Source organism: Fringilla coelebs (genome assembly GCF_963513975.1).
Source record: "Fringilla coelebs genome assembly, chromosome: 8".
Classification (NCBI taxonomy): domain Eukaryota; kingdom Metazoa; phylum Chordata; class Aves; order Passeriformes; family Fringillidae; genus Fringilla; species Fringilla coelebs.
Window position 1 is genome coordinate 10,516,981 of NC_140066.1, and position 126,317 is coordinate 10,643,297.

General features: G+C 42.7%; 5 protein-coding genes across 5 annotated transcripts; 2 read left to right on the forward strand and 3 right to left on the reverse strand.

Annotated features, from left to right (window-relative positions):
- Nucleotides 1-10,858: 10,858 nt before the first annotated feature.
- On the reverse strand, nucleotides 10,859-42,164 carry CHAT (choline O-acetyltransferase; the record flags this gene model as incomplete). Its single annotated transcript, XM_084210893.1, has 14 exons — nucleotides 10,859-11,128; nucleotides 12,758-12,895; nucleotides 15,833-15,895; nucleotides 18,996-19,137; nucleotides 20,578-20,700; nucleotides 21,924-22,052; nucleotides 22,244-22,344; nucleotides 24,618-24,787; nucleotides 29,140-29,317; nucleotides 30,327-30,507; nucleotides 32,072-32,125; nucleotides 33,531-33,649; nucleotides 35,532-35,723; nucleotides 42,102-42,164. 14 exons carry the CDS (start codon nucleotides 42,162-42,164, stop codon nucleotides 10,859-10,861), a joined length of 1,923 nt encoding a protein of 640 aa, XP_084067019.1.
- A 4,714-nt stretch (nucleotides 42,165-46,878) lies between these two features.
- SLC18A3 (solute carrier family 18 member A3) lies at nucleotides 46,879-48,465 on the reverse strand (the record flags this gene model as incomplete). The annotated part of the gene is made up of 1 exon (XM_084209947.1): nucleotides 46,879-48,465. One exon carries the CDS (start codon nucleotides 48,463-48,465, stop codon nucleotides 46,879-46,881), a length of 1,587 nt encoding a protein of 528 aa, XP_084066073.1.
- A 32,577-nt stretch (nucleotides 48,466-81,042) lies between these two features.
- RGR (retinal G protein coupled receptor) lies at nucleotides 81,043-93,331 on the reverse strand (the record flags this gene model as incomplete). Its single annotated transcript, XM_084210526.1, has 7 exons — nucleotides 81,043-81,186; nucleotides 82,098-82,211; nucleotides 83,656-83,773; nucleotides 84,382-84,535; nucleotides 89,452-89,573; nucleotides 90,284-90,440; nucleotides 93,253-93,331. 7 exons carry the CDS (start codon nucleotides 93,329-93,331, stop codon nucleotides 81,043-81,045), a joined length of 888 nt encoding a protein of 295 aa, XP_084066652.1.
- A 9,383-nt stretch (nucleotides 93,332-102,714) lies between these two features.
- On the forward strand, nucleotides 102,715-112,618 carry LRIT1 (leucine rich repeat, Ig-like and transmembrane domains 1; the record flags this gene model as incomplete). The annotated part of the gene is made up of 4 exons (XM_084210016.1): nucleotides 102,715-102,836; nucleotides 105,311-105,777; nucleotides 109,025-109,330; nucleotides 111,633-112,618. 4 exons carry the CDS (start codon nucleotides 102,715-102,717, stop codon nucleotides 112,616-112,618), a joined length of 1,881 nt encoding a protein of 626 aa, XP_084066142.1.
- Nucleotides 112,619-119,341: 6,723 nt separating this feature from the next.
- Nucleotides 119,342-122,902, forward strand: LRIT2 (leucine rich repeat, Ig-like and transmembrane domains 2; the record flags this gene model as incomplete). Its single annotated transcript, XM_084210525.1, has 3 exons — nucleotides 119,342-119,451; nucleotides 119,837-120,618; nucleotides 122,097-122,902. The coding sequence occupies 3 exons, from the start codon at nucleotides 119,342-119,344 to the stop codon at nucleotides 122,900-122,902; spliced, it is 1,698 nt and encodes a 565-aa protein (XP_084066651.1).
- Nucleotides 122,903-126,317: the final 3,415 nt, after the last annotated feature.

A 126,317-nucleotide genomic window follows, 5' to 3' on the forward strand; every position in this document is an offset into this window, starting at 1 on the left:
GGTCATTGCTGGGCACATTTGAATATACACCTATATGTGAGCAAATATTTATGTGCCTGAAAAATGCCTCTGTGTTGGTGCAGAACAACCCTGTCTTTTCTTAAAACTGTCTTGCAAAACCAATCAAAACTGAGAGCTGTAGCAAGCAATGGCTGCATTTCAAATAAATTTAAATTAGTGATGCATCTTGTCTCTCACTTGAAGGAGCCCATACTGAGGATTACCTTTGTAATTTCTGTCCCATGTACTACTTCCATCTCCACAGAAGAGCTCCCTGACCTTTGCAGGTCTTTTCTTCTGCTTGATCAAACTGATAACCATGAAAGTCTGTATATCTTGCAGCAATAACTGTGCCACTTTTGGATGAGACTTCTGAAAATTAGCTGCTTGGAAGTTGTCTGCTGTCTTTAATATGATAATGCATGGGATAAATATCTAAAGGCCTCCCCTGGTAAGGGGAACTGTCCTGTTGCAGTGTATGGTTGTGCAGCCACTGGGAGTGATGGCCAAGAGCAAAGTCCTCCTATTTGCTGAGAATGAAGAGAGCCCATCAGTGGTGTCTTGGATAATAGCAGTTTGCTTATTTTCAAATGGGCTCCTTATATGAGGAAGAAGCTTCATCTTTCCTAATATTGTTTCAAACTAAACACCAATAAAGTACCTAGATTAGGAGCCCAGGGATGCTACAGTCTGTACACAGAGGTCTGAGCCGCTTTGTGGAGGTGTCTCTCTCCATCATTTACAGAGCTAGCCCAGGGCAAGCCAGCCCCTAAACTAAGGTTCACTGAAGTGCCTGCAAATAACTGAGCCAAAGCCAATCCTAGGAGGTGTGTTCTCCAAGGAGGAGTGGACTGGGTGCCACAGCCCATGCTTGCTGCAGTTGTTTTCAGATTATTCTAAAATGTATCAAGTTTTTAAAATTTGTTTCATGATAGCTAATGAATTTTATATATATTTTCCCTCTCCTTTTGAAGAAGTTACTGGAAAAATTGTCAGATTTTTTTGAGCCATTTGCAAAACACAAGGAAATGCACATGATGGAGCTTAATCATGTTATAAGAGATTGTTACTGTGAAAGGCATAACTATTTTAGTTATATTGGGTTATTGTGCCATTAGTACCGTTTGACTGCCAACTGTGCAGCAGTGGGGCTCCAATCAACAGGAGTCTGTGAGGCTTTTCCATTGCAAAGAGTGCCAAGGATAGGAGGGAGAGAGGCTCTTAGTGGTACTGTTTTTTCAGTGATTAATAATACTTGAGATCCATTTCAGTGATCAGAAATGTGCCTTAATGAGACAATTAGTCAAACCATAAAAGCTGCACAGCAATTTAGTTGGTGTTACTACTGGAATAATTTGCTGCGGCTGCTTTCTTCTTCCTGATTTGACTTTGTCACAATAGTCTGGCTGAAAGTTGCTGTAGAGAAGACTTGGAGGCTAAATTCAGTTTTGAATGGCCATGATTATCCACAGGGCAGATAATCCCCTTATAAATGAGGAAAAAAGTGAGGGGGAAAAAGTGGATATTTCATTATAAAAAAATTACATGCCTTTGTCCACGTGGCTACTGTAGTGCCTTTCAATATCCAGCTGCCTGCTACTGCTGTGGCAACTAACTGCAGGTAGTGTTTGGGGGCAGGTACAAGACTGAAAGGGCTACTGCAAATTTCTGTTTATTTCTTCCTTCTGTGACAAAAACACAGTAATGGGGCCTGAGATCTCTATGCGGAGCTACGAGATCTCTTTTAAGTGCAGCTGATTTTTTGCCTCATTCCCACATTTTGGTCATAATATTACTCTAAAGCAAAGTCAGAGCAGCTGTTCTCAACCCATGCTTGTTTTGAAAGCTTGCTGTTTCAAACCTGCAACTTTGTGTTTCTCAAAGCTTGCATGTATTTACTCCAGTTAAACATGTTGATTTATTAAGACCTAGTATCTCCCTACAAAACTGCTGTTACTCTGACTTGGAGGTATGTCAGATATGTCCTCAGTGATGTTAAAGAGGGCACCAAATACAGCAAAATTAACTCACCCAACAAACAAAATAACAAACCAAAAAATCTACCCCACGACTAGTCACAGTAGTAAGCTCATCTGCTTGCTCTGTTTCACAGTTTTCCATGCTCAAGAGATCTGGGGAGTTTATTCTGCTATTTTTGGGAGTAAATCCTGCCCAGAACTAGCATTATTTAAACTAAATTAGTCTAATTAATTTGCATTTACCCAAGAGGCCAATAAACAATCTACTGCCAGAGCAGAAACCCATTTGTTGGTGTCCCAGTGATGAATGTGGTAGGTGTGTTGGAGAAAGCCCTGCCTCTGCTGAGAGCTGTGTTGGAGCTGTTTTACGGGCAGGAAAGTCTGCTCAGTAGTGGCAGGGAGGCTAGGGGTGACGGCAAGGTGTGAACAAACTCCTGTCCAGGGCAGGTGCTGCAAACCCGCTTTGCTGTCTGTGTGAATGCTTCCTGCAAAAAGTGCCCCTGGCCAGCTGTGCCAAGCTTCATTGTATTGATCTTTTCTCAATCCAGCTCAGTCTGGATGTTCCCACTTTCTAATCTTGTTATATTGGAGTGGTAGAAAGCAAAAATGTTCCAGTCTTCTAAAGGAACAATACAATTCCTGCTTTGCTCTGCTTTAATTATGAGTATTGTTTTTCTTATTAAAGAATATTGGTTCAATGCCTCTGTCACCTCGAGGGAAGGAGACTGAATCTGGACATAGTGAGAGTGTGATTTTGACACACTTTTGTGTTGGATCAGTGTTACTGTAAATGTAATGTTTACTATCTCCCTGCAAATTTCTGCTGGTAGAAGATACTGAGTGACAGGTTTTCTTTGGGGTTTAGTCTTGTGCTGGGCAGCCTGCTCTCCTGCAGCCCTGCTGGAAACTGCAGCTTTGCTGCCTGCTGTTCCTGGGATCAGCAAATCCTTGTGTTTCTTGGCTCAACCCCCTTTGTTAGGATGCAAAGATTAACTGCTTCTTTCTTTCATAGCTAATAATGGGTCCAACTGAATATTGTTCAGGGCACCAGCATTCTGGCATATGATTATTTTCCCATTGCTGAATTTACCTAAATGTAAATTGTTTTTAAAATAAAATTGAAGTTGAATGTATGTTGACAAATAAGGAGCAAAAAAGAAGCTTCATACTCTTGTTACTTTTGAGGTACCTGGAATAGCAGCTGTGATAACATCCACTCAGTTTTAATCCTGTCCTTATGGCTATGCCAACTTCTTTCTCTCTACTTTTGGGCTCCCTAGTGATGCACAAATGTTCTCCGAGATATTTATGGCCAAGAGAAGAACTGAACTGTAAACCAGTATAACTGTAAAAAGACTTATCAGCTATTAATGACTTTGAAAGTATCTTTGACATAAGAAACTTTATAAAGTTGAAAGAAATAAAGATATTATGAGTTTCAGTCTTCTTTTAATTTAATTCAAATTATTAAAATGCCATACAAGCCAGTTCAACCTGAATTTGCAATATTCTGGGTAGTAACACACAACTGTTTCTGGAAAAGGTGTTCTATTCTTATTTGGTTGACATGGGGGTGTAACAAGATTATCCCCTTCATTAAGAGACCTGTGAAGAATCAGTCTTTGTGATGCAAATAAACTGCCTGACAAAAACCCAAGGTTAAAGGGGAAGTGTCCCTGTAAATTGTTAAGCATTTAACACTGCTTTTCTGGCTTCTTCACAAAGTGGATCTAACTTGCCATCACCTCCTAAAGGAGAAAACTACAACTTACAAAATATATGCAAGTAAATGTATTTACCTTTTATATTTCTACTACGTACCCCAACACACATAGCCCTTCGTACTTGGACCCAGTACTTGGACCCAGTTTGGCTCTGCTGTGGTTAATTCAGTAATCTGAGATGGACTCAGCTCAAGCAAAAAATAAAAATTCCTATTTTGAAAGCAGAGGGAAGCCCTAAAACCTCTGTGGACCAAAACCTAGCAGGTTTTCTTGTGGCTGTGGGCTGGTGCATGTGGGACGGCCCTAGACAGTGCTCTCCCAAGCATGACCTTAACTCCCAAGCCATTCTCTGTTCCTGACTGTGCCTTTCAAACTGCCTTGAATATAAAGCAGTACAGAGCTTTAAAATGTAAACGTTGATAGAACCTGGACTGTTCATGCCTTAGGAAGTGCTCATTTCAAAATGCAAGTGCTTTTGTAAAAACTGCAAATAATAAAATTCAGGAGTTACCAAAATCCAGGTCATAGATGTTGCAATGAAATGCCATCTCCCTGTCAACCACCGGGTCTAGAGCATTCCAGTCTGTTGTCACTTCCAGAACAAGGTGATGTCTATCTGCCTTCAGGCCAGCTGGAAAAGGGCAAAGAAGCTGTGGCCAGTACTCTATTTGCTTGGTTCCCAGTGAATTTTGAGCACATCTAACTTCTAGCACTTATGAGGATGAGAAAAACCCCGTGGTAATGTAGTTAAGTGCTGTAGAAAACTTCCCACAAAACCTATCAGCTTTAATCTCCATCTTCACTATTATTAAATAAATGGATCTCCTTTGAATGAAGCCTCCACCCTCTGTCATTTCTAGGTCTAGGGGTAAAATGCAAGAAATTAATTTTGTACTTGTATTAGCTATTAACTGGCAGAGCAGCTGTAAGATACAAAATGCATTTATTTGTAAGCACCACAGAATAAGACTAAATTCAAAAGAATTCTCCAGTAAGCATTAAGATGGTGTTATAGAACAGCTGGAACATTAAGTGAACAACCTTGATAACCCAATTGTTCATTGACGCATAATTCATCTTTCTTCTACTGAAAGAGTAATTTCTCAGGACATTAAACACTTGAGATTTTTGTGAAGCTGAGAATCAAATCAGAATGGACAAAATAATCTCTTGATCCACGTATTTTTTAGTTGAATTAGGTGCTTTTCAGGTTTATTATGGTACATTGTATAATGTTAAATTAATCAGAACTGGGGAAATAAGAACACAGAAATGCCAAGTACTTGCCAGGGCACTCCCCAGATTTGAATTTGTTTTAATTCATCACTTTCTATTGAGTTGTTTTAAAAGGCAGAAGCAAATTCCTGTATAGCCAAGTATTCAGGGTCTCACCTTTCCAGGTTTCTATCAACTGTGTTAAGGCTGTACTGACACATCAGTTTTTCTGGCAGGTGGAGGTATTTTCTCTGTCCCAGTTCCACTGTAGCTGTATAATTTGCAAGGGTCAGCATTTCTCAAACATTTAACCTAACTGCATCCACCTGTGAGGGCTGTTTGCAGTATTTTAATTCACCTTACTGAAAAAGTAGAAGTGGCTGAGGAAAGAGTGCTTCATAAAGTAGCATGCTTTCAGCTTCTGCTGCTGTTTTGCCATTTTCATGAGACAGCTCTCACTGCTTTCCAGGAAGCTTTGAGGGTAATCTCAGACAATTAATTCACACGTATAAAACGGGTGAGAGAGATGACATCTCTATGCTGTGGGCTCTAAATTAAAAGCCCACCTGATTAGTTTCCCCAGGTTAGGACCATGACGGGTACATTGCAATGATCTACCAACTCCGGTGAGAAAAATTAGAATGAGTTGCTAGTATCCCACTTATTGCACTGATTAATGTTTTTTCTAAATTTTCAGTGTCAAGCAAATAGGGATTTGTCTGATACTTAGTTTATTATTTTCTTTTTTTGTTGTTGTTGGGGTTTTTTTTGGGGTGGGGGCGTGCTTCTCTGTTATCTTAAGCCTTTACATTCACAAAACTGTACTTTTTTGAATACTTGAGATTACATGCATGCAATTTGATTTGTCTTGCAACCTTAGATGAATTTTGCTAGGCAGAAATAGTTATTATTACAGCTGGTGAGCATTGGAACAGAGGAAAAGTGTTGCTCATTCCCTCATAAACAGGAAATAGACTACACCAGTCCTTAATGAGATGAATGAGAAAAAAGTAGCTACAACCCTTCTCTGTGGACTATCCATCACTGCAACTTTAAGTATGGCTAGTGAAGTTCTGCAGCACCTGCAAACTCTGTAAAGCCCCGAGGCACTGCTCTTCTGTCAAAGCTGCCGTGGAGCCATTTCAAGTCCTGCGGCGGAGCCCCGAGCCGCACAGCTGGCTCGGTCCCTCCCCTGCACATGTGGGAGGTCGGAGCAGCTCTGCTCCTAAACGCGGCGCCCGAGCCTGGGGGTACCTGCTGCCTGCCTTGTGCTGCTTGCTGGAAATAATAGCTGAGCTGTGAGCAGCAAATGTAACTACTCCCAAGTACTTCATTTAACAACTACATTTGGGTTTAAATGTTTCCATCATTGGTTTATGTGTCTATTTCAGTCTGTGGTTTTAATAAGGTTTGTGTAACAGGAAAATATATGCACACTGTAATGCAAGCTTATTCTAGCAAACACAAAAGATGGAGGTGTTCGTGCTTTCTGAGGCGTGTTTGAGGAGCAGCCCTTTCCCCTGCCTCACGCGTGGCACAGCGGCTGGAGCCCCCTTCGCAGCCTGCCAGCTTTGGAACACCGAGAGCCTCCGGTACGGTGCGGCCACAGGGAATCTGAGCACGGATCCGAGGGAACGGCCTGAAGCTGCCTCAGGGGGGGGTCGAGACTGGCTTCAGGAAAAGGTTCTTCACCCAGAGGGTGGTTGGGCACTGGAACAGTCTCCCCAGAGCAGCGGTCATAGCAGCAGCCTGACAGAGCTGAAGAAGCGTTTGGACAACGCTCTCAGGCACATGCTGGGACGGCTGGGGGTGTCCTGTGCAGGGCCAGGAGCCAGTGATCGTTGTGAGTTCCTTCCTTCGTGATACTGCACGATCGCGCGTCAGGAGCCCGCGCCTCCTCCCCGGGCAGGGCAGGACCGGGCGGACTCCGCCGCAGCCCCGCCGGGCGGGACGGGGCAGGGGCGCCGCGGAGAGCCCCGGCAGCTGCGGGCACCCGCGGGCGGTGCAGTCCCAGCTCCGGCTGCCTCCCCGCGGGGCTCGCAGGGTGGGACGCGGGACGACCCCTGAGGCTTCGAGGGGCTGAGGCTGAAGGCACAAAAAGGCGACAAGGTCATTCCTCTGATAGCTTTTATTTGCGGTGCGGAGCTCCGTCCGTGAACGAGCTGAATGCGCGTTACCAGCGTACACTTCAGGGCGTACATATCGATATAGACAGATAAATATATTTCAGTAGAGACAAAACATAACAGGAGGAACGTGTGCTATAAATACACATTTACATTTGTCATAAATATATACCTTTTTATAAAAATAAAAGTATCACTAAAATATTTCTCTGTCTTTGCAACTCACGCTGGGTTGTCGCAGCTGTGTCCTGCCAAATTACCCGTGGCACAGGGGCTCTGGCAGCACTCCTGTCAAAAGAGCGAGGTCGGGCTCTTAGCCCCTTGAAACACCCCTGTTTTGAAATCGAACGTCTTTTACTTTTGATCACTGTGGACACGGAAGTTCATTTAAAAATTCGCTTTTTAATTTCTGCAGCCCAGCACTGCGTGTACATTGGTGTACACCTACGGGGAGAGCAAAACAATTGCCTTCTGAAAGTTCTCTTGCAGGGGGTTGTGTGCCCCGGGTCCCACCAAGAGGGCTCATTAAATCATAGCCACTTGTTACATTAATGTAATTACACATAGTTTGTCAATCTAAATTTTCTCTCTTTTTATACTGAACAATCTATTCCACAGTATTCTGGTTAGAAACATTTTTAAAGTTTCATGTTTGGTTTCCATAAGTGCATAAAGGTGTGTATTTTTAAACTTCATAAAAGAACTTCATCTGCGTAACACAAATAATTTAAATAAGAACTTAGGAAAACTCCTTTCCTGAAATACTTGATGGATACAGCATGGGATCACACCACACAGGTGTAGGGAATTGTCTTAAATGAGAAGCAGTACAGTCCCTTGTGAAGCTCCTGCTGTCAGAGAAGTTTGTAACACCTGTGAATTTTTATCCATCTGTAATTTAACCAGAATCCTCCAATTTAAAGAGACCTGAACTGAGCCTGAAGCTTCCTGCACCACATCAGTTACCTTGCAGATAGTGCTTTTAGCACAGGTAGTGGCAAAGGTAGACCATGTACACAAAAGATTTCTCTGCAGGGACCAAGGTCATCAAAGCTGCTCCTTTCAGATATTCAGGCTGAACACTAAAACCAGATCAGTAAGATACAAGTACAGAATGGTTAGCTAAATAAATAGGAAGTATCATCACTGGTCCTCAACTAAAAATATAGTGTCAGAATTTTCCACCACCAGTAGTTTCCAGAACTGGAGAATGCAAAACACCTGTTACAGCAGCTGTAGACAACTAAGGGACTCTTAATGGTAAATTGGTATAAAGTATCAGGTGTGGGTGTAGATGTTTCCTGAGTTCTCAATGGCTGTGTTGAGCACAGCATCTGAGCTACTGTTAAGATTCCAGACAAAAAAGCAAAATGAGTAACGGGTAATATTTGCAAATAACTATCTGTGCTTATGTAGCTAGGATTACAAAATAAAAGTATATATTTAATTAGAAGAAAATGATTAAATTATTAAATAACTATTCACAGTATTTTTATACACTTAAAATATGACTACAATTTTAAACATATAATTCTACAAAAAATATGTAGTGCTATATTTATGTTAGAAATGCAGAATGCATTTGTAGTGAAATGATACAAAGAAAAATTACTGGGAATGTTCTGAAGAAATTTTCATAATTATAGTATAGGAACAATTTAAAGCTTTATCTTGAACCGTGTATTCTTAAAGCAAACTTTTGGTCTCGGCAGCAGTTTTCTTGGATTTTGTTTATGCATTTTTACATCTTAACTTTTAAATTAGATTAGATGTTAGGAAGAAGCTCTTTACTGTGAGAGCCGTGAGGCACTGGGGCAGGTTGCCCAGAGAAGCTGTGGCTGCCCCATCCCTGGAAGTTTTCAAGGCCAGGTTGGATGGGGCTTGGAGCAACCTGGTCTAGTGAAAGGCATCCCTGCCCATGGCAGGGAAGTGGTAACAAGATGATCGTTAAGATCCCTTCCAACCTAAACCATTCTATGATAACCTTGGGGCAGCTTTCATGCTATAATATTATTTTTGTAATCTGAAACCAGATTTCACCTTTGACTTGCGCCACAGCTTACAGAGTAATAAAACATACATATTTTTCAGTGAAATATAAAAACTTTAAAAAAATTAGCGCGCTCTTAATGTCTGCAAACCATCATAGTTGATTTACTTCAACATAGCTACTTGCTCTAATTGATTATCAGGCCCACTGTGTTTTCACATATAGGGTTGGGGATATCCTTTATCCAGCAGACTGCTTAATTGCATGTATGCACCTCCAAAGAGGCAGTAAAATAATCATGGACATACGATATCTCCTGAATTTCTATCTAGAGTTCTTAAATAGAAACATATCTGCTTCTCTAGGTTATTGCAATAAATCCATTCTGCTTTTAGGCTTCAGAGTACTTAAACATGTGATTGTTTGGTCTATAAAGGAAGAGAGAACATCACTCTTCACAGGCAAGGAAGCAATCTCTGGCCAGGCCTCAGAGTGTGTTCCAGCTTGTGCAGCACAGGATCTGCGCTGGAGTTTGGAAGTGAGCGTCTTCAGTCAGTGAGTAAGTTGTGTTCTAATAATGATACTGAACACCTCTAAGTAAGGCAACATATTTGACCTCACCAGAAAGTAACTGGAAATATCAGTCCCTGGAAGGATTTATAGGGAATGAAAAAGATAATTAGAAAAACCTTAGGATAACATTCACATAAAATGGAAATTACCAGACACTATATATTACCACTTTCCTGGTTGCAGAATATGATACCCTACATCTGCTATTTAAAAATATAAAATATAAATCCCTCCAAGCGGGATGATGCAAAGCTGATATGAGTACCAGTACTGGTATGTATTACTCTAAGCTGAAGACTTCCTTATATTGCAAATTTACCTCTTCATTCTAATTATTGCTCTTTGATTTCATGTGGTTGCATTTACACTCCTGCCAGTCACAGTGACTAAATTAATTCCAATGAAAACAGAAAAGGTCTTAAGTAGGATTGAATAGTACTTATGTTTTGTGCTTTGCCACTCTGTCAGGCTGGATTTTGCTCACTGATAGAAATAATTAAGTCAATTCATTAGGGACAAAATTCTCCCAGTTCTCTGTGATGGATCTTGTCTCCATATGCTGCTTTCAGAACAGGACTGTGCTTGAGACCAGTGCAAACCAGAATAAAAGCTAAATTATTCCTGCAGCATTTTTGAATTGGGGGAATCATGCAAACACTTGTGTTATGTTCCTAAACTCTGTGGAAATTCACAGGGGCCACTCTTTAAAAAATAATCAGTTTTTCTTATATAGTAAATAGACTGGTGGTATTAAATACTCTTCATGCAGATGTTCAGGACATAATGGCATCAGCCTATTATTTACAGTTTTAATCTCAAAATTCCCAATAGAGGAAATTTCTTTTTTTCTTTACATGCAAATCTTGTAGTAATAGATGTGAATATTTTAGAACTACTTGCAGGGGATATTAATTAATTGGTATTCCTTAGTATTTAATTTATGTCATATGCATATAACTGACTCAATTTTTTAGGAGATAAAATGGCACAAGTTAACTACAGTTAGAAATGGTAGTACAACACATACTTTTATGACTTCCTCCTTCATTTCAGTCAGTGATACCAAATCTTTTTTGCTGACTCGTAAGCAAGAAATGGCAGATTTAGTACACAGAGTAGTAAATGTTGGCAACAATGAGAAACAAATTACACTGGTTCTACACTATTATATTACCAGTATTATCTTGCCTTTGAACAGCTATGTTGTGTTTCTTCCTAGAGTGGATTCAGGAGAATAATTCCCACAGCCTCTTAGTGCTGGTGGTCACTCTGCAGCTGTGTGGCTGCATCTTGTTTAGCAGGTGGCTTTGCTGTAGTAGAACTGCATTTGTTGCACAGATCTCTCATTGCTAGGAGACTTTCTTCCACAGCTTTTGCAAACATGCCTGAGGAGGTTTCCTTACATTCCTTAAAGCTTGAGATGCAGAATAATAAATGCTCTGGCTGAGGGTTATAGCATGCCCCATATCCATTGGGCACCACAGGCCCATAGCAGCAGAACAATTCCATAGTAGTAGGAACCTGGTTGCAGGGAGAAGGGAAGAAGTGATCTCTGATTAATCAGGGCACCTAAAATCAGCCGCTTAGGAATTAGGAAAAAGAGAAAAAAAAATGCTACAAATGCTGGTAATGTGGTGAATCCAGCCTTGTGGAGTATCATCCTCTTCAGAAGTCCAGATCTGGAGATGATTTACCTTGGAAGGCAAAAGCTGATCTCAGTATAGAATCTCATTGCTCTGTTTGTTTGCTATGGTTTTAAAACTAGTGTAATTTGAGGCGGCTATAATGCATTTTGTTACTGAATTTATACAGATATTTGAAAGCTAGAAGATTTGTTATTGATAGGAATTTTATGTAATCCTTGTACATAAAATGGATACATAAAAATTCTTTAAGGTTTTTAATTTGTTATGGTTATGTTAAATTTGTAATGTGAAATCTGCATTAAATTAGACAAATGAGCATTGTCCATTTCTAAGAATAGTTTATAATTTTGATGCTGTAGAAAAATACTTTAATGCAACTAGGCATTCTCTTTCACCCCAATTTAATCATGGCATAATATGGCAGTGCAACACTTTGTTCTGCAGAAAATAAAAGGTGTTAGAAATCTATATGTTTCAGACTTTGTGTTCATGGGCCTTCTCAAACAACATTTGCCTTTTTAATGGTGTAGAACAGGCCATTAGTCCTGCTAATAGAGCCATAGAATTGTCAGATGAATTTGCTGTGCAACAGCCGAAGGCCATAAAGCTATTCAGAAGCACTCTTTGCTCATGGATGGTTTCTTGGAGAATTTATGTAGTAGCATGTTGGTTACATTCACTCATGTCTGAAAGCCTACAAACATTATGACAAGATCAAATTACTTATTAAGGTTTTATGCTGTAGCATGATATTTTAAGTTTCTTTTGTTGCATAGTTCCAATCTGTTGCAGTTGGGTTAGTCTTTCAGTTAATGAATTCCTGCATAGATTTCTTTTTTCATTAGGATTGCTACTACATGCAGTGAAACATTTAATTTTTAGGCTATATGACTTAAGGATGCTTCCTCATTCAGAACATTAAATGTAGGAAGTATTGACTCTTACAGTACCTTTGTATGTGCAAATAACTGTAAATCTGTAAATGTAAGTCTTTGGTTGCATGTATGCATGGGTTGCTGTCCTACAGCAAACAACAGAAGGCTCTCAAAGATCTTAAACATAGCAACTTTTAAAATTTCCTTGTGGCTCTTGGGTTTCTGTTTCTCAGAGTGACAGCCCTTCTGGCTCATGGCTATACTGTCACAGTAAAGACTGCTCACTAGAGCTGTCATCTTAGGGCAAGGAGGAAAAGAAGGGGAATGGGAGTATATGTAGTTTGGAAACTGAGCCCTCATGTGAATTTTACTAGTTTGTTTGTTTGCACTTCCAGAATTTCTGCAAAGGACTTTGGAATGTTGCCTTTGAAGTGATAACTGCAGTCAGGATTTACTGCGCTGATGAACCAAAACAGGATTGAAAATGTGGAGCAATTTGCAGATTTCTTGATGATACTGCTTTTTTTGCTTGCCTTTTTTACATTGTTTTCACTGTGAACGACAAGGTCTGGCAGAACACAAATGAACTATGCTTTGCTTGGCAAGACCAGTGAACAGGAGACACTCACCTGGCTGGTTGAGAGGATGAACCGATTGCTTGTCAGGTAAGTCTCATCTGTAAATATCTCTGGCAGCTCCTTGAAGTGCTCCCGTGCCACCTCTCTGAGCCCTAGCAGGTGATTGTCTATTGCCATTCCACTAACAGCCTGTGATAAGACAACAGCATTTAACTGAGTTTGGAGGCATTTGGACTATTACTGCTTAGTGCTCTGGTCAGAGCTGATGTACTTGGTCTGAGCAATGTAAAGCCTGTAATGTTCAGATATTACTCTGAGTATGTACTTTGCTGAAGATCAGTGACTAGAAATTCATATGGTGCTCTGAAGATTTATACATTTATACATTAGGAAGGAGACAGTCTTGATGTGTATTATGTGATCTGTGTGCTCATCTCTCAGAGCTGAATATCATGGGCAAGATGCTGAGAGGAGCATATAGGATAGCAGAAATTTCTAAGCATGCTTTGGAATTTTCTGTGCATCATTTGGATTATGCTTCGATGGCTCCAAAACACCTCCAAACTGGAACAAGTCTTCCATCACCTTGCTGCCTGAATCTCCCTCTGGCAGTTAAAGCATATGTCATTCCACAGAATGTAGATCCAAGGATCTGATAGGTGTCTGCAACGGGCTGAAAAGAATAACTCATAGATTTGCCAGTAGACCTATCACAGATCTATGAGCAAACCCTGCTGCCTGGGAAAACTGGAGTTAGGGACTGTTAGAAGCAGTGGTGGCAGCTCACAGGAGCTGCTGCTGAGCCTGCAGTGAGTCCCTGCCATCAGCTGCCTATGCAGGTCTCTGCTCTGTCCAGCTACTAAATGCTCTAGACTTAAGGCATTTATTGGCTTCAAGAGCTTTGCCCTACAGTAAATGTGATTGAAGATGGCTAATGGGATCAAAATTCAGCACAGAGGGCTTGGCAGACAGGATAGTTACAGAGCTTTGTTTCTTTAGGAAACCAAACCAAAATGTGGTCCAACCACACAGGAATTTCCTCAGCTAAATAAGTGTGTTCAAAATCCTTCAGTCCAGGTTTGTTCTGCAGGTGAAAGCACTGATTTTGTGGACTGAGCTGTAGCTCTTCTGAGCTCTTCTGACCAGGCTGAGGTCAAGTAGGAAGGGAATGCTAAACTAGAGACATTGTACTGCCCTGAGAGCAGAGCTGACATCCCTGTGGACCCTTGTAACAATGGGAACAAACAGCCTGAGAGACAGCAGGATTTTAAAAAGAGCATGAGCTTGGTTTTTCTCTTAAGGATTTAAAAAAATAAAAGAAAAGAGCAAGTTTCTTCTTCTCTTATGAGAAGAATATTTTTAAGCACTGCAAAGTGCCTGAAACAGGGGGTTCAGAGTGCATAGCCTGGTTTAGCTTATTAAGATCTAAGCACCCATTGGTAAAGGAGCTATTTGTTCAGCAGCCCAGACAGAGGAAGGATGCTTGCAAAAAGGTAGCATACATCAGTGCTGTGCTTATGTTCTTTTTCCCATACAAGGAAAGTGACTTGATAATCAAAGGAAATATTTTGCTATCACACAAGATTTATAAGGCTGTTAGCAATGACATTTTTGCAACATAGATCAATGTCATGTCTGAAGAGAGGCTGAGACAGGCTAACGAAATAAACTGTGAGTCAACGCATAGAAAAAAACTGGGCTAAATTGAATTTTAGAGCTCCACTTTTAAGATAGCAATGCTACTAGTAAGCCTTAACAAGGGGAAATAAAATCATTAAATTGCTTTTTGTTTTATGAAGTAGATTTTTTTTGTTGTTTTCTTAGGAGCTATTACATTTCAGTCTGTTATGCACAATTTAGTCAGACCATCTAAGTCTTACTCAGAGTTTAAAGCCCCAACGATTACATTCTGCTATTCTGAAAAAGGAGGGGGAGCTTAGTAAGTAGAAATACCTGGACAGCTTTTTAAATTTAAAGAAAATTATTTTTGCAATGGAAGTTTTAATATTTTCCCATGAGCTATGCTGGAGGCTGAATTTTATAACAGTTTCTGGATTTGAAATAATTTGGAGGGGAGAATTAATGCATGTTTTTCTTTTTTTTTTTTCCTCTCTGGGTTTGGTTTTTTTGGTTTTTTCTTTGAGAGCTGTTGCACAAAAATTCCATTGGTTGTGACCCAGTAGACCTTCAGTGTGTTGTGCTCATTATGAGGTTACCCTAAGATGGTTCAGGGCAGATGGTTGCCCTGAAGTAAGACTTGGCTTCGCTTTACAGAACATGTGAAGTTTCAGCTTCTAAGATGTGGGTTCTCAGCAGAAGACTTGAAACACAGAACTGTTTTACTTCCCTGCTTCTTTTGTTTCACAGTCCTGCCTGAAAACAGCACTTTGCCTCTTCAGTGCTCAGAATATACCTTTAAAACCACCTCTGAAGGTGAATGATTGATTGAATATTATGACTATTCAAAGAGTAATCAAAAAATATGGGTTTATATGCAATGGTCTGAGTCAAAACCACGGGCAGCAAATTCACTTATCATAGCTGGTTATTAATATTTATTAATATCATTAGTGGTATGACTAAGTTGTTTATAGAATAAGTCTGTGCTTTGTCTTGGCACAGTGGGACGTAGAGCATTACCCAGATTGAATTGTCTCATTTTTAATCAACAGAAAATAAGTTGTATTTGATATTAAACTGATTTCTTCACTGGAGGGCATCTCTCCCTTTTATTAGACACTGCATTCAGGTCTTTAAAAGAAAACTTACTATAATCACTCCCTCATTGTTAATGACCTTTGTTAGAAATGGCAGTTTGGAATACCAGAATACATGTTCCAGAATACCAGTCCATCTGAGGATCAGGTTCCAGATAGGGACCTCTATCATCTAGTGAAGAGAAATATAAGAAAATGCACAGATGGTTAGTATTAGGCTTAGGTTTTTTTAAGTTGAGGTTAGTTGAATATTTGGGCCATTAGAAATGTTCCTATGTGTGACATAGCAGATACTTTTCTGTTTGGAGATGCCTAAGTTTTTCTAGTGTTTAAATAGCTAATGACTGTCTTCATACTTTTCTTGAAAAAGCTGACTAGTTCTTATTCAGTCAGGCAGTGTTTTACTCACCAGAACAGAGTAATTAGTCTGAGCTGCAATTGCATCCTTAAATTTCTGCATCTTCTCAGAATCCTGTTGGGGTAATCAGAATATATGTATTATTGAATCAACTCTCAAAGAAATAGCATCTTCCATCAGCTAACCAAGAGCCAAATAGCAAGCACCCCAAATGTCCTTTGCTCTTGGCTCAGGTGTAAGTACTCTGGTAAATGAAAAGCCACAGAGATCAATGTTCTGATCAGCACCAGCACCTGATTATGCAAGGGGAAACCAGGTTTTATGGTGGTGGGTTGTTTGAAGTCAAGAAAAGGTTTGCAGTTCCTTTTGTGTACTCCTTCCATGGATTTTGGGGGTGTAGATTATTACCAATAGAATCACTATGTTTGAAGTAGGGAAAAGGATTGCCTAGTGTAATTCAGTATTTTCAAAACACGCAGGCAGTATATCTTCTCCAGAATGGTTTATCTAGACAATGACAGTGATATTAATGAAAGCCATTACTGATATTTTACTAGCCAGTCAAAAATTACTCCCATGTGTGAAAGGGCATCTAGAACTTTCCAAGGCTGCATCTGCAGATGCCTCCCATTTCAGATAACAAGCTAGTAATTTTGAACTCCTGTCAAATAGCAGCCTTTTATATTAAGGGAATGATCTTAAGAAGTGTTGCCTTGCTGTACATCAAGTCCAACACTGCAACTTTGGGAGACCCTGAAACAGCCAGAAATGAGTGGGTCTCCAGATAAACAGGGGACCTTCAGCTCCTATGGACGATGAATGATCTTTTGAACAAAGAATTCATTTTAGTAGCAAGTCAAGGTCACCATCAGGGACCTTCAAAATACAAAGTCTGATATTTTTTTACAAGGCTAGAGCTAGGCCTTAGTTCCCTTGTACTGATTAAATTACCAAATGCAGCCTTTAAATCTGATTAATTTACAGCTATTCAAGCAATCCCTAGTGTCAGTAGCTGCTGCTTTTACAGCAAGTGTCAAATGCATGAAATATTTCTCCTGCTGAAGAATCAATCTGACTCAATCAATCTTTGGTGACTGTTCAAGCTATCGTTTGAGGATAATTTTTGTTTGTATCAGAAAAAAAAAATTTAAATTGGATTTGAATTAATGGCTATTAGCAAACAATATTTTGGGGAGTTCAAGGCTACTTACAGCAGGTTGTGCATTTCTTTGTCCAGAAAAAAGAATTAACCCCTTCACATTCAGAGCAGTGAGTAGGTCTAAAGAAAGCACCTTGGAATAGGGTTGTATTAAATTAATTTTCTAATGTTTCTGTGATAGTAATATACATGTATTTTTTGCATGGAAAGATGATGTTCATATCAAAACAAAGATTTATTAATGTCTGTTGGAAAGAACAATCCCAGACCAATATAAGTGTCCTTCGTATCTCTCAGTGGAGAAGAAGCCAGGAAAACTATCACTGGCTTGGTTTGCATTATGATTACCATACCATGAAACCATCAGCTCCTCTATTCTGTATGGCCTAGGCATGCAGTAGAAAGATATGGGGGCTGAGACTGAGCTTCATCTAGACACACATGCCATTCCTCAGCTTGCTTATGTAAAACAGGACAGTTTAGGGGGCTGGTAAAGGGGATCATGGTCTCAGATTTGGGTGGGAAAAGGTGAGAATTGCTGAAATTCTGGGAGAGTGGCAGGAGTCAGTAAGTGTTGGAAGAAGGCAGGAAGGAAGAGATAGTTCCAAAGAGCTAGAAAGATCTATTGAAATAACATGCTAGGAGCATGCTGGCTCCTGCCAGGAGCACAGTCAGTGTGCAACAGCATGGGCTGGGACTATGCTGAGTGCCCAGGTGGGGAGACGAAAGTGCACAGAAAACAGGAACTTCTGATGAAATGTGATTGAGAACCATCTTGTCAGACAGGACACTGATAGCAAATAGAAACAGCCTCTTCTTGCCTACTGTGTGGTAGTCACTATTATGTGCAATAGTATAGTCATAGTCTGCCGTGAATTACCCACCCAACAGAGGGAGTTACTTCAGGTTTTTTGAGTTATTTTACCATGGGACTTACTTGAGCTTTGTCTGTCAGGAGCTAAGTTCTGGGCATAATAACCTTAAGGAAATTGAAGAAGCTGTGGATGCAGAGAGGACTTATCTGGGCAAATTTTCATAATCCTCTGGGATTTTAGATCTCGCTTTAAAATTTTTCTTTAATTTACACCTAATCTATAGCCCAGCAATGCTTCTAGCAATGTTATGCTAAATTCTAAAGAACAGCCATGTGGGCTGTTGCCACTGGAATGGGCTTACTGTGAAAAATAAACTGTATTGTGGCAGCATTTTGCATCTAAACAGCCACCTGGAAATTCCCTGTACAGCAGCGCAGTGCAGTGGGTGGAAGTGGCGCAGAAACATTGAGGGAGGCTCTCCAGGGATGGTGGGAAGGAGAGTTCACAGGGCTGTTTGTGCAACTCTACTTCCAGCTGCACCTCTTTGCACCCCTATCTACTCTGTACAGCACTCATGTTTCTGGCAAACAGATGGTGGTGGCCCAAAGAAAGGCAATTTAATTTTTTCTTTTTGCAGTATGATATCAGGACAGTTTGGAGAGTTGTTTGATTAGCTTGATAAAGCTTTTCATCATTAAGGTTCATCTCCCTTGAGCATCCTATGAGACTTAGTCTATTTGGTAGAAACATCCCTTTAAAACAAAATGAGCAGCCAGAACATATCCACATATCCAGAAATGAAAGCATGGGAATTACATCACATATTGCAGGCTGCAGCAGAACTAACCACTGCAGGAGACCTGCCAGGCAATTCCCCCGGTGTGGCAGTTTAATGATCCTGAACTTTGCATGTTCTGCCTAGATCTCTCCAGGGAACTGAATTTGGATCTTATAATAGAACATTCATAAGACAGTACTAAGTCCAAAATCAGATATTATGTTTCTTATGATGTCACATTTAGGTACCTCTGAATCTTTTGGATGCTTAAATAAAAAAAAGGGAATAGTTATATTTAGCTTAATGGCTGGTCTGTACAAAAAGCAAAATCCTGTAATGCTTGCTACCCTGCCCTACACCTTTATGTTCTCAGTTAAGAGTTAAAAAGTGAGAGACTGGGGACCATGAATGCATTTCCTTAGTGTTTTAGCAAAGAAGACAGAGGGAGCCAGCCCAACTTACCGACACAGCTCCCTTGTCGTCTGCCATTGCTTTGACAAAAGCAAATGCTTCCGAGGTAGCAGACCTGATATTCTCAACCCGGCCCTCATCAAAGCGGCGCAGGGAAGCACTTTCATAGGTTGGGACAAGTCTCTTGTGGCACCTGAGAGAGTGAAGGAAGAAAAACAGAGAATGATTATTTTCAAAGAGTCATAAAGACTAGGAGAAATATAGGCTTGGTATGTTTTATTGTTCCAGCCACACTTTTATTTCTTGCACAGTATTCATCTTAATGTTGATAGAATTTTGTAAGAAATTTTTAAAAGATGGATGCTCACTCATCTCTAATATGAAGAGCTGCATACAGCTGTATATGTTTTAGTTATGCATTGCCAGTAAAAAATGACTTGTTGTGTAAAAACAAGGCTAGTAAACCAAAAATTTACTGAAAGATCTCAAGGAATGTTTTATTTGTACTGCATCATAAAATAATTGTGTAATTAATCATTTACTTATGGGCTTGAAATATGTTTTATTTAAAACAAGAGAAAATACACCAAGTGTGTGAATAAAAAGAAGAAAACCAAAAGGGAAATAGGGTTTTTTTTGTGAGCTGGAATGAAAACCCTCAGAGCAATTAGAACAGATTATGAAGATTGCTATTTAATTTGGGTCCAGTTATACAGACACTACTCCTTGCTTCAGGAGACAGACTGTGTCTTTCAGTTGAAGTGGTGGTCTCAGAACACAACTGTTCCCTAAGGTTTTTATGGCAAATATGGGATTTATATCATGGCTGGGATCCAGATGAAAATCTTGGTCTAGGTCATTGTTGAAGTTTTATTAATGGAATATGCAAAATGGATGTTCAACAGATGTTAAAGGAGTATATGAAATGTGTTAAGCACTTCTGGTCTTGACCAGGTCAAGACAACTCTGGGGATTTAATTTGACATGATAAAGAATTATTTGTGTAATAGGCTGTTCTGCAGGAAACCATGCAACCTAACTCTACCTTGGAGTTCTAGAACTGTAGAAAGGAGCTTCTAACTTTGGTAAGACCATGGAAATTAGGAGATCTTATCAAATCTTGGGATACTCGTGAAGAAGGGCACAGCAGTAGTTACTGTTCTGTGTAGGAACTCCAGTCTGATGTGCTGTAGTGGATGCTTTTCAGCCTGTGCCAGAGATGCATGTGTGGTTACTGCCATGGTTCCTCCCAAGCTACCCACGAGGCAAGGCAGGGGTGTTTCTGCCCCAGGGACCTGGGCTCCCCAGCTGCTTCAGACATCCCTGCCACATTCTGTCACCTTCTGAGTGCCAAGCACAGGGACAGCTGTCGGGAGGGTACTGGCTGGGAATAGCATGTGTGGGACACAGGGATGGGAAGGCAGAGCAAGAAGAGGGAAAGGGAGGGAAGAAAAGGAGTACTCTCTCCCAGAACCATATATCAGTTTCTATCTTGTCCGCCCTACAGTCATTAGGAAAGATCACTCATTTTCATGCAGGAGGCATTTGTTTGAATGTTGAGGAAAAAATGGACCGTCTATATAAAACCCCACTACCTTGTGTACCTTGTTCCTATGAATTGAACTAACATTACCTGTAGAATGCCAGCTGAAGTGCTACTTGAATGTAGGCATCTGGGCTAATCTTCTGTTTCTTAATGAATTCCTTTCCATAGTGCTCAAACTTGTAGGCTATAAAATCCAGATTTTCCACTGCCCTAGAAAACAAGCAAAAGGCACTTACTGCTGGGGTAGATGTAAAAATCTCATAGAATTTTTAAAGTTGGAAAAGAACTCTTAGATCATCAAGTCCAACTATTAACCTACTCTACCTTGCTCACCACTAAACCATATTCTGTCTCATTTCTGTTTGCAAATAAAACCCAGAGATCTTTTCCTGCCAGTACCCTCTTAGAGGTGAGTGGTCTCCTGCTCTGCAGACTATCCTGGCCTTTGGTAACTTGTTCCTAGTCAGTAACTTTCATTCATACAGATTCTACACCAGGCTTGTTATCTGCAGCCATTACTGTAGTACTCAAGTCTGTTCATTTGAGTAGGACATATTTTTTAAAAACAAACAAAGAAACAACAAAAAAACCTCTTAGTGTTTCCATCCCTGAAGCCTAAGCAAGGGTCTCCTTTGTTCTTCACAAATTTCTGAGAGATTTCCTGGTGTGAGAATTGGGTGCATTTAGGACCTGATGAAGGCCCTAAGCTCTGTGCAAGATTCAATTTAGAGAACTACTACTGCTATTTAAAAACACAAAAGAGTTAATCTGCATCCTGAAAGTTCTCACTCATATGTCACTTTATAGCCACTTTGAGGTCTTATCTAATGCAACCCCACTGGACATGCTTACAGCTGATCATGCAGACAATGTGTTAATTCTCTACAAAGAGATCACAGGCCTGAATGTTGAGGAAAAATTCTTATTGCTGCCCCCACCCCCAAAGATCATACAAATCTTCTACAGCCTGGAAACAGTCAGAAAAACTAGACTTTGTAGAAGCAATATGAATGTAAACAAATTATGTTCTTAAATTCAAATTGTTTATTCAAACCAGTTGTATTCTAGCGTTGTCTATATGTACCCTTATTGCCCTGGCTTCAGATTGAGTCAGCTCAAACCCATAAGACACAAAAACAGAGGACCTGCATTGTTTGCATCATGTGCAAATATGGGCAAGCTGTTTTTCTCGTGGTTTTTAGAGTTCCTAATATTTACATGGAAGGAAAACAATGGTAATGCAATTCCTGAATACTGATGAGTAGCTCCAGCCCATAAGGGTCCTATCCTGCCCAGAGATGCTAGGTATGTGCAGTTTGGTAAGAAGAGGAGGAGCAGGAAGGCAGGAGGCTCCCAAGGAGGGAGCCCAAGCAATGTGCTGGGTAGTTCCCAGCTTGCAGTTATGACTGAGAAAGATGAGGCATCTGTTCTACCTTTGGAGTTTTTCTGCTGCTGATGCCAAATGTGTCTGAATATCAGGGGAACACTTCCATCTTAGTCTCCGTGGAGCAGGAAGCTCACTCACTGAATCAGCTCGGACTAATTTCTTGGAATTTTCTTTCCTGTTGGTATGTGAGACAGAAGTCATTAAAGTCATAGGAATAATCCATTTATTAAACAATGCTCTTTTAGCAGGTGAATTACTGCTTTTCAACTGTTGTATGAAAAGCAGTAATTTGCCAGGGGAAATTTGCCACTGGCAGAGGCTTCCCAGGGGCTGGAATGGGTGTAAAATGTGCGGAAGGGAACTCACATGTGCCTGAGCAGGTATTCAGCGCACTGCACCATGATGATGCCATCAAAAGGGGAATGTTCGCACACAGTCCCGCAGAGTCCGTCTCTTCCTACCACAAACTAAAAACAAGGAGAATAGGTGCAACATATACAGGGAATAAGTTGTGTTCTGGGTAAATTATGATGGAAACCTGACAAAGGTCTTATTGTTCCCCTGGGGTTTTCTTATTGCTCATATCAAGAACTTCCTTGCCCTACAGATCGGGGGGTGACTTACAGATTTACTGCAGTAGACTTGCTTGTGCTGTGAAAGGTGTTGCACTGAATTCCTTTCATGCTGTTGTTTGGGACTGAATCCCGTGAGAATGTAAATGTTAGCAATTCCCAGTGGAATCTGAAACTTTGACCTAGCATCTGCTTTATGGTACATAAAACCTATCAATGCAAAGACAGGCCAAGGTTCTACTTCTACTTTTGAGGACAATAAAATATCTATATCTGGGAAATCCTTAGGAATCCATGTTTTTACAAAGCTCATCCTTATTTGATAGCTTTCTCATAGCTTATTTTGACTATTTTATTTTTAGATGCTTTCTTCATTTCATTTCCCTCTTATTTATCCTCTTAATTTCATTGTGTACAAACGGCACTGCTGGTGACAACCTGCTGCACTCCAGTTCTGTGATACACCCATGCAATTTGTAACTTCTGCATCTCATACAAAAGCAGATGTCTAGGCCAATATTGCCGCTTTCCTGTTCTTTTCCTGGGCTCTTCCCCACACTTGTTTTGAAGTACATTTGGCTGGACTTCCCTCACTTAGCTCTCTCCTCTCTTGCACATTTGACTCACATCCTGCCTCCCTGCTTTCCATGAGGTTTTCAGAGAGTGGGCATGATGCAATAAGCTCACCTGGACATTTTCTGAACCCTTACTGCAGAGGTGAGGAAGAATATAGAGAGAATGGCTTCCTATATAATCTGTGTTTGCATAAAACGAAATAGGATCTTATTTCCCAAAGAATTTCTCTTCACCTTTGAACTACTTTGGCCTGAATACATCTGGACAGATACAGCTCTCTCACACTCTATGCAATTTTATTTGCTTTCTGCTGCCTTATGATAGTAGACAAAAAGAAAATATGTTTATTCTCATCTGCTTGAAACACTTGACCCTGCAAATAACAGGGTTCTAACTGTTCTAAAGACAAGTGGTTTGTTCTTCAAAACAATCTGCTAATTATGTCATTTGCAGTGGCAATAATCAGGAATGATTACTGAAATGTATTTGCTCTTGGGTAAGTTGGTGCAAGTGGGAGAACAGAAGGGAGACAGAACAGAGCACAGTTGAGCTTATGGATCGAGATATTCTGGCCTTGGTCAGGTACAGATTGTGGGATAAGAAACCATAGATATGAAAAGAAGAACTAGAGAGGTACAGCATATACAGCTATGAAGTTTTTTGAAACTATGTGGTTTTGTAAGGCTGCCAAGTAACATATACAGTAGGCTGATTGTGTAACTAGTGGGAAATTCTTGCTTAAGGATGTAACTGCTTGGGGCTGTAACTGCTTGGGGCCACAAAAATATGTAAACTGATCCGTGATAACAATAAAGCACCTTCGACTTCTTTCTGCCTTGACTTCTCACAACCCTCCTTCAAAGTCCCATCTCTCAGGTGTGGCAATTATTTTAGGGGTTTCTCTTTTCATGTTGCTGTTCTTAGATACAGCAAGAGCAAAAAGCATTATACAAGCAATGTATCAGTCAGGGTTTTTTCAATTTGTCATAAGGTGTCAACATTGTTGACAGTTGGAGATTAATACATCACTTCACTCTGGGTCTATTGCAAAGTGCGGAAATAACAGTGTGACGCTTTAAAATACGATGATCAAAATCTGATGGGGAAAAAGGCTGGAGAAGTCAATACTTAAAGAAAGTCTCAACAAGGATGCTATTAAATGAGTAAACAGTCTGTTAAATGAGGATTTAAACACATGCCAAATTATAAGCAGTAGCATTTCTAGGATGTCAGGAAAATGCATAAGAAGGGGAAACAAAGAAAAATATTGTGCCTTTTTTTTTTCATTCTGGGATACTAGGCCAGCATTTTCATTCCATTTGACTCAGTGTAGAAAAATGCATTGGTTTTTTATATTCAATGTCTACCTACTCATACATCTGAGTGTCTGTGTTATCTCAAGAGCAAAGGGCGGCTTTGGAAAAGCTGGAAGTGTCCCTGCTTCTCCTGCTTTGCAAGGGACAGCCTTGCTCACACCAAACTTGCCCAGGCAGATGCTGGCACCACATTCTCCTCTTTCTCCCACCTGACTCTCAATGGTCCCCACCATCAGGCAATGTGCAAGTAATGTCACAGTGCTGTAAGGTTTTTACCTGCATAGGTTTGTCATACCAGCGATTGGCCCCGTTTTTATGGTAGCCCCCTCCATGCAGCATCTGAAATGCCATGTTTGTGTTGTTGAGTTCCACCCCACTGGGGCTGTCCAGGCACACCAGGCATATGCACCGTTCAATCATGTCTAGAGAGTCCCGGTTGGTGGAGTCTGGGGATAGAAGAGTGAAATGTTTACATTCTCTTACCTCTGAGTACAACACTGACTGGGGAACCCTCTGCCTTGGAGAGCACTGATGATCTGACCCTGACTCTGCAATGAGCTGGTGTCTGCAGACCTTCTCTTAGCAGCCGATCATCTCAGTGTAAGGGTACATTATACCAAGGCATTAATTCCTGTGTTAACTTTTGTAACTCTGTGTATCTCTCACATGATTCAATAATAACCACTTTCTTTTTCTGCCTTTCATTTCCTTGAAGTAATTATATTACAAAATAGATCTATCTTACTCTTAAAGCCAGCATTGCTTACTTATTTTATAAATAACAGTTACAGAGGACAGGTGGAAAATAGAAAATTTCAGAGCTCACGCTATTGCTGTAGTATTCTGCTCTGGAACAGCAGAGCTTAGAGTGTTTTTGTGTTGTTCTCCATGAAAACCCTTTTCAGAACAAGGAACAGCAGTATCTACGTTGGCTTTGTCTTATTGTAGTAGAACACTCTTGCCTGTCCTGTCTCTGATCATTAGCTTATATTGCCTACATCACTTGAGGAAACATCTGTGGATGAGGTTTTGAGGTTTAGGTTTTGAATGCGGTTTTGCCAAAACCACGGGTTGCCATTTTACACTGCTCTCCTATCACTACTCTACTGCTGAATAAAATGGGCTTTTCTAGAACTCTTTCTGTTTCTTTTACCTATCCTGACACTCTTACATGGTTGGACTACTGGGGTTATTTTTACCTTGTCCTCAGTGCTTTCCTCCTTGTTTATGGTATATTTATGTGTTTCTCAGTTTCTTTGTCTAACTCAGAAATATTACAAAGGCTCAGGGTTTGTTTGCATCTGAGGAGCAGTTTGAAGCATAGGAAATATCTAATTGTGACCCCTTCTTACAGTTCCTCATTGAAAAGACAGAAGTGTGCAACCTATAACAAGAACTTGTTTCATTTAAAACCATATAAAATAATTAATTGCTGTTATATGGTTGTTAACAAGATCAAAGGAAAAGGGCTTTCAAGCATCAACATAAAATTCCTTTTGCTCTTAACAGATCAGCTTTCATCCGGTTTTGCTAGATTTTAGTGTAAATGTAAACTTGTTTCAGGATGTTCTAAACAAAAGATATCAATTCAGATTGATCAAAACTTCTTTCAAAGCTAGGCTAAGTTCAACAAATACATGCTCAATTCAGAAAACTATTTTAACTGGAAGAATGGAAAAATACTTAAAATTAGATAATTCTGATTTGCATTTGAAATCTGGGGCCATTTCAATATGTGCATTTCAAGGTGCATGTGTTTTCAAGGTTTGCAAGTATGTAAAGTGGCTTGATTGTCTGAAAGAGCAGCATTTTTCATAGTAAGAAATAATGCACCTTTCCAGAAGGAGTAACATAGGTTAGTCAAGAGCTAGAAAAAACCCAGACACTTGTTACCATCCAGGTTCATTTTTCAGATGCTGAAAAAGAAACCAAACATGCAAGAAATTAAAAATATGTCAAGAGAAGGAGAGGCAAGTGATAGCAGTGACTGAGAAGGAAGAGGGGGAGCTGTGGCCTTGTGCAGGTTATGGTAAGGTACTGCCTATTGCTGCTTGGTGGCTTCTGCAAGGCAGCATTAGCAGCTGGGGCCCAAGGGACAGAGATGGTCAGTCTGACTTCTTGCAGGCTCCCTGGGGACTTGGTGGAGTGCAGAGTGTGTTGTGTCCCCTTGCCAACAGAAGAGTCCTAGGGAAAACAGCTGGAGCACCTGCCAGCTCCTACAAAGGCTTGAGCCTAGAGATTGTGTTTGATGGGGCGTGCAGAGAGGTTGCTGCCCTGCAAAACGTGAACACCAGTGTCCCTTGGGGGTGTCTTCAAAAGCATTCAGAAGCTTTATAAGAGAGAAGATACATCCCTGTCCCCTTGGCTGTAAAGCTTTTCTAGTGTCTCACACTTGCAGGGCTGACTGTAATTGTATTTTTTTCATTAATGATCTGGGTGCATCAGCACAAAGGCTGAAAAGATCCTTGTGAATGGAACTTGTCCAGTATACATCAGCTTCTGGTGCTTGCAGACAGGCATCTTTGAGGAAAAACAGTCTGGATAGTGATTTACAAACTGCTCACAGCTTGCTCAGCATTCTGCTTTCCGCTGTTTGATAGGTATATATATATTTCATTGTGGCTGCTACCACACATCTTTGACAGATATGAAGCCCTTAGCCTGACATATGGCTTCAGGGTATCTGGAGTCTAGGTATTAGAGTGAATAAAATTAAGCTGTGCCAGAAACAGAGAAGCGGGGGAAAGATGCCTTTACAGAAGGAAACAGACATATCCAGAGGGCTGATCAAACACTGAAAAATTATCATGTGAAGCAGGCAATAAATTGCATGAGAACTCATGAACCATGACTTGGGATTGAAAATATCTGCAGGAAGAGCTAGAACAAAAGAGAGTATGACCAAGCCTAAAGCCTGCAATACATTTCTTCCTTTCTAATGCAAAGTTGCGTTGAATTGGCCAGCCAACTGCTAGCTAATTGGGTTTTTTAAAATTTAGTCTTAGAAAGAAAAATATGAAAGGCAGTTTTGAATCAAATTCAGATGTAGTATGCATGGGACTGTAGCCAGTCACTTCCTACAGAATTCACTTCCTGTACTTAGGAAGGGCAAGCTAGTTCCTCAGCCTGAAGACAGTTACAATGCTGAGTGTGTTTATAAATCAGTGATGGCTGGGTTTATAACAATATCTTGGAGATTTTCTCACTTAGAAGACCTGTGGTCTACTTGCAGGTCTGTGCAGGCCCACGGATATAACTCCTTCATAGCCTCTGCAAAGCACTGCACAGGTTTTCTGTCCCAAAGCATTCTCTCTTGCCCTGCCCAGCTCAGACCAGCTGCAGAGTGACCCTTTCACCCATATTGCTTCCCAGGTTCTCTTATTTATTGTTGCAGGAACATTTCACCATCACAGATAAGAAAGGAAAGGGCTGTTAATGATCACATATCCATGTGTAACAGCAATGCATTCACCTATGCAGAAGGGTTGTGCTAACATGAATGGTCTGGGACTCAGATTAGAGAAGGCTCACATCATGGTGCTATAAGAGTTACAAGTGCAGAATCTGGTTTTTTTCAGCTGCATAACTGAGTTGTTTGCCTTCTGATTAAAACTAATATTTTGGGAAATGCCAGGCAATCTAAAAACACTATGGAGAGGTTTTGCTAGTTTTTATTGATTTTTCTTTTTGTTTTTCTTTTGGATGATATAGGTAAACAAAGATATTTTTGCTGGAAGTTTCGAGGCATTGGCTGTTATACTTAGTATGGCATGAAAAGAAATGATTAGGTGTTCACCTCAATTTTCATTAAAATAAGTTGGTTTCTGTCTCCTCCTTTAAAAAGAAATGTTGGGAAGAGGAAGGGAAAGCTTACAGATGAGATTAATGCTATATAATATTGCTGAAATAATGGCCAGGATTCTCTGTGTGTGTATCTGTACTAAGTTTTATAATCACAGATAAACTTGAATAAGAAAAGGGGAGTCTTCCTTAGGATGATAGATTTATTCTGAGATTATTGGCAACTCTTGTATATTCCAGGGCATTAGTAAAACAGCAATATTTTCTGTGGCATTGCTGAACTGGAGATAAAGAGATGAGTTAATGTTTGCTTCTGGATGAAAAAGTAAATACTTATTGCATGTAAAATGGCAAAAAGAGGGCATTTTTATCACTTAGCATCAGGGTAAAATACATAAGGTGTGATGTGATGTGATGTGATAGAGGTCACTAACCCCACCCTTTATTTTCATCTGTTTCCAAGTTTGACATTCAAGCCCAGCATCTGAGACAGCTAAATGCTGCCTGTTGGAAAAGAGAGAGAGAGAGAGCAGTCCCCAGATAATAACTGGTGCCATCTTTCCTAGATAGTTAAGAATTGGTTGAATCAGCCCTGGTACCTTCTCCATTGATTGGAGAGAGTACACAACTAGATTCAATAGGTGTTTAACTTGCAGCTGCTTTTGTTGGATAAGATCAATATTGGTACAAAATGGATATAAAGAAAGAGACAAATCACAAAATCTGACGTAATGTAATTTATGCAATGAAAAACAAAGAATGGAGTGAGAGTTATTACATGGCATAACACTTAAACATACACAGGCAAAGGGTCAAGCTATTTCTGCTGCTCCCCTGGCAGCACACATCTTATAGAATTTCCTACTGCTGGAAAAAAATCAGCAGTGGGGTTGCATATTCAGTCCTGTGTTTGCTGTGATGTTTGCTCTCAGCAAAGAAAGGCAGTGATGGTGAGGAGGAAGATGATGAAGAGAAAGCTGGGGTTGCTGCAGCTAACCTTTCATAAGGGTCATCCTGGCCTCTGCCCACTCTGTTCTTCCGTCTGTTGTCAGCAGGCCAATTGGAGGCAGCATTTCCTCTTCATTCTCTGCCATTTTTGCTATCTTTTGTAACTGAGTGAAAAGATCTCCCTCACTGAGACGACGGAAATTAATGACAACATCCAAAACAAAAAACTGCAAAAAAATTACAGAAGTCAGAAGATCAGTCAGAGGTGGGTTGGACACTTTGTGGTCCAATATTTTGCTGTCACCTGGGTAGGTGTTGAGATGCTGAAGTCCTGCCTGGAGAGCCAGGCCTGCATGCAATGCACCACAAAACCACTGGGAATGAATGGCCCAGGGCTCACCTCTCCTGTGTTTTAACACCAATGTAAGGCCAGTTGCCATAGGGAACTTATATTGTGTGTTGGACTCAAATAAAATGCACACTATTTGAATAAGCTTTAAAAACCTTGGAGAGAAAAAATTAGACAGTATGTAAGTAATTTTCACGGCATTATTTGTTTCAACATAACCTAGAGAATATAGAAAATTTCCTGTGCTTCCTGGAAAAGCAGAAAGCCCTTCGCTGGAAGCTACTTCCTCATTCCAAGAGCACCTACAGGCATGGCTGCAGTACTGCAAATAGTCAAGCTGTGCTATAAGTACTGTGCCCAGGGAACAGACTCTGCTGCTCTCTGGTGATTACTGGTTGGGGCAGATTCCCTCTAACACTTCAGTATTTCTGTCTGCACCTGTGCTAACTTCTTCAGGCATAGCTTAGGGCCCCTACATGGTGTCTATGCCATGCATAGGTGTGATGGTGGTATAGTTGCGATGAACTTGACCATGCCAATACTTGACTGTCATGAGAAGAGCATTTCCAGCAAATGCACTCTGATAGGATTCTTTTTTCTCTGGGGTTTCATCACTGTTTATGAAACATTTTTGTTTGAAATAGAAAGCAAATAAATTCTGCCATATTCCTCCTTTCTGCATCACTGTACTTGGGCCAAGTGGGCCAAGGACAAAAATGCTGCAGAAGCATCTTTTAGAAATATCAACTGCAAGTGCTTGGTAAGAAGTGAGCTCATACATAGCACACTAATTGCATTTCTGAACAGAGATTAGATTAGTCTCTTCTGGAGTGAATTTAAGCAAATTAAGAAATATAGAAAGGTATGAAAAAAGAAAACAAATTTACCTGATTGTTACAAGCAACAATGATGTGCTCTGGTTCTGGCATTACATTGCTTTTCTGGGCCACGAGGGTATCTTTGGTAAGTCCTGGAAGACGATAGGAAGAAAAGAGTCCATAGTATTGCTTCATGCAGAGAGGATGGCCAGACAGCTGTCCACGAGAAAAGTCAGTAGGTAAAGCATGGCTGCAGAGAAAGAGAAAAACAAAGCCAGAGGAAAAGAGGGGAGAGAGACAGAAAGGAAAAAAAAATCTTATCTGTCCTTTGTTCTGTTACAATTAGATGAGGTATAACACAAATTGAATAATAAAATGAGATTATAGTATAAGGGAAATAGATGAATTCCCATACCAAAGTTAAATACATCATTCCTGGCAGCTTCATGCATATTCATTAAGCAATTGCATTATCATCTAGTGGAAATGGAAATAGCAGGTCACAAGCAGCTTTGCAATGTGCGTGGGAAGCCTGACTAGCTGGGACCCCGGAAACCTGGCAGGATGGAAGTCAGCAGAACAGCTGGCAAATACCAGCACCTCAAAGAAAGGTACTGATGAAATTCCCTGCAAATCACAGCAGTCACCTACTGTGCTGACTGGTTAAGTGTATGTGAGAGGACCTTGCTTGATAAACAGGAATGACTTGGGCAATACAGTGGGAATTTCTGTTTTCCACAGGTCCTCACTTTTGTGCTAATTTTCACTTAGACCCATAGAGTAATATGTGCTGAAAACCTATTATTTTTTTTTTGGAAGGTAGGTGAAACGAGCATCTCTTTAAAAGGTTCTTTAGGGGCCAGGGGAAAAAAAGGAATTATCACAGTCACAATTATGATTATAGATTGTAAAATACCCCACTGACACTGCAGCAGGACATAATGGTGCTGCTGGTCAGGAGGGAGGCTGCAGAGACCACAGGAGGAAGAAAATCTTACAGTGAAGAGATTTTCCTTCTGCAAAAGAGGACTAAGCTTCCAACTTGTCAGACAGGGCGAGGGGTAAAAAAGCAGGCAAGGAGGTTTACTCTCATACAGCTTATGAGGGGTAATATTTTATGCTTCTGAAGGGTAATAGTTTATCTTGGTTAACCATGCCTTTAGAACTGTACTAGTACTAAACCAGGGATATTTGCTTTAGTTCCCAACTCTAAAATTCCCTGTATCACTTATTTCCTTGTACAGGTGCATAATATATGCATGATTTGAAGAATCATGTATTTTTGGGTTTTTATTCAGAAAGTAACAAGAGCATAAGTAGCTTATTTTTACTAGCTACTGAGCCAGCCTTTCTGTGGTGAGACTTCCCTCCCCTGCTAGGACGTGTTGTTTCTCTGTGGGGAGGGAGGTGGGACAATGTTGTTGTAAGTGGAGGGTGCAGTATGTGGAGAGTGCCAGGAAAGGTGTGCAGGCTGTGTAACCACAGTGCTGCTGCCCTTTGGGTGTGGGGAGCACAATCTTCCTCTTGTGTTCTCAGTAACTCTGTTAGGTAAATTGTCTGTGCCCTTTTGGTCTGCACTGTGCCTGCCAAAGTGATGACTGCCAGCCATCCAAAAGGATACTTCTTCAATCTGTTATACTGCAGGAACACAGCAGAAAGGGCATTAAAAATTGCTGAAGCACTTGCCCTGAAGCATGCTGGAGCCCCAGCCCTTCCCCATGGTGGTGAGGTGCAATACAGCCCAGCTTTGTACTGAGAGCAGCCTTGTATCAGAAGCCCTGTGGATACTCAAGCTCTCCTTCCAAGCCACTTACGTGTCCAGTAAAGCTTTGTAGTCTTGCACTCCTGAAATGAGATTGGCAGCAAACCTGCAAGTAGCAGAGAGAAGTGACATCAGTCTTTTGTCATTTGGCAACACTGGGCTGTTTCTGGGAGACAGAAGAAAGCCTGAATGATTGATGACATGGCATAAGGAGAGAAAGTCTTCTGGCTTGGCAAGAAGAGCTCCCTGCCCCCACCCAAAACCTAAATTAATTCATGTCAAGAGAAATAGGAAATCCTAGAGACGGTCCCTTCAAATGGTTAAACAGACTACCACAGAAGGAAGCCTGAAAGTGCTTATTTAGAGAATGGGAGCAGAGACTGAATATTTAATAGAATCCTCACATGGGTTTCAATATCAATACTCATAACCTGTCCAGTATTAGAGTACTTCCTGTCCTAAGCAGATATTCTTTTTGCAGAGCTGTGGACAGGTGTATTTTTCCCTGACATTGTCCATTTGCACTGTGTCAGAATGGGAGGCTCTGAGAAAAATATTTCCTTGCTAAAGCACGTGCATTAGAAAATGCAATGTGGAGGTTTTTTGAAAGCTGTGTGCACAATAAATTTAGTCAGTAATGAATGGAAGTGTTTATAGTTATGTTTAAAGCAAAAAGATACATTAGCTGTCTATGCAAAATGTTAAAATAATGCATATTTGTTTCAAGGTTGTGGCTGTTTTATAATAGCATAAATTCACATGCAGTTAATTATTTCAGTAATGAGCAGCTAGAGAGTGCTAAAAGCAAAGAGGAAAATTGCACTATATGAAGGTAGATTTTTACTGTTTTAAAAGGAAGAATGTTTTGGCAAAGGCTGAAGAATGGAATCCTGTTTTAAGGGTATCTGGAGAGGTATATTCCGTGCTTGGCTACGTGCTTACCTTCTCACTTTTTAAATGATAGTAATTGCCCACAACAGCTCTAAGTAGAAAGATCATTTCAGAGCTGGGACTGATGGGCCTGAAGGAAGCAGTGTTCTTGGGGAAGAATGATTTCTGAATTCTTATTCTTAGATTCCCTGTGTTTCTGGTGCCCTTTTGTGCATCTGAGAGGGACAATTTAATGCCAGTGTGGCCTTTTCAGTTTGCAGGGTGGCTACGAGTCATAGTGAAGCACGTTAAAGATTATTTCCCTTGAAACTGTGTGTCAGAAATTTGTATTTTTTTTTTCATCACAAGGTGGTTTACTTGAATCACGTAGAGTAAAAAGATTTGTAAATATTCCCTAAAAATATAAATCCCTTGGCATTTTTTTTGTGCAATGAACGTAATAGTAATGACATCTTTCTTTCTGAATATCAGTATGAGTTGCCCCAGAAACACTACCCTCAGTCAGTCGGCCTTATAGGAAATCACTTTAATGGCTACAGCCCTTATTTTTTAATGAAAGTTGATTGTCTTTTTGCAAAAGCCGTATATTTAGCAAAAGCTGCAAAGTCATAATACATTACCTCAGCTGGTCATTTACATCCTTGAAATTCTGACGAGCAAAGATAAGTGCAGGGCTGGAATTGACTGGAAGAGCCAGGCGGTTGTTGAGGTACATGTCATCCAGCCAGTAGTTAAACACCTGAGGGAAGGGGACACAACGTCTTAAAGCTGCCAACAGCACACAGAAAAGCAGTCTGGGGTGAGGGGACAGTGCCTGGTGCTCCTGGTGTCAGCCATGGGCTCTGATTAATGGAGCTGCTGAGCATTTTCAGTCTGGGCTCTGTGACCTCAGCTCAGCAGAAGTCAGCCACAATTCCATAATCCTATTTCTCAATCAATGGCAATTTACAGTGTGTTCCATTAAAAACTACACAAGCTCCAGATTGTGGTGCTTTGGGTATTTTGTTGTTTGCTTCTCTCTACAACCAGAAAATGTTTGAATACAACATGTTAACTCTTGCATAGCAATTAGAATATGCTTAAGAGAGAGCCAGGGTTTTACCAGTGATGGCTTTTCTCAGGGGGTCTCAAATATTTGTGAATGATGCCAAGATGCTCCATTGCTAACCATCAGATGATGTCCTGTAGCAAGACAGAGCAGGAGAAGAATTTCCCAAGCCTAATGGTTTAGTCCTGCAGTGAGTGGCACGTGGATAGGGCCCTAGAGAATTCCCTTTATGTCCGCTGACACAAATGCAGATTGCTGATTCTTGACCCAGACAGACATACATTAAATTTCTAACCATTTTTATTGAAAACACAGCTAAACAGTAACTGCATTCCTTTATGTCTGAGCAGAGATTGAAGAATCATTATTTGAAAAATGGAGGCTTTCATAAAAAGATCAAATGGCCTTTCTGAGAGGGCAGGCTTTGCATATGGTAACTATAAACAACAACAAAATTATGCAAAAATAATTACAAATGCATGCATCAGTTGCAAAAGTTTTCCTCCGAGATATTTCATTGCTGTTAGAACAGATGCTTCCCCCACAGTCTCTGGAGTCTTTGGGGGAACGTGCTAGAGATATACTCCTGGCAAGTTAAACTCCAAATAAAACCATTTCTAATTTACCTTAAGAATCAGGTATTTATTTTAATAGCCAGTATTTAAAACTGTCACAATTTCAGAAAATGCTTATGCATCCTTCCTCTGTAATTTTCATGCTGTAAGTGTTCAAATGAGCAGTTGTCTTCTGGAATATTATTTCTTATCAGGAATGCTTTTTAAAGGCTGGTTAGCTTAGCCACCATGAAGTTCTGTGATCACAATATGAAAATAAGATTGGGCAGCATTTTGTTCACAAATTAAGCACTGCTTTTAAAATGAAAGCACTGACAGCACTGTAGCCTTTTCTCCCTAACTGTAGCATCAATTCGATGGAGTTTTTTGTGTGTCACACAAAAGGGAGAACCACAATTCACTGACATCAGTAACAAGCCTGCAGGGTTTCACTGAATCCATAGAGTCATTTTCCTTGTTGGAATGGAAGGACTTCAATAAAACTCGAATTTTCAACTGCCATATTCTAACATGGTTAATAAGGGCAGGATGAACTGCGACTTTGTGGAATGGTAAAATCTGCTTTAGCTGTGGCTTACCTAATTTGCCTGCCGTGGGAAGCAGAAAGCTAAACTTTTGTAAAGGCAAAGGTCTCAGCATGGTCTGTGTGATAGATGTGTACGAATATAGGTGCATGTGCATATTTGGCAAAGTAATGACATTGGTATAGCATGACAATGAATGGCAAATAATAGCTCAGTTTTAAAAGACTAATTCCTATAAGGAAGTATTCCATTCCAGAATAATTGGAGTGGATCAGAACTTTGTGTAGATGGCCGGGACATGGATTTTGACATAATTTTAAAAATCTAGCCTATTACATCTGAAATATTCTTTTGTCAGAATGACTCCTGTTTGCATTTACCTGCTGAAAGAAAACAGTGATTGCATAGAGAACTTCAGAAAGAACTTGTAAATAAGCATAATAAAACATAGTGATTATTTTTTCTACTGCTTACCCAGTTTATTGTCTTTTCTCTTCTTTCCTCAAGCATTTGCTGCAAGGATTCCCCCAGGCCTCCTGCAATTCCAAATTTCTCCACGATGGCCTTGGTCTTTTTAAATTGCTCCTCTGGCACCAAGTGTTTCATGCACTGTAGGTACATGTGTAAGGTCTGTTGCAGTGGTGGAACTGGAAGTTTTGGCACTTCCTAGTCATTAAAAAGAAATATATATTGGTGAGTAATTCTACTTGTTTCCAATCTGTCCTCTTTTGTTATTTTTTTCTTTTGTTGCTGATTAATAGGTTACATCCCTTTAAAAATGAATTTGTTCTGTTTTAGCAATTGAGAGGCTTGATTACTACAACTGTACTGTTTGTAGGCTTTTAAATGGATGGAGCAGTGTGGACTGGTGGAAAATGATCAAGAACACTATTCCTTGGTAAAAATGCTAGAAATCCTAGGACAAAGAGGCATGATGCAAGCAAATACCCTGAGCTAAGCTCTAGGAAATCTACAAATACATTAAAAAATAATAAAATAATATCTTAATGTATTTCATTAGTAAAGATGTGATTAGCTTTTGGTTAGTAAAACCATGGGTAATACTTGTCTGGTTGGTAATATGAATGGTTGTACAACGATAGAAGTACAAAACATGCAGGTCTACCTGTTTATTAGTACTAATTATGTACAGTTCTCAATAAGCTTGTACTTTACCCTGCCAAGCCTCTGCTGTCAGTCAGTCTGGAACCCCCCTGGAAGGCTTGATAAAATGTTTCTGTTTACACTTCCTTTATCCTTACCCTGTTTGGAACAAGAGTATCTGGGAAGAAAAGAGTTCCATGCTGTCCATGCAATTAAGTTTCCTTTGTTTTTAAATGTAGAATTAACCAAGTGAAGTGTAATTACTCATTTAAAAGCCAGGGCAGTTACTGGGACACACAAGACTTTGGAGCTGGTTAGTGTAAGAGATGTGATCATCAGGATGCCTTGGCAAGAACAAACAGAACTTTGAGGCTTAAATCAAGACTAACTGAAGACTAACTGAATCAAGCCTGACTAATGAAGACCAACTGAATCAAGACCTACCGGAAAAGAAAAATACATCAAGACTTCTGCAAGTAAGAGATGTTGAAAAATGTATGAGTTTGTTTATGTGATGATTAACCCAGTCATTGTGGTAAAAAATTATTAGCCATCCTAGAGTAGTATATAAGCATATGTAGTCCACAATCAATTTGGATTCTGACCAGGTCTCAGTCTCCCTGTTTCTCTCCATTGCCAATAATTGGTGCTCAGTGTGAGGAGAAGGAACAGCCTATCTGGCTGCAATCAGCAAGCCCCTGGAACTGATCATGATGATGACAAAACCTTGTTTGGGCCAAGCTGCCTTACCAAGAGAAACCCTGAAGGGTATCACAGATGTAGCTCGTTTGGCATTTCTTAAGGTTCCTGATGTGAAAACCCCTAAAGGGTCCTTCATAAATATCAAACAAAGGTCCACAAGAGCCCTATGTGCAGTTTGTGGACAGATTAAAACAGACACTGGAGCAAGAGATGCAAGAGAAGTTATCAAGCAAGAGAAGTTATACTCCTCAAATTGGCTATAGAAAATGCCAATGAGGATTGTAGTCACCTTTTGAAATCTTTGCTTTCTGAACCTGAGCCCACCTTACTCCAAATGATACAAGCGTGCAACTACCTGGGAACAGTACAACACAGCACGGCAATCACCTATCAAGTCCTGGGGCAAGGCATAGCAGACGCTTTTGGTGCCCTGAAATTAATCCCTGGAAAGCAGCTGGTTTGTTTTGGCTGTGGGGAGTCTGGACACATTAAAAGAGACTGCCAAAAAGGCACAGAAACCCAAAGCTCCAGGTATATGTCCTTGCTGTTGGAAAGGCCCTCACTTTGCTAGTCTACGCTGCTCTAAGCTTCACCAGAATGGCCAGCCTTTATAGGGAAGCTCATCTTGGAGTGCAGAGCAGCATCGCGCGACGACACAAATCCCACAGCTGACCCAGCAACCAGGAGCAACTGCCAACTTCCAACCAGCCCTGTCCCTGCCCGCCAGACAAGTGTCACTGACCTACGTGCAGCCACCCCAGGCAGCACAGGACTGGACATATCAAACAATATCACAGTTACATTACTCAATTCATCTGTTCATTTGCTTCCCACAGGAGTTTTTGGACCACTGGGATAGCGTATGCGTGCTTTGATCATAGGCAGATCATCCACCCCACCTGGATAACAGGATTGTTTGTTCTCCCTGGGGCTATTGGCTCTGACTGAGTTGGGGAAATTAAGATCATGGCTTGAACCTCCCAGCTGCCCTGCGTGGTCCTGGCTGGGAGCCATATAGCCCAACCTGTACTTTTTCTGGCAGTACCCTATCTGCACCCCCGATAGCTGAACCAGAGGGGAGGGGGTGTTTGGTTCCACAGGGGTCACGCAGATCTTTTGGACACAACGTATCACATCTCAGCATCCCACATGCCATTGCAAGGTGACTCCAAAAGGCGAGGATGTAATTTTAACAGGATTCCTTGATACTGGAGCAGATGTGACATCTCAAAAAGGCAGTGGCCCAGTGATTGGCCATTTCTGTCTGTGCCTCGAGTGCTCTTGTGGGTGGGAATAGTCAAAGCTTGCAAAGACAACACTTGGTGCACTTTACAGGGCCTGATGGGCAGAGTACCACAGTTAAACCTTTTGTGCTATCTGTCCCCCTGGTTTTGTGGGGGAGGGATGCGTTGACACAGTGGGGAATTTTTATGCATTCACATTTTGTATAGGAGTCATTGGGACCTTCAACACCCCCCCACAATGGTCCCTGGCTGAAGTGCCCCAGATGGTTTCAAGCATTGGAAAGGAGCAGGCCAGCTAACAAAGGTGACACTTGATACAGGCCTAAAGCCCTGAGGGACACCTTGCCTTAGTCAAACCTGTTATATCTCCAGTTACTAGCCTTTTTAACAATGTATTTTCTGGTTAATTTTTCAGGACAGCTATTTAGTATTATATAACTAAATTTTTTATTGTTTTAGCCTTCCATGTTTATATCCCATTACCTTTATTAAGTCAAACTTAAATCTATCATACAAGCAATCTTTAAAAGCTGCTGCAGGGGGTGCAGCCCTCCTGCCTGGCGCAAGTCAGCATGGTGAAACCTGCACAGCATGCTGAAGTTATAGCACATCAAAATACCAACTGATGCTACATACTATCCCAACTCTGTTAACATTTGCCTTCTAATTTTAGTAACTTGTGATTTGTGACTTTTAACAGGATTGTTACTAGAGAAATGCAAAGGTGTTTGTGTAAAAGTGGCGTCTTCCTACATGTTAATAACATAGCAAAACTGCAGAGTTCACTGAGAGTAATTAGATAAGTTGTAAATTCAAGATTCTTTAGATCACATTCAAGAAAAACTTTGAACTTTATTTGTAGTAGTTATTTGAGACTTAACTAGAACTAGTATATAAAACTCCATTGTCAGCTTCATTAAGTGCTTCCTTTTTACTCCATAGTTTCAATTAGGTCATTTTATTGTAAATTTTTCAGAACATGGTATTTATCTTGATGTTTAACTGTTATATGACAAATTTTCAGTAACTTTTTTATAATCATAGAGTTTAAATAAGTTAATTCTTGTTAAGATTAATTTTTGTTTAGTCTCAGTGATGTTAACTTTTAGTTCTTTTAAGTATATTTTTGCTATATTTTACTGAAGTTAATTTTTAGTTAAGTTGATTTTAAATATTGTTGAAGTATACCTGTTTAAATTATAAGATATAATTCCTTTACTATACAAGTGAATAACATAAAGCCTAAATGAATTTTGTCAAAATTTGCTAATTTAAATTACAAGATACAACTATTTTGTTATAGAAATAAGAACAATTTTTGCTATTTTATTTTTATAAGTAGTACTGAAGAATGAGTAATAATTTCATATTATGACTGCTATCAGTTGTGATCTGTTTAATGCTTTTTTTTTTTTTGTTTCACCACTATTTAGCTAAAGATAGAAAAATAATATGTCTTATAAATAGCTATACAACAATATGGGAAGGTTTGTATATCAGCTGGCTTTGTCATTCTATCTATGAATACTAAGAGGTTTTTAAAACATTGAAAAGACTCTTCCAGTTAAAGCCTGGACCCTGACCAAGTCCTAGCCTTAACTAGTAGAGAAATATACCAATAAAACCAAGTGTTTTCTACATCAAAACTATACTCAAATCATTCTGACTTGCCAAATTTGGATCTATAACGGCTAAACCTCCTTTTAAACTGAATTTGGAGGGCTTACCCTCCAAGCCCTCACTTTAAAATCACTTTAAAAATGAAGCTTGCCAATTACTACAGAGTCTAAGGAATAGTACAATATTTAAGAAATTGATAGTGCATTATTTTAAATCACCATTCTAGTTTTCATGTGCTACTAATTGTATATATTACCTGATTTATCTTTACTTAGTATAAGTTTATTGGTTTTACTTTTATGTTGCCTTCATAATGAGAAACACACATGCTATTAAAAACCAAAAAAAATAGGGGCGAATATAGCTCCTCCAGAACTTTACACTAATATTTACACAAAAAAAAATTTAAAGCAAATCCAATCAAATCAAATTTGATGCCTTACCCTCCTGAAGAACCCTTGGAACCCCAAGAATTAGAGGCCCTGGGTTCTGTGAAAATGGATTTTTGTGTTAATTTTAAATACACAGAAAAATCAGTCTAAAACTTTTAAAATGTTTCTCCCTATCACCCTGTGTATAAGAATCAAACCTTTTGGTGCAATAACACTTCTTGCAATCTTTCTAAATCCAGTAATGCCCCTGCTGTGGGCAATCAGGAATGTTTTTAGTTTATAAAGATCAAGCCTGAACCTTTAGTGGCTAAGGCTTTTAGCTAAAAGATTCTTTTTAAGATGGGTATGTATGTGATGATTTTCATAATAATTGTATTAATCATGATATCTTGTTTCAATGTATGCAGAGATTAATAAGGCCATTAAAGGAGTGGTTTTGGTTGAAAATGAAGAAAGAGACATTAGGACACACAAGACAGGTGATGGACTTTGCACCTGGTTAGCATAAGAGATTTGATCATCAGGATGCCTTGGCAAGAACCAACAGAACTTTGAGGCTTAAATCAAGACTAGCTGAAGATTATATCAAGACCTACTGGAAAAGAAAAGTACATCAAGTCTTCTGCAAGTAAGAGATGTTGTAAAATTTATAAGTTTGTTTATGTGATGATTAACCCAATCATTGTGGTAAAAAATTACTAGCCTTCCTAGAATAGTATATAAGCATATGTAGTCCACAATCAGTTTGGATTCTGACCAGGTCTCAGTCTCCCTGTCTCTCTCCATTGCCAGTTAACAATTACGGGGGCAGTGGGAAAACAAAGCAAGAAGGTAATTCATGAAAGACTGGGAAGTTGCAAGAGGCTGTGATGCTTTAAGTGTGGTTCCTCAGGGAGGGAGCTGTGTCACCTAGTTGAGAAATGGTCATCTAATGCAGCTATGCTTGTCCATTAGTGATTAGTGTAGGCCATAAACTTTTGGAGGCTTTGTTTTGCTAATTTAATTTTTGCCCATCTCCTAAAGTAGGCAATGTTCAGATTTTTTCGCTAGTTCTTGCTATAATGGACATTCATTTTAGTAGGATTGCAGTGTGATTTTTGGATGGAAGAAAGGATTAGCAGTTACCGGTCCCACCTGCAGCTCAGAGTTAGTCCAGTGCACACAGGGAGGGAGGGTGTGGAGGAAGTGCTCTGAACAACTGGCAGGGACTGGGTGTCCTCTGAGCTCAAGTGCCAGCTCTGCCTTTTGACATCCACAGAAAAGTCAGTGGTGCATTATGTTCCCTATCTAGAAACCAAAGATTTTAGATACTCATGAAAAGTGTTATACAATTATCTGTTATTAATGGAAATGCAAATCCAATTTAGCCTATAATACACCCAGAAATAAAAGAATGGCAATTCTACAGTTTCAAGCTATGTTTAGTCAAGACATATTTCTTCTGTCATTGATTTCTTGGTCATTGGAAACTGATGTGCTAATTTGTGCTAACGGATGTGTTTCTTTTTGATACCTGGCTTTGGCCCTACCTTTCTGGGTAAGGTTCCTGTGCAGTTCATGACTCTGCTTAGGAAAAAAACCCTGGAGGCTGACTATTGACAGGCATAGACACCCAGCACCTACTAAACCTTCAGTCTGAAAATGAATCATATATGATAGTTTGATAGTGCTGTACTAGCATGAATAATTTCATTCCATCTCTGACTTTGTAGTATAAAAATATTTGTTGTATAATAATATTTAATTTACTTTAATTCTACAGAGGATGTTGGGAGAAAGAGTTTATTTGGATATGAGAAGCACTAGTGTTAGATCAAGGTTTCTGGCTATAAACTGTGGCAGGATAACTGGTGTTCCCTGAAATGAAGAAACTGGCTCTAGAACAGAGCTTGGGTTACAATTATGATATTAATTTACAGAATTAAAAGTTGTTAAGTCATCTTCTTTTTTTTCTTTTTGTTTTCCCAGAAAGAGTTACTTACTCTTTCATCTTTACTGCACGTATCTTTCTCGTTCTTCTGCATGTTTTTTTCTAGGTCAGGCATTCCTGCATTTCTTTTGGTATCTTTCGTTGAGGATAGAAAATGTAGTCACTTAGGGGCACTTACGGAGCCTGATGCCTCAGCTCTGGAAATAGAAAAGATTTAAAGTCCTGTCAGTACCCGTTATTTATAACCAAAATGTACGAGGGGAGTATTCCCTGTGCAAACACACACAGAAGCTTCAGAATGCAAACCTGAAGAGAAATAGAAGTACAACATTCAAAGTAGTTAAACTGAGCCCTGTGGAGATTGCTCTGACATTCTGTTTGTCTCATTTTGCTATGAATTTATTTATTCAGAACTATCTGATGCTCATAAAGGTCCCTTCTCAGCATGGTTTATTTTGTCACTGTAATTTACTTTGCAATTTATTGTAGCATAATCTGCATGCTTTGTATTGCTGCTATATGTTAGCTGGAGGAAAGAGGGGATTTTTCTTTGAATGTACTTATGTTGACACAGGTAATAGTAATGTTGCAGTTTTATACATTAGAATCTTATATTTCCTCCCCTTACCACTTTATATGAAAGCACCACAGCCTTTAAATGTATTTTTCATGGCATTGCTCCATGGGTACAGTGAGGTACCGTGCTAGAAGCAGAGGGAATTTTTTGTGTTCAGTCAGGTCTTGATGGATTAGAGGTTTTTTTGTTTTCTTTTAATTACTTTGCACTGTGTGTATGCAAAATATAAAAGACAATGTGTTGACTATGTAGAAAATAATTTTTTTCTGTAATCTTTGGAATTATTATATTCAGGGCACTGAAATTATTTCTACAACAGCTTTTAAGAACAATTTGGATTATACTCTACAGTGCATGAAAGTGAGTTGAAGAGTTTTGTTTAGGCAATAGGCAGAGATGGCTGTGGATTATTCCTCTACTGAGGAATTAACTTGGTTTTTGCAGCCTTGCAGCTTCAGCATGGCTCTGCCAATGTGTATGTGGTCACTGACACCTTGTGTTGATCCTGTCCTGCACTGGCTGTCAGTGGGGCCATATGCTGTGAAATAAGTTGTATAAGGTTGAGAGATGTCCCTGGGGCCCTGCAATGAGCCACACAGCAAACGCTTGTTGATCTGTCATCTGCTTACAATTTCAACCCAGGTGAGAGAGGATGTCCCTCATGGAAAGGCCACATTAACTCACTGCACTGCTCCACTCTCCCTCGTGTGCTGCACAGGGCTCATCACTTAGCCATGCACTCTATTCCTAAAACACAGGTTCAAAGGGCTTCAAATAATGCACATCCTCTAACTCTTGAAGACTGTTGGCTTGCCCAGTTGTTCATGGGCTGGCCTCAGCTCCCCACCTGCATTCAAAATACAGAGCAGCCATTTTGTCTTTAGAGCCCCTCAAACTGTATTCCCTTAAAGGAAAAGTCCTGCTGGTATTCTTTATAATGGGAATTTTGTTCTTTCTTTCCTTATGCTTTTTTGTCAAACTGCTATATAGTGTCACGCTGACAAAAAATCTATATTGGCTCAGTGTCTCTGGGAAGTGCTACTACTAACAGCCCTTCATATCTGTAAAAACAGTGTGATAAAGAGTTTGGAGGTGGTAGCCTGAACTGTGCTTTTCTCTGCTGCAGGGATGAACAGAGGCTTTGTCTCTGGTTCAAGTGCTGACAGCTTAGCATCACACCCAATCCTGTATTTGCTCAATAAAGGACAAGAAAACTGACACAGGAGAAAATCCTGCAGAAATTCAAGATGACTTCAAAGTTGCTCACTAGAAAGCTGTGAGGTACATTGTCAAAGTTATTAGGCAAAAAAAAAAAATAATCCTAGCTGTTTTTATTTACAGCTGGCTTAGCTGGAGGGCCAGGGTGAGCAGCTTAGCACGGTGGCTGCGAGTCACAGCAGGCTGGGGAGCCGGGTGGCTTTCCCCACAGCTGAAAGCAGCAACTCAAATCCATAACAAAAGGCACTGATCTCTCAGTTAGCAGATAGCAGAGGAGGACGGAACTAAGCCCATGCGCTTATACTTGAGTTCTCCTGATATGATGAACTCGGGAGGCAGCTTGCAGTATATGGTCTTGTTGGGGCAATACCTTCAGTCCCCATCCATTCATCCTCACTTTCAGTGTTATCAGGAGGATAAGCTTTAAAGTTCTCAGGAACCTATGCCTGAGGTTAAGAGGAATGAACGCGTTGTCAGGAGTACACGTGTGAAGCGCGCAGTGCCGCGGCAGTAGACATTGCGAGCGGAGCCAGGAGCCGCCCTGTCGCCGGCCGTGAGCTCCCTGCGGGCCATGGCAGCGTCGGACCGGTCGGGGAGCGCTCATGCTCCGCCGGAGGCTGCCGACGCTTCCCGAGACCTTCCCAAGCCTCAGCCCCGAAGGAGCCCTTTCCCTCACGAACCACCCGTCGCGGCGGGACGCTCGGGCGGCGGCAAAACGGGCGGCCCCGTGGCTGCCGCCTAACCCGCCGAGTTTGGGGAAGGGAGCTCGCCGGGCTCCGCTCCGCGGGACCCGCCGCCCCCTCTCCCGCTCTCCCTGGCCCCAGGCTCTCCTGCAGCCGCGCCGTCGGGCCAGCGGCAGGCGCGGGGCGCGCAGCCCGCCCGCCCGTACCTGCTCGTCGGGGAGCTCCGGAGCGGCCGCCGGGCGGACTTTGCGAGTCGCGGCGGCTCTGTCCAAGGTACCGCCGCCTCCTCCGCGGACAGGTCGTCTCTGGGTGGGGGCGTGCGGAGGACGGCCGAACTCCGCCGCCGCTGGCTCCTCCCCGCCCGGCCCGGCCCGGCCCTGCCCCACCGCCCCTCCCGCTGCGCGCAACAGGCGTTGCTGCCCGCCCGCTGTGCCCGTGCGGCTGCTGCGCCCCGGGCCGGCCGTGTCCCCTGAGGGCGGGCGGCGGCAGTCGGGCACAGCCGGGCTCGCCGGCGCTCTTACGGCCGTCGGGGTCAGCCTCGGCAGCGGCAAGGGCAGCCCCGAGGGGCTCGCGGACCCGCGCTGCCGTAGGAGTTTGTCGCCAGTAGGGCATCTGCGCCACCTGAAAGCTCGGTGGCCGAACGGCCGGGCTGCGCTGCCAGTAGCTGCCGGCACCACCGCCGGGAGCGGTGGAAGCCGCGACGGGGCGGCAGCGGTCCCGGGTGGGGCCCCGGTTCTGCAGAAGCTGCCGTGGGGCCGGTAGCAGCAGCGGACCGGGGCGGCAGCGCAGGCAGCAGCCTGGGAGTGGCTCCGCTTTTGCCGCTTACCACAAAGAAGCGGCTGCGGTTTAGGGAAGCGGGTTTCACCTCTCACCACGGTGGCCACTGCTGTTTCGCCGAACCCCCGCGTCAAAGCGCCATCCCGCTGTCTTCATGAGTTTTGCGCCGCCTGAGCAGCGACTCGACCGCCCCGGCGGGCGTTGCGGAGTCGTGCGTCCCGCGCAGCTCAGCGGAACCGACCGGCCGCTGCTCCGCTGAGTCCAGATCCCCAGGGACGAGTGGGAGCCCTTTAATAGGTGCTATGGCGGCTTGTAAATGTCTTTTCACCCCTCCTGCGATTACTAATAATTATTTTTGTTTCCTATTGGGCTAAGAAATAAAATTAACGATTTTATTTTATATTAAGAGAAATTTATAGGGCAAATTATGCAGTCTCGTTCCGTTGTGAATGGATCGAAGGTTTCCACTCTTCGCAAATGTTTGAATGAAGTGTTTCTCCCATCTTTTGTTTTTGTTTAATCCCTGTCGAGTCACTGAGGTGAGTGCCTTTTAGTTCAGGCAGCATTTAGCAGTGAGAAAGGCACCTTCCAGTATTGTACTTCTAACTGCTGGTGATGTAATTTTTGAAATATTAGAAAATTGAAATTCATTATTGTGGGGAATTAAAATTGAATTCACATGAGAATTCAACGAGCTGTTTTTAAACAAGCAGTAGCAGGGTTGCGGCATGATGTTATTTGCTCAGACCCGTTATGTTGTGAAGAATGAATGAGAACATTTTGTACTGGGGTTTCTCCTGTGCCATTTTGGTAGCTAGTGAGAATTATGCTCTGGGAAATTGTTACTTTAGGGGTTACACTGAGCACAACCAGCTCCCTCCCTCAAGGAGCCCTCAAAAACAAAACAAAAGACAATCGATCCCCTTCAATTCTGTTTATTCAGATCATATTATTCTTGTAACTTGGACTTCAACATAATACAGCATATTGCACTTACCGGAGAGCAGCACAAGAGAGAAAAAAAAGGTACAATACTTCAGTTTATTCCTAGGGAAGAATGAAATGAGACAGCTGTTGCTCTTAAATATAGGAAACCAACTGAAAGTCTGAGTATATGTACACAAGATTTGCTAAGTCCCTGAATACACCATTTGAAATTTTGCACATACTTTTTTGCTTTTCTTGTAATTTTTACAGAGATATACAGTATGTCACACACAGTTTCAGTTTGAGAACACTCTGCACAATTATACCCCAGCTACAAAGCTGTTGGGTTTTTTGTTTTCTTTTTGGCATTTTTTTTGAAAGATCCCCTCAGATTTCTGCTAATGATTACTCTGATAATTTTTTTCAGTATTGTCTCCCATTTCCTACCCCCTCCACTTTGTCAGAACGCTGAGGGAAATACCAATTAAAAGTAAGTCTAGAAGAAAGCCATTACATCATGACAAAGGTTAAACTGTAGATATTGCACATCAGTACAGAAACATAATGCAGTAACATTTTCCTTCCCCTGCTTTGCCTCTCTCCCACTGGTCTCTCCTTGCTCCTGGGTCTGGGCCACATGGGGGAACCTAACTGTACTCATAGTCGGATGAGTCCTCTTCAGACACCCCTTTCAGGTCTCTGTGGTAAGAACCCATGCCATTCTCATCCATCTCACCCGCTGGCTGGAGGCTTTTGCCCGTGCCTTTGCGCTCCTCCATTTTGATGGTGTCATAGAGTCCCTTAGGTCCTTCTTCAAGGAGGATGTTCCTCTCCGAGTGAGAGGGTTTCATTTGGCAGACATTTTTGAGGAAGAGAAGGACAGGGGCATAAAGAACGTTGGCAAGCCCCATGCCCAGGTTGAGCTGCGCAAAGCCCATGGTGTGCACAATCTGGCCGGCCACGATGGGCCCCAGGGCATATGCCACACAGTAGGAGATGTCTGCAATGGCATAGACGCTGCCATAGACAGAGACGTGTCGCACGTCCACCAGGAAAGCCAGGGTGGGCAGCAGGGCAGTGTCCACCAGGGCGATGCCAAAGCAGATGCCGCAGAGGGGAATGATGACCTGCCCGAAATTCCTGCAGGCGGGCACCAAGCAAGAGCTGGCACCGATGATGGCCATGCCCAGGGCCCCGTAAAACCACTGCAGGTGTGGGTACGCAGCAGCCAGTTGGACGGTGACGTAGACGCCCAGCACGTGGGGGAAGAAGGCGGGCAGCCAGGTGAGGCCCACCTCCCACTCGCTGGCCCCCATGGAATCCTTCATCCAGTTGGCGATGGTGGGCTCCAGGAAGGCCAGGGGGATATTGCAGGTGGCCAGGGCCCCTGCCACCACGGCAATGTAGGGGTCAATCATGAGGCGGTGTATGGGGGTGCCCACGGGCATGTTGGCCCGTGCCCCGGTGCCACCGGGCGGCGCCAGGACCAGCAGCAGCAGCCCGTCGAGGAGGCAGACGCAGGCCAGCACCAGGAAGGGCACCCGCTTGCCCGCGAACTCGTAGAGGACGCCGCCGAAGGGGGGGGCGGCCAGGCTGCCGAAGGAGATGCAGGCCAGCGCCGTGCCCAGGGCGCGGCTCCGCGCCGGCTCCTCGGCGTAGCGGTCAGCGATGAGGGCGATGCCGGCGGTGTCTGCAAAGGCAGAGCCCAGCCCCTGCAGACTGCGCGCCGCGAACAGCGTCGCGTAGTTCTCGGCGAAGGCGAATGTGGCGGTGGAGAGGAACAGGACGGCCAGCCCGGCCAGCAGCGGTGCCTCGTAGCCCACGCGGTCGATGAGGGTGCCGCTGAGGGGGTTCACCAGCAGCTGTAGCATGGCTTTGGAGGCGAACAGCACTCCGATCTGCACGTCCTCGTTGCTCCCCGTGGCCGGCGGATACCGCGCAGGCAGAAGGCTGCGGTTGCCGCCGCCGCTCCCGTTGCCCCCCGCGGGCGCGGACGGGCCGGCGGTGCCCCCGCCGCCGCGCATGGCCGCGATGTAGTCGGGGATGATGGGCACGATGACCATGTAGAGCATGTTGTCCAGCAGCAGCGCCACGCACACCACCATCAGCAGCAGCCGCCGCTGCCGCCGTGCCTCCCCCATGGCGGTGCCCAGCCGCCGCCGCCGCTCGCCCACCGCCTCCGAGAGCCGCTCCACGGCGGCCCGCGCCCGGCCCGCGCCCCCCGCCTCCGACATCGCCCTCAGCGCCGCCGCCTCCCCGCCGCCCGCATGGGGCACGGCGGGGGCGGCCCCGCCGCCTCAGCCGCCCGAGCCGCCGCCGCTCACCTCCGGGCGGCTGCTGTCAGCCCGCGCCGCCGCTGCGAGGCGGCTCCGAGGGGCCGATCCTCCATCACCACACTAATAAGCGCCGCGCACGGAAACCCCACCCGCCCCCGCCACCGCGCCGGCCCCGCAGCTCGCTCGCCCGCCCGCCCGCACTCCGCGCCCCGCCCCGCCCCGCCCGCTGCACCGCGCCGGGGACGGCAGTCCTGCCCGCCGCGGTAAGGGGGCTGCGAGGCGGGGGTGCCGCCGGGGCTCTCCGCCCCGGGGGTGTGCCTGGGGGGGCGGTGGGGATGCGGCACCGCCCCCGAGGCGGGGGCCCGACGGCGCGGCTGGCCCCGGGCGCCGGGGCGTCGCTGGTAGCGAGCCCGGCTCCCCGGCAGCTTCCCGGAGCTCTCCGTTGCTTCCCTCTGAGCCGGGGCGACGTGCGCCCGCCGCTGCTGCGGGCAGCGGTCCCGTGTCCTCTCAGCCCTGCATCCCTGCTGCCTCAGCGGCGCCCGGCCCGCCTGCGGAGGTCAGCGATTACGGGCTCTGCCGCTGTGCTGCCGCCGTCTAACCCGAGAGCTGTTCTCCAATACGCGGCGCTGGTCCGCCCTCGACGGCGTAGCTGGCCAGGGCAGGGTGTAGGAGCGCTCGGGGTGACTTGGGCTAATGGGAACGGGGATGGCAGGGCTAGGCTGAGCCCCCCACCTCAGGGGGGCCGTGAGACCACGGAAGCTTCATTGGAAATCAGAGAGCAATACAATAACTGTCTTCCTGCGTGCGAGCGTGTTTCTGACGCTCAGACGAACGCCAGGGAAATAATCCTCAAGCGCTGTTGTGTTACACGCTGCTCGCATTTTGTCGGGCCAGTGCGGCAGCTGGAAGAGTTGCGGAGCAAGGGGCCTCACTCGATGCAGACGCTTTGGTATTGAGAAGTAGTCTTTAGCACAAAACAGCATATCTGTACTCCCGTAGCAGAAATCAGTGTAGGCTGATCCAAGGAGGATCTCTGCAGAAGGCTGTATGAACTAATCCCATCTCTCAGCCGAGTGGTTCCTGAGTGGATGTGGAGTTTGGGCAACTTCATTTGCTTGTGTAGCCGGGCTTTCACAGCTGAAAGGGAGATGATTTATCTGTCAGTTTGCTGTATCTTGCTCTGTTGCGGGAAAACATTCTAGATGGCCAGAAACACTTTAAGATAGATCCCTGCATGGAGTAGCATACAGATCCAATTGTGTTTACACAGAAGTGGGACCTTGGAGAATATTTAAAATAACAATAGTCCTAGACATCCATATTGTCATTGTTACCGTTGTTACTCATTTACTATATCCACCGCAAAACTGCAGAAATGCACCACTGACAATTGGAATAAGGCTCTTGACCTGGGACTCTAAATAGGCTATTATTCTAAATGCTTCAAAAGCTAATTTCAGGGTGTAGAAGTGTCTGAAGGAATAGAAGAGTCTAACTGGAAGGGTACTGAGCTAAAAGCCAAGGCTGCTGCACTTGGCTGCACGGAGTCAAGATACTCGTTACCTGTGAGACTGATTTAGTTGGGAAAAATCAAACTAAACACTACAAAGTGTTTATCTATCCTCCTCTGATTCCTCAAACAGACCGTGGGGTAGCTTCTTGAGAACATTTCTGCACAGGACTGTGAGCATGGGAGGAGCAGCTACCCAGATGATGAGGAAATGGCTGAAGGATGCACCTCCTGTTTGGGATGGATATCACGTTGCGGTAGGCGGTAATGGGTTGGGGGCAGATATGACTTTGGATCGTTGCTGTGCTGCAGTCAGGAGTATTGGAATCTTGGCTCTCACTTGATGAGGCACTTTATTTGATTAAAGTTTCCCTTTTAATCAGAGATATGGTCATTTCCCGTCTCTAAAATGGAATCTGGCTCTGGGGGTCATGTCTGGATAATAAAAGGACTGGTTCTCTTGTCTCATGGGAGTTGATATCGAATTTATTACCATCAAGAGAAAGCAGAATTATACTTGTAAAATGTTGCATAATAAATTTAGCTTCCTTAGTAAATCAAATCAGCGGCTACCCTTATCTGCAAGAGATGCGTCATCGCTACGTGAGCTTCTTTGACTAGACAGAACTAATGGGGAGAAAATGTACCTTCAAGTGTGGTCAAAGTTGATGGACCCACAGTAAATTAAAATTAAAAACATCTCCCTGGTGTTTGGCTTAGAAATTTATAACTATATTTGGGAAGGGACTTTAAGGTGAAATGAGATGACTTTTAAAATTTTGCGCTTTTATCCCAAAGCCCAGAGATGTGACAATTATTTAGTTTGAGAGGAGGAATGCGGAGGAGGTGATGTACTTCATTTGTCCTCCAGTGCAGAACAGGCAGGTTTGGAAAGCCACTGTTAATATAAAGGAGACAGAGAAGATTTTGGGTCTGTGTAAAGAACAGGGATGACTGCACCAGGACTTCTACCACTTTCTTTTTTTCTAGGGGCTGTAGAGGAAGGAAAAATAGCTCAGGATGACTGTTTGGGAATAAAAAGGAATTTATTATTGAATCCAAAAGAGCTCATGGCCCAGGAAGAGAAATTATACTTAGGATCTTCAAGATTTCAGAAAAAATCCTACAAAATATTTAACACGTATGAGCATACAAACCTTTATATCTGATGGTGGTATCAGTTTAAATTGAATGTAAGGGTAAGGTGGGGTTTAGTATGACCAGTTGATCACATTTTTAACACTCAGCTTAAAAAGGAGACCTACCTACATTGGGAATTTTGGAAAAATGAGAGAGGTTTCTCTCCAAACATCAAAATAAATATATAAGTAGTTAAACAGATAAAATTACTTGTGTACAGTCTGCTCTTTCTTATCCTGCGACCTACTGAGTTGATAGTCCTTGTGCTTCGAAATGACAGTTGTTTTTGATGCTGTATCTGGGCAATTTTACAGAGAGAAAGAGAGAGAGAGAAGCAACAACTGCTGTGATGCACTCTGCTGTCAGGAATGGAACTGAGTAAATTGTGCATCCTTAGGAGCCTTTCTTTCACAGAGAAAAAGTTTTTGCTATGAGGTGTCCAAACACAATGAGTCAGAGAGTTAAGAGTCCTCCAGGTCTGCAAAATATTAATACTCCTAATAGCTTGAGTACTTAATGTCTGCAATGGAGAGCTTGCCCTCTTCAGGATATGGCAATACTTTTTAGCACTTAGGACTGAACTTAATATGTGTTTCTTTTTTGATTAGAAGACCTGCTAATCTGGTTCTGCCAAATAGGAGAGGCTCACCTACTTTGACAAGTATGTTACCATCTTTAGAAGTGTGGTAGAGGAAAATGAAAGAGATAGAAGGGAAGGTCCATTTTCAACAACTTAATGTCAAATGCATTTTTGTGCAGGAAATGATCAGGCTGTCAAATGGCAGCCACTAAGTTCTTGTCATGAATGCAATTTTCGAGAAAACAACAGGTATTTTGCATTATCCATTAACATACTCCTGTATGTCAGTAGTATCTGAGATTCCTGCTCTTCCTGTTGAGGTCTAAAACCTTCGTTGCAAAGGGAAATGGACACACAGGACATACAGAATCACATGAAGCACGCAGAGGAAAGAGGGAGTCCTGCCAGTGGCTGGTGGTGCCATGAGGTGGCACTGGGCAGGGGCATGCCAGGCAGGGCTTGGCACCCCTGGTCCTGCTTTGGATTCCAGCTGGGCTGGTTGGCAGTTCTGCCTGGACAAGCCTTAGCCCCTCCAGCCATTGTACTTTTGTGGTTAGCAGGATTAGCCACCAGGCACAGCCTTCTGGGGAGACCACGTGTCTTGTAACTCTGTCAGAAGTTCTTGTGTGATACAGGTGAAATGTGAGACGGAGGCTGTACAGGAAAATGTGCCCTTTCACTTCTGTAAAAGCTTTGTTCAATAGGCAAAACTGCTTTTTAATAATGGTTGTCATACTTTGAGGAATAGTAAAATGATCAGTGTGAGTTTTTTTAATTAATGTTACACCCATACTTCATGCTGCTTCACTCTTTGGAAATAGTGCTTAGAGAGGAAGGAAAATAGCTGAAGATAGGGAAAATAAGAGAAAAAGCAATTCAAGGATTTTTGTCTAAACTTATGTCAGTTCTAGCAATAGTTGATATTCTTGATAGTTGCAATAGACAGTTCTTAATTTAGAATTAAAAAAAACCTAGTAAATGATGGTGTATCTTCCAACTCTAAAACTACAGGGTATTATCTATGACAAAGTAATTTCTGAACATGTAAATAGCTCAATGAATGGAATTTCCACTTTCCTTCTTAGAGAATACTTATCTGTCCAATAAAATTCAGGGATTGAATAGTCTCCTGATGATCAGTCTGAAATTTCTTTTCCTGTTTTGTTCCTGCTAAGATTATGTCTACCATGTGCATTACCTCAAACCACTTTTTTCTCTCCTTTATATCCTTCAAGCATTTTTTGTCTTAGTCCCAGACTACATGAGGATGACAACTGGCATTGGTCTTTGAGATACAAGAAGCAGCTATAAAATCTGGGGAGATGCTGTTCCTCCCAATGACTTCTCTTCCTAGTTCTTGTTTACCATTTTTGTCCTGTCATGTCTTTGTCTGCTCTTTTGTGGAAGGTTGTCAAAATGTTCTCTGAGAAACCAAGAACAAAAGTCTATTTTCCCCCAAAGTTATCCTGGTTTTTGTCTTTTCAGTTGTAAAAATAAAGAATCTATCCTTGCTCCCAGATTCCTCAAGTTCATTTCTGATCCAATTTTGCAGGGAACAGGAGCTGAAAGAGTGTTTGGATGCTTCTGATTTTAACATCCTTCTCCACTAGCTACTCATCTCTGCTCAACTTTTGAGGCTTTGCTGCAGTCCAAATCAAATTCCTCATTGCTTAACAGCCTTTCAGAACTGTGATAGCAGGAAACACATCTTCCACATGCTCACAAATAGGTTCTTGGGCTTTAAAAGTGATGTCAGATTGGCAATTTGGTTTGCTGACTGTTCAAATGTGCATTTCCATCATGCTGGACATTCTCTTCATGCTGACTACAGAGGAAAGATATATCAAAAAACCTGTCAGATATTTTGGATTGGTAATCTGCAAAGACATTCATCTGTCCAAAGTAGAATGAATTGAATGTGAACATTTTACTTAAATGGGGAGGCAAATATCTTGGGAAATAATTAAATATACGTTTGAAAGATATATTGTAAGTGACATATCCCAGTGACAGGATACAAGTCAGCTTGTGTCTTCTAACTATTTAAGTAAAATTTCGCTGTCAGGAAAAGCTCAGGCATCTGACAATTTTATAATGCCTTTCTACAAAATTATTGTGAAGGAGAAAATTCCTAGTATAAACTAGGCATTGGTGTCAGGAGACAAACAACATAAAGTTGGAGGGGCTCCTACTTTCCCATGTGACCTAAGGAAATCAGAAAAAATAAACCTAGATAATTACTCATGTACATCTAATACATCTAAATATCTAAACCTTAGCTATTTACTCATGTCCATATATTGTATGTTATATTTGTCTGTGGCAGCGTTTGCCACCAGACTTGCCCATCTCTTCCCAGTGCACTGTTTAGTTCATAAGAACTTATATTTCTGTAGCTTTCATCCTGTTGTGCCTTAACATTTTGAATAGCTGTGGAATTTCAAAGCATTGAAAAGTGCTTGTAAAGAAGTGGAAATAATGCTCCTTTCTGCAGCATAGATAAAGCCAGTGGAGACTGAAGCCACCTTGAAGGTCCTTATAGGTTGTGTGGGATTAGTATTCACACAAATTGAGGAAGGGAAATCAGGGGTGCATCATGCTTTCCACCTCAGGATGTTACAAGACTGATTCTTTGCCTGCTAGCCTGAGGCTGGTCTTGGGATGGCATGAGTCACTGGTGTCACTGTGAAGCTGCTGTTGGAGTGAAGGCTTGGAACTGGTTGTCAGTAGAGGCAGAAGAGTGAAGTTAGTGATTTTGTGGTGCTTTTTTTCACTGGGACTGTCTTCTGAAGTCTGTGTTTCCACTGCAGCTTCAGAGCAGTGTATAGTCCATATGTGGTCTTTGTCAGCTGGGGGCTCTTCTTTGCAAGGTACAAAGGGGCAGTGACTCCTGCTGGTGCTTTTAGATCTATCAAAGCAGCCTTTGGTATTTTTGAATAAAGTTGAATAATAGTCTGTACTTAATAATACATTAGGCTATTTTTTTTCTTCAATTTATTCATGAACCATCTGAAGGTACTGGTATGCAGGCACACAGTTTGTGGTGATTGGGAGTGGAGCTGTGGGAGCCTCATCCCCAATGGGCACAGCTGTGAGATAAGCAGCAGGTGAGCAGCACTGACAGCAACGAGCCATGGAGTGCCCAGGGGCACTGACCAACCCCCAAAGGGAGCAGAGGGCACACAGGTGCACTGTATCAACATGAGGGGTGTGAAAGGCTGGGCTGAAGAACCAGAAGGGTTCTTCACTTGCAGCCTTCTGGAGTGGAATGATGTCACTGTGTATGGGCAGACATCTGAGGCCTTCTGATGTGGGAAGGTGTTACTGTGTATGGGTGAATGCCTAAAGCCTTCTGAAATTGTTTGGTGACGCACTGTGTATGGTGGTGTGTGCCAAGACACTCATACAGTTGTCTCTTATTTTGTTTGAAAATATTGTAAGTTTCTCTTTGCATGAAAGTTGTTCTTAGAGAAGCTGCTGCGAGAATGAGGTACCTGACATTAGAAATCTGAACTGCACTGACTGGCTCTTGGGGTGGAACACCTATTGCTCCCCTGCTTGGGCTGGAAGCACATGGAATTAGTGTTAGTGTCTCAGCCTGAGCATGTCTATGCTCCCCAAACTGAGAAGAGTAGATCATAAGTGGAATAGACTTCATAAAAAGTGGTGAGATTTGACTGCACATCTATTAAGTTTGTGTTTAGAAACTGTACTGAAAGCTCTCTGGGGGATTTGAATCCAAAGAGATGAAGTGCATTTGCTACTAACCTAGGCAGGACCAACTGGGGAGCAGGAGGAGAAACAGTTCCTGTTTACCTGGGATAAAGAGTTGAGAGAGCTCCTGTTCTGAGCCCTCCTGGAGGTGGGAAAATTAATGGGATTTGCTGTAAAAATGTGATGGGACTGGTGGTGTCCCAGTTGTAATCCCAAAGAATGCTTAGTTATGTAGGTTAGGTTCAGAAGCAGAATTTCAGTTATCTTTAGCAGTTTAGCACAGTCAATGTGTGGGAGTTTTTTTTTTTTTTTTTTTTTTTGGTTGTTTTGTTTCCTTAGATTTTTTTTTTTTTTTGTCCCAGAAACACAAAATTATGGACCAAGTTTTCTTTGACTTTCAGTTAGATGGTGGCACCTGCAGATGTACCTAATTCTATTTTAATGTACCCAATTGTTTTAATTGTGAACATGGCAACAGAATGGAAAAGTACTTTTGTTCTGTGGGGTATCCTATTTTTTTCCCCAAAGCTTTGCAAGTTTTTATTGGTACTGTTGAGAACTCTGTTTTTCAACTCATACTATCTAGGCGTTATGTATTCTGTGTATTTCTTGACCTAAATTGTATGTATGGAAAAGAAGGCTGCTCTGTGCAGGTTTCTGCACTATGTGCACATCCTTTGAGTAAAAGGGAAATGCAGGGAACATGCAGCAGTGAGCTAAAGGATGTTGAACATACACTGCGAAGGAAACTGATTCTAATTGGAGACAAATGAGGTTGCATTTGAAGGGAACTCTTTACCTCCTGACAAGATTTTAGGAATTCAATGGGCTCCAGTAATTTCCTAACAGAGAACTTTTAAAGAGATTTTCCATTTCCTTGATTGCTGCTATATTTAAAGAAGATGGTACTTGAGAATTGAGAGCAGGACGCAGTGACCTTGCCTTACCCATAAGGCCAGTGGAAACCACTGTTCTGCTCTCACTGGGAGGCTGCCTTGGATTTCAAGGCAAAAGGCTGGAGCTCCCATATGGGAGACTGCTGTCCTGCATCTCTCACTGTGTGTGCATTAACTGGAGAGCAGGCACCAGATTAACATCCCTAGTGCTGTCATAAATCAATCTGTGTGTGCTTAAACAAGTTACATCAGCCTAATGGGAAAAGATGTGGTGAGACAATTAAAAGAATTAACCCAGAGCAGGGAGGTCGATAGCATGGAATAATCTGTTGCTGGAGTGTGATGAGCAGGCCCCATGGTAGTTCTGGCAGCCAGTCCCTGCAGGAATTGAACCCCAGTCTCTCTCATGGGAAAGCTGATGCATTTTCAGAGGATCTGGCAATGGGGCTCTGGGGTTTCCAAATGCTTGAAGGCTGATGAGGTTTAATTATTTTTATTATTAATTTTTATTGCTCTGAGGTGGAAAGCAGCTGTGTGTGAATGAGTTCACTAGTGCATGTGTAAATAAGCCAGCTCAGAGCCTTCCTGCCAGTGGAATCAGAGCATAAGCAATAGGGTGCAATCAATTTTAGTGATTTAGTACTGACTAGGTAAGCTTTTCTTCTTACTTACTGACTCAAGAAGGTTGCCTTACAATACTGTTCTTATGCTTTAGCGAGTTGCCTAAATTGAGCTGTGCAAATGACTGCCAATGGAAACCAGAAACTCAGACTTGTTATTAGATTTAGTACAGTGGTCATTATGGTGAATTTAATTATGAAAAAGGCAGAGGAGAGTTGCTAAAAAAAGAGATGGGTTTGTTTTCTTTACTTCTCCCCACCTTGTGAAAAGTCAAATTGACAATTCATGTCTGTCAGGCTTACAGTGTTGGAGCAAGCATTGCAAGCTCCTAGTCAAGCTCATGACAGTTGCACCGGGGTCTTTGAAAAATGAGCCTCTATCTTCCCAAGCCAATATTCAGTACCTGAATTCAGTTCAGCCACATCCTGTGTGAGTTAACAGAAGCCTCTGCTCCTCCATTTCCCTTGGGTCTGCTTGTTGTTTCCTTGGAAGATTTCTTTTCCAGGGGGCTACTTGTGCCTGGAAAAAACAGTCAATGTAATGTACCTGGGACCAGTGTAAATCTCCTCCTTTCCTGCCAGTAAAATGCAAAGAAAGTCAAACTGTGGGCTGAAACTCAGGGAGTTGTGAGACTTTGTCACACAGGTATGTTTCAGAGAAAAGCAAGGGAGTCAAGAAGAAATGGAGACTGGTGGAAAGGGGCACTTGAAGCATTGTGTTTGTGTACTTGACCCTCTTTTTTTTTTTTTTTTTTTTTTTTTTCTGATGCTTTGTTATCCTCCTTTGTTATCCTCAGGTTACAAATAATTTTCTTTTCCACTCATCCCCAGGAAGCTCCGTGAAGTGTTACTGGGACCATAAGGGGCAGCATGAGGAGGTCTTGGAGCTCTCTGGAGTTGGGGAGAAACTCCACCATGTATCTCAGAGCATGTGATGTTGACACTGAGTCCACCAGACCACCAAATCCTGAAGAGTGAGGCTAAATGCCAGTGGTGTCTCCAACAAAATAAGTTATTGGCTGCCCAAACCTTTGCTTGCTGAGTGTGTCTTGGTTCAAGGCATGTCAGGTAGTACTGGGTCTGACTCTGCTGCATTACAGCAAAGCCAGCAGTGAGCAGCTAATGTGCAGTGTGTTCCATTGCCAGACGGCCGTGGCAATGGTTGTTTGAGGGAGCTGCTCCCCCAGATCGTGTGTGATTTGATTTTTGTGTGTGTTGTGCTTAGGTATGGTTTTGGTGGCAGTGCTGAGGAGGGTCAGGAGCAAAGAAAGGCTCTTGTCGGCCCAGGAGACCAGCAGCATGGGAATGCCATTGGGAGATGCAAAAGGAATGCTGACCCTAGTTGCTCTGCTTTCTGCTTGCTGTTTTGAAGCATCCTGGCAGTGAGGTACCAAGCAAGATAAACTTTGTGGTCATATTTCAGTGCTCCAGTTGCATACATACTGGATCTCAGTTGGGAAGCCCCACCAGCAGGGTTAAGGGTTAGTGCAAACCTGGCTTTTACCCTCCCCTAGCAGCTATCCAGCTGCATCTTCTAGCACAATGCCTTTAGCAATCATCGAACTTTTGACCCCAGTCTCTGAAGTAATGCCAAGTATGTTTAGCACACATACAAATGAAGTGGAAATCATTATTGGCTTGCTCATGACCTGCTGAAAAATGGGTCCCCTCCGGGGGCTCTGTTTGCATTTCCCTCAGTCTCTCTGAGCACTCAATCTTTCAGCAGTTTCATGTGCTACAAACTGAGCATCACTGTGCTTTTGATTGGATCGACCTGCCACTGCCTGCTCACGCCAAGCCTTCCCCTGCCTTACGTTTTCCGAGGCAGCAGTAACAGGGCTTACACCTAAGCACCCCCAGAATTCATGTTTATATTGTACCATGTTTATCTTGTACTTCCAGGTGTGACTCAGGACCACATCTAGCTCGTGTCATGCTGGGAGCTGCTCTCAGCCTGTCCTCCAACTACCAAGCACCAGGAAAAGGAAATGCAGATTTGTAGGCTGTCAGGAGGCTCTGCTGAGCCAGATGACTGACAGCCCAAATGGCACGGTTTCTTCCAACCCTGAATTTTATTTCTCTGCTTTCCCTCTGCATGCATATATTCATTTTGTCTGGGCTACCATGAGGATTGACAAAGCTGATCTCTTCTTTAAATGTCCATCATTGGAGCCCCTTCTCTTCAAAACAAAGAAACGTCCAAAAACTCAGAAACCTCTGAATTATTTATCTGAAATATGGGAATAAAGTGTATTATTTTTATTTTTGTTTATTTTCTAAGCAAAGCTACACATAAAGTTTGAGATAAGGTCAAAGCCCATTGAGATAATTGCTACTTATTCTGTGTAGATACAGTGATTCCAGCAACTGGGTTGTTCCTTGCAAGAGTCTCATTTTTCATTTGCATATAAATGATTACAGAAAGAAGGAAATCCCAGTATTCACCTTGTCACCTTATCCTGCATTTCAGTTGAAATATCATGAATAGTTGATCCTTCCATTTTGCAATTTTGGATGCCTGCCTTTTTTTTTTTTTTTTGTCTCCCCTGTTGTACCGTTTTAGTAAATGGTATTTTCTTCTCCCAAATGTGTTCTTTTTGATGGGCTGGGGATAACACTAGAATAAGAGAAGGCTTCACTGAAAGGGAGTAATGATCAACTCATTAAAAAGGGTAAATGAAACAGCCATGCTAAGCTGTCTTCGTAAAAAAAAAAAAAGTTAAAAAGTTTGTTTCTAAGCTCTGTTCTGTCAGTATACCACAGCCTGTGTTGAGACAGCAACTGTTCCTGGCAGAGCATCATGCGTTTGCATGCTGTTAGTGTGATTGATTGGCAGCTGTGACAGCAAAGTCCTTTCCTTCAAAGAGCTGGCAGGACTGCAACTTGATGAGGGGATGTGGCAGACCAAGGGGAGCAGGGCCCTGCCTCTTCTGTCCCTGCTCTGCTGTTTGCTGCAGTCCTTTTGGAAATCCTGCCCTTGTGCCGAGGGGCAGCTTGAGCCAGGCAGCCGGAGCTGTGCGCTGCCCCAGTGCTGCTCCCCCGCCTCGCTGCTCACTCTGCATGCAGTGCAGGGCCGAAGGCTGCTCCGGAGCAGCACGTTTACTGGCTAGTCTCAGCAGCCCCTGAACCTCGGCTTTTTCCATGTCACGGGACAGCTCTTCTGCAGCCGTGACAGCCGGAGCAGCGCGGGCCCCAGGGTGTGCGGGGAGCGGAGCAGAGCTAGAGCGGCGCGGGCGGGACTCGGGCTCCTGCTCCGCTGAGCCACTTGCAGGGAACCCGGGGCTCGGAGGATCTCTCTGCTGTCAATGTGCAGGGTGGATTTTTTTTTCCCCGAGACTACAACTGTGCGAGAGATGCTTTCGATGTGCAGCTTTCCCTTGCACTCGGGCAGGGCTCCTGTCTGTGCACCAGCTCCTGAGAGGACTTTGTCCAAAGTGAAACCTGGCAAGCTGCTGCCTGGGCCGCCGATTGAAGTGCATCCCTGGAGTCACACAGAAACGCTGTAGGAGAGGCATGGTGGCAGCGTGCCTTTCAGAATTGCTGGAAACCAACTGAGGATTCAGCCACGCCCCCGGTTTCTCTAAAGTTACCTTTATCCTTGGAGATGATGCGAGTAAGTAGTAAGGACCTTGGGAACCCGTTCCTCTGAAATTCTGCCGAGATTTTGAGATCCTGCTCCTCTGCTCCACATGGTAGTATTGCACATACTGCACACACTACCGGCTATGGGGCCCTTCTGAGTCCTATGGCTTCAGTGGGCTTCAAAAAGCCAGAGGAGATAGACCATGGGCTGGTTGCACAAAGGGAAGAGACAGGGGAGAAGAAATTCAAGTTGTTTTTTTTTTTTTTTCTACTGTAATACGAATTAGTTATTGACTACACCGCTCTAGTTCCAGGGAGTTTATGCGAGTGGTAACCTAAATTTTAGGTTTATGCTGCGTGAATCGCCCAGGACCCTTCCCTGCCCGGCTCCAGGCAGCACTTAAGGACACTGGGAGCAGATTCGTGGCCATTCAATGCCACCTTCTGGTTGTAAATGTAACAGCAGAGCTGCTCCTAAAGGGTTTATTGCTGTCTTTGATAAACTGGAATAACAAGTGCAGAACATCTTTGGTGGCTTTCTTGGATAACTTTATTTAAACACATTTCTATACCAAGTAACACGAAAACTTTCCCTTGGGTTACTGTTTATATTAGTAAAAATATAATGAAGATAAGAACAAAAATATTCTATTGTAATCTGATGCTTACCTTAGAGAGTGAAGGTTCTGGAAAAGGGCTTGCCAGCCAGCCAAAATCTGCCACAGCCATTTCTCTGTATCAATAGCAAAGGTCCGATTTTCAGTAGCTAGCGACTGTTTGTCCTCTGGCCATGTTATTTAGTGATGTATTTAGTAGTCAACTAGAGCTTTTTTTTTTTTATTTGGTCTTTCTACTTAGCACAAGGGGACTCCTTCCTTAAAAAAAAAACTCAAATGAACCACCAAAAAACCCCCAAAACTACCCCCCAAAAAACCTACAAACAAAAAACCCCCACAAATAAACAAACAAAACGGAGTTACCTTGCAAGAATGTGGTAAATAAAGGATTTTCATGAGCTTCTGTTACTATGCATTAGTTCTATGTGTAAACTTTTTGCTGGCTCCAACTAAAGTCGGTAAAGATTCTGACTAGAATCCTATGGATATGATGGGGTTAGAAGAAATCAGCTGTTTAAGATGAAAACTGCTCCTCTGTGTTTTTATTTGGGTGATGGGAAGATCTCCGTGGTGAGACTCTGCAGGCTGTTTGCTCGTGGCTGTTTCCCCGGCAGGGGGTGCAAAGGTAGCGTGTGTGCTGGGGGAAAAAGCCATTTTCTTCTTCAGCTCAGCCCCACACCTCTTTATCTGGTGCCTAGCCTTTAAGGAACTTTTTAATGACAAAGGAGAAAGAACACAGAAAATGCAGAGTGTTAGCAGATGGAGAAGCATTATTTGATAAAATCTAATTTTACTTTACACATATGCCAGCTGCTACAGGAGCTGCAGCCTGGCAGGGAATGGGGTTACCCCTATTTACTGTAACTCATTTTCCAGAGAGTATTTTTATTATTATTGACAACACAATAATTCTGCATGTCTTTTTTTTTTTTGTGGGAAAAGTATTTTATTTTCCTGTTTGAGCTATGGAACAACTTCTGCCTTTTCATTCCTTTCACAAAGATCCAATGGCACCTTTTGCATATAAAAACCATGCTTTTCTGAAATGAGAAGGAATTTAGCTATTGGGGCATACAAAAAAATTAATTCCACCTTCAGGATGACAGGGTGCACTTATTTAATGTTTCCTCTTGTTTCTTAAAGGGTTTGATATATAAACTTCATTCTCTATTACTTACTACTATAAACCCTGATTTGCTGCATTATCAAATGTTGTTCTTGGCTGGTATATGCTGACACTGAATTCTGCACACAAACATTAGCTGTCTGATTTGCTCTCTCTGAGACTCTGATGGCAGTTTTATGTGTTTAGAAAATTTTAAAATAAATGTCATATTTTCACTAGATTATGTATAGGGTAATGGAATGTATGTAGTGGTAGAAGTATTTGAAAGAATTAAGACGTACAAGGCAGTGTTTTTAACATAAAAAAAAAAACATTCCTTGGCAAATGCTGGTATCTTCATGCTTGATAGAACATTTAGCAACTTAGGAGCTACCTTAAAGTTATTGGATTTAACAGCCATTTTGCAGGAGGAAGTCCTAGTTTTGTACTCTCTAAACACTTCATGAGGATCCTGATAAAAGCTTCCTCTCTCCGAGGATGTGTGCACTGTGGTTTATGATCAGTGGGTCAAACATTAATTTAATTCACTTGTGACATTGCCTTTCAGGTTTTTTTCTTATTTCTTGCCTTTGTATTTCCAGTAATGCATTAAGATTGTCAGTGAAGATGGGTTACAATGTAAGAGGTTAATATTGTTCAAATTATTTATTTGGTGAACAGGAAACAAAAACATAAATCTTAAAAAATATAAGAAACAAATTTCTTCTTGGCAGAGTTCTTTTCCATTAAGGGTAGTCTGCTCAGATACCTGGGTATTAGCTATCTTATTTGTTCCCAGTTTGTCAAATCCAGACTTGAGAGTAAAATCCACAGCATTTATGCAAGAGCACAAAGCAAATGGCAGCTGCTCTCTGGGCTGCTCAGCGCTGATTAAGCTGCAGTGAGGGGTGTGCTGCCAATGGCCTGAAGAGACCGGATCATGAACGTTCCTCCAACTTGTCATGCTCAGCTCTATCCTGGGAGTCTAAAAATAAATCACAAGCTGAGCTATGGCCACACTCCTTAGACAAGGTGCTGAATGCAGAAGCCAGCCAGGCTTTTAGAGGTTTGCACTGTTTTGTAACTACAGCCTGAATGCACCTCTGCGTCTTCCTTCACCTTCCAAGGCATATTTTCTGCATTTTCAGGCACCCCTTTGGTTCTGGTCTTACTTCTGTCTTTTCAAATAGTCTGAATGGATGCTGAGGGAGGGCACTCTGGTTTCTGCAGGAAATGGTATAGTCCACTTCTAATTAAAAATCCAACCGAAACAGCCAATGTTTTTACTAAAGCTCCAGCAAAGACGGAAGGAAATGGAAGCTGTTCCCTGTTGAGAGAACATCAAAGCAATTTCTGAAGCTGAAGATATAATTATGACAGAGTCCTGTGGCTTTCCCTTCTCATCGCTGGGCTTTCTGCCATGTTGTGCTGTCAGTCTGGGACTGACCATCTACGTTCAGCAGCTTTCTTCCCAGTAATACTATTTTTCGAGAGGAGGCGCAGCGCTGAATGACCTTCCATTTCCCAGCTGTGAATCCAAGTTCCTAGTCAGCAAAGAGCTCTGTTCGGAGATGCCTTTGAGCTAGCAGTGGTGAAAGGAGAGAGGCGATTTCCACTCTTGACCCAGCAGAGGGCACGAGTTGGCTCCTGGGATTCATGCCAGGTCCAGGCGCAGTGTAGAAAGCTCAACTCATCGCTGCGATTTCTGCCACAGATAAGACACGCTAGGACGTGTGTTTTGGGGATTATCACATTTCTTAGGTGATTGAAGTCTGGGGACAAGCCGAGGTATATGATAATCACTCAGAAATCCACTGCCAGGTGGATCTTGCAGTTTAAGGAGATGATGCCATTTCCTTCTGAAGTTTTGGATGCTGCAGCAAAATCAGGTGCTGCCATTGCTGTGGGGAGGTGGGATACCCAGAAAAGGGAAAAGTCCTGCTCAGAGCATGGCTTCAAACATGCAGGAGTGAAGATGGCTTTCATAAAGAGCTGGGCTGGCCACATCATGCTGCATCTGCTCCTCCTGTTGTCAGATCTGCAGCACCTGTCAGGCAGGGCTAACATGATTATCCCCAGGATGAGATTACCCAAAGGTGATGACTTCTTTTCTGTGACAGGTGATGGGAACTGACTCTTCACCTTTGAAGTCACACTGAGGGAATTGAATTTCTTTCAGGAAACTAAAAATGGGAGCCACAATTGTGTTGTGTGTCCCTTCCCATCTCATTTTCCTATTTCTATATCTTGGATCACCAGCCCTCTGCTCTGAGCAGAGTTGTGAGTACAGTGGGACTGTCACCAGGGATCTGTGATTGTGAGAGCAGCCCCAGCTCCTGGCTCTCTGGGGGCACCTGCAGGTGGAGATGGTTGATGGGGCAGGCACCAATCCTCTTGAAGGAGTTTTTTGGTTTTGTTGTCTCTAATTTTGAAGCAATATTTGTATCCTTACCAAGTGTTGGTAAGGATATATCAGTGTCAGAATAGCAGGTTCAGACAATACTAATTTTTAAATGAATATTATGTCAATTTATTGGTCATATTTAAAACAGCAGTGGCAATGCCTACAAGAGGGTCTGTGAAGAAGTTATGGGTTATCTAGAATACCTAGACTTGTTCCTGTGCTGTCTGCAGGGCTGCAGTGCAAATCAGATCATGTGCAAGGAATTAGGAGAAATCTAATTATTACTCTTGCAAAGACTGTTTTCTGTCCCTTGATTCACTTTTTCCATCATACGCTGAAACAAGATGAGTTGTCTGACATACTGGGTGTCAGTATGATTTTGCACAGATTTGATTTTTGATGTAGCATGCTTAATTACTATAAAAAGGTTTGGAAGACTTTGAAAAGGAAAATAGTATGATATGAATATATTTGATAAGAGGTCTCAGTGTTTTGTAAGAGATCAGCATTATGTTCTCTAAGGGAAAATGGCGCAAAGAGACTTCCACCATATAGTGACACATAATATTACACCTGCTCAATAAATCAGGGAATCTGTGATCAGAGCTAGTCTCTGTACATTGCAGCAGGCCCTTGAAATCATCTTTCAGTCACCAGTTATCCTTCTGCCTCAGTGCTTAATGACAGTCACACAAAATTATCTGTGGCAACTTTTGAGGTTCACTGTAATTCACACAGAATCCTATAGACAATTGTGTGAACCACAAAATCAGCTAGGTTGGAAAAGATCTTTGAGATTATTAAGTCAAAACCCTCGAGAGCACAGGGGAATGAGGCACCCAACTGGGCCTCTCTTAACTGGTCATGGTCTCCACCAGCCCCTTTCCTCAGGGAGAAAGAGGAATTTGTATTTTCTGCTTCAGAGGATGAAATTAATTTTGTAAAGTGCAGTCTGTCCAGGGCTTGCCTGAGATCTGCTCACAGGGAGCAGGCTGTGCCTCTGGTCAGCTGGCTTGTAGAAAAGCTCAGCTGTGGGAAACAGTCTGATGGTAATGAATGAGCCCCAAATCTGCCTGTGTAACTGCTGTGGCCACATCATCCCATTTTCCGTGTCTGTCAGCGTAAGTTTTGCCCCAATTTCTTGTCTGTTTCCCTTTCAAACAGTCATTCCACAAACGACTCGATGGAAAAGCTAGATTAAAAAGTCACATAAGCTGCTTTAGCAGCCATTAGTTTAAATACACTCAGCAGTGTAAACATTCATATGCCAAATCAATTCAGTAAATGGAGACAGGTCACTGCATTAAATGGACTGGTGTGTACTCAGGACACCAGATTCCCTCAGCAAGATATGCAGGGACTGTTCTCTCCCTCCAACACTACTCTTACTAGAAACAGTTTATTGGAGAAACTGTTTTGTCATTACTTGGAAGTAATGACAGAGACCTGGTTAGAGAGGTCCCTAAGAATTTTAATACATCTCCAGGACTGGGAGGATGGTGCTTGCTAGCAAATGGAGGTAATTCCCTGTCTTTGGCTCCCATCCCTACATGCATGTGCTTCTGGAGTGAGAGACAGCCTGGAAAACTAACAGCTGTACAGACTGCCAGTGCCTTTCCCTTCCATGGATGCCATGGTAGGAGAAAAGGGCTTTTCTCTTGGTGTACTTGGCCAATGCTGCTTGGACACTTGCACTAAAGAAACAATGATGGTCTCAAACAGCAGCATGGGCACTGGATGCCCTGCAGTTGTTGAGATAAATATGTGCATTATAGACCCTAGTCCCAAATCCTGTCACCAAGTGTGGTGTCCTGGTCCTGGTGGGCTGTGGGAAAGAGCTTGCTAACACCTTTGGCAGGTTATATCTGAGTATGTACCCTGGAGTGCTCTGAGCATATGCTGGGTTAACAGAGGCTGTGGGCTTTGTATTTCTCTTTCTGTAACAAGAGAGAAATAATATAGCAGGAATATTGACTTTTCAGAAAAAGCAGAACCAAGAGATGCCCTGTGATTTTTGTTTTCCTGGCTGTGAGATTGTCACAGGCTGAGCAAATCAAATGGTCACACATCCTTTTGCCTCTGCTCTGTAACTCCTGCCTGAAGAGGCTGTGAACCCCCTGCAGTACCTGGCAGCCTCTTGCTGAAGTTAAGTCACTCACATATTTGTTCATGAGTATATATTTATATATGAGGAGTAGTACTCAATACTCCTCGACACAGAGACCTGTTGTTTCATGACAGAATCAATTTAACATGTTTGATTTCAATGCTGTCTTGAGGGGAGGGTGAGGAAAAATCTAATGTGAAATTGATTCATCCCTATTCCAGGGTAAAAAAAAAAAACAAGAAAACAACAAAAACCAAGCCAAAATGAATAAATAGAATAAAAATAAAACAAACAAAAAACGAAACCAAAACCCCAAAAACCCTGAAGACAAGTCCAGTTCTCTTGTCAGGGGACTTGCAGCACTGGTGACATTAGGAAATGCCTGGGCATTGGCTAAGCCTAAAATCTTAGTGCAGTATTAAAGAAATAATCTTTTCATTACAATTTCAGTTTTGAAGTATTTTTTTTTTGACAGAAAAAGAGCTAAGAAGAAAAAAAAAAAAGGACTGGCTGAGGTTTCCTTGGGGCCCACTGAGGCTGCTGCAGTGGTGGGAAATGTCATTAGGCAACCTCAGGTGTGCCCCAGCTGTGAATCTTTTGTGGCTGTGGGCATAGGATGGGGTGACTTGGCATAGAGCCACTTATTTTTCCCCTCTGGTAGAAGTTCCCCCTTTCAGTGTACTCAGGTGATGGTAACACAGGACTGAATAAAGAGAAGATATGCTGACTCTTCACTATTACAGGCCATGGCCCCACTAGCATAATAACATTAATCTCTTTATTCCAGTTTCTGTAAGACTGGGCTTTCTTATGTTATGATGAGATTTTGGCTTTTGTTTTTAAGAATAAAGAGGAGAGCAAAACTGTAACAGCCTCCATCTGGAGTGACTTCTTTGTACTGTAATTGTGTGCCATAGTACCATTGCAGAGCCCAAGAAGATTTAACTAACCTGTATTTCAGGAGGAAATGATAGCTTAGATATTTGCTCAATTTGCTAATCACTTTAAAAGTACCAGTGAGAAAGTTTTTAAAATTCTGCAGAATGAAAGTAATCAGAAAGATTTTATTCCAAAGGGCTCAGTTTATGAAAGCCAGGTAATTTATGTAACCTATTTGGGATCTTTGTCCATCAATTGCTGTAGGGGTTTGGTCCAGAGTGAAAGTGATTGCTGAAGTCAAGAGTTGAATAGGTTTGCAAGTGCAATATAGCAAAACTGAATAAATTTCCCTCTAAATATCTGATTCTACCACTGTGTCCTTGTCTTTCACCTCTGTGTTCCCCTGGCCCTCTATGATGCTGCTGCTCCCCTCTCATCTCAGTGAGACTGAGTGCTCCTCAGGCAGTGATGCTTCTGCTGTGGTCCATGAGGTACTCAGTCTAACCTCAGAAGGCTCAAAATAAATACCTGGAGTTTATATTTCCTCCAGATATGACCTCTACTGATTGCTGTCTTATTGCTCCTTGGTTGTGTGGCCAGGTGTAGTTGAAAATGTTTTGTTTACATTTCTACTATACAGCCTTTCCAAAAAATAAAAGAAATTTTATGCATGATGGTACTGTAGGCTCTGGAGTTCCTGCCTACAGCCAGTTTGATTCTGCTTTTAATGTAGAATCCCAATTCCATTTCATCAATGTGTTTGTTTATTTTGCTGAGATTTCATAGCTTTTTAAACAGAAGCTCACCACATGTTTTGGTAGTGGCTGTGACAGTACACACGAACATTTCCTAATTCATTATTTCTCCTTTGACCAGCTCTGCCTATCCTCTCCTTCTAATCTGTGTTTAACAGATGAGTGTGTCTCAATAATGAACATTTGAGAATGTCGCAATCTGTGTACGTGGCAGTCCTCCAAGTGAAGGAGGAAAACTGTGGGAAGAGTTCCTGGGTACTCATTTTACTGCTCAGCATTAGGCATCTGTTTGATTGTTCCTAACAAGCTGAAGCAAAATGGACAGGCAGACACAACCAGATATATTTTAATTTGGATCTCTGTGACGTTTCCCATGCCAGAGTAGGGTTTGGCAGTCATTCTGTCTATGGAGTATGAAAAAATGCCAGGCAGGCTGAGGGTGGACTTCCCTTGTCTCCATGTGGTGTTTGAAAAGGGCAAAAGTAAGAAGTGGAGAAACTTGCAGCCTTATTAAATCTAGTATTAGGTTCTGAGACGAACCTCTAACTTTAATGGTGTATAGTTGTTTATTTCAGGATGATTTGGTTTTGGGATTCATTTGCTGTTATGCTCCTTAGGCAAACTGGCTAAAACAGCTGGTGAGTGTTGTTGCAGAGGCAGAAACAGAGCATACAGGCCAACAAGTGTGTAACCTATCAATGTCCCAGGTGAAATGTATGGATTGATCTGGCCCTGGCAGCTGTAAAACTGGCTGTGGCCAGCAGGAGCTGGGATCCCTCAGGGGTATCCTCTGAGACCTCCTGAAACCCCTGCTTTGGTGCTGAGAACTTATTTCTTCCTGACGAAATTGCCAGGCAAAAGGCAGGGTTCTCTGCAGTTGTTTTACTGAAGTCATTCCTGTTCTAGGTTTTGGCCCTGCTTTAGCTCTTTTCACTACTGACTTATGATGGAGGTTCCCCACTAATTTGGGGATGGAACAGTTTTCCTTGCGAAGGTGTCACGATGCCTACAAAGCATTGTCCTGGAAAAACTAGCGGGAGTTTAACCCACAGAAATGCCTCCATGCTCCGTTTTAATGATTTGTAAATTTAGCCAGGAATAAGGAGCTGCCGGAGCAGCCCCAAATTGTCGTTGTACGTTTTGCGATGGCTGTTTGCACGGATGAGTACTGTGACCAATCTCCTTATGTGTGGCAGACTGAGGGCTCACAAGCCCCACATTTTCCAATTCACCACTATTGCAGTCATCTCTTAATATGCACTGAACAGCTTACTACATTTTAACTTTTTTTTAAGTGTGGGAATAATTCTACCTCTTTCTAGCTTTCTTTAGGGTGTGGTTTGTTTTTGGTTTTGTTTTTCTTTTCTTCTGACTGTTCCTGTGTGGTTAACTGGAGTCAACTTAAGGCTAAAGCTAATTTAAACTGGATGCTATATTTAGCATTTATGGTGCTAAAAGGATTATAGGAAAATAGATACTACATAAGTGGCCATAATCTTCTCACTGCTTGTGTTACTTGAGTGGCAGAGAATGGGGTGCCAATCTGAGATTAAAAATCTAATTTTAGGCAGTTAACAAGAGTCACATTGAAGCATAAAGATACAGAGGGATTAAATTTTGTGGACTTAATTTTTTTAATTGAGCCCCCGACCTGCTAAAAACCTTGCAATCATATCTTTAACCAAAGCCTGTGATTCTAAATTATGTACTATTTCGATACACCAATTTAATCAAATCAAACGAGACACTTCAGTTTTACCCTTGATAGAACAGCCAGGATACATTTTCAGAGGTCATTTTTTTTTCTACTGCTTGAAGCTTGGCAAACCAGCTCTGTGCCATAATTTTTGATTGCTGGAGGCAGCAGTTAGCCAGCTCCTTGTCTGTATTCCTTCCTCCATGACAATGCCAAGAAAGCCCAGCCTGGGATGTGAGGAACCAGAGCACATGGCAGCGCTGCAGCTCCAGTACTGCCCCTTGGTCACAGTACAGCCACCTCACCTGAAAAGATCTCCCAGTTAATTTCTTTTCCATCACCTGGAGAGAAAAAAAAAAAAGAAGAAAGAAACAGACTAGTGACAAATAATGGTGTTTGGAGCCATGGCTTATGGCTCTGGTGGGAGGGTGGGCTACTTCTGAAAAGAGACAGAAAAAACTTTAAACCACGGAATTCCCATTGTACATTATAGATGAACCAGCTTCTCTGAGGTAAATTGTCAGTACAAAAGAGGAAGGACTGGCTGCTAGCACCAAGGCACTGCAGAAGCCTGGTGACTTGTTAAGATACAGTGCCCAGCACAGGCTTACTGGGGGTTATTCCACATTCTTCCAGTCATATTTAATGGCTCCCTGCAGGAGGAGGGAAGGATCTTGCATTCTGATTGCAACCAAAACAGAAGCAAAATCATCATCCAGAGAATGTCTGAACTGGTTTCCCTTTTATTCCTGCTTGCCTGTAGGCTTTTAAATAACAATTAAGCTCTCCTAATGGGATTTGTGTACCATATGGCACCTTTCTCACAGGTTGACACTTTCTTATTGCTATCCTGTCGTTTGTCCATATCTGCAAATAGTTTTCAGCCAGAAAAGCAACAGGCACTGTTTAGAGACATTCAAGAAGAGAACACCATTCTTTTGGATAGTTATTTGTACATCTTTGTCTGAGGCATTGTGTTCTCTTGTGGTGGTAAATCAATAGAGTAGATTTCAGTGGTGTCCTGGTTTAACCCCCAGTCAGCAACTAAGCCCCACGCAGCTGCCCACTCACTCCCCCCACAGTGGATGGGGAGGAATTGGAAGAGTAAAAGTAAAGAAACTCGTGGCTGGAGATGAAGACAGTTTAATAGGTAAGACAAAAGCCATGTCTATAAGCTGAGCAAAACAAGGGATTCATTCAGCACATCCCATGGGCAGGCAGGTTCAGCCATCCCTAAGAATGCTGAGCTTCCTCACATATAACAGTTACTTAGGAAGTACTTCCTTCTTGTCCCAGCTTTATACACTGAGCATGATGTAATACAGTCTGGAATATCCCTTAGGTCAGCTGAGGCCAGCTGTCCTGGTTGTGTCCTCTTCCAACTCCTTGTGCACCCCCAGCTTCCTCACTGGTGGGGTGAGGAGCAGAAAAGGCCCTGACTCTGTGTAAGTGCTGATCAGGCTTAAGGAAAGCATCACTGTATTATAAACACCAAATCCAAAGTATTGCTGTACACCAGCTGCTATGAACAAAATTAATTCCGACCCCGCCAAAACCAGAACAAGTGGCAAATTCAGGCCTCTGAAATATAGCAAAAAGAAGTTAATAAATGCTCAATGTAAACAGAGACTGTTGGGTGATAGGATCCTGACATGCCTCTAGTCCTGAATCCTTTAGTTTTGTTTATAATACACTCATTTTTGCTGGTAATGAATTCTGAGAAAGAGTAACTGCAAAAGAACACCAGTTTTATAATTTGGTCCATGTAACGCAATGGTATTGCTTGTCTTACTGATGCTTGCAATGCTTGCTTCTCTTTTAATTTCCTCCTAATCCTATTTCAAAGCACTGAGGTTAAGCCAGCAGTAGTTACACAGCTGTTTGGTGGTAGATGGGGTCTTTAATTATGGGCAATGCCATGGGATTAATGTTTCTAATTTCAGCTGTTGGGTGGGGTTGCACTGGAGTCAAGAACCATGTTTTTTCACTGATGCTTCAGGTTGAAACTCATTGCTGCTTCATGTGTTGTATTGATAGGTATGGGTGCTATTTACATTTGATTTCAAACGCCATCCTTAGGCAATTGTTTCAGAGGTGCTGATACTCTGCTCTCCCCATCTGTCTATCCCACAGCAGGTGTGTTTGTCTGCAATGCTCTCCAGTTTACGGTTTCCCCGGAAGATCCTGCTTCTGAATAAGCACCTGGTGTCTTCTAAACTTTTAGACCACTGAAGTTGACTACTGTGACTCCCTTCAGCAAGCACATTGGGATCAGATCTGACTGTATCTGTGATGTGCTCTACTTTCCAAGTGCTCTGTGGATGAGTTTGGAGAAACTAGGGGAATGTTTCAAAATAGTTTTGGCCTTAATGTAAAAGAAAGCATGAAGTGCTTCACAAGGGTTGATCACTCTCCACTGCTACCCAAGAAGATACTACACTTGATTTGCATCCTTAGGAATAGATTATGTTCTCTCAAACACCTGCTATCAAAACCTTACCTGACTGTTTATGTCAGAGCAGGACATAAGGTTACCCCATCTCTCTGACCATGGGACCAACGTGACCCCACAATGCTCGCCCTTCATCCTTGCCAGCCATAGCCCCTGTAGCATCATCTGAGCCATCATGGAAGCATTGCAAGCACATTGATTACAGTACAGGCAGTCCTGTTTCACCAAGGGCTGAGGGAATAAAGCTGTGCATAGGGAAACTAAGGGGTCAGGGCTTACTGAGCCAGGAAAGACAGCCATAATCATCTAGTCTGAAACCAGGCCAAAAGTGTGTCTTCAGAGCTATCTGTCTTTGTCTAAAACGTTGCAAGTGGTGGTGGTTTCACTAGTTCCCATGAAAAGCTGTTTCTGTCTTTCATTACTTTGTTGCTGGGAAATTTCCCGTAATTTCAAGGCTGAATTTTTCTGACTTCAACTTTTATTCATTGGGTCTTTGTCAGCCAGATTGGAAAGCTCCTTGCATATGTTTTCCCCAAGAGCAATTGCCTACACAGTGTGATGAAGGTATGTCTACACTTTCTTTTCTGAAAGAACACATTCTCTTCTGCTGAGCTTCCTACCCATCATGTCAGAAGGCATGGGCTTTTTTATAAAGCAGAGAATTCATTTGTGACACTCACTTGAACTCTGTCCAATGTCTTCAAATCCTCTTAAAATGCAGACACTAGGACAGCATTCAGTAACCTAGTAATGGTCTTGGCAGTGCTGCCAAATGATGCTGAAATCCTTCATTATTTCTGCTTCATATTATTCTCCCTCACCCATATTCAAGAATCTCATTAGTCCTTTTTGCAACAGCATTGCCCAGACAGCTTACATTGAGGCGATTATCTAAAATGACCCCTAAATCCTTTTCTGAGCTCTGTTTTTCAAAGCAAAGTCTTCTATCATGTAAATATAAGCAACTTCCATTCTTGGATCTCAAAAATTTGATCTTATCAAAATGCATTTTTGCAGGTTACAGCTATTTATCCCGAGAGCTCACTTACCCATCTATCTGTCAGTTACTACTCCACACAGTTTTATGCCACCTGAAGATGCAACTATAGCATAGAGAAGCACAACCAAAGTGTCAATAAAAAAAAAAGTCTCTGGTTTTAAAATGTCCCCATTCAGTGGTATCTACCTATGAACTGTATTTTAAGAGCTGCCAGTAGCCTAGTATTTAGTTCATAGAACATGTTAAGTGGTAATTCCATAAAAGGTCTGATTGGCTGTATTTTACGTATCCTTACAAGTATCCTGGAGAAATTCAAGTTTTCACTAGGAACACATGAGTCTTTGCATTTTATCCTGGAAAAATATCATGATCTAAATTTCTTCACATCTAGTCAAGTCAAATGAATTCCAAATTACTTGTTCTCATTCAGTTGGCAAAACCACGTCCAACCATTAATTAAAAATAATTATTCCTAATTGGTAGTACAAGAATGTGATTCTAGGAGGGTCTTTTCTGGCTTAAATAATTCAGTGATGCTAAGTTGCCTAGTCCCAGGTTTTGAAATTGTGCTGCAAACAGGCTGCAGTGAAGTGGCTCAATGTGCTGACGAAGGATGTGAAACAAAAATTCCCCCTCTTTTCAGATCTATAGTCTGTTTAAGGTGCTTTTGCTTACTTTCTGTGTGAATTCCACTTTTGGTGAGATCTTATGTACCAAACTCAGGCTTGGGGACCATCCTCCAGGAGCTGATGTATCACATGGCGATGCCAAAAATCTCAATACAAAGGTTCTTTGTAGATAAAGGGCTAACAGTGAGTCAGCCCACTGTCTTGTCTCCATTAAGATTTTTGTTTGTTATCTATTTCAAGCAAGTTGAACCTTCCTAGCAAAGGAAAGGCTTCAGAGTTCTCTGGGAAATGCAGCATTAATCCATGCCTCAGAGGCACCATTCCATGTGATACCCAGGACATGCTGCCACTCAATGAGCTGCTGAGACAGAAGCACAACTGCAGGGTGCTGATCATCTTTAAAGTTTCAACTGGCTCTGGTTCAGTAGTGAAAGAGCTGACAAATATTGCCACCAAAGCAGTGGGTTTGCCTTCCTTCTGTTAGTTTGATGGCATTTCCCTGGCCCATCTCTAGTTAATAGCATCCTTAACCTGCTGTTTTTACAGCTGATTTCAGCACAATGGTTTCTCATCCAATGCGATATAATTTGCTTGCAAACTGATTGTCTTTGAATTATGGTCAGCTTATTGATAGAGAAATCAAGAATGTTGCTGTAGCACCTCATGGTGTAGTTCAGTGGAAGAAATATTGGGACAGTGGACACGAATCAATGAACACCATGAAAAAAATCTGTTTTCTCACTGTTCACCAAGAAGATTAAAAGAGTGGCTTCTCCAGCAATTCGAGCCTCCAACTGTTGTCTGTCAAAATACAGTTTGTTTTTACTGTCAGGATCTAGCACTCTTGCTGTAGCTCTTGCAAACTTGCTCTGTTTCCACTTACATAATATTCTTTTCTGGTTTTTATAACATAGAATCATAGAATGGCTTGATTTGGTTTGGAAAGGTTCTTAAAGTCTGCCTAGTTCCAGCCCCTCTGCCTTAAGCAATGACACCTTTAACTAGACCAGGTTATTCAGAACCCCATCCAACTTGGCCTATATGTAAGTGAACTACTGCTGTCTCCATTTAAAAAAAGATATATGTTTGTAGGATAAAAATGTTTGTCTTCCTGGAGTCATATTTTTGTACTACAGTAATTAGAATTATTTTTCAAACTTGACTTTTGACAGAATTGTAAAAAAAGTATTAGGCCTTGATTTATAGCTACACAATTATTTTTCTAAATCTCAAGAACAAATTGTTGGTAAAGAAAACACATTTTCAACCATTAGAGATCTACTGAACTAGGTATTTTCTTCTGAAACATAGTTCTAAACAATGTTTAATTAGTTTACATTAATTTGAGACCTGGGTTAATTAAAATTAGATTCCTTTAAAACAGGTAATTGAATTTGCATCTGAAATACATTAAATTGGCATTTAGTCAAAAATGCCAAATCTGCAAATGTCAAAATGCCAAAAGTGCAAAATCTTAATTGCCTTGGCCATTTCTGTAGGTCAGAGTCTCAAGGGAGGTATCAGCTCTCTGCAGCTCCCTTTGCTTCACCTCTCTGGCACTGCTCAGGGGTATTATTCCTTACCAGTGAGCCCTGTGCTTGTCTCCTGCTTCTTCTGAAACAAGGAAAACCCAGCACAGCCCCTTTACACAGCACTAGCTCTCCTCTTCTGACAGTTCTGTGATCTGATGTTCTGCTCTGAACAAAACCTGCTTTGGAAAATTTCATACTTGGTGAATACTGGAAGAAATTTCTGTCTGCAGAAGTCCAAGGGTCTCACAGTGTTAAAATAAAAAAATAAACACTTAAGTCTTGCATGTACAATTTCAATTGTATTAATAATCACTCAGACTTGCATCTCATTGAGAAGCATTTTTGTGCTTCTCAGTGCTGTTACTGCATCCTTTTGTCTTTTAATGATATACACAAAAGATTACATTAGTAAGCTTCCAAACAACACCTAATATAGATGTGTAGGCATGCATGTTCACCATTTGAAAACTCTTATTATTTTACATAATAATAATAATGCACTAGGCCCACCCTCCTTTTTTCTTTGCAGAGAGTGGAATGTTTTCATAACAAAGTCTTGAGAGTATTTACAGTGTTAGCCTGGCCAGGGTAGCTCATACAGACCATTGACTGTAATCCTCTGATGAACAATCTCAAATGTGAGTATGTAGAAAAAGGCAGATGGTACCAAGTATTTTTGCAGTTTAACTCTAACATGCAAACTCTCACTGTCACGGGCTGGGGTGTGAGCCTCTACTTTGTCCTCCTTGCAGATGGAACACGAACAGAAATTTAAGTGAGACATAACAGAAAGGATGAGTACTTGTGACTAACACTTGCCATTCATCATGCTATAAGGATCTTATATTTCACTTTTTGTCTTTGTAGCCCATCCTGTTGAACCAAACCAATCACTAGCACTTGGGCAGTCCTTTTTGCCTCTGTGATGACAAAACCAGCTCACTGCCCTGTTTTACAGTAATGCAGTTCCAAGAGGCATGATGATAGACTGGGAACAGTGCAGATTCCTCCTCTGACCCTCTTGCTGAATTGTGTAATGCTCCCATCAGCTGTACTGCAGGTGCTGGGAGAAACACATCACAATGTGTGTGAGGCACATGAAGAATGTGCACTGCTGAAAAGCCTGACTCCCTTTTATTGAACTCTAGGGTGTTTGTAAGTGTGGGCAGTACAGGAAAGCTGAGTCAGCCAGATCTGGATTTGCAGCATTATTGAGGACACAGTAACTTCATTTGGAGTTGTGGGCGTTTAATAACCTTGAAAATAGAACTGTGTGAAATGCTATTTGAGGTGTGAGGCTTTTATGTCTGCTGAAAGAAAACCTGAAGAAATTACACTTTGTATCTAGAGATAAGGAGGAAAAATTGCCTTCTGTTTTTTCTTTGAAAGTCTGTTTTTCATCAGTGTGTCAGAATGCTCACTCTGAGCAGAATTAGTTTGCCTGTGAGAGGGATGGGAGGGTGTTTAAGTGATACTGGATATAATGCTGCAGATCACTGGGCATTAAGAGGGGTTGGATACTGAATCAAGTAATTGAAGCCAAAGGAGAGGCCCACCTTCCACTTCTATTTGTGGTTGTGTTCAAAATCTCCCCAACAAAGGGTTGCAGCGGCTAATGTGACATAACCTGAGGTGTCATTTAATTATTTTTAACAGTGGGCACACAGTTGTTGTAGTCACTCTCATCTTTAGTAACAGGACAGCTATTAATCACTGCTGTTCATATTGGCTGTACTGGCCTAAGCTGAGTCTCCATTTTTTTGTTCTTATGCAGTTTGCTTTAGGGAATAGGTGGAATACTACATGTGCAGGAGTGTCTTGCATCCCCCGTTTAAACCCCTGGCTTGTACTTTGGTTAGGGTAATGTAAATCCTGTTTCTGGCCATCTGTGACTCTCCAGAGTGCAAAAACATGATGGGATTTTGTATGTTTCAGCCTAAACTACTCAAGATAACACCTTGTTGTGACAGGTGTTATCAGGATGGTAAGAGATATCCATTGGCAAGGCCTGGACAACCCGCAGTGCCATCGGGCACTGGGCCAGCACATTGTGGTGAGGGCTGACTGTGCCAAGGGTAAACTGTGTAAATTAACTGGGAGTATGTGTTGGGCCATTGTTAGTGGTCATCAGCCACTTCTTGATGTGGATAAACCCATGGTGAGAACTAGTCATAGCCAGAAGAGTGACCAGTTATCAGGTACTGCTAGATCTTGGTGACCAGTCCCTGGAAACTCTCATGTTTATTTCCATGTCTCTTTTTTGTTTCAACTTATTTTGCTGAGAGAAAGTATCCATAATGCAATAAATGAGCCATGAGCAACCTCAATTCCTCCCCTCTTTGGCAGGAAGTTAGCAGCCAAGGCTATAAACTAGAGTTTGAACAGTTTGTTCAAATGCTTTGTTTACCTCTCTTCACTCAGTCAGGAGCTTTTGTAACTTGTATGAAGGATCCCTCAGGCTGGGACAGCTGTGGGCCCGAATGGCTGAGAAGCATTTGTTGAAGATATTCAGGGGGGAGATAAATGACAGGAGGAATGACTCAGGTTTTGTGTACATCTTTAGGTTTAGAGGTGCAGAGTGAAACCAGGAGGGACTTCTGACCCAATGGGAGAACACAGGAAGCCATCTGAAGTGAGTGTCTCTTTTCCTTGGGTGGGACAGGCTGTTCTCATCTCACTGTAATGCACTCTACTGCCTCTGCTTAGTCCCAGGCTTAAAGCACTATGCTGGGCCATATGAACACACCTTGTATTCTTCACAGCCCATCTGTAAGTTTTGCACTGTCTGAAAGGTTTCAGTGATTTTTTTACCTTGCATTTCTTCAGTGGAGCTCTAGAGGATGGCTTTGGTTGCTGCTTGGGACAGAGGCCCATTTGTCTCAAGGCTTGAACACCATTTACCAATGTTATGCTCTCTAAGTCATGATATTCAGCTTTACTTGTCACTACTTCTCAGTACTCAATATGAAAAAGCATGCACAAACCTAAGCAGAGGCATATTTAGATTTGTAGCTATCCAACAGAATGAAGAAACAGCTCTGCTGCTTTCTACTCCCACATTAGAAGGTTTGTAGTAAGAGCAAGTCAAAAGTCAGTCTGCAAATGGACTAAGAGCCAAAGTCTGACATGAGTTCCTGATGTATGTTTCCTTAAGCCAAAGGGACTCAGTCCCCAACCAAATGTCTTTAGCTGTTATTTATTAGGTTATTACAGTCTTTTTATGTAAGCCATAATGTGTTTCAGTAGGCAGACATGAAGAACACTCCTCAAACCATGAACTTCAGAAAATGCACATCTCAAACTAATTTTACTGTATGCCAAATCATTCTTCTGCTACTGGGAGCAGCAAACAATCATTCCATCTCTCATGCCCTGTGTCCCTGGTTCAATAAGGTTGTCTCTGTTTTCCTCACCAGCCACCTCTTCTGAGCCACCTCTCGTCTTCATTTCCTCCCTACTGTGTTCAAGCTTCTCCCTGTGTTTGATCATCTCTGTGGCCCTTTTCTAGTTTATCCTCTCTGAGTTGGAATGACCCAAATTATGCACCCTGTTCACCAAGTCTGAATAAATGGCTTTCAAATGGTGTGGCTGTGTCCTGTTTTGTTACCTACTCCTTTTTTAGCATTCTCCTGGGATTTGTCTTTGTGACCCCGCTGACAATGCAGCTGGTGATTGCAAGACCTACCCAGGCCTCTTTCCTGATAAAGAGATAATTGCACATTCAGAGCCTGTCACTGTAGATACATACTTAGAGGTAATTTTGTGCCCAGACACATTACTTTGCACTGATCAGTGCAAACATTTTGTCATCTTCTCACTTTATTTTAGGTGTACCTAAGATGTAACTCTTAGCTGTCAGCATTAGCTGTTATTATTCTGCATAATTTTGTCACGGCATTATTCAGTGCTCTGTCAGGTAGTTTGTGACCAGATTGAACCTCATGAAGTCCCAAAGCACATCTCTGAATGGGATCCTGCTGGTTAACTGCTGACAAAATTACATTTATTCCCTATCTCTAGACATGAGAGGAATGTTCCTTCTACCCACTGATTGTTTAGCTTGCAGGACTGTACCATTTACCCTTTTGTATCTCATAAACAACTGCTTTCCCTTTTAGTATGTTGGAAGGCATCAGAAGGATCAATCAGCTTTTTCTTTCAAAAATCCTTTCACTGTCAGTGCTTGGAAATGAACCATATGATCCCTGTATCAATTAGGTTTGCTTTTTTTGTGCACAAAATCTCTCCTAATCTGTGTCATGCACATATTTTTTTTACAAATGGGCAATTCCAAGACACATCTTGTAATAACAGGCAATATCAACTGACAGTTTTTCATCCTATAGGCAATATGAGCAACACAAGCAAATACAAATGTTTAAAATGGACATTTCTCAGAGTTTAAAATACATTTATATTCTGATAATTATGAAAGTGACTTTTTAATTGCTTGGACTCTTTAATCACCACTGATTCGGGGATTGCTCTCTTATGTAGAATATAGGGGAATTTAAGGGAAGATGGGAAGTTAATTTTTATTCTTATGACATTTTTGAGCAGAATCTGACTCATACCTCCCTTTAGTTTTTGCTCAATGTTCAACAGAAAGATGAATGTTTTTTATGAGGGACTATAAGCTTTTGATTGTCCTGCTAAGCAGCAGCTGCAAAATCCGATGCAGTTTAGTGTGTGACAAAGCTGAATGTCATGCAGTAACTCATCTGAATAGGAGCCAAGCCAATATTCCTTACTGGTGAAACATGCTCACTAAAATGTTTTTATGGAACTAGGATGTCAGATTCATGATGGAAATTTGGAAACGCCTGTTTTGGGTGCACTGAAAATGAGTTGTTCAAATGAACAAGCTATTTATGCAGGCATGTGGTCAATACAGGATACTGGTTTAATCTTCTAGTAATCCAGACATTACCATATGGACAACCTGCACAGATTGATCTGATGAGGCCACACTGGATAAATGAATATCCTGCTCCAGTTAATTTGCTGAGCTTTTATGTTAGCTTTTATCAGGAGAAAAAAATGCTTTCCAGCACATAGTTTATTCACAGTGACATATAAAATGAGACTGATGACAATCGACACAGGTTTAAGGCAGCTTGTTTGACAAGCAGCTCATGATGGTTTGGACAGTTATCTGGAGGGCTTTCTTTCCATACTTCATTGTTTGCAGCCAATGCACAACCTTTCCAATGTGGAACCACCTTTGCACATACATATCAGAGAATGCACTCAGTTTTCTCTTGAATTTTGCTTTCAGTCATGTACCTGCAGTCATTTTGTTTAATACCATAATGGGTTATTTAGTTTTGTTATCAACCTCTGCTTTCTCAATCTTCTGTCCTGTGAGGAACTGCCATATTCCTCCTCTGTAGTTCTCATTTCCCAGGGCATATACGAAGGCATCCACCGTTGGCACAGTCTTGGCAATAAGAGCAGGAATCTGCCATGAGACACAACATTTATTACTAGGAAAACACTGAGAAGCCAGTGGGCTGATGTCAGCCTATGTTTAGTTTCCCTTTACCAAAAAAAAGCCTGGCTCCAATAGCATTAGCTTGCTACTCCCAGAGAGGGGAGAAGGAAAAGCAATTTGACTGGTGGGAAGTCCTACTCAGGAAATTAGTTTCCAGGAGAAAGAGTTTAGGTTGGCATTGCCTGAAACAGGGATAATTCAGTTGAGAGTGAATACCAACACTCAGGAGGAGTGAAAGGTGTGCCATGGACGCCTTTGGATGGATAAACAGGCTGATGTTGCTAACACATTTAATGTGGGATACTGAATACAGTAATGCATCTGGTGACCTGAAACTGGGCTGATTTTGGGGCATGGAATGAAAGTTGAAAGGTTTGATGTGATATTACTGAGTCCCAGCAGTAGCTTTGGAGCCAAGACTCATAGAAGAAAAGGGAAAAAGGAGGCAGCAGAGCCTTAGGAGTGATCGATTACAGCTTCCCTGAGGGGAGAGAAGTATTAGAAATATGAATGAGACAACCATCCTCTTTAAAACTGAAAACTCTGAGCTAGTACCTTACTCTGGGAAGGATACAAAAAGCTCCTACATGGCACAGAACAGTACAGGTTACACACCCCTAACTAACTGCTGAAGAAAAATACCCCTGACTTCCTAAATTTTTGCTTGATCAGAGCAGTAATGCAATGCCTGTTATATCACTGTGCTTGCCTGTTTTCACTAAAAATGGTAGATGAACAGAATGCTTTGAGGAAAAGGACTACTTCTTATATATGTTTTTACAAATAAATCCAGTAGTGAGTAAATTGGCAATGCTCCACAGAGACAGAGAGAGGGAGGGAGGAAATGTCACTTTGGGGTCTGGGGGGCACCCACGTACCATGCGGTATTTTGGTGGAATGAACATCACGTTTTCCACTGCTGCATAGGAGCACAGGAGGCAATAGGGACCCCAGCAAATGACCAACGTCTTCAGTGGCAAGCCAGTATTAAACTGGAAAACAAGATTGTGTTTCACAATCACACACTGCAACAAATGGATGGGAGAGGTCCTGTGGTTTGTGTTCAGCAGCAGGAGAGGATCAGCCAACAGGATATGGGACAGAACAGTGCAGCAGCACCAAAGCCCTGATCCTGGGTGTGGGTGGGGAGTGACAGAGGTGACAAAACACCTCTGGTAGATCAGATAAATCTGTGTGTGCTAGATATAGAAGCCATGGCCAGTAGCTTCTCCTGAGGGGAGAGAGCAGTTGAAATTTAAGTGAAATTAAAGCAATTGAAAATTAAGTGAAAATTTAAGTGAAAATTTGAAAACAGATTAAAAGGAATGTTATTTTGCTGACTTCCTAGATGGTCTTGCAGACAAACTGTGTGAAGGCACTGCTATGCTGGTGCAACAAATGGATGCAGTAGCTGTGTTGTGGTAGGAGCATTTCTCTGTCCTTTATGCTAGAGCCTATCCATGGTGTTCATGGCCAGCTGTTCCCAAGTATCTTATAAATATTAATGACTAAGGAAGTGATAATTTCACCTTTAAATTTTCTGCATTGTAACTTTGTCTGCACAGCTACAGAGTATTGTGAGAAAGAAATCACATGCTAGTGCATACAAACTCACTGGAAAAAAGTAATAGACATAATGAACACTGAGATTTGTTCAAGAAATATATAGAGGACACAAGTATTCATTCCAGTCAGATACAAACAAGTCTGCCTGACTGTCAATTTAACATTTCTCTTGAGATCTGACTGTCTTTACTGAGTGCAGGGGCTGGGCTGTGTCCACCAGCCATGCAGCCGCAGACTGTACAGCCTGCACCTCAGCAAACAACTCATATCATCACCACATTAGATTCCCATAAACCTGCCCCACTGGAGCAATTCCTTTTTTTCCAGCTCGTAAAGATTTCTGACTTTCCTCAGCCAAGTGTTAACACAATGTGTATGGGAAGACCCTTCTCCCCCCATGGGGTGTTTCCTTGCAGAGCTGTAGTTCTGTCTGACTTCCTCAGCCATAAGCCAAAGGCCTGTAGCAAAGCAGGAAATAACAATCCTTCCTGAGATAAATTTCCCTGGATAAAAACTGATATGCTGTTGGTAAATATTCTGTATGCTCTGTGTTTGTTTTTTGAGGAGAGTTGGACCAGTGTTGATGGACAAAATCTTCAGGATCACTGGTGCAACTTCCTCTTTGATGGGGAAATGTGGCCATCTGGTAAAATGCTGACATTTCCAAGGATGGTGTTTCCATGAACTTTCTGAATGGCCCCATCCTGTGTTGCACTACCCTCCTACTCAAGTAGCACTGGAGAGTTAGGACAGAAGGAGCTGAGTCAAAGTCTTTGTGAAAGAAATTGGGTTTTTTTCAAGGCCTAGGTCTCTACTGATTACAGCCCTATTATGTCACAGTGATTGCAGGGGTTCAGGGAGCTTTCTTACCTTAAAGTGCCCAGTTTTCCTGAACTTTTGGTGTATGGACTGATAGGCTGTCAGCATGATGAAGCCTGGGATCATAAAATTGAAAGTGGACAGAGCAAAAAGGAATGTGACATAGTTTCTGGGAAAGGTGAGGAGGGAAGAAAAAAAGAGGGTGTTAATTCAAGTCTAGTGCATCTATGTAAACTTGCTGTAAGTATTTACCAAATTGTAATTTAAAAATTGCTAAAACCACTTTTGTCAACGTGCTTCAGCTGCATTTGCTGAAGGCCAGTTAAGCTGTGCCATGCTATTATGTGTGGGATGGATAGTCTTGTAGAAAATCACAACAGGTATTCGTATTCTAAACCCAAACACCACTACTCAGACATCTGTGCTGGTCTACATAAAGCCAAAAGCTTTATGAAAATATTCTGAAACTATTCTGAAAATATTATGAAACTATTCTGAAAGAGTTTCCAGCCCTAAACCCAGAAAAGATGCAGCATACAGATGAGTGAGGGAGTGGCAGAAAGCTGAGCACCAGGCTGTCCCACAGAGGAACCTGACTTCAGGTGTTTTTTCCATGTGCCACCATGCAAGTCCTGCCTGCCCTGTCCCAGCTGCTGAGGAGGGACATCTGCCCCAGGAAGAGTGCTGGGCACAGCTGGGGGTTTGTGTGCCACCAAGGCTATCCTAGGGGATGGCAGCCTCCACTCTGCTCCTGTGGGAGCTGGCCCTGGCCCTCACCTGTCCCCTTTGCTGTAGTCCAGGGTGCAGCAGGTTCGGAGGGGTTCGTAGTCGTATTCTCCCCACCCCAATAAGGGCATCACGGACCAGAAGGCAGCAAACAGCCATGCAAACACCATCATGGAGGCAGCTGTGCTCCACTGCAGCCTGCTCCCTGTGGGAAGAGGAAAGGGGTTCTCCATGCCCTGAACAAAACCACTGGAAACAGCTGTCAGGCCCTTGGGCCTCAGGCAGAAACAAGCAGTTCATGCTTTGCATCCTGAAGCTGACCTGAGTCTGGAGGAATCAGTCTTCCATAAAATATGAAGGAAACTTTTAGGAAACAGCAAACTGTACTTCCCTTTTGTGTGTTTTACTTAGACAAATGCTGTATTGCTGCTCAGCTTTGTACCACACTGGTGATACAGCTGCTATTACAAACATTACATTCCTGAGCTTTGGGAATGTGTTTAAGGACACAGGTGAGGCAGTGAGTACAATGAACAGGGTGATGCAATAAGCAGTGTTTGAAGAAACTGAGTCCCATTGCAGAGTGTGGGTCAGGTCAGAAATGTGACTCTGCACACACTCTCCAGCTCTTGCCCTCTTCCTTCCTGCCAGGCCAGGAGGGTGTGGATGTCTCATATACCCTGTTCTAAAAATACAGCCTGAGAACAAAGCTTGTTCTAAAAATACTCCTGGACAAGTAATTTTGCCCTTAAGATCATCACTTAGCCTATAATAGGAAATGTGAAGCTCAGCATTAGTAATTTTAAAATAATTTTATAATAAAGTGTTCCCTTGTGCCTATCTCATCTGGTTCCATCAAATACTATAGGAATGTAATGGAAGATTGGAGACTTGAGAGGATACAGGAAGTACTTCTTCATGGAGAAGGCAGGCAGGCTTCCTTGCTGCTAGGGGTTATTGTGCTAGCCTCACTGCTTGCATGTAAAAAGGTCTAGATAATTTTGTTACTGAGGCCAGTGTCTGTCATCATGCAGCCCATGACGCCAGCAGCACCAGCAAGGAGAACAGTGACTTTCCCCAGCACTCCTTCCTAATCCAATCTCCCATTAGGGACAAGTAATGATGTAATTTTCACTGAGGTTGGGAAGCAATCTTTTTGTCTGCCCTTGGACAGCAGCATCATGACATCAGGCAGGAAGATTCAGGCCAATTCTGATCTGTCCCTGAGAGGTGAAGGACTGGGGATGAGGTGCATTTATTTTTAGACCTGGTGAAATCAGCTGCTGGTTGACCCTTCAGAAATATTTACACACACATCGCAGGTAGCTAAATATGTACAAATGTAAAATTAAACAAGCTTGAGGTTATTTTACTCAGAAAAAACACTTTCAGTACAAGAACAGTGAAAAAATTGTTCTGTCCTCACGTGGCAAAATTGTCCTCCCCGGAGAAGGCTGAAAGCAAGAGCACAAGTTGAGAGCAGTTCAGTTGTTTTTGTACACAGCAGGCCCTTGCTTTACCTTAAATGCCCTTTCTTGGCCTGATAAAATTTGATGTACTAGCCATGCAGGTCCTAATTCAATTAAATGCATGTGTATGGGGTTCAGCATATGCTTACAGATATAATTCTTAATTAGGGCCCTGTGCTGGAAGTTTGGTCCTATTAAGTCAAATCACTCTTGTGCTTTCGTTTTCTCTCTTTGAAAAGCAAAAGGGAAGCCTCTCTTTTCCACACAGTGAAATAGTAATACAAGGAATTTTCAACTATTTCTCTAATTGCTTTGGAACAGAAAGACTGCTCCCTCATCATTCAAAGATTATTAAAATTGTCATGCCAAAAGATGAACTTTTAGCAAGTGCTAGATACAGCATGGTACCTTAATTCTTTTGATCATGAAAGCCAATTTTTAGTGATATAATCATAACTATATCTGGGGCTTTAGTTTTTGGAAACATTTATGAATGTATTTTTGTAAGATTTATGATTTATTCAAACAATTAGCTGATTTTCACAGACTGAAAAATACATCTCTGACACTGGGCTACATTTCAGCTAGATTTCAGTCTGCTGTTCAAAAAGAGTGTCTGAAATAAAAGGTCAACAGGACTTTCTACAATGGAGGGGAAAAATAGTCCCTTTTTCTCATTCTTGCAAATGGCTAAGTTATAACAGCTGTATAATATTAGGTTATAATATATACCAGGACAGGATATGACTTGTACCAAATGTAATGGCATGCATCATTTAAAATTAGCTAAGTTTGTCAAAGACAGAAATATTTGAAAATCTGACAAGGAAAAACATATATCAGTCATAAATAAAATAGGTGTTAGCACCTACTTCATCTGCAGTGCAAAAAGCACCAGTCACTGGTGCTCACAAGTATTCAATTTTTGTAGGAATAAGAAAGCTGTAATGTGTAATAGCTTATTTTGTGCATATCATTATAAAAAGGTCTTTAAAATAATCTAATTAAGGGATTTTTTTACTCAATTTTTTTTTAAAATTTTGCTGTGTTTCACCATCATCTTAGACTGTCTTGGTGATTACTTCCTGCTTCAGTGAAAAACACAAGATGTGTAAAAGCATCAACATTTTGTCAGGGAAAACTGATAGAGGTGCAAAGCTAGATGAAGGGAATGCAGTCAATGTGACAGGAGTTTAGGACTTCCTAATTTGACAGAGCTGACAGCTGCAATTTTAGCAAATGGTAGTTTGGTAATCTTTGAATACTGATATAATAACCCAGGTTACCTTGGTTGTTAAGGATTAGATAAAAGCCACTGTAATTCTAATTTTAGAAATTGAATGCTGCTGTGAAATCCCTGCTGGTTTTGTTTGTCTTCTCTTTTATAATATTGAGAGAAATACTGATATAAATCACTTCAGATTTTCTGTTTCCCCCTGATTCTGAAATGCAAGATTAAAATTTATGTATTTTTTTCCTTTTAAATCTATAACTTTGTGCTGTGCTTATGATCTGACCAGGATCCTTCCCCACTTCCTAAACTTCTAATGGCAGTGAATGGCCAGAGGGGAATGACAATGTCTTCCTTGATCTAAACTATCACCTTCTGTCCTGAATACCTGCCTGCTGAGAGACAGCTTCCTCAGAATCTACCCTTTTCTTCTTCACTGTCAGGCACTAACATATAACTACTTCTGTTTTCTCCTTTTCCCCCAATGATCAAATTTCAAAATCTTTTTTTTTCCCATTTTGCTAGGGATTGACATTGATACCCTTCAGACTCCCCTGCTATCTCTCCTTTTATTGCATACTTTTAAGTTATTTCTCTAGTTCTCTCCTCTTTGCTGTGAAAGTAGCATCTCATAGACCGCAGAGCCACACTTAGGGGATGAAAAGAGAGTTGCCCAGTGTGCATGCCTAGAAGTAAAAAAAAACAAGAGAGGGGAGAGTAAATATCCTGACCTTCTCTGTCATGTGGGCTGATAATACTATTTTTTTCCATATGCCAAGCAATACCAACCTGATTTCTGCTGAGTGACTTGTCTAGTTATCAATACACTTTAAAGGTAGTGCTTTGTCACTTAGGGCTGTGCTGACTTCCAAATCTAGAAACCTTGTCAGTTTTCAGAATGTTGGTGAACAAATTTGTGATACTAGCATCCAGAATGGTTGGAAAGTCCCAAGTTATCCTATCATCATAGCAATCTCTTACATTCTCATCAGCTCTTTCTTCCCAGAAATAGGGATGGTGAATAATCAAGTGCCAAGCTGAGGAATGCCACAATGAAGGTTTTCTTGGGAAACTGTTAGAATGTAAAAAAACTGGGGATGATGTAATTGAGCTTGGAAGGAGTACCAGATCCTAGGGAATGAAGACAAAAGGCTGATAGCTTTGTATTTTAAGTAAAGGTATTTTGTACCTTCTGTACAGGCATGCAACATGCACCAGTGTCAACAGGAGTTTAATGTATGGATTGAGAACACAGTATAGCCTGTGGGCTTGCTGAAGCACATCTATGAAATATGACTTAATCTTCCTTGCAATCAGCATGTGAAGAATTGAACAAGAAGGGGCTGGTTTTCCTGGAATAACCACAGGGCATGAGCACCTTCTGGGTATTTAGTTTTGTTGTTCAAAATGTTTGCTTTAGGAGCCATGTTTGGCCATCAGTAAGTAACAATTTGAGCAAAGTAAAGAAGCTTGTGCCCTTAGGGTCTGTCTGTCCTCTTAAGGTAGTGTATGTTTTTGACTGGAGGAGTGCATGACACAAAAGCATTAAAGTCAATGTGGCAGAGAGTAAAATGTCTTTCCCAGAGATGCTTATTTTCAGGCTCTCTCTTGTAAAATACAGATGCTCCTCTTCCAGTTCCAAATGCATTTCAGTGTCCACGGGGTGTTAGCATGGATTTAGCTCACAGTCTGCATTATTTGGGGCCTTTGTCTAGGCATGAAAAAATACATTTCTTTGCCTGAGCTGGATTCCTGCAAAAATTGCAGAACAAAAACATTTGCAGCCTTTCCTCAACAGGATCATCAGACTGACCATATTCCCTGTGTGCTTTGGGTGTGTTTTGCCATTTGCTGCTGGACTAATGTGGAGGCTCTGTGGGCAAAAAAAGTCTTTTGTCCCCCAAAATACCTGTGTGTTGCACAAAGGGGCTGCTGAGCTCTGTCTGCCCTGTCATGCCTCTGCACGGGCTCTGTTCCAGCCACCATCTCTGCAGAGGCAGCTCTCTGCTTACATCAAATTTATCTGTCATTAGTAAACTCTGCATGGACATGATGATCTCCTTGGTACACAGCAAGGTGTTGGATGAAAGCCCAAGATGAACAGATTTTTCTTCAATATGAGGAATTGGATTTTATTCGGGATTTTGTTTTAAAGTTTACTTATGGATTTAAAGAAAGCACAGCAAGAGGGTCACAAATTAGATGTGATCAGGACAAGGAAATATCTCCTGAAGGTTGTTGATAATTTCCCCTGTATGGGAAGAGGTCCTTTGGAGAAACTGTTTATATTTGCTGTGTCTAGCGTGTAAGAAAAACAAACATATATAAGATACACAAATAATAAGTATGTGCTTGTTTTGATTCTCAGAAACCTGAGCCAGCTGCCTTTTGCAACACATGGGTAAGGTTGTGAGCCCTTACTTGTGCAGTAGTGATGGTATCGGTCCCAGGCGACAGCTGCGCTGGAGCTAATGCTGGCCAGGGCTGTCAGGAAGCCATGGAATCCATGGATTTGACAGCCATCAGAGCCATAGGGCCAGTATCTGTCAACAAATAAGGAATATGTTAAGGAAATGATAGAGAAAGGTGAAGACATGTTTGGAAATTGCATTAACAGAGAAGGTAAAATGATAGCCTGTGCTTGTCCTGAGAATCTGTCTGAGAAACACTGAGAAAAATGTTACTGTGCTTGCTTTTAGGCATTTGCCGGCATTTTTCCTGCTCTGGTGTCTCTTACAGTACAACAGCTATTTGTACTCTTAATACTGAGAAGAAAACATAGCCCTTCATCTGTGTATTGAAAAGTTGGGGTGTTAAAATTTGAAATCTACATTTCATCCAATTATCCAGATCTTCAAGATTTGTCTCCTTTGTGAGGAGCCAATTTGTCAATGTGCAAGTCAGTGCAACACAACAAACAGATAAAGACTTGCAGACAAATTTAGGGTCAATCTAGAGGTTTAGTGAAGTGATATTTTGATATTCAAGTAGCTTCTATTGGTAAAGCTGTCCAGCTAAATGTCTAGTCAGTCTTATAACCTGTCAGTGATGATTTCCAGTAAAATCTGCGTTTCTACTTGCCCAGTAGAACCATGTAGGGTTTTGTTTTGTTGTTTCGGATTGAGGGAATGAGAAGTTTGTCTATGACTTATGGTAAAAAGAGCCATTTAATTAGTTAGACCTCCTAGAACTTAAGGTGCTACTTTTCATGTGGCTCTCCCGAGCATGCTTTAGGAAAACGTTTGTGCCATACCTGAGGAAGCTGGAGAAGGCAGCGATGAAGGCATTGATGCAAATCCCGCAGTCAGCCAGGGCGATGCTGAGAACCAGCAGATTGCTGGGCGTCCGCAGCTCTTTGATTTTGCGGAAAGAAATAATTGTCAAGCCATTCAGACAGAAACCAAGCAGGGCTGAAAGACAGAATTGTTTGGTGTGATTCAACTGGAAATTGAAAATAACTGCAATGATACTGCTGTTTTCTTTGATGAGAGAACAATAATTACAGTGGAATCTTATGCACAGGGAATAGATCTGTAGTGGTCAGTCTGCACGCAAGTTACAAAGGCTTTCAAAAGAGAAGTCAAAGGTGACAGCTCAAGCTAGTGCTTCACACTTCTTCAGTCATGTGGAGCAGAAGCAGTTTGATCTTATTTGTAATTCTGCCTTTTGTTATAATTTGAGAAACTGGATTGTCAGGCTCCATGCAGGGACACATGGTTCAGAGCAAGTGAGATGCAGAGGAGGCAGTTTCAAGAGAGCTGACAGCCAGCACACGCTGCTGGTGTACACATGTCCAGGCCTGACTTTGCTAGAAAATGGTTTGTATTTAATATCCATTGTAACATTCCTTTTTGTTTAAGCACAGAAATCCCATGTTTTAGTCAGCCTGCCTCCCTTTGGGCTTCTGTCTCAGGGTAGCCTACACAGCGCTTGAATTACACCAGCTCAATCTCATTACTGTCCCTCGTCAACAGACTATACATGGAAAGGAATAATCTAATTATGAAAAGCAGTCACTGATAGATTTAAAAAAATAAGTTTATGTTGTTCTTCAGGGAGGGATCCAAACAACCCGAGATATTCACCCAGCACAGACCTGTGCCAATCTGAAGCCCATCCTTCACTAGTTTAAACTCAAGCTTTGTCCTTTAATGCCCTTTTCAAGGCGACCTGAATTATTTTAGCTCTGATGAGGATCTGACTCAACATCCAATCTCTAAGTCTCAGTTAGATGAGAGGCACTATGTCTTTGTGTTCTTCTTGGAAAAAGAAATGCTGTAGCACAGAAAAAATCCATATCCCCTAATTCTGTAAAGTAGTGTAGTTACTTATGCTTATTGTCTTAATTCTGCAGTTACATAAGATGGATGATTTTTTTTTTTTTAGTCAGAAATCCTGCTTCTACCTTAATTGCATTAATGGCTGATGGCATAACCATAGTAACAGCTGATGTGTGTCTATCATTGCACAACACATAACAAAATATTTCCAGGAGAAATATTTGGAGCCATTTGAGATCTGCTGTTTTTATTTCCTCCCTGCCAGACTACCTCCCACCCACAGGGTAAAACTGCTGTCAACTCTCTCAAATGTAGAGAAGCCTTTAGGAGAGATGTGTTCTGAGCATATTTAGAGTAGAGCTGAAGAGTTATTACTATATCAGATTTTTTCTATCTTTTCCCTCTTTTTGGAAGCCTCAGGCTTTACCAGATTCTGCTTTCTTGAAGGTCAGCATGAGTGTACAAATAGAGAACTTACTAATTTTTTTAAAAAAGCATTGAATTTTCATTTTTAGATCAGCAAATATGTTCACTTAATAAAGTGAATGCAACTCTTCACCACAACCTTTCTTTGCAAACTGCACTTAGAAGCTGCCACAATAAAAGGAGAGATCTTCATTGCCTTTGTCTCAGAGTGTTTCAGAAAGTGAATTAATCCTTGATTGTTTAGCTTGGTCTTCTAACCCAGATGACAATAACAAACTTTTACTGCAATCTACTGGGCACATTCTGCTAAAACTTTATGGAAAATACTTATGTTTAGTAAACCATACATGTTTTAGACTACACCTAGTTTTAACTGAAGGTCACCACGGGGCTCTTTGCTGGAACTTCCACAGCTGCAGGACCCTGGCAGGCTGCAGCCCCTGGTACAGGTCAGGGCTGGCAGGGCTGTGGTGCCACAAGCAGGTCCCCAGCAGGACCCAGCTCTGGGGCTCTGCCAGCCCCCAGCACTGTCCCTGTCCTGCTGCTGCTTCCCACCCCTTGGATGGGAGTGGAGCTCCTGCCAGGCTGTGCACATGGCTCAAGGACTGTCAGCCAGGCTTAGCCCTGTTTAGGCAGCAGCCTGCCCCCGGGCAAGAGCTAGAAGCTTTTTCCCCTCTCTTCCAAGGAAGAGTGTCTGACAGCATTTCCAGCTTTCCTTTGCAGCCAGATATGAGCTCAGGTGCAAGGCAAAGGTGAGCTCCCCGTTCATGGGGTGAGCTAAGGAACATTTATCCCACTCTGAGGGTGCTCACAGCTTCTCCTCCTCTGCTGCTGGGCCCCATGATTCCCACATCCCCCTCTGATCAGCACTATGCAGGAATGGCATCCCAGGCCCTGGGGCTGACACCAACATTATCCTAGCTATGAGCCTTTGCTAGCTGCTAGGTAGATAGAAATTCTCAGTTTTGTTGCAGTCTCTCAATAAGTGAAATATACCTTATGGAAAAATAACATTGGCTAAATTAAATTGATATGGTTTGTTACTTTTACCCAGCAGCCATTAATTGCAGTGCTACCAACGCAGTCTGGATGTATGCTAACAGTTTACAGGGTTTTTTTGAGCAATCATGTTTGATTGTAAGACAGCCATCACAACCCACAAGACAAGCAGTCCAATTTTATTGAGAGATTATCAGTCATTTCAACTTCTTTCCCCAGAGGAAGATAAAATTGCCTTTAAAGGTCAACAACAAAATATTACATCCCAAATTCCTGAGAAGAGAGCTGAGTAGCAAGTACTTCACTGCCACAGCTATGCATAGAGTGCAGATCTTCACAGCAAAGGGCTTGCAGCTCACCCTGATTTACTCACCAGAAATACTGGTGATGTAGCCACAGTAATCAGGGTCAGCATACCGCAAATGCTGCTGTTCACCTCAATTTTCCTTCTCCCCTCTTACCGGAAATAATAGGAGGAAAAAATCTTCTTGCTGCCGAGGTCCCACACCAAACTTACCTTCTACCAGCAGGGCAGTGCCAATGGCAAACACTTCTATTTCAGTGAAGCCTTCAGGGAGAGGGTGTGCAGTGACCATTCTTATGGTAAATATGCCAAAAGATTTAACCTCTGCCCTCTGCTATAGCTGCGGGGCTGCCTTTTCTCTGGATCTCTCTACTTCCAGTAGCCCAAGGCTTCTTAAAGGAGCAGCTCACGTGCAAACACATGCTGTTATTATATAAAAGCTTTGGGGTTTTTACTCCCACCACTACAATCCCTGCAGGAATGTTATTAATGATGGGACTAGCATCAGCCCGCACTCCCCCTTCCCCTGCAAATCGTATTTCAGACACCAGCAAAATGAAAGCATTCATGGCAATTACAACAAGTTCTTTGTAGACACAAGATTAAGAAACCTGTCCAGTTAATTTTGCAACACTGGAAAAGAATTAAATGTTGTGGAACAAAGGAAACATGTAATTGGGGAGTGACCTGAAAAACAAAGGGGCACTCATTGAGTTGATAATTAGAGGAAAAGTATGAACCAATAATTTCTGCAGCTTGTAGATCTTCCCCTCACCCATTTTTTTCGATACTGGCCAGTGTATTTTTCTGGCAATGACTGTTCTCTATATGAACATATCTCCTTTTTGTAACTGAGGCTTAAATTAATATGCACACGGGCACAGCTTGATTAAAGACAAACACAAATTACTGATTTGGGGCCCTAAGCACACATGGATGTGAGTTGCTCAGCGGTGAGCACTCACAGGAATCACCTTACCGTCCTTTTGGAGATGTTTGGGGGCTGGAGTCTGGGTGCACAGTGGCTCTGGAGCATGTGCAGCCTGCAGCTTGTCCAACCTCCAGCTCATTGCCTTAACAAGGTGCCCCTAGCATGATAGTTGCTTCTTTGATATGTAACTTTCTTCATCCTGATAATCCTACTGCAAAATGGGAGCAGAAAGGGATATGAGCACAGGGGATATGAGCTTCCCTCCGCTCAGGCCCCGCACTGTGCTCACCTGGCTCCCTGTTGATTGAGGTCCCAGGCAGAGTGAATTCACTCCAGATGCCACCAGAGCTTGCTCAGCTCTCCTGACTACACGGTGAAGTTTACATTTCAGGGGTGCATTTAGAATCAGGGGTGTTGGTTGAAGATGGTGGATTTTTTGCAGTTTCCCTGAAATCTGTGCTTTAAGGCTGTGATGCCCAGGAGAACTGATTAGAGTTTCAAGGCTGTTGTGAAACCATCTTGCTGAGGTTTTTTGATCTCTGGTATTCAATTTACAGCTCTTTTTGATGTAGGTAATTGCCTTGATGGATATGCTCTTAGATTCTGAAGTAGAATTCAGGAGGGTATGATATTTGTTAGGCTATAGGGATACTTGGTTTAAGCAGAGTAAAATTACATTGCACCACATAAATCCATTGTTATGTTTGCCTTTCACTCACCTACATGACGTGATGACAAAGAAAGTGACAGTCCTGCTTCCTAGCATGGGAAATGAATGATATAAACCTGTGTTTTAATAGTGATCCATTGTATGTTCTTGCAAAAAAATTAGTGCTAGATCTTGTAAAAGGGCTGTAAATCTTCCTAGCATGATAGTCCTGAAAATGGATGGCTCATTGTAATGCTTGTCAACATAAAGCTGCACAGCTTTTCTAGACTGGGGATAAAGGACACAGATATTTGAGCTGCCCTCCTGAGGCCTGTCAGGTAGTTTTGGTTGCCTGCCACTGTACTTCAACTTTGCTCCCAAGCAAATCTCCCAGATGTGTTACACTGCTGGGAGTTTTTGTGGAGTGTATCAAAGTCAGTGGGGCAAACTTTGCTCCTTCCAATACTATTTCTTCTGTGAAAGTAGGCTACTACCCCAGTTCCCGTGGATTTAACAGACCTTTTTTACAATGATTATTATTAACTTGTTGACTACTTTTCTTTAAGTATCTTAACAATTTCCATGTCTAAATCTCATTTAATTTATCAGTGCAGAGTCTAATTACACAAGTCACTCATAGGCAAACTTTCCAGTGGCAGTTCAGCATCTGACTCAAGCTAAATTCATGCCAACAGAAACTTCCTGCATCAGTCTCTTAACTCCTTTGCTGATGCTGTGTTAGGCTTTCTTAGGGTATGTTGAGATAGTATGGAATGATATATGGTCCAATATGACTGCTAACTTCAGTTGTAAGTTCAGGTTGTAAATGGTTTTCTTCAAGCAAAGAGGAGGTGCAAATAAGGAATAAATTACTGACTTTGATAGAATCTTCTAATGATAGTTCTTTTTCCAGTTGGAAAAACAAAGCTGGATTCATTTCCTTTCTGTCCTTTTTATGTAAGAGGTAACCTCACATCGTGTATTCCTGTGAAGTCAGGGAAAACATGCAAATGATAACAGGTTTGCAAAGACACTCATTAACTCCGTAGTGATGAAGTTTTTGTGATGCCTTTCTATTTTATGCACTCTTTCAATAGCTACTTGCTCTTTCCAAATTGAGGGGGAAAGGTCTTTTGCTCAACCTGGTGTTATCCTAGAACTTCCTAATTTGAATTCTACTGATCTCCTTTCTGCATCAATAACAGATCCATTTCCTTTACCCCCTCACTGAAGAATATTTCACTACTTCCTGTTTGCAAGGAATACACAAAAAAAAAAAATGATAGGTTGTTGCCAGATGTCCCTATGGATTTCATAGAACTGTATATATTTGGTGGGAGCATATTAATCTTTGTAAAATATGCATTGGTACAAGCACAACAAAAAAAGGTGCAGTGCAAAGATAACAGAGTGCTCATGCACTCTGAATTTTCTTCAAGCAATCAATGCAGATTACTGACACAGTATTTTATATTCATAGCAAGAACTTTGCTAAATGGATGTGTTATTATTCCTCTGACTTCCTAATCCTTTCTTCTTAATCAGGTTTAGCCAAATTTGACTTTTTGTGTTGAAATATGCCTTTAAATAAAAAATGGCAGCATTTCAGCAGAAGCGGGCTGGGAATGCAGTCACCCAGAACTGCACTTTGGTATCACCGAAATGAGTGGTAATCTTGGTCCTCATGGGAAAGGCTTCTTGCCAAAGAAAGGAAACAGAAAGTGTATTGTCTGGAGACCTTCTAGCTGCAGTTGTGTAAATTTGTTTCAGTTTGTTAGGGGTGGTAGGGAATATGACCCAGATTGCAAATAGGCACCTGGTGCTGGCCCTAGGAGGGATGATGCAGGGAAAAAGTCATCACACCAGTGTGTGGATGGGCATCAGCCTTCTGGAAATGCCCCAAAATAACCCTTCTCCTCAACAGTCTGTATAACACAGTATAGCACTCTGCTCAATCTGAATTACTCTGCAGCTGTCTCAGAGCTGTTGGAGGAAGATGCAGTGGTGAAGGCTGGGCAGGGCCAGGGGGGCTGGGGGCAGGCAGGAGCCAGTGGCTGTGCTTTGGGGAGCGAGTGTGGCAGCCCCAGGTGTGGTGGGGAGGGTGCGAGGGACCCAGGGCAGGATGGGGCCAGGGGTGGAGGTGCTGTCTGTGCAGATGAAGGTGGAGGAAAGGGCTCACTTGCAAGTACAGAGAAAGCATCAGGGTAAGGGATAATATCTGGGGAAAGCTCCTGGGCCATGCTCAGCAAAAATGAAGGAGCTGCAAACTTGGTGGGAAGTAAGAAAGCCATGAGGGGCAACTTCATAGAGCAGTGCTGTGTGAAAGTCTCTTCAAAAAAGGACACGGATCCATCACCTGCTCCCCAAATATCACACATTACCCCTGTGATTGGCTCCATGAGGATGCAACCCCTGGAACCAGGCAGCACTGGGACTGGCTTTCCTGCCTGCTGCTGCACCTCAGTCTTTTTGAGAGTCAGAGCTTCCTGTAGAGCTGGGAAGCATTGCCTCTACTGTTTGAGTTACCTCTCCAGAGACAGGTAGCTTAATAGACCATAAATGGAATATATAATTCATAAATACATGTATATCCCCTCAGGCTAGAAAATTAATAAAGTTACTAGAACATTGCAGCTTCCAAGAAGCTTACTAGAACTGCCACAAAGGTACTCAGCCTGCACAATCTCAGGGCTGTATTCAGGCAAATCAAGAATCAGAAAGCCAGTGACTGTCAGCCTGGCAAGGGGGCAGAGGGTTGCTGTGTAAAACATTGTGCTCCATCTGCATTCAGGAGCCAGATGCTGGAAGTTCTTGCATGCCTGAAGAAGCAAAATAAAACAGCCACTGTTTCCTAAGCAGAGGTGACTCTGCTGGGCTTAGACTAATACTATTAAGGTCCAAATCAGAAAAGGTGGTTGCAGTCAGCAATATTACTGCATGGGCCCCTTTGTCATGCAGCTGAGGATGCTAAGCCCAAAGTTAGCTGATTTTGTGGAACTGAGGGAACTGCACTGGGTTTTAGGCAATAAAGGTAAAACAGAGATATGGGACCAGGAATATAAACCTAAAAAAAGTCACTCATTTAAAATACATCAGATATGACCATGGTATGTGCAGTCATTAAATTGGACTATTGTGGATGTGTATGTGGCTGAGGCATCTCAGAGAATAGTACTTTTTTTAGTGAGAACGATGCTGCTGGACAGACATTTATGCTGTTCTAGGTGTAAGTTTTGGCTGATAATCAGTTCCTCTGCTGCCTTCCCTCTGCAGAGGAGGTCACAAAGGGTTTGTCCCAGAGACTTTTGCTCTGGGGCCCTGAATGTCCAGTCCTGGTGGAATTTTCCTGTCACTGTGGAGCCTTTGTAGAAAAAGAGTAGAACTACGGCCATGGTGGCTGGCCTACTCCTCCTCTAAGGTGATGCAAGAGTTTGTGTGCAGCTTATCTCACTGGTTGCTGAGGGGCTCTTTCTCCACTGGACCTGGAGGCTCTGCCCAGCCCTGCACACCTGCCTCAGCCAGGGTAAGACCTCTGTTGGTGCCCGAGTGCAGAGGGAGCAGACAGGGAGACACTGGGGAGGTTGGGTTACACCCCTCCATCCTCGGCCAGGCTTTGCCTGGCTGCGCACTGCTGGCCACAGTGGGGCCTCGTGGTGGCTTCTGCTGCATGGACAGAAATGGGTGCAGTGAGGGAGGTGTGTGAGTTTACCTCCCTCACGGGCCAGAGGTCTGCCCTCACATCTGCTCTTCTGCACTGGCTGTAACAACCACTGTAAATATGCACAAAATAACTACCACTGATAGGCTTGTAATGTGCCCTGCCAAAAGCTGTGTGGGTTTGTTTTATTTCTTCAGCATGTCCAGAGCTCTGTTAATGACTTTGGTCGTACAGGTCTAGAGGAGCTGCCTTCATCAGCACTAAGTGCAAGATCCAATTTACAATGACGTCATGCATTAGCATGCGCTCAGCTTGCATCAGTGGCAAGGATTTTCCACTTCACATGCGCCCTGCCAGAAGCTTCTTGGAGGTGCATTTACCTAATGAAATTGATTTAGTGTCTGGCCTGTGTTGCCTGCTAATAAAATATTTCGTACAAAATGATGATAATAAGGTATCTTGTGGCTTTCATTTATGCTAATATATGCTCTTTGATTTGCTTTATGCCATATTTTTGTAAGTATAGGGAGAAAAGAAATAAATTCTGTCCAATTGCCATATTAAAAATGAATGACTTAGTGGAGCTTGCTGTGTTTGTCACTCAGGTTTAGCTGTAGAGTTTGTGAGGCAAATCTTCTAACAAAACATTTCTGGCTTTTCTGGGAAAATAAATATAAACTATGATGTCAAATAATTAACTTAATCTTATTAAATACAAAGCAATTTTTTTTCTCTGAATTATAACCCCACCTAAGAAAGATAAGAAAGATTGCCATGGCTGAACACAGCTGAACTTTGCTGACGGTAGACTTTGACCTCATTTGCTTTGTATTTATTTACACCAAAAATATAAACAGGAGATCTGGTTCTTCTCAGAGAAGGCAAAACAAATTCTTACACTTCAGATGAATGACACTTGCTGACTTCTTCTTTGTATGTTTTTTCCTACAACTGGTATTTTTAGTTTGGTGCAGAGAAGAAACTGTTTACTTCCCTTCCTAAGTAAACAGCAAGGAGCACAATTTTTATGATTGGGAGTGCAGAACTGTAAGTAAAGAGCCTAACTCCCACTAGTTTCATTGTGGAATGGAATTGTCTGTCATGAAAAAAAAATGTTTTTACTCTGCACTACAAAATGTGGTATTGATTTTAAAGTCTCAAATAAATACTACCTGCACTTACAAGGAAATTATCTAATGAGTGTTCATTTTACATTAGATAGCATTATGAGTGAATAACTACTCAGTAGTTGGGAGGAGGTAATACACTTAAGCTTTAAAAATACCATGAAAATCTAGACAGCTGTTGTACTGCAAAGAGTGCTTCAGGATAAACCAGAATTTTGTGTAGAAGCAAATTCATAGTCTGTCGAACACAGCAATCAGATTTTGCTTCCAGTTTTATTTCTTCCATCTGCCAGAATTAGGGAGAGAGCATGAATGTAAGAGCAGAAACAGCATCTTGTTGCAGCCCTCTCATCAATGCTGCCTCATGCCATCTTTGAAGTGCAGGTACTGCAGTACTACTCTTACAGTAGGATCTCTTTTTTTAAGGATCTCTTTTCATTGTCTTTTTTTCACTGATTCTCTCTGTTCTCTTCTGCTTGCTCCAGTCTGAGACTTCACTTCGAGTACTGCATCCAGTTCAGGGAATCTCAACAAAAGAAGGACCTGGACCTGCTGGAACAAATCCAGAGGAGGGTCATGAAGATGATCAGAGGCTGGAGCATGTCTCCTACGAAGACAAGCTGAGAAAATTTGTGTTGTTCAGCCTGGAGAACAGAATGTTCTGGGGAGGCCTTGGAGCAGCCTTCCAGTACCTAAAAGGAGCTTAAAAGAAAGCTGTAGAGACTTTTTGCACAAGGCCATGTGGTGACAAGAAGGAATCACTTTAAATTGGCAGAGGACAGGTTTAGATTATATACTAGGAAGAAACTGTTTACTGTTTATGAAGCAGTGAAGCACTGGAACAGAATGGCCACAGAGAGTGTGGATGCCCCATCCCTGGAAGTGTTCAAGGCTGGGTTGGATGGGGTTTTGAGCAACTGGTTGTAGTGGAAGTGGTTGCCCACTACAGCAAGTTTGGAACTAGGTGATCTTTGAGGTCCTTTCCAAATCAAATCAAACCACTGTGTGATGCTATGATCTATGCAGCCTGTGAACCAGGGGAATATATCTGCTCCCTGTGCACCAAGGCCACCCTCCTCCGCTTCTTTCTCTTCCAGTTCCTTATGTCCAAAGCCTACCTGAGCCTACCCTCCTGATGAACCTCTTGTGAGTTTCTGCAGGGTGAGGGTAGACTCACTCTCTTGACCATTCACATCAAGCCTAACATGGTGCCTTGATGGTTAACCCACCATTTGGTGGTGATGTGTTGATGAAGGATTATAAAATGATCCCGTCAACAGGGAGGGAAAACTCCAACGTGTAAATGCTGATAAAACATAACTGGGTTAATAGTTGACTGGTCCTTCTCCCTCCCTTTTCCTCCTTCCAAAGACACACTTGTGAATACACTCCAATATGTGAAACCTGTTAATGTTACCTCTTTTATTTCTCTGGTTTTATTAATCTCTCAGCCTACCTCCAGGTTGTTTTCTTGTTCAGAACTGACTCTGTCATGTTAAGTAAACAGCAGCTTTCTTGACAAAGTGCAGAGCAATAGCTGCTGCTAAGGTATGCTTTATTGATTGCTGTTGATTTTTACAAATTAAGTTTACTTCTACTGCTCCTGACATTTAGTGGTAACTTAAATGTTTCATTAGTAAAGCAAAATTGAGGTTCATGAAAGCAAACCTTACAATACAGTTCTGCTTTCTACAAGTTTATTATCCAAGAGCTCCAATGGAGGGAAACTATCAGATGCATTGAAAAGAAAACAGATGCAAGAGGTTAATTACGTTGCATTGCCTTTTCAAGTAGAATTTAACTTCAGATGTTTCAGTCAATGTTGTAAGTATTGAGCTGAGAAAGAGTCTGAGCAGCAAGGCAAGCTGACCAATGAGTACACTAAAAAAAACCAATAAACTTGGTCTTAGCTTGGAGATCATTAAGGGAACTGAGAAATCATTAAATCTAGAAATGGGACCTAATGGAAGTCAATGAGAGAACAACTATGGGCAGTTAATGAGCAGCACTGCATTATGTTCCCATCTCTTCAGAAATAAATAATAAGATACTTGAATTTCTCTTTGAACAACAGTAAATGTAGAATGTGAAAACAGCAGGGGGAAAAGTAATCCTTTGGGCTATCCTCTCAATAAATGATTTCTGCAAGCCTTAATTAATTATCCGAGTAACTTGTGAAACAAGCTCATGTGAAACAAGCTTATGTGAAACTATGGCACCATAAAATATCTGTTTAATAGTTAGCCCCAAGCCACTTCTAGATTACCTTGAAACTGAAAGTTCATTACCCAGAATTACTGAAAAATCAGCAGCATAATTTCATTGTGAAGAACACAGGTTGAACTCTGCATGAGAAGAGCTCCACTCCAGAAATCCTGGTGAACAATGTTCCTTAGGAACAACACTGATGTAAGCATAGTCATTAACCTTCAGGCAGTTTGTACAAAGGTGTGTTATTGCTGCACTTCTGAGTGGTAACTTCTCATTATGTATTCCAAAAGGAAAACAACAGGACCACAACAGGGAGGAATGCTGGAAAAGTGAGGTGTCTTTGGCTGACCTTAAGAGAGAGCCGAGCTTTTCTTAGCATTCCTGAATTCCAGCCACTCAGCCCTGCATCAGGTGGCACTCCCCAAAAAGGTCCCTTACCTGAGCTTAGCTGTGTCAGCAAGTCAGAGCACAGTGGTCAGTCCTGCAGGTGCGTGCTAGCCCTGGTAGAAACTGAAGTATGTACATATTTACTGGGTTATTAACTGTTCATCGGTAACAGGCTTGTTGCCAACAGTTCAATAATTGCTTTATCAAACTAGGAATCTTTAAAAGAAAATAAAGCCTTTTAACAGCACCACTAAAAATATATTTCAGCATTCTTAGATAGAAGGCGTACATTCCATTAGCACAAACTGCTGTTTTAAATCTTCCCAATACCTCTGTGAGGAAGTAAATTATCGCTAATTCCTGGTCAGATTACAGTTATCTTGCCTGTGATGTATGTCCCCAAAAATATATTTGCTTTTTTCTTGCACGAGAGCCCCAGGCTGCCAGAGGAGGGTGTTTTGAAGGGGCTGCCGAAGAAAGAAATGCCGTTAGCGGTTCTGGGAAGCAATAAGCACCTTCATGAAAATAACTCAAGTCCCCATCCTTAATCCCTGCCTATCCTTTTTTATCTGATGGACTCAGCGAGGGCTGGAAGATCACAGTGTGGCTGAAAACAAAAGGGAGTTAACAAGATGTGACCGGCTGGTGGATAAAACAATAGGCGAAGCCCTCCACGCTGCCTAGAGCCAGGTGTGCCCATGCCCAGGTGGCCATGTGGCTGGCGGTGACTCTGCTGTGCTGCTGGGCGCTGGCGGGGCTGCCCCGGGCCGGCGGCTCCTGCCCCTCGCAGTGCAGCTGCGCCTTCCACAGCCTCAGCGAGGGGACCAAGGCCAGGTACGCCGGGCGCTCTCGCGGCGGGGTCGGGGGGTGGTTCTGCTCCTCTCCAAGGATGCTAGCAAGAGAAAATATTGTCTCTGCACTTTGTGGCCATTATTTTTCCAGTTGCTCCACGCTCTAGCTATATTTGCAGAGGATTAGCTTCTGAAAGCACAGTAAGCTGATTTCAGAGAAAGCGTTTGGGCATCTCCTCTGTGAGAACAGGAATGACATAATTATTGCTGGTGTAATGGCAAAAAGGGAATAAAATTTAAACAATATATATATTTATTTTACCTTTCTGCTGAAAATTCTGGCTCTAAAAGGTTTTACTCTGCTCTGCTGGTTTGTTGCTAAAGTGTGACTAGATTTCATTCATCTTGTGGTACAAACCCAACAATTTACTTTAAAAATCCTTCAGCCGGTGGTTTTAGGCATAGCAACAGACTTTAGACAAAAATGAAATAAAAAACCAGACAGTAACAACAAAAAAAAACCCAATAAGTTAATTCTCAGACTAGAAACTTTCCGTTTAAAAAGAAGGCAAGACCAGAAGGACACCCATCTTTGAATGCAAAGCCATTGAACATACATTTCTCTGGAGGACTGTTACAAAAGAGTCCTTCTGAAGGGTAAGCACAAAGTATCTGACTTAAAGAAAATTGAGCCCATATTTTCATAAGGTGTGGTTCACAGCAGAGGAGGTTTTGTGACAGAGATACAGGATTTGCAAAATCCTTTGTAATAAACTTTTTCTAGATTGAAATATTTTTTCATTACTGGAATGAGATATTTTGGAACCCCATGAAATAGCTCTTTCTTATCTCTTTTATGGTGCTATAGATTTATTACTAGAAACTTTCACAGTAAGAAGCGGGTATAGACACAAGTAGCCTGCAATTGCTAAAAGGAAGTGCAACAGCATGAGAGCCAATTATTTTTCCATAAATGTCACAGTTCCCAAGGGAATTTCCTCTCAGTGACTGGAAAAAGCTGTTGTACATTTTAGTAAGATACATAATGAAGCAAATATCCATTAGTTCCTCTAAGGAGCATAATGCCACCCTTTTTTTCTGCATTATGATTCATATTTCTCACTAGAAGGAGATTATCCCATAGATTAAATGTTTAGTGCTCACTGACATAATTTAGGGACACTATGAGAAGCATTCTGCTTTACTGCCATTGTCTTTCTATTAGTAACATTTTCTGACATGACTACACAAAGTGTTTTATATAAAGTGGATCTCTTGTTTTTTCTTATTTGGTAGATTTTTATCTTCCTCAAAAATCTCAACTTTTAGCAGAGGGTGAGCAGGATTTAATGCCACAATAAAAGTGTTGGGTGAGAGTAATGTACTGTGTTTTGATTATAAATTAACAATTTAACTGTAGGCTCAAATAGCATTTAAAGCTGGGAAGTCTGCCTGAGAAGTTCAGCAATGTTATATATTTTTGTTGATAGTAGAGGAATAATTGCTTTCAGCCAAAACCAGCCTGGTTTTGACAGCTTTGTAATATTCTGTTTATAGAGGCAGTGTGATAGGAAAACGTTACTTGATTGATCACATTAATTTCTTGCGGTGTCTTGTTCAGTGAGGGGACTGGAACATGCCCATCCAACTTCTCACCTTTTGCAGGTGGCTTGGTGTTTTGTTAAGAACTTACCTTCCCCTACTTGCTGATAGGCAAATTAAAATTCAGTCTGAGAGAACTGTTTTGTCTCCCTTTATTTCTCATGGCTCTCTACAATCCCAAGTCACAATATTTTGTATGAAGGCTGCAAAATGCAGCACGGGCTTTTCATGCTTTGACCTTTAGAGATTAGAAATGGGGAGGAATGATTAAAACACATAAATCTGTCTTGCTTTCAGTATATCATTTTCCAAAGAGATAATTTTCTGTCCTTTCACTCTCATGACTAGATGTGCCTGCAGTGCAGTGACTGCTGTCATCTTTACACATCCTCCATAGTAATGCAGAGTTTACTCCAGAGTACTTCCAAGGAGTTGTTAGCTGGCTTTCTTATCCTCATCTCTCAAACCAGAGTTCCTTGGTCATATTTAATCTATATAACTTCTTGCCCTCTCACATGTCAACAAGGCTTCTTTTGTAGGGTTTTGTAGTTCAATTTATGGATCCTTTTGTTTAACTAGCACTAGAATCCTCTGCTGCGCATGAATGTTGTCACTTCTATCATAAGTACTCTAAAAAAGCTGATAGCAAAACCCAACAGGAACACTAAATGGGCCAGATTTGGACTCACACCTCTCCAGGAGAGGCACAACACTGTGATCTATGCAGTCAGAAGGCACATATGAATTACTGCAGATTGATGTATTTCTGGTGATGATACAGAGATCAGCAGCAAGAAAGAAATGACAAGAATAAATCTTGTGAAAATAGAAAGGCAAATCAAAATCTTGCATTAAAATGAGGTTTCAAATCATTTCAAAATAAAAGAAAGTCACATCTTTGCTTGTCCCCACCAGGACAGTGCTGTGTAATGACCCAGAGATGACCCTCCCTCCTGTGAACATCCCTGTTGATACAAGCAAGCTTCGGATAGAAAAGACAGCCATCCGCAGGGTGCCAGGAGAGGCTTTCCACCTGCTTCACAACCTGGAGTACCTCTGGATGCCCTATAACTCCCTGGCCAGCCTCAGCAGCATCACCTTCAAGGGCCTTCGTCGTCTGCAGGAGCTGAGGCTGGATGGGAACAACCTAATATCATTCCCCTGGGATAGCCTGGCTGGCATGCCCCAGCTGAGGCTCCTGGATTTGCACAACAACGAACTCACCTCAGTCCCTCCAGATGCTGCTCGTTATGTCAAGAATCTCACATACCTGGACCTGTCTAGCAATAAGCTGATGACTCTTCCTCAGGCTCTCATCGCCACCTGGGCCAACCTCCAGGCTGTTCCCTACTTCCCCAATGATAACTCCAAGATCATCCTAGGTAAGAGAAGTGCCTGCCATTTTGCAGGGGGCACAAAGGGCAAGAGTTCCTCATCTCCTTGCAGCATTTTCACCCACTGTGGTTACCATAGCGAGTACCCTGCTATTATATGTATACAATTTAATACCCTAAATAATATGTGTACATTCATTTGCATACTAACAAACTCACCTCAGGTTCATCACACCCATCTTATTATGCCATAAATTTGATTACTTGCTTGGATCTTTGCAGCACAAAATTGGTGACTCTTGCTCAAGGCTTTTTTAGTTATTGCCACTGATATTTTGGATAGAAATACAAATATGTTTACAGCTCTTCATCATTTGTGTGCGCTTTTCTAATAGCACTGTGTTTGGAATTGACCCATTTTAAGCAGAACTAAATAAAAGGATGGATAATTTATTATCCCTAAATTAAAGAGGAATAATGCCACAACTGAGCATAAAATCTGGGTCAGAGCTGCCAATTTGTCTCTTCCCAGAGCCTTGTTTATCTGTTCACACAGAATTAAACCCTAGTCTACCCAAACACACCAAGACAGTGCTGCTTGAAGGGCAGCTATGAAGCTCCTTTCTGGGGGCAGCTCTAGGTCCCCCAGAGGTATGGCTCTGGGGCAATTATCCATTTTTGTGTCAGGGTGTCTCAGAGCTGACTCTCAGTTGCAGGATGCCCAGGTGAGGTTTTGAGCACATTTCCTAGTTCAGGGGACTATTACATGGTCTTTTAGCCCTTGCTCACTGTTAAATCCACGGCAGGTTGATGATGGCTAAGAGTTGTTGCCATCTGCATGTACAGCCTCTGCAGCCAGGGCTGTGGGCTCAGGCAGCTGCTGATCATTTCAGCAGAGGCACTGCAAGTTTCCTCTCACTCTGGCAAGTACCTGCTGCTCTTTGTTCCCTTGATAAATTTAGGGAGGTGAAGTTTTTAAAACCAGATTGCAGTGGAAAGAGATACAAGACTTTAAAAAGATACAAAATACCACCTACAAAGCTTTTAGTGTCCTTAGCAGATGTTGCTGAAGACTTCACTAGCATCAGGAGAGGAGCAGGTGTTTAGTGATCCTGTTCTGCCAGATGCAGTAACAAGTTCTTTAAGCCAAAATTGGCAGTTTGGGATTGCCCATTTCACTCATGGCAAGACTGCTTAGATCATACTTTTCCCTTTTTATTTTTAGAGTCAAGTTATGTATAAAAATGTTATTCCATTCAATATAGATTAGTAGAGTGTTTTATCAAGAACAGATCATGCCTTGATGCAACCAAATTGAGTAGTATCCAGCTATGCACAGGTTGATTGTGCCAGGATCCTAAAAAATTCATCTAGCCATATGAGTACAATGCTAAAACTGATGCAGTAATGTACAGACACTCCAGCTTCTAGGTCCTATCCTGTGGACACGCATAGGAACCATGTTAATAAAATGCATGTCCCTCACAGGAGCAGGCTGGGAAAACACAGCTGCATGTTTCTGTTTCACTCTGCTCATGACTGTTTCTCACGGTGGCATAAAAAATCATGAATAATAAAAAGAGTCAGCCCAATCCATTCCCTGTCTGCAGTGCACCACTGTGACTCCAGAGCCACGGCTTGCAGACTCCTTCAAGAAGAAGTAATTCCTCTGCTAAGTCTGTGCCAAGGGTGCAAGCTTTTCCACATGAGGCCTGCCCACGTGAGCCCATGGAACTCTGCTGTGCAGGGCAGCAAAGACCTCACTGGGCTTTGTGGTGCTGCTGCTTCAGCTGGAGCTGGGGCACCTGCCAGAGAACCTGGGATCAATTGGTATCTAGTGCATGAACTAGAAACTGCTAGCAAAAATGCCACAAAACAACAAAGCCAAATTGAATGTTCATTATTTACTTAGTCCACCTTCACTTTAACATATTAATTTACAAGAACTGACCTCCTGCCAAACCCATCACTTCCAGATCCTCTTCTAAGCCCAGGGAAGAAGATATGGAATGCACTCAGAAGAATTTTTCCGCAGCGTCTTTAAAACAGTTTGAGGGCGTATCAGTACTATTTCCTCTCAGGCAGGTGCCAGCCCCCAGGCATGTCCTTGGGCTGTGCATGGAGAAGAGGAGTGCAGCCCCCTCAGAGGGAGCAGAGCTCGCTCCTGTGGCAGGCAGGAGGCCTGGGAGCCATGTTTAGGCTTCAAATGTGTGCCTGGGGTTAGATGGCATTAATATCCCCAGTGCCAACTCTGCTAGCTAAAGTCATCAGAGACCACAACCTGTCCACAGCACAGCTGGATGTGAACATTTGTAAATGGGATGACACAGATTTAATCAGAATGCAGCAACTTCTGTTTGTGGATATGCATTGCTCCAGTTCCAAATTTCCTTTTTCAGTACTATCTTCACAGGCCTATTTTTAATAATGCATAATTTTTTCAGAATTGGAATTCAGTAGGTGCAAACTAGGAGAGCAGAATAAAGAAGAGAAACATTCCAAGAGTCTGAAACAGGAGTGTGTCTTTCAGTATATCCCTTTCTGTGTGTATAGCCTAAATATAGTTATGGTCTATCCACATTTTTTAAATACCATAACAGGCATACTCTTCAATTTAATCCTTAAAACATTTCTTTCATATTATCCAGTATAAATCAGCATTTCAGAAAAAGCAACTGATTACCAAAATAATGAAAATAACTTAAGAGTAACAGTAATAATGAAAATAACTTAAGAGTAAGGCTGTAAGAGAACTATGACAGGCAAGTAGGATCAGCCACAGCTATTGCAGGTGTGAAAAGTGGCATGACAATCTGGCTAGTATTTTAAGAATGTCCAGTGAGAATTTTCTGGCCTGTCAGAGACTTCTTAGTCTCCTCATACCAAAAGAATTCACAGCCCCTTCTCCCAGAAGTACTTGTTTTTTCATCCTGGAACAAAATGTGTTTATAATAAATTCTTGTTTTGCTTCTTTATGTGCACGAATCACAGTGTTTTCATGATATGAATAATCCTGCTTTGAACTTAAAGAATATGATTTCAGATCCAGATTTGGAGATACTTTAGCAAGGCACATTTATTCCATTCTGGAATGGAATAAATGTGGGATCCATCAGACTCAGCCAGCAGCAGTGGGGGGGACACACCCCTCCCCACCCCACATACTCCTGCACAAGCAGTTCTTGTAGAGCAGACTGGGACTCTATTACACTGTTCTGCTGAAAAATAGAAACAAAAGTGGCAGAAAAAAAAGGTGCTGTTGGATTGATTTAGTGCCCTGATTTCTTTTCTACAGGTTTGCAAGACAATCCTTGGGTGTGTGACTGCAGTCTGTACGAAATGGTGCATTTCCTAAATTTCCAGTCTCCTAACATAGCCTTCATTGAGCCCAGGCTGAAATGCTTCACCCCCAGGAGCCTTGCAGGAGTCTTCTTCAGCCAGGTGGAGCTGAGGAAGTGCCAGAGCCCCGTGGTGCACACGTCTGTGGCCAAGGTGAAGACCATCCTGGGCAGCACGGTGCTGCTGCGCTGTGGCACCACAGGTGTGCCCATCCCCGAGCTCAGCTGGAGGAGAGCTGATGGGGCTCAGCTGAATGGCACAGGTGGGTTTGGTTTATGCTTTTCTGCACACATGGAATGAGCGAGACAGACCTGCACTGGGTGCAATCCACTTTTGCATTGTGATTTTCTATGGACTACAAAATTACTTATATATTGATCTTAATATTATTAGATAAATGTGTGTTATCATGTGTAGAAAGTTGGTTTTGCTTTGTTTCATAGCAATTGTGGTGGCGAGACAAGTCAAGGGATTTTCTGGAAATCTGTTGGAGCTAAAGAAATGAAATATTTCCAACAGTAGCAATTAGCTGTTTTCAGTTAGTTATTCAGTGACTGAAAAGGCTTCCCACTGAGTTATTCTATATTCCATTAATCTATTGTACTGCTAATCCATTAGCAAACATCTCTGGCAGAGGGATGTCTGATGTGAATTTAACTGGGATTCAGATTAGCTGTAGAAGAAAGAAAAGGTTGCAAACATACAGCATTACTAATATATTAAAAGACAAAAAAACCCACTAAAGTGCTGAAGGATACAATACTTCAGTGGGAATGTCCCCAAGGAATCATTCCCTCTGACAGACTGACACAAGCTCTCCTGGGGAAAAAGGTCTGTGGAAGAAACCCTGACCACCGGGTCTGAGCACCTCTCCTGGGGGACACTGGTTTTGTGACTGATGGTGATTTCATTTCCATTCACAAGAAGTCTGGAACTGTAATTGCAACACTGGTCCTTCAATTTGTGGGGATTTTATGGAAGATACTGCTGCTCTGCTGAAGACAGCTTTTTGTCCTAGAAGTTTTCAGTCAGGACCTGAACCTTCCTGCCTCCAACCTGCCCTGAATACTCCTGTATCCTAGTCCTGCCCTGACTTTCACAGAGGATGTAAACCCAGCAGATAAATTGCTAAGTATTGGGTCTGATCTTCAAAGGGTTACAGGGTGCCTTGGTGCACAGAACAGGGAAGAGAGCGATTCTCTTTCACAGCAGTAGAACCATTTGTAATAACTATTATTTCCTGGGATCTGCACAAGTCACTGCTCTGTTGTGCACGATGTGCAGGATGTAGCAGAGCTGCTCCTCATAATGGTAATGTGTACCCATCATGCTGCAAACATCCCTCGTACACTTGAAAGAGAGCCACCACAAAAAATAGAATGGGATGATTTCCGGAAAGCCTGTGTTGAGTTTACTTTGAGCTACAGCTGAGAATGATGTATTTTGTGCCTCATTAAATCAGATGCTAGCACCTTTCAATAAAAAGTTGGCTGGAAAGATAGGTTATTTCTCAGCAATGGCAGCTTCTGTGCCAATGCTATAATGTGACTATTTGAAATGCTGGTGTTCTGAGCAGAAAGGAGTGAGAAACAGCCCACAGTCTGTATGTATAGGTAATTGCCATAGGTAGACCCATAGTTTTATGTTTTTTAAAATACTCATTCAGTAAATAATAAAACTGAAAAAGTAACTTCTGTTACCTTATATTTTGCTGCCATTGGAAGGGACCCTGGTTGCCAAGGCTGGATCCTGACCCCAAGAGGGCCTGGAAGAAGTTTGCATCCTCTTACCTTTGCCTTTCAGACATCTCCCTGGTTTACCTTTCAGTAGGAGACAGCATGAGCTCATCCTAAGGAGGGTGGTTAAATAATGATGAGGGTGCTTTACCCTTCCACAAGATACCAACTCTTTTTTTTTCTTTGCACCAATAGAAAAAGGCAAAAAAAGCTAGTTTTATTCTGCAAGTAAATCACATTAGCAAATCAACACTCAGCTATGTACATATCATTTGGTGGTAACCAAATGTACACCTGTGTAAGGATAAACACCTGCAATAATTGAGCAGTAGAAGGGATATTATCTCTTTCAACTCTTTTCCATATACTCCAGGCCAGTCCATGTGTGTTTATTACAATAAAATCTCCACTGTTTGTATTTTCTTTGCCTCTACAGTCTGCATCTAATGCTCGAATACATCATGTTGCTGCCTGATCCTTCCACTCTTTTAAGTATTGTACCTACATAAGAATTTTCAAGCTTTTCTTCTTAATGGAAGAACCTTTCCTTTTATGTTTTCAAGTTGTACATCAATTTGGAGGAAATAGCATCATTTTTTCACATATATTCATTTTGAAGCAGTTCAAATCCTGACATAATCTAATTATAGTCCTTTTCTTAGGTTTATTTTGATTTTGTAATGTTCTCTGTGGCAAGCAGAAATGATGATTATTTATTATATACTTTATCAAGCAGATATTTGGTGATGGAAGTCTTAATATTTTACAAACATGGAATTAATTCAATTTATTATTGCCTGTTTATTTAACATTTTTCGTGCCTTGCAGTTCACCAAGAGATTTCCAGTGATGGCATGAGCTGGTCTATCCTGGGCCTGCCTGTAGTCTCTTACCTTGACTCTGGGGAGTACATCTGTAAAGCAAAGAATTTCCTGGGGGCAACAGAGGCCTTCATCTCGCTCATAATCACAGACTCAGAAAGCACGGATGACCCTAACTCTAGTGGCAAAGGCACATGGAGTGGCAAGGCCAGTGGGATGGAGGCAGCCGCCTACAATGACAAACTGGTGGCCAGGTACGTTATCACCACCTCCACTGTGCCCACGCTGGGGGCTGGGGCAGGCACCGGAGACAGCGTCCTCCTCCCGGATGTGGCACAAGACAGCAACCCCCAGAACCTGCTGGTGAGCCCCACCACGGGCCAGCAGGAGCCAGAGAGGATGGTGAGGTCTGTCAGGGTCATAGGGGACACCGACCAGAGCATCACCCTGGCCTGGAAGGCACCTATGGCAAAGAACACCACGGTGTTCAGTGTCCTTTACGCTGTCTTTGGGGAGAGGGACATGCGGCGGATCAATGTGGAGCCAGGGAAGACCAAGGTCACTCTTTATGGGCTGCTGCCAAAGACCAAATACATCGTGTGCGTCTGTGTGAAAGGGCTGATCCCCAGGAAGGAGCAGTGCATCATATTTTCCACAGATGAAGTTGTCAGTGCAGGAGGGACGCAGAAGCTCATCAATGTGGTTGTCATCAGCGTGGCCTGTGTCATCGCTGTTCCTCTGACACTGGTGGTCTGCTGCGGAGCCCTGAAACGGCGCTGCAAAAAATGCTTTGTGCGCAAGCCCAAGGACGTGCAGGAATCGTATGTCACCTTCGAAAGCCTGTCCCCCGGGGCCAAGGCCAAAGGTGTGGAAGGGGAATACCTGACCAGGCACACCCCTGACGAGTCCAACAGGCTGCTGTCCGCCCGCTCCAGCGTGGACTCGGAAGCCATACCAAAGATAGAGGGACAGCCTAATGAATACTTCTGCTGACAGTACCTAGGCTGACTGTCAGCTCGCCCAGGGGAAAGTGGGTGGCTGTATCTGTGACTCTGCTCCAGCACTGGACACCACCCTGTCCATGCTTCTGTCTCACACGTGTTCTGGAAGAGGATGCAAGAGGGTAGATGGTGCCCAAGCTTTACAGAAACATGTTGCTCACACCACTTGGAGTTGGTTGCTTTGTAACCAGTCAAAAGCTTCTCTGATAATGGCCTCGTTCTCCTGGACCACTTTTTTTTAGTTTCTTTTTTTTCCTGTCAAATGAAGTGTGCACACTAAGTGTAAGGACATTAAGGAACATTTTTGAGTGTGATCTGCTTGGTATTGTTTAGGACCTGCTCTGCAATATGCTACGTATTTTATTCTCAGCTCTTCTGATGTTCTTTCGGTTGACAAGTCAGGGGAGTATTTAGTAATTTTAATAAAAACACTTATGAAGGTGAAGATTGAGAGTCTCACCTTTTACATCCCCCATGTTTGCATGACACATGCAGTTTGATGCTTAACAGATCACTAAATAGAGATGTACAGCAACCCTTTCTAGTATGTCAAACATAATTACAACTCTATGCTGTGAATTCAAAGAAATGTGCAAAGGAGATAGAAATGAAGAGACAAAACCCAATCCACTCCAAAGAATGCATAAGAGAGAGCATTTGCTGATTGCATTTTGGCCCTCAACTCTGTTCTAAAGATACAGAACAATAGCAAAGGTCTTTCAGTATCAGTCCTAGCTGCCATTTTGTATCTGTATTGTAATTAGAAGAATATGTTTTATACCAGCTGTGCTAAATTACAATCATACAATAGCCTACTTTGCACATTGTGTGTGGTGGTGTAATGCTTTGCAATCATAATGGAAAACCTGCATTAGACAGTTATGCAAATATCTCCTAAACCAGCTCTGTCACTGCTGCCTGTGCTCCTGGCAAAACTGATGGTGAAGGCCCACATGATCAGCCACGTACTTGCGACGTGGTCATGGAAAGAAGTTGCTCTGTGCAGACCACTGGCCATGCCTACATCAGCCATTCCTGACTATGGTCTCAGTGGTAGCAGAGGCTCAATGCAGCCTTTTTGGGTTTCAAACACTTTACAAATTCAAGGACCCTGAAAAAAACCTGTCTAGTATTAATCTAAATGTACTTTCATAGTCAGGGTGAACTGATCAGTCATTTAAGTTCTGCAGCTTCACTGGAATTTGAATCTGAGTACTTATCACAAACTAATTTCCAGATGTGTAATTTTCCCTTCAAGTCCTTCATGTAGTAATACTGTATGTAACATTTTTCTCTTTCAAATAAATATTATTCATGAAGAAAATTATATATGTTCTGCCAAATGTTGAATGGGAAAGATCCAGCCAAGTTGAAATGCTAATGGTAAAGCTTGCTGAATTGTTCTGAAATGTGTTTGTAAATTTATTGGAAGGATTCACATTCTGGATGTGTATGTACAGTGTGGCTTAAGAAAATTCACTGGTTGGAATGGAGCCCTGTATGGATTTTGCAAGTCCTCCTTGTACAGAAGGGTTTCACTTTTGTTAGATTACTTGGCCTGATGGAAAAAGCAAGTAATTTGATCTCAGCATAAATACCAGCAACAGGGATACATCACAAGAGTTTCTGAGAGGACTCCCTGTATTACTTGCATTAATGATAAGGAACTTCTCTTGTATTGGGAGAATTTGTCAATCCCTGTATAAAATAATTTATGCTACTTCTATCACTGGACTGTGCAGATTTTTAGGTTTACAAGTAAAGTTTTGTAAAATTATATATTTTAATGCAACAAATTAACTGATTAAAAATGGTACATAATAGATATATTCCCTATTCATAAAGTTAATAAACTTTTTAAGTTTTGTCCCAGCCTGATTATATTAGAGTCAGGAAAAAAAAATGTAGCAGTTTTTGTGCTGAGTTGCAAAGATTGCTGTATGTACGCCTGGGTCCTGCCCACATGGAGCAGGAGCACTGGGCTGTGCAGAACTCTCCCTACCATGGCCCTGGATGGGTAAGCTCCTGAAGAACCAAGGGTGTCCTGAAGTTTTCCTGTGTTGAACAGAGTGCATCTACTGCCCAAGGACTTTGCTGTAAGTCAGGAGCTGACTAGGAACCAGAAGAATTCACTTTCCAGCTGACTGGAGACATGAGCTGGGCCATTTGCTGCACCAGTCCTGGTGAGGAGCAGCCCTCACTTGCTGTGAGCCTCGGTCTGTGGGCTGGCTGTGGAGGAGGGACCAGCTGGGCCAGCAGTGGCCCTCTCTGCTTGTGCTCCACTGAGGGATCATCCTGGGACATTCACCATGGATGTGTTCAATTTTACAGACTCTACTGGATATTTTTTGTACTTTTTGAATAAATGGTGATCTCCAATAGAATAAAAGTGACTTCTCTCATTCCTGTGCCTTCTCTCACTGTCTCATAATTGAGGCATTGCAGTTTATCATCTCAGCTGCTGCTGTTCAAGACAAGCCTTCCTGTACTGCACTGGTGGTTCAGACACAACAGGCAATAGGTACAAACTTGCAAAAGCTCTGTCTTGTCTGGCATTGGTCAGAGGAGAAACCCTGTACTTGCTAAATTACGAGGGAAATTTCAAACCATTAAGGAAGCTCATGTGACTTCAATGCTCCGGGTCAGCTTTTCAGAGGTGTCAGACATGTAAAGATGTACCTCACTGGATTTTCTGTTTGCCATGGAAAGGCTATTAGGCACCTAGTTTCATCCTTAACTCCAGGTAAGGAGGAAATAATTTCTTTCTTGATTAAAGTCAATTCTCAAGATGTGCTGTAAGAACCAAAGCAAACTTCTGCTATTGCACTCCCTCTTAAGAAGCTTGGACAGGATATTGCCATGCCCATTAAACCGTATTACACCAACTCATTTTTTAAACACTTTGATACAAGCACTGAAACACCCAACTGTAGCCTTCAATGCTTATGTCCTGCCCAGCAGTGATAACACTGAAAGCCGTGGCAGAGGGACTAACTGGAAAGCACCAGCCCAGACTTGATTTCTTACAAGAAGAAATGTCATTGCAAGATGGAGTTTGACTCCCTGGCCATAGCTGGCAGCACACAGTGGGTGATTTCTTGGCATTTGCTTTGGCAATCAGCACAGCCTCCTAAACTCCACTTCCCACAGACACTGTCTCTGTGGAGATTTATTTTGACAGCTTGAGTTTTAGACAGCTTGTTCTGCATTTTGGCTTCAGCCAGGATGCCACATGATGTTAAAGAGCAGCTGAACTGAGTGGACATCTGCTGTCACAATAGCGACCATTACATTTACAAGCAGGCATAAACTGGGCTGAATTAGAAAGGCAGCAAAATCCCAGTCCAGTAGGGAACAGAAGCATAATGACTGTAGCTAACACTGGGGGATTTATTTCCCTTACTTCCCCCTCCCCCTCTTCTCTTCCCCCTTCTCTCTACCCTAATTCATCCAACTTTGGTAAGTAATTCACCACTGGACTCTCAGGTTAATACTGAACCTTCTGAGTACACTTGGGGTTGGGATATATTTAGATAAATGGCTTCTCAAGCAGCAAATAAATATCAGCCTGAACACAGCCAGCACTGGCCCATGGTACTACCACCACTCTTTGAAAGGCCATTTTCCAGCCCTGTAGAAGATAGGTTGGACTGGCAGGAATTCTCATGGGGAAAAGGAAAACAATTGCAATTCTTCTTTATTGTTTTTTCTGTTAAACAATTCATTTATTTAAAATAAGGTATTTCTAACAGAGAACCCTGGATATTGTTTTGCTTCCTGCATCCCTGGACACTGGGCATTGTGCCCCTTCTGTGCCTGAAGAGGTACCTGGAGGGAAACTCCAGTAGTTTATAAACCTGTAAATAAATAACACTTCACTTTTCATGAAAGATTTTTTTTTAAGACGTGACTTAGCTGCCGCATACTGTAAGACCCTCCCCATGGGCCATGGAGGAGGGGTGGGAAGGTGACATGAAGGGTTCTTCCTTTCAAGCAAAGGATTTGGGCCTTTAAAGTGGTGAATCCCTGCAGCTGTCCCTCCTGGTGCCACTGGCACAGCCAAAGCGTCCCACCCCAGAGCCGCCCGGGTGCCATGGGTGCTGTGTCTATCCCACCTGCCTGGAATCCCAGGCACGGATGGGTGTCTCCATCCCTTGAGGCTCCCACCTGTCCAGCCTGACTGAGCATGTCACAGGGACGTGGCCCATCCCCTCCAGAGCTGAACATATCCAGGCACTGATTTTCTCCTGCCTCTGCTGAAAGCTTTCTGTTCCCAGGCCCTGCAGCTCACACATGGGCAAACTCCAGGGTTTCTCCTGACACCCAGGAGTTTTCTAACTAACTACATGATAAATAGTTTGTTACTGTTACAGCCTGTTGTAAAGGGTAAAATAGTATTATTTTATTATAGTAAAATTATATCATTATGACATTATTATATGTTTATTATATTATGTTATATGTTGATATGATATGATACGATATGATATGATGTTATATTATATTATATTATTATTCAATATAACATAACAGGAGAGAGAGATGTTGGAATGCAAGTCCCTCCAGGCACAGGCCTAGAGGGAAATCCAGGCACAGGGACTGAACAGAAACCCCTGGAGCACCTGAGATATATGAAGCCACAAAGTGAAATAAAAATATAGATTTAGAATATAGATTTTAGCTTTTAGTAGATACTTATACTATGTGCCTTGATTATATAAAAAGCTAATAATATAATATAATAAATATAATATAATATAATATAATATAATATAATATAATATAATATAATATAATATAATATAATATAATATAATATAATATAATATAATATAATATAATATATATCATGTATTATTTTATTTCCTACTTTGTACTGTTTTATTATTTTTATTCTTGTGAAATTATATTTATTGTTATTATAAAGTGTAAATATATAAAACTATTATTATAATAGAAATTATAATTTTTTATTAGATAATATTTTCATGGCAGACCACAGAAAGAGACCAAAGGCACCAGTGACTGTGGCATTTGCTGGGTGGGAGTGGGGGTCCCTGAGTCCCTCTGCTTCAGTGGCTGATGGATGATGGGGACCATGGCTCCTGCCACTGTTGCTCCTGCAGCATCCTCAGTTTAGCGAGCCAGCCCTGCTGATGGGCGTCCCCTCTGTTTGGTTACATGGAAAGAGCACAAGGAGTCTGTGCCTCGGGTGACAGGGGCTGCAGTGGTGCCACGGCCACTGCAACAGCAGCAGCTTCACCAAGAAACTCCTCGGCAGCCACACCCCTCAGTGGGGATTTATAGCTGCTGCACCGGCTGGGCTACAGACCAGCAGCCTTTTCCCTTCCCAGCTCACCGACAGGTTTGAATACAGGACAGTTGTTGAAAAATCAAATAATGCACCATGGACAAATAAGGAAGATTTCAGCTAGAAAACCCAAACCATAAAAATCCCCTATGCTTGTGGTTAGATGTGAGGCACTGCCAGCAATAGCATCCCACAGGCCCATTCCTTGTGGCCCGTTCCCTGTACATGGGGGACAGAAACAGAGCATCAGCTCCCCTTGAAGTTTCCCCACCAGTTCATTCTGCTGATTTGCCATGAAATAAAAGCTCCTGTTGATTTAAACACTGCAGAATCAAGCCTGTGTCTTCTGTAGGCTGAAAGCAGCACAACCCTGAGAGCCACATATAGCTCTAAGCTGCCACACTTTAAGTACTTTTCTATCCTGGTCCCATAGGTTAGAGGTTAAGCAGGTTGAGGCTAATCTTGCTTTGAGACCCAGCGTCACACACAAGGGCAGTGAGGGGCAGCCCTTTTCCCAGGCATGCTCCCGTGCAGGCTGTAGTGAAGCCCATCCACACTAGATGGCCCCAGGAGAACGCAGAACTCCTTGGAAAGCACAACTGAAACCTGCTATTTTGGCTTAAAAGAGATCAATAAATTTGGTTACTCAAAATCCCTTCTCAGAATGGCTTAGTTTTTAAAGATGACTGAAAGGTAGCCAGCACGTGTGTTACGAGAGAAGCCAGAGAACAGCACTGAACATTTGTATTTATACAAAAGAAATTGACTTCCTAGAGACTCTTGTCAGAGAAAACCCCCCCATGGACTAGCCACAGCTATGTGGCCACAGGAAAAAGGTGCCATGCTTATGCTTCCATGCTGTAAGATCCTAGTTTGGGGAGCAGGCTTCATGCTCACCATGAGCAGAACACACCCTGCACAGCGCTGCAGGCAGGGTTTGAGGGAGGATGGACTGTGAAATGGGGCACTATGGAAATTATAGCTGAAGTCTGGCCCTTACTGTTGCTTTCTGCTTTGATAAAAGCCATTAAAATATAGGAGACAGAGACAGACCCTGTGAAATTAAAAAAAAAACAATTAAAAAAGAAAAAAAAATTGGCCTGGTTAATTACTTGCAAGGGCTTGGCAAAAGAAGTGATTTTGGTTCCATCTTCATATTCTCAACCAAATACATCGTCTGCCAGAATCCCCTCAGCTGGAGGAGAAATGCCAAGAGTCATCCTGGGGGTAGTTTTCAGCACTTGGACACAGACTGAGAACCACACTACATGTCTTCCTTAGGGTTGGGTCCCAAGCAGGATTTATTTCTGCGTCAAGGAAGATTACAGCTAATAGGATTTGCTTCTTGGAGGCTGTTGGCGTGTTTGGTGCAAACCCCTGCACAGTGCTTTCTTAAAGGAGAATATGGACCCTGTCTGTCATATTTTTCTTTTTCTTCTGGCCTTCCACAAGATAAACCCATCTGTTTCATCTTGCATCACAGGATGCTCTTGTTCTCAGGACAGCTTTGGAAGGTAAGAACACTGTTATCCTGTTGTAGCACCAGTGAAGAGGCTCAGACAGAACCAGTAGGAACTTGATGATGTGAGCACGAAAACCAAGCAGATTGATGCATGGAGTGCCACCTCTAATACTTGAATTGTGCTGTCTTGAGCATAGAATGAGATTTCTCTTATTTCCCTGAGATATGTAGCTACATACATAGCCATTTTTATGACTTAATTGCATCCTTTATGGCAAAATTGGCGTAAACCCCAGGGATAATGGGTGGATGGCTTATGCATGCCCTATATACAATACCTTATAATTATTCAAGTGCCTGTAGATCTGCATAGGGAACTGGTTTATTGGCCTCAAATGTAGTCTGTGACCTGGAAAATTTTCTGGTTTCCTCCCTAGGAGTTTGCTCTGCATGTCTGCACTGCTGAGGCAGATCCCTGCAAACATCCCTCAGGACATCCGGAAAATTAGAATAGAAAATTCTCACCTAACAGAATTGCCTCGTGGGTCTTTTGAAAACGTTAGTGCCTTGGAGTATCTGTGGCTCAATTTTAACAACATCACAGTGATGCACATCAAGAGCCTGGAATATCTGCCAGCTCTGAAGGAGCTGCGCTTGCAAGGGAACAAGTTAAGTTCAGTGCCATGGACAGCATTTCAAGACACCCCGACTCTGAGGATCCTGGATCTGAAGCACAACAGGCTGGATGTCCTTCCAGAACACGCACTCCGCTATCTGCCCAACCTGACCTACTTAGATCTATCCTCCAATCAGCTTACCATCATATCCAGGGATGTCTTCTACAACTGGCCTGTGTACCAGAGAAGCCAGAGCACGGAGGGGCCGCTGGAAGCTATTTCCAATGCCGTGCTGGCCCTCCATGACAACCCCTGGATTTGCGACTGCCGCCTGCGGGGATTTGTCCAGTTTATCAAGTCTGTGGGCCCACCTATTATTCTGATGAATTCCTATTTAACTTGCTCAGGCCCAAAATTCAGGACAGGGAAGTTTTTTCACGAAGTGGAGCTTAACAGCTGCACGAAGCCCCTGACCTCAGCCCTCGACACCAACCTGACAGTCCCAGCAGGGTTAAACATCACCCTGACCTGCTTTGTGCAAGCCAGCCCTTCCCCAGCTGTCTGGTGGACCTATGCACTCAAACTTTTAAGGGCATTTAATGGTAAGCAAAGCCTTTTCTACTTCTTTTTTTTTTTTTTTAATTAAAAATTTATGCTGTACTATTCTACTTACATAGGTCTGCAGGCCACCACAGTCACCACAGCAACCCAGCCCCTTTAGAGCACCATAGTTATTGTGGTGGCTGTAATCCAAATGATCTCAATCATCCTGTGCATCTAAGCACATCTGACCAGCATAAGAAGAGCTGCTTCATGCAGGATATCAGTCAAAGATAAAAGGAGCATGGCCTCATTTTTATACTATTATCATACTTGTGGATTTTAAGAAGCAGCTCTTTCCTCATGATACATGATTGTAGGAGCTAGTAATCTTTTATTAGTTATACATATTTAATACAAATGTGGCTATCTAAATATGCATGTATATTTACAAAATAGTATATGCATATATATTTACTAAGTATTATATATTACATAATTTACTATGTCATATACTACAAATATATGTGCACACATTCTGTGTAATTATACGTGCATGTAGATGTGTTTGTATGAGCCCACACCCATATACACAGACTTGTATGTTCCTACATTATTCCCGTGTATTCCCTCAAGAAATACGACACACACCACAAAACTGTGCAGCCCTGTTTCCTGTCTGCAACCATTCATGTTCTGAATGAACTGAAACAGAGGTTGTTGTTTACCTGAAGTCTGGCTTATTTATATTCTTTAGGAAAACTGTTGTATTATGAGACCTTTTCCTCTTCCTCCCAATCCATCCTCCCTCGCGTTTATTTTTACCAAGACCCTTCAATAGGACAAGTTGCTATTTTCATCAGGTGAAGTAAGACATACAGGCAGCCAGCACACAGGTTCTGTGTCCCTAATAAGCCAGCTAACTAAATAGGATAGCATTAGCCCTTAATCCTGGGCTGATATTTGCTTCAATTGCAGTGCTGTAGCAGCACTTGTGTGTCTTCCCACAAGCACATGCTGATTAATTACATACAGTTTCTTCTCAACCACAGCCACACACCTCTGTTTGGGTGGATGACAGGGTTTCACACTGTTCTTAAAACTGCATTTCACTTCCAGCCCAACATTTTCTAGCTTCATACACCTATTTTGGTCTGAGCCTCTTGAGACCGACAATTTAATCCTAACAGAGGATGGAGCATGTGTCCAAAATGTAGGTGTGCCTCCTCAGTGCCTCTCCTGGTTTGCCCTGACCTAAGAATGCTGATGGCAAGCGGCAGCTCGGCCTCTGCCCACAGCAGCTCCTCCAGCCGCTTGTGCAGGGTCAGGGGTCGGACACACCCCATGTCTCCTACACCTGGGTGCCCCAATGCGTTTATTGCCTTTCAGACAGACAACGCTTTGCTGTCAGCTCTGTGGGGTTTGGCACATTCCCGTGCCCCTCTTCCTTTGTCCCTGGGCGGGCGGGTCCCGTCCCACACCGGCCTCTGGGCCCAAGGGCACGGTAGCTCGCTGCTGACCCACTCACCTCTGCCCGCAGTGTCCACGGAGCCCATCAGCGAGGACACCGTCCGCTCGGAGCTGCTCATCCCGGCCGCACGGCCAGCAGACGCCGGTAACTACACCTGCACAGCCGCGAACTTCTTGGGCAACACCTCGGTGGCCATCAACCTCCGCGTGGTGGCCCCGTGGGCGAGCACCACGCCCCGCGGCTGGGCGCCCGCGGCCGCCGCGGAGCCGGGCGCTCACGTGGAGGTGCGCATCGCCAAGCAGACGGTCTACGGCATCACCCTGGAGTGGTTCGCGGCGGCGGCGGCGGCGGCGGAGCCGGGGGAGACCTGGTACACCCTCCTCGTGGGCCGCTACGACGCCGCCCAGAAGGACACCATCTACATCGGGCCCGGGGTGAACACGTACTCGGTGACCGACCTGCTGCCCGCCACCAAGTACGAGGTGTGCGTGGCCGTGCGCAACCAGGCTCCCCGCAAGGGCCAGTGCGTGGTCTTCGTCACGGGCAGCGACGTCAGCCAGATGGAGCAGCGCGAGAAGCTCATCCACATCGTGGTCATCGTGTGCGCCATGGTGCTGGCCGTGCCGGCCGGCATGTACGCCTGCACGGCCGAGGCGCTGCCCGGCTGCCTGGCCCGCTGCCCCAGCGCCTGCCCGCGCCGCCGCCGCGGGGGCCCGGCGCAGGCCGCGGGCAGCAAGGAGAGCACGCTGGACAGCCTGCCCGCCGGCAGCGAGGACGGGCTCTGCCGCCCCGACGGCGGCGCACGGCGGCCTCCGGACCGCCCGGAGCCCGGCAAGGCCCGGCCGCCCCACAGGAACAGCGCCGACCTCTACTAGCCGGGCCCTGCCCCGCTGCGGCGCCTTCACACGCCGCCTCGGGCCGCAGCCGGCTCCGGCTTTATCGAAGGGCAGCGCCGGGCCGGCTCCGCGCTGCGAGGCCCGGGCACGGCGGGCGCACCGCCGCTGCTTGCGGCAGGCTTGGGGAGCCCTGGGAATGGAGGTGCCCGGGCTGCCCGGCCACAGGTGTGGGTGGAGCTGCGCCTCCGTAGCCCCGGGCTGTCCCTGCAGCACTGTCATGGAGCGACGCACACTGACACGCCAACAAAACCAACGCTAACAAAAAACAATCCCCGAACCAACAAATACTGCTTGTGGCCGAAGGCCAGAAGTGTCCCCTCATTCACTCACACAGGTGCGTCTTTATTTCTGTGTGCCCGCGGCTCTGTCCAGTGCCAGGTACCAGCTTCTCCTGTGTGCCAGCTCCTGGGAACGGACAGGGGAGCTGGGCACGCCTGCCATCACAGCCCAGCAACAACAAACGTTGGGGAGGATTGGGTCAACATGATGAAGAGATTTTATTTTAGTTGGAAAAAAAATATTTTGACCAGAGGTGTTGGTTTTGGGGGTGGGTTGGTGTTTTTTTTTGTTTGTTTGTTTTTCTTTTTTTGTTTTTTTTGTTTGTTTGTTTGTTTGTTTTGTTTTTTTTTTTCTTACTCCTCCTTAAGGTTTACGCAGCCCTAAGAGATTCACAGCTTTGGTTGTACTACAAATGGGAAAAGTGCAAGTGCTTGAACCTGGCTAGTGGGACAAGTGGACAGGGGCAGAGAATATAGTGGATGATGGGGTTGGGAGCTGAAGATGCAAGCCAGGCACATTCCCTAAATGCAGACAGGTGCCTGCCTATCCTGCTGCGTTGAAACCAAAGCTTGCCTCTTTGCTAGAGGCAAAAATCCCAAAGATGCATGTAAAAGCTACTGCCTCCCGCTTGTGAAGCAGCTCACTGCTGTGATTCTTAGAGGTCTGAGGACATGTGACTTACTATTTTTCTTTTTTTGACCTCCTGCTTTCCAGCACAACCAACGCATGTCGCCCATAGACCCACAGCACTTGTTATATGTGTTACAGATCGTCTCAAAAAGAAAAACCTAGAGTAGACACCCCAGCTGTTGTGAGCTTCGTGCTGCGGTAGCTTGGCTTACTAACTGTATTTTGGTTTTTGGTGTGTGTTTTCCATGCTGTCTCTCCTCAGGCCCTGTGATTACTCCTCCAGCACTTCCTCCTGCACAGCTTTTGAACAGAGCTCTGTTTTGTCGTTGCTGACTCTCATTGTTAATACTTCACAGGACTTCCTAGTCTTGTCAGTCTTTTAGTGTCAAAGCAATAAACATGACCAGTTTTCAGAATACACAGAGGTCCTCTGCTTCATCTCTGGCCTTTTACAGTTACAAATTGCAAAGAAACCTGGATTCCAAGGAGCTCCGGGGTTTGGCTGCAGGGATGGAGGAGGCCAGGCAGCTTCAGTACAAGTCACAGGGGTCTGGAGTGGTGAGGAAGGGGCAGCAGCAGTTGGCCAAGCAGGAAAACCTTGTGCTGGGAAAGCCACCCACAGACACAGCTAGTACAGAGTGAGCCATGAGCTGATGCTGGTTGAAGACCGGTGTGGGGCTGTGGGTGAGGGAGAGTAAATAACAAAGCGCTGCCTGTAATGACCGGCCTTCTTCCTCCCCAGTCAGCAAGGAGGGACAACAGCACACTGTAGAGACTGGAGAGAGCTGCTGAATCACTGAGGAAAGAGCCAAGGAAAGACAAACCATCCCCTGACCATGTGGATTTGTTCATAACAAATTGCAGACCCTGGGCACTGGCACAGATTGAACCTGCTGCCTCCCTGCCCCTGGGACCATGCTGCAGTGGTCTGTACCATGGCAGTTCAGCCAGGGCTCTCTGTGACCCTGCCCATGGCCTGTGCCAATGGCATCCTGCTTCTCACCTCCCCTCCTTCCAGCCTGGCGGTGTCCAAAACCACACAGCCCCTCTCCTGACTGACAGCCCACAGAAGGGTCCATTTGGTCATCCTAAAAAGTGGCCTGGCTGCCTGTGGCTGTCTGGTAATGTAACAGGTGAGAACAAGGCATCAGAAGCAGAAGCACACCAAACACAGAACCACCTTTTGCAGATTTTTTAAAAATTTATTTATTAAAAAAACCTCTTGAAGTTGAAATACAGAGTAACTGGGAAAGAGTCTCACAACATAGTAATAAAACATCTTTATTGCCTCTTAAATATAATCTCTAAGACTATAAGCCTGTAATTCCTGTTAAATCTGACTTAATTGAATGGTCTTTATAGGCTTTCCTCATTAGAGAATGAACACTGAATAGTGGCAATAACACAACACTGGGAAGACAGTGGAATGGGGAATAAATCAGGAACTTGGGGGCTGCAGACACCCAGCCAGCAGAAGGCAGGTGCTTGCACAGGGCAGCAGGAGTGGGGTCAGGGGCTGCATGTCCCCTCCCTCTGGCCAGCTTATGGCCAGGGGACAAGGACAAGGGGATTGGACAGGTGAGAACTTGGCCTCACATCACAGTGCCCCAGGAGGAGGGATAAGCAAGAAAGCAGTAGAGAAAAGGAGAGATGTGACAGGAGAGGCTCTGGGAGCAGCGCTCCTGCCATGGCCCCCAGTTGGGACTCTCCTGGATCTCTGGCTACAGCTGCTGGCTCAGCTCATGGGTGACATGAGCCACGAGCACTATGGCTTCTAGGCAGATTGAATTGAAGTTAAAAAAATACAAGATTTTCCTTGTAAGTGCATAATTTCATATTCAACCAGCTATCTCCTAAACTGCTGAAGTCCTGGTGCAAAAAGGGGAATTATTTCAGTTTCTGGAGTGAGAGGAGATCCTGAGGGCCAGGTCTGCTGGTTCAACTGAAATGACAGCTGGAGAACTCTCATGAACCCCTTGAATTAACATGGTGTGCTCCCCACCTTGATGTTCCTGGTACCATGGCAGCACAGCTTCTCTGCAGGGCTGGGTCTTAGAGAGAGGGTGCAGGGTACTGCTCCCCAGCCAGCTCGGTCAGTGGGTCCTGCCTTCTCCCCAGGGGATGGTAAACAGCCAGGCCCAGCTGAAAAACATCTCCTCAGAAACAAACCTGAGGGGGAGTCTGTGGGGTAGATCCAGTGAAAAAAGTGCTTTGTTCTTGGTTCCTTTCTACTGTCATGTAACAGGAAAAAAAAACCCTGTCAGCTGCCCTGCCAGTCCCCTCCCATTAAATGTTGTTTAATTCACTCAAAAATACTGATAAGAAAAACCTGAATATTTTATGGAAACCTCCTTTTGCACACACCAGTCCCTGCAACAAGCCAGGAGAGGTGATGAAATAATATTCCTTGACACCTTCTGCTAGCAGTGTACAACACCACATGATCTTTCCAGACACTTCCCTGACCAACATATGCAACTTTCCA